Source organism: Talpa europaea (genome assembly GCF_964194135.1).
Source record: "Talpa europaea genome assembly, chromosome: 11".
Taxonomy (NCBI): Eukaryota; Metazoa; Chordata; class Mammalia; order Eulipotyphla; family Talpidae; genus Talpa; species Talpa europaea.
This window is the reverse complement of record NC_140078.1, coordinates 50,748,985-50,862,564: the sequence shown is the minus strand read 5'-3', so window position 1 is coordinate 50,862,564 and position 113,580 is coordinate 50,748,985. Positions and strand designations below refer to the sequence as shown.

General features: G+C 52.5%; 2 protein-coding genes across 3 annotated transcripts; one reads left to right on the top strand and one right to left on the bottom strand.

Moving 5' to 3' along the window:
- Window positions 1-4,507: 4,507 nt before the first annotated feature.
- YKT6 (YKT6 v-SNARE homolog) lies at window positions 4,508-13,644 on the top strand (the record flags this gene model as incomplete). 2 transcript variants are annotated; one of them, XM_084247340.1, is made up of 7 exons in its annotated part: window positions 4,508-4,611; window positions 7,144-7,226; window positions 9,145-9,245; window positions 10,206-10,310; window positions 10,608-10,673; window positions 12,675-12,776; window positions 13,609-13,644. In XM_084247340.1, the coding sequence occupies 7 exons, from the start codon at window positions 4,508-4,510 to the stop codon at window positions 13,642-13,644; spliced, it is 597 nt and encodes a 198-aa protein (XP_084103466.1). The 2 variants fall into 2 exon arrangements, with proteins under 2 accessions (XP_084103466.1, XP_084103467.1); XM_084247341.1 differs by lacking the exon at window positions 12,675-12,776.
- A 5,062-nt stretch (window positions 13,645-18,706) lies between these two features.
- CAMK2B (calcium/calmodulin dependent protein kinase II beta) lies at window positions 18,707-113,288 on the bottom strand (the record flags this gene model as incomplete). Its single annotated transcript, XM_084246718.1, is given in 25 exon segments — window positions 18,707-19,270; window positions 19,433-19,667; window positions 19,975-20,069; window positions 20,229-20,304; window positions 25,392-25,505; window positions 26,282-26,362; window positions 26,667-26,732; window positions 26,735-26,779; window positions 28,189-28,237; window positions 29,755-29,799; window positions 31,375-31,446; window positions 31,609-31,649; window positions 36,370-36,444; window positions 37,474-37,516; window positions 38,427-38,510; window positions 39,159-39,281; window positions 39,455-39,549; window positions 40,234-40,317; window positions 40,405-40,507; window positions 43,285-43,357; window positions 49,176-49,241; window positions 51,955-52,009; window positions 58,597-58,656; window positions 75,858-75,952; window positions 113,224-113,288. Coding segments are annotated over 24 exon segments (1,938 nt in total). The 3' UTR covers window positions 18,707-19,270; window positions 19,433-19,434.
- Window positions 113,289-113,580: the final 292 nt, after the last annotated feature.

Here is a 113,580-nt window from a genome sequence, read left to right as displayed (position 1 = left end):
AGGGCAGTGTTCTTAGACAGACTCAGCAGAAAAGGTCCTCTCCCCTGGTGTGGAGACAGCTTTTGAATAATTAGGCCACAGGTGACTGTGTTGCTCTCACATCCCAACCTGTTTCTCCATGGCTCAGTCACTGCTCAACACTTCCTGCTCTGACCAGGTGTGGAGTGGGGACTTCTGCCAGGGCCTTCTGAGCTGGAGAGAGGGCCTGTGGCTGCTATGGCAACCAGGAACAGGGCCTCTGCGCTCATGCCCTCTGGCCTCAGCAGGGCTGACCATCCTGTCATTAGAGCTGCCATGCAGAAAATTGGAGCTGATGGCAAAAGGTTCCATCCCCATCACCATAGCGACAGCCCAATCACCTGGTCACTGCAGACTTTGCCACCTGTCACAGGGCTGGGTCACAGGGTCTCCCAGCCTCAGCCTTAAGGAGCAGAGGCCCCTGTGAGTCTGAGAACCAGAGAGGTAAGGGAAGAGGCTACTTGGTCACCAGCATTGCCATATGGGCTTGAACAATCACCAGCACTGCCACGCAAGCCCAGACCACCAGTGAGTTTTGTTATCGCTTTCCTTGCTTATCTTCTTGAAACCTGAATTGGAATGGTGGGCCCAATCAGAACAGAGGCTGGGGCTAGGATCCGCCCCTTCCCCACTCAGGTAATTCCCCAGCTCCAATGCATGCACACCCACCCACTCCCATTCATGCCCACTCATACCCACTCACACCAGCAGGAGGAAAACCCTGGAGATGGAGTGGGAGGAAGCTATGGTGCTGGAGCTGACTCTGCTGCTAGCCCAGGGAGGAAAATGTGGGAGACCACAGAGGATCCCAACAGGTGTTTTTGGCTTAAAACTCTGATGTCTGGTGTATAGAGCACATTCTCAGTTGGGGCAGGGCACATTATAAGTGGTCAGTGTGCCTGCTATCTTGAACAGTGTAGCACAGACCAACGAGGGCAGAGATCCAGGAGAGGGTGTAGGAGTGGCCAGTGAAACCTCTCCTGATGGAAGTGATGCAGCATTTTAAAAACCAGTTTCCTAGTGATGGTCATCTTGGTAGTTTCACTTCTTTTCTGATACAAATCTTTGTATTTCAATTGCCTGTGTTTCTTCTGGATGGCTCTGAGATGCTGACTTGGTAGTCAAATGTTGTGCACATCTTACATTTGGGTAGCTAGGACAACATTGCCTCCTCAAGTGGTTTATTATCCTCCTCAAATCAATTTATTATCCTTCCACAACATTAAGAGTTTGACTGTATGTTAGCCAATCCTTGAGATGAGAAATTTTTATAATTGTTTGCTGATCTGACATCTCATTGTTAGAATTGCAAAATGCTAGACACCTTTTTCTATATTTAATGGTAATTTGTACTTCTTTTTCTAAAAATGATTTTTTATATTATTTAACTTTTATTACTGAATTGTCTTTTACCTAACAATTTGTATATTTTTATTTTCCATCTATCATATCATTAATCCTTTTCCAAATAGCTATAATATCTCCCCAAATTGGTTGCTAAATTTATGACTTGGTTAATAATATCTTTCATCACATAGCAGTATGTACTTCTTATAAATGTCAATTTTTGATTTCTACTTTTGTTAGTCACATCTTGTTAAAAGAATACTTACGACCCCCAATCTGTAAAAATGTTCTGCCATATTTCTTTCTAATTTTTTCCCCTTTTTAATGTTCAATACTTTAGTCCTTCTGGAATCCATTTTGTGTGTGGTATGAGATAGGAGTCTAATACTTGCTGGGTAGTCTAGCCTTTCCCCACTGGCTTGTAATGCTGTATTCCATTGTTTTCTTTCTCTGTTATATAAGAATAGCTCTGCTCTGGTCACCTTGCAGGCATGCCATAAAGGCATGCCATGAAGCCAATTCTGGAACTGCAGCTAGTCTGAGCTAAAGGTACACTTTCGGATACTTTGGGAACTGAGGCCCAAGGCTTATGAGAAACTACTCAGAGTCTTTACAGAAAAGTATCAAACCTTAAGGGAAAGGAAAAAAGATGATCTCACCTCCTTTTTGTTACTAATAATGACTATACACGTAATCATCTTTGTTGTTACTTGTTAAACATCTACTGTGACTGGAACTTGTCTTATTCCCAGCAACATGCCTATGGAAAGGATATTTTTCATTTTACAGATGAAAGAATGAGTGGGCAGGGAGGGAGAGGGGGTGATAAGAGGGGAGGGTCAAGAGAGAGTCTCAGAGAGGTTAGCGAGTTGTTTACTTTTATAGCTTATTGCAGTGCCAGAACTAAATCCAATCTGGTTGATATTTGGGGTGATGGAGTAGAAGATGAGTGTTCCTTTTTAGTAAGATGAATAAGGCTGGGGAGTTTGCAGCCATAAGTGAGGCTTCCTGGGGCAATGGCAGCTGAGCAAGTATTGAGAATGGGGGAAAGCAGCCGGGAGTAGAGCTGGGCTGTGACAGAGAGAGTTCTGTCTTGGTATTGACATCTTACTTCATCTGAATCTGTTTCCATGTCTGTAAGAAGGATTAAATGAGGCAAAACATGGAAAGTGCTTGGTGTAAGGGAAACTTCAGGATAACTACTACTATGTGTCAAGTGAATCCATTTAAATCAATTCCAACCAAACACTGCTCTCCAGTCTTTTTGCACAACTTTTAGTGACTCCAGGGGTTTTCTTCAAAAACAGCCCCCACATCCATCCTCTACAGGGTGACTGTATCAGCACAGCTGGGATGGGTTGTTCTGTCATCGTGTGAACCCAATGGCGGCCTAGTATGCCTACATTTGTGGTTGGGTGGCTGGCGTTGACTGATATCTCATCTTTTTTTGTTTTTTTAAAGATTTATTTATTTATTTATTTATTTATTTATTTATTTATACAAGTACTGGGTACAGTCAGAAGCACGGGGTGGGGGTAGGGGGCTGCGAGAGAACTCACCAGAGCCAGAGCAGGGAGCAGAACAGGCAGACCAATGAAGCACACTGCTGAGGGGCGCAGCGGGCACGACAGGAGAGGTCTGTTGCTGCCATGTGGGACACTCGCCCAGCAGCCCGGTGGCCTTCAGCCCAGCGCTCAACCGCTGCGCCACCAGGGAGGCCCTGATATCTCTTCTTGAGGTTTAATATCCAAATGGAGGGATGTGGAAAAGCTCTTTCCACCTTCTGCACTGGGAAATACTCAGGGAAGAGGTTGGAAAGGTAGGCGCTGAGGGAAAAGGCAGGTAGAAGGAACTTCTTTAAGTCAGAGAAATATTTAAATCAATGGGTCTCTTAAACCATCACTACCCCAGGCACATTGGTCATGTCCAGAGATATTTTGGGTTGCTATGTGACAGGTGAGATGCTACTGACATCTAGTGGGTACAGGCCTGAGTTTCTGCCTTTGATGCAAGGGACAGCCCCCCACAACAGAGTTTTCCAACTGTTGGATGATGTCAATAATGCTAAGGTTGAGAAGCCTTGATTTAGAGTAATGTTTAGAGTACTGCTGTTGATTTTTCAAATATATCATCTCTTTCCCATCATCTCAGATGAGACTGCTTCTAAATAATGACTGTGTAGACATACTGCCAATTTCCAAAGACTAAAATTCTTTTATGTGAAAGTTCTTTTATGTGTGTGTGTTCTGTAAAACCCATTCTGATTACATGATGCCATTTAATGAACAAGAAATGGGCAGGATGTGGTACCGTTAGGGAACTGTGCCTTGTTTAGCCCCATCCCTTGACAAAGTATTGTTTCCACCAAGAAAATGAGGCCATCCAAGACATTGTGCGCCAAATTGCTCCCTCAGTGTGGAGAACTGCTGCCCCTTTTGAGGTGAGGCAGCTCTATTTCTCTTTGGAGGTCAGCAGTTTGTTGCCTAAATCAGTGCTTAGTGGGCTTTTTTTACAGGGGTAGGCAGGCTTGTGCTGAGGGATCCTGTACAAGCAGGGATTGCCTCCCACACTATCAAGGGAAGGTGTGGAGGGGCACGTGAGGAATCGACTGGAGACACGAGGCAAGCTTCCATACCCCCAAGAAGCCTACAAGGGAAGTCCTTGCCTTTCACGCAAAATATTTCATTTAAAAAACACTTCCCACAAAGGTATTTCCCATAAACCAAAGCTCCTTGTTTAGCGTTTATAGAGCAGGTGTATGGACGTTGCTGTGGCTCCTGTCGCTCAGAGAGGGGCGACGGGCGACAGGGACCTGAGCCCTCAGGACCGCGGGGAGGGGGCGGGACGCGCCCGGAAGCGGCACCAGAGCCAGGACCGCCCCGGGGGCGGAACCGGGGCTGGGCTCACACAAATGCGTTGCCTGGCGCCCCGCCCCTCGTTGCGTATTTCCGGTTCCTCCCCTCTTCATCCGGGGCACGAAAACCTCCGTTAGTCATCGGGCTGAGGCCCCAAACCGGAACCGGAAGTGGACGCCGAGCCAGAAGGAAGGCGGCGTTGGCCCCGTCAGCAGCCGGGGGGCGGTGACTGTGCTGCTGCTGCCAGCGGGGCCCGCGGCGGGCGGTGTACCCGAGGACGCGGCGCCATGAAGCTGTACAGCCTCAGCGTCCTTTACAAAAGCGAGAACAAGGCGGTGCTACTCAAAGCCGCGTACGATGTGTCCTCCTTCAGCTTCTTCCAGAGGTCCAGGTGAGCGAACCCAGGTGGGCGGTTCCATGGTTCCGGTTGGGGAGGCCTCGGGATCGGGCAGGGTCGGGGAGCTCGGGGTCTGCGGAGGCCCGGGGGTGGCGGAGCGTAGGGTTGGCGGAGACCAGAGGCCGGGAGAGGCCCGGGGTCAGGGACGGTAGAGGGAGACCTGGGTCGGGGCCTGGGGAGTTCCGAGGTCCAGGAGGCGAGCTTTGGGAGGACCAAAGGTCTGGGGACCCTGAGGTAGGGGCCAACTGAAGCCCGTAATTGGAAGAGGCCCCGGAATCCACTTAGCCTTCCGTACTGGAGCCAGGCTTGGGCTCTTCCTCCGTCTGTAGGCTGTAACTGAGGACTCATTCCCCTTTCTCTCGTAAAAAGGCTTACACTATTCTAGGCTATGCCTTCATACTCTTTTTCAAATATCTGTCGTATGAAAATTGTAAGTAGGCTTTGTAAAAGTGCAGTTTCCGACACACACACGTACCTGGAACACACACACGTCCAGTGAATGTTACCCAGGCATCTCTGGTGCATACCTTGAGAGTCACGATTATGTTACTTGGTGGGATTCTCCAACTATTTAGTAAGAGAGATATTGATATACTCTCCCTTTTATATGGATGAAATCACTGAGGTCCAAGAAGTTATACCACATCCAGCCAAGACTCAAACCCAAATTGTATGCTTCTTATAATTGGCCACTAGTGATACAAAACACTGAAGATTTGGGATGAAGCTTGGGATTTGTAAGGCTTGCAAGCTTTTCTTTTTCCCATGGGGCACTTTAATTGCAAGAATGTATGAGAATTACCACAGACACTTCCAGCCCCTGTGGGAGTGGTACAGTGATTCAGACACAAAAGGAAAAGGACCCTACAGTGCCTCTCCAAGTCCATCTCTGGTGGAATTTGCCACTCAATTGTTTTCGCTACTTCAGTGCTACTGTTTTGTTTTTGATGAGAGTGACTTGCTGGCAGGATCTAAAAACAATTTCTGTTCTTATTTTGTCGAAACTTTCTGCTGCTTTCGCATCCTTCTTGATCTTGCTGCTTAGCTTTCTTTGTCTTGGCCCTATTCTCTGTTCTGTGATAGTAGCTCTTCTCTGGTGGGACTTTTGGTGCCAGATTGGCTAACTGTGATTCTTTTTCTTTTCCAGTTTCACTGTAGGACTTTACCTCACTGATTTGGGATGCCATACCAGTTTCAGATGATTCACACAACTGCACTGTTATAGGGACCTCTACTAGTGTCTCTGAAAACAATACACTCCAACTGAGCGCAGTGATTTTCTCATAAGGTCTTTTCACTTCTGTCCTTCTGTCCTTTCACTTCTGTCCTTCTGTCCTTTTCACTTCTGTCCTTTTCACTTCTGCCCCATGATTACCAGATTCCAAGCTTAAAACCTTTGCATGGTTTCCTGGCTTCTCTAACCCTTGTAGAAGACTTTTTCAGTGAATGTAGTTCTTCCTTTGTCTAGTTACAGCTCTACTCTAAGCTCATTTCTTTTTAGTTTTACTGCAAGGATTTCTTATCCTTCTTATCCTGAGACTTCTAAGGGACTGTTTTAATCATAACACTCTCAAGATTATAGTAGCAAGTAATACTATGTACCAGGTGTTGTGCTAATTAATTCATTTAATGGTCACAACAAATCTTGCTCTTATAGCTAAGGCACAGGCAGTACCTGAAGTCACCCATCTTGTAAGCAGTGGAGATGGGATCCCAGCAGGGAAGTTCATTTCAGAGTTGGGGGGAGGAGGGTCTCCATCCCTCCAAGTACCCTGCAGACCTGAGGCTCTGTTCTTCTGCATGACACTCAGTGTGGTGTCAAAGCTTGCACATCTGCTAGAGCCCTCTTCTGGACTCCATCCTGCTCTGATGCTGTTTGTGGCATTCCCAGTCAGAGGTTTCTTATTGGCCTCTTTTCCTCTGACTGCACTGTTGTGTCACCTGTGACTGTCCTTTCTGTCCAAATCTTTATGACGGGCCCATGAATCTCTTTCTCACTTTCAGCCTTTGTACAAGCCATTTCCCACATTCTTGTCTTGGCTGAGCTGTTGCTTTCCATTCCCTCCAAGTGCCCTGCAGACCCGAGGCTCTGTTCTCTGGCAGAGTCAGCATTCACTGCAGGTGTGTGTGGTATTTCAGTATTCACTGTGTGGCCACAGCCAAAACTTCTGCTGAAGTTTTTACCACTGCTTTTCTAATGCAGTGTATTTATCTTGCTTCTTGGAAGTTAGTGGAGCTCAGGAACAGAACCTGGCTTCTGTCTCTACAGTTTCCCAAATCATACTCTGACCGAAATGTAGAAAATTACCCAAAAGTGGGTGAAAGCAACAAATGTGATTTGAAGGGTTGTGGTGATTTGTAATTATTTGCATTTGCGTTGATCTACAGAGTGTTTGTTATTGAGGTTGGGAGGGAAAGGAATGAAACCAAGAAGCAGTGTCTCCTTACTGTGGATACTCAGAGAGCACTCTGCATCATATTGGGTACGAGGCAATGGGACTAGGTAACATGTGTTGTGTTTCTTAGTGTTCAGGAATTCATGACCTTCACAAGTCAGCTGATTGTGGAGCGCTCAGCGAAAGGCAGCAGAGCTTCTGTCAAAGAACAAGGTAAGAGGACCTGGCACTCTTGTGAGTTTTGCTACCCCCCATCACACCTTAGGCAGCCTGCAGCTCTCAGCATGAGCTCTCTGCTCACCATGGAGAGGGCTTCCAGAATCCTGTGCTTCGCCAGCTTTCTCTTCTCTCCTTTTTCTATTTACATAAAATTCTGTGCTCACCATTGATGTCTAAGCTGCCTGGATAAAGTCACACTCAAAGTTTGGACTTAAGACTCTCTTGGAGCAATAAGCACCCTTCTATTGTATCTTCTTTCCCCTCCAGAGTTGTAGACCTCTCAAGTAAGGATTTCCGGCTAGCCCTGTTGAGATAATACTGCATTCTGTACTCCTTAGGTTTTTAACTAGAAATCTGAAAACTCATTATGTTTTCTTCTTGACTGTTACTTCTCCATCTTCATAGTTCAGGTTTCCTGTAAGAATTTTTAAGCAGTTGTCATAAAGACACATCTGAAAGGTGTATATGAATTTTATTGTACAGAAAAGGAACCATTGCACTTTGTGCTGACCTTGAGTCGTATAACGTGGAAGGACTGTATCAGTGATGTAAATATCAGTTGCTGTGCTGGCTATGTTGAGTGTGTGTTTTCTTTGTGGGATCTCTGTGGTGTTCACAGCCCACAAGTGCAATTTGTTCATGGACAATTAAGTATTCTCAGTTTTCCTATGTCTGCCTTCCCAGCTATATTACTTGAAGACATTTTCTCAGATACTGAAGTGGGTGGAAGCAGCAGATGTGGTTTGAATGCTTGTGGTGATTTGTAATTATCTGTAATTGTGTTGATCTACAGAGTATTTGTTATTGAGGGTGGGAGGGAAAGGAATGAAACCAAGAAGCAGCGACTCCTTACTATATGAGTGCAGAGGTCACTTTTCATCTCAGGTTCAATGGAGTGTGTGTACTTTGACCCCCACATTTGAATCTTCTATGGGAATTATACAAAATCTGGAGTGTGTTTGTGATGATCCCCTAATCTTCCTCCTTGTCCCTGTTATCATTTATCTCTATCCTTTTCAGATTTCAGGGGCTCACGGTTCCCTCTCTCCTTGTCTGTTAGCAGTGGAACCTTTTGGGCAGCAGTCTTAAGGACTGCTTAAAGTTTATATTCTTCAGCTGTTCCTTTTACCTTGGGAATATCTTAAGATATAAGGATACCTTTATCCTTACATTCCTTTTACTTTGGGAGTATGGCTAGATACAGTGATGATTTGATAGAGTGACTTTCAAAGAGATGAAAATTAATCCTGTGGATTGTGAATACTCTGCATAAACCCTTATACAGACTGTACCTATAGAGAGATACACAGCAATTCTAGCAGTAGCTAATTTTTTTTTCTTCCTATGTGTGCCTTCTTTCTCCCTCTTTACCACTACTATGGTCCTCCACAAAATGAAGCAGGCTGGGCAGGGTTGCTGTAATAAGGAAGCCTGAGACCCTGAGAGGTGATTTCTTGACTTTGGCCACTCTCAGTAGAGGCTACTTAGTTTGTCCAGGGTTCCCTCGGCTTGGAACAGAGCAGAGCCTCTGAGGGCTGCAGCTCTTCAAGACACAGCCTGTCTGACCTAGAGCTTAGTGGTGTGACTTGGAAGGCACTATGGCCATATTGTCTGGGATGTGTTTTCTGCACCTTTGGCAACTCCTTTAGACCCTGGCTTTGCACACTAGGCCTCTGGGCATTTACTTGTCCAAAAGCAGGTGTCAGGCCAAGCTGACTATAGAGCCCTTCTGTGCACCATTCTAGGTGAGTTCCACTGAGCTGTCTACAGGACCTGTCCACAAACATTGCTCAGTGTGACTTCATTGATCCAAAAGGCAGGGGCCCGGCATTGTGATGTTTTGACTGATTTGATAAGTTAACGTAAGGCCCTCCTGTTATCCTTTGTGTGTCTGGCCTCTTTATCTCCTTAGAATACCTGTGCCATGTCTATGTGCGAAATGACAGTCTCGCAGGAGTGGTCATTGCTGACAGTGAATATCCATCCCGGGTGGCTTTTACCTTGTTGGAAAAGGTGAGTTTGTGGTTTGACTGGACCAGAGTTGATGACTGGTATAAACCAGGGCCAGGAGTGATGACAGTGCTCAAGGTGTAAAGGATGAAATAGTGTGTCCCATATCAACCCATTTTCAGCTTTTCTCCTCAGCCTAAACTGAGAAACAGTCTTAACATCCCCCCGCAGGTGCCTTCTGGTGCTGATTTCCACCCTCATCCAACCGGTGTCCAGACTAGTGTCCCTAGTGCCACTATTGATTCTGCTGTCTGCCTGAGTCACAGCATCTCTCCCGGGGTGGGCCTGGGTAAGGGCCGACTTTGGTCTCACCGCTTCACTCCTCTAGTCACCACTCTTCCTGCCTCTGCCCTCAGTAGTCATGACTCTCAGGCCCAGACTCCATGCTCTGTGGCCCCGTGCTCTGTGATCCCTCTCCCTTTTGTCAGGCCATCCTCTTACACACCCAGGTCCCCCCACCATGACACTTAGGACTTCTGTGTTGTTCTTCAATTTCTTCACATGGTGCTGATGCAGACTCCTAAACGACATTGACCACACCTTGACCCCTAGAGCAGTAACACACTGATAAGCGCATGAAATCCATTGGTTGCTTCAATTCAAAGGATTTAAATCCCATTTTTGAAGAATTGCCTTTGGAAAAATAGGGCCATGACCCTTTTTCCTGGAAAAGGCATAACCTAATAAAGTTGGAAATCTGCAGTTTAAAATCCTAATTTCTTTAATCATTTACTAGGTGAGGGTCATCTCAAACTGAGCATACTTCATTTTTAATTTCCAAGTTACTTGAAAAGGAGGAACTCGAGCCTACATTTTACCTGTGGCATTAGTTGTCTTCCTTTTCCCTCCTTCTTGGGCCCTAAGGGCCTGAGAGCTTCTTAGGTGTGAGGCTTTTGAGTCTTCCCTGTTTCTGTGGAAGGTATCTATGGAAGGTGAGGTGTTATGAGCTACTTTGTCTTACAGGTACTAGATGAATTCACCACGCAGGTTAACAGGATAGATTGGCCAGATGGAAACCCTGCTAACATCAACTATGAAGCCCTGGGCTATCACCTTAGTAAATACCAGGTAGAGTATAAAGAAACCTTGTGTGGAGACCTTGTGACCCAGAACCACTTGAAACAGAAAATACCTGTGACTCTGGGTGACTTCCAGATAGCATTGGTGTTGGTGTCCCTTTGATAAATGTGAGGAGCTGCATCAAAACCTGAAATCTCTGCTCTGAGGCAGGCTTTTGCTTCTCTGACATGTGTTTGAACAGTCTGTGGTTTTTAACTTGTGAAAGTGTGTCCTCTTGCCCAGTTTTTAACTTTTCAGATGGTCACTTCTGTCCTGACGTTACCCTTATTTTTGATTCTTACCTAGAACCCCCGAGAAGCTGACCCCATGACTAAAGTGCAGGCTGAACTAGATGAGACCAAAATCATTCTGGTAAGCAAGAAGGTGGGAGAGCAAATGCCAAAACTGAGGGGCAAAAAGACTTGCCAGCAGCCAGGCATGCACAGAGTCAGTGCCTGTGTGAATCATACAGGAAGCCCGTCTCTGAAAATGGTGATTGTCCCCACTCCCTGTGCATCAGAGGCCTCAAGCCAAACTCACTCAGGCAACTCCTGATCTGCACCTCCTGACCCCACCTTATTAATGCACCCGTTGTGCAGGGACCAGCCTGGGAGCTGATGTGACCCTTGGTTCCCCTCCTGCCACCCCGTCTAGGCAGTGGCGGGGTTTGAAAGGTTGAAACTCTGTCATCATGCCTCCTTTAGTTTGTCTCGGAGCCCAGCAGGCATCTCCCTTCTAGGCCTGGGTAGAAGAGGCAGACTGAGCATATGCACATAACTTGAATTCAGGCCCATAGGTCAAGAGGTCCTGTTGCATTTATTTATTTATTTATTTTTAAGATTTATTTATGCATTCAAGAACTAGGGCACAGGCCAGAGGTGTGGAGGGTGAGAGGATTCACCAGAGATGGTGTGGGGAACAGAATAGACAGATTGACTGAAATAAACTGCTGAGGGGAGTAGCGGGCGAGACAGGAGTGGTCTGCTTCTCCATGTGGGTCACCTCCCTGGTCTGGGATTGAACTCGTGCTGCAGGTGCTGCAGTAGCTTCATAGTGCTGTTTCTTAATTCCTTGTGCCACCAGGGAAGCCCCAGAAGGTCCTATTTTTATATATATTTTTTCAAAGATTTTATTTTATTTATACAAAAGAACTGGGGTACAGGCCAGATGCACAGGAGGGTGAGAGGATTCACCAGAGACAGAGCGGGGAACAGAACAGGCAGACTGACGAAATACACTGCTGCGGGGAGCAGTGGGCGAGACAGGAGAGGTCTGCTGCGCCATGTGGGATTCTCGCCGACCGGCCAGGATCAAACCTGCGCTGCAGAGGCTGTAGACAGCTTCATAGTGTGGCTCTCAACCGCCAGCGCCACCAGGGAGGCGCCCGGGTCCTGTTTTAAAAGCGTGGGAACCCTGCATTCTTACTGAAATCTCCTGCTTTATAACTGTTGTTTCAACTTTGTTTGTTTGTTTGTTTGTTTTAATGCTGAGCTCTGTTTGGCACATCAAAAGCATCTATTTTCCCCTCAGATTTGGTCCTAGTGGCCTCTGCCTCTAACTGATCCCTTTGCTTCCCGATCACCTTCACTCTGAACACCAGGCATCAGGTCCGAGGTGGACCCAGGCACCTGCACTCCATAGAAAGTCTTGTGGACCCATGCCTGAAGAATGGTTTTGAGGCGTTGGCGTGAAAGTTAGATGTGACAGTTCAGGCACCTATCATTTGTAACACAATTCTCCACGTTTCCTAAACCCTGTCTCTTCCTTCTGCTGCTTGAGACTCTGAGCCTGGGGACACCCACACACTGCCCTTCCCTCCACTGCAGAGAGCAGATTGGTCTCAGTCACCAGCCCTGTTGTAGCTGAATTATTGGTCATACTCCCTCATCCCATTTCTGTCTTAGTCTAGTTAACTTTCTATATTAGAGATCTGAGTTGTTCAGATGTGTGAAGCGGTAGAGGATGGTTTTGCTCACTTCCCATCCTGCGCCATTTCACATATGCATACTTAAGTTCCTCCTACTTGTTCTCACGAGGCCTTGCAGCTACTCTGGCAATGGCTGTACAGGGAGGAAGCAAGCCAGCTGCTTCCTAATAGTCCTGGCAGCAGAGCCGAGAGCCTCCATCCCCTCACCCCTTCAAAGGGCCTGAGGTGTGCTCAGACGTCCCGAATGCACAGATGCTCTGGAGAGTTGGTAGTCATGACGTTTGACACAGTTCTCTTAGGAAGTGGGAAGCCTTCTGCTCAGTAGGAATATGTGTGTGTAAATACAGCTGTAAGCAGTCTGTCTCCCAGTGTGGTTATCTAAACCACTTTGGTCAGCTCGCTTGGTGACCAGTCCAAAGATTTCTTTCCCTTCTCCTTTTGTGCAGCACAACACCATGGAATCTTTGTTGGAGCGAGGTGAGAAGCTCGATGACCTAGTGTCCAAATCTGAAGTGCTGGGAACACAGTCTAAAGCCTTCTACAAAACGGTGAGTCCTAGCCCCTGGGCGCCCTTTCGGACAACAGATGTTTCTGTGATACTCTCTGCTAAACTAGAATGTTTCTTGTAATGTTCTGTGTAGGTAAGTGCCCAGTCAGCAGCAGCAGACTTGACCCTAACTGTGCAGTGCACCCTCACATACCACCCCTCCTCCAGGCTACTGCTCCCAGAAAGACAAGACTAGTTCAGGTTCTGTCTCCAGGGGTTGACCCTTATTCCTGCTGCCTAGGAGTAGTTAGGTGCGTGTCACTGCAACATCAGCAGCTTAGCCTTTCAAAGGGGTTCTTATGCCTCCAGTGCTTTCCCTTTGGCAGAAGTATCTCGCAGTTTGCTCTTATATGAGCCTTGGAGGGAGGTGATGGCCCGTGGAGTTAGCGAGAATGGGACCAGGAAGAAAGAAGAGAGAAGGTAGCAGGCTCCCTGTCAACCAAGTGGGGACGGATACAGTCTCGAAGACATCCTCAGCAAGAAACACTACCCCAGGCGGGGGTCATTGTACGGGGTCAGGTTAAGGTACTCAGCCAGTCCCGTTAACATTTTTGTGTCTTTGTGCCTTACCTAAGAGCAGGAATTTTACCCACTCGTGGATAGCATTATTAGGGTGTTGACAAAATTATCTTTCAGGTACGAACTGCTTCTACATTGCTTTCTCAGAGGACTTAAGGATATGAGAGTAGTTTTTCTGTCCCTCTCTCTCCTTCATGATTCCAATTGCTCTGACTCAGTGGGGCCCATCTACTGTCTGTGCAGGGGTGGGAGGGTTTCTGAAGTCCACCTCTTCAGCTCCTTTTTTTTTTTTTTTTTCCTTTTTCTTTTTCAAGGCCCGGAAACAAAACTCCTGCTGTGCGATCATGTGACCGCAGCCAGCTGAGGTCTCTGTGCTGGAACATCACTGTCATTCACATCAGAACTGCAGCCCCCAGAGAAGCAGAGCCAGCCGTGGAAAGACCGGAGTGGAACAGACTCATTTTTCACTTTGGATCTCCTGGGAGGAACCCAGGGGTGGTGGAAGGGATCTGGGGGTGGGGAAACGTTCAAATTCATATGTCTAGTACTTTTTTGAAAGATAATTTGAGGCCCCCAAAGGTGTATTTTTGGGCCAAATGAAACCATAAATTCTCAGTGACCCCTGTAGATGCTGAACGGCTCATTCTCAGCTAACCCCCGGAAGGCCTGTGTGCCCCTAACTGTGCAGTGCCCCGGGAGGGCAGAGCCTACTCTTTATTGATCCTCAGTATGCCTTTGGGTTTTATTTGTACATTAACTGTATTAACACTCCAGTAAGGGGGACAGGGAGGTGGCAGGGGAGTCTGATTACTGGGATAGTATGGGGCAGACCTTGAAGGAAGACTTGGTTCTCTTGGAAAAGCCACTTCCCGGCCATTGAGAGGATGAGGGTTGAGCCAGGACCAGACCAGCAGTTCAGGGCCAAGACCTGTGATGGGAGGACATGGTCACTGGGCTTCACAAATTCTGAAAGGGTTGTTTGCATCCCTGCTAAGGGGAGCTTCCTGCTGAGGACAGTGCCCAACACCCAGTTCCACAAAGGTGCCTGGGAGGTGTTTGAGCACGGGGAAAAGGGTCCCAACCCTGTCTTGCAGTTTAACTATGAACATCTGGACATGGCAATGTGTGTTGTGGTCTCACAACTACTTTCCATTTGCCTCTCTGGCATCAAGGCTGTCTTGGCAGCTACCAGGGCCTGTATGTCTTTACAACTGGGCCTTTTCTGTAGCCATTACTGGGTACTAAGTAGGACTCCCTGTGGTCTGAGCCCAGCCCCCCAGCAGGAGCACTGCTGAGCTGGCCCCAAGAAGCATGAGGCCTGTAATCTGGCCCAGCCCTGGAAGTAGACACAGAGCTGCCCAGAGGATGCCTAAGAGGTTCTGGTCCCTCTTGGCCTGCCTGGTTCCTTGGGGGTCCTACTGCCATCATCCAAACCACCTCTTGGTGCCCTGCTGTGCTTCCTGAGGACATAAGCTCAAGACGTGCCCCGAGATTCCATCCCCACAGAAGCCCTCCCAGGATGGCATCAACCTATGTGGGCTTATCCATGGGGGTAGTGCACTTGCCCTGCCTGAGAAGGTCCCACAGGCCTGAATTCCCCTGCTTGGGCCAGAAGGTGGGATCTGCATGACTTCCAAGGACTCCGCCTCTAACAGGTTTACCTGGCAGATGCCCTTTTTATCTGGGCTCTGCTGACCAAAGAACTTTGGCCTATCCCTAAAGCAGCCTGCCCATGTAATTTTCCTACTGCCGTAGATACCCCAGAAAGCCCGGGCTCACCCCGCTTGCTGACACCCCAGGTGGCAGTGACCTCCCCTTCGGATTGATGCTGTGGGGGTAGGGAGTAAAGGTACGGACTTGGTGGGGAAGGGAATGAGACTCTCATGTCCCCCACTGGGCAATATGGGGGTGTTGGCTCAGGCCCTGCACGGGCACTGACCCTGCTCCTGTTGCATTGTTAAGTCATCTGGCAAAGAGTGTATTTTAATAACTGCTGCCTAACTTTTCTCTGTTCTGTTTGAGTTTCCTGTCTGGATAAAGTTGTCTTCTGAAATTTCAAAATGGCCCTGTGTTTTGTTTGGACCTCAGGGTTTCTCGCAGCTGCAGGATTTGGGGTATCCCAGGAGAGAGCATACCTTAGCCCCCCAGGATCAAGTTGTAACCTTTTTCTCAGAACTTCTAGCAGGGACCAGGTGAGGGAGCCCTGTAATCGAGAAGTCCCGCTCTCTGGGTCTTGTGCTGTGATCCAAGTTACAACTAAGACACCTGCCCGGGGCAGCTGCGTGACAGCCTCCGAGCCACAGGCCCAATCAGGTAGACTTGGCGGGAAGCCTGAGAGGCCACCTCTGCTCCCTGGACCCAGCAGTCTGATCCAGAATGTGAAGAACAACCCAGTAAACTGGTCATTTGCAGACTATTGCCTGTTCCATTGCAGCCAGGGCTTTGCTTTCAGCCTGTACTTGTGACTCAAAATTGGAAGCGACTTTGGGATTTCTGACTATACCACGTGTACCGACTTCCTGCTTGAAGGGCCTGCTAGGTTACCCAAGGCCACGGAGCTTTGTATAAAGTAGATGCCTTTTAAAGTGACTTCCCTCTGCCTGTGTGTTGATACTGCAAGGGGGGCTGGGGTGGAGAAGGGCCAGGACCTCAGCCCTGTGTGCCGTGTCTACCACATGCACCGGCCTGGAGCGGCACCCCACCTCAACTTGGGATCCACAGCAGGAGGGTGGCGCAAGACTGCAGTGTGTTCAAGAGGGTGGCCTGGCCTGGAAAAGCTCCTCAGATTACAACTGATAACTGAGCGGAGCCCTAGATACTGTGCCGGGGATAGACACTGCTGCTCATGGCCACTGTCCTAGAATCTCCCCGGCGCAACTCTTCCTCCTGCCTGCTCACCTGTGCACACCTGCCAGAGACCATGAGACCAAAAACCTACACTGAGGGCCTCCTGGTCCACGTGGAGGTATCTGCAACCAGGTGCTAAATCTGGAGAGGGATCCTGACCTACCCTCAGAGGACCAAGATAACCAGTGGGCCTCCTGGACCCTGTCTGGTCAGATGTCATGTGGACCAACAGAATGGGCATGTTCAATGGCTAAGATGTCTTGAAGACTATATTTCTATCCCAGGAAAGCACAAGCCTTAAGGCACAGATGGGCAGCGGTGGTAGGTCCTGGGGATCAGGCATGTGGGGGCCACACATCTCCATTTAAAGGTACATCTTGGGTACCACAGAGCTGTCCAGGGCTGCTAGGAGGAAAATGGAGGCCTGCAGAAGGGCCAGCAGGACAGAGCAGTTCTCCCCCACTGGCCTGAGTGTGTAGCCATGCCATCATTGCCAACTCAGCATAGGCTTTGTGTCTACATTATAGGGGTACAGTGTCACTAAGTGACATGTCCTTCCTGAGGGACATGCCACAGGGACATGCCACAGACAGTGAAGGAGGGGTTGAGGACAGGAAATCCTGGGCAGGGGCATCACAGGGAAGGGGTTGGCTCCCATGCCAGGGCCAAGCTGCAGAGGGCTGGCCCAGGCCCTGCTCCTCTCCCCCCTGCCCTGTCCTCAGAGCATCTGGGGACTTTGTGCCTGCCCCCTGCCCCCACACCTCTGGGTTCCTTTGGGAGCCTCTCCGACCTGAGTTGCCAGTCACCACCTGCCGTGTTGTCCTGCCACCCCAGCAGCCACAGCACCTGATGGCAGTGTCAGCACAATTCTGCATGTGGCCTACAAGAGCAGGCCCTGGGTAGCTATGCGTACTGCACGTTTCAGGCATCCGTGGCCACATGGTGAATGTAACATGGAGACTGAATGGACAGATGGAGGGGGAGACAAAAGAACAGTGGAATGTGCTCCTGGGGCTCCTCACCTAGAGCTCCCCTCTTAGCCTCATCTTTGGAGGCCACGGGGGTGACTAGAGAAGAGGTTGGGGGCTTGGAGGCTCAGAGGCTGGTGGGGCAGACAGAGGACTGCAGGCAGCGGGGGTGGGGGCAGCTGGCAGAGCTGTGACCTGTTATTACACAGAGGGGCCCCCCAAAGGGGCCCCCCAAAGGCACATGGTCTGGGACTTCTGCAGCCTGAGCCAGTTCAGGCCCACTCATCAGAGGGGGGATTATGGAGTTAACGGGCATTGCATAAAGCACCCAGTTCACTCAGAGAAGTTTGTCCTGTTATCTTTTATTTGCAGTTTCCCGAGACAGAACAAAATAATTTTTGTACACTTACAAGGCTCAGAAAGAAAAGACAATGAAACTCAGCAAAAAGAGAAGAGGAGAGGCCGGCCAGCACCGCAGGCAGCCGGCCCTCTGCAGGGCGGGCCGCCACCACAGCCACACCGCAGACATCTAGCTAGAAAAGCGGGTGTGGCTTGCTCAGGAGAGGTCATGCAAAAGAACTATCCCCCAGAAAAAATCCCCAAATTATCCCAGACAGGCAGGTCCGTGGAAATGACAGGTGGGTAGGAGGGGGAAGAAGCCCCAGGAGGTGAGGGTGGCCAGGCCCCACGCTGTCCATGGTGAGCCCTGTCGGATGTTTACCCTGTGTCCACGGGTGGGGACAGCTGTACTGAGTACAGTTGGTGGTGGGCAGGTGAGTGTCCACTCTGTGTGTCTGTCGATGGACAGTCCCGTTGGAGATCAGCATCCTGTGTCCTGTCCCCACTCCATGCCCCTCCCTTGGTTTGATTTGTGGGGCAAGATAAAGAAAATGTGTTGAAACAACGTGAACTGAAGGGGGCGGGTTTTGGGGTGGGAGGGCCCTGAACCTCTGAGGTCATGGGCCCTGACCACACCCCCCAACTATAACCCAACAGGCCAGTTTCAGCCCCACCCTCCCTCTGGCCAAATGCCCAGGGCTCTCTCTGCTGCCATTTGACCACTCCCACAGCCTCGCTACAGTTCCCACCAGCACACAGGGGTCCCCAGGGTGACCCAGCCCACCTTCTCCCCACCGCTGGTCCCTGCAGCCTCCATGAGGTCTAGCCGCATCAGACCTGCCCTGCCCTCTCAGCCCAGCATAGTCCTCCCCTCCAGTTGCCCTTGGGTGCTCCCCACCCTTCCACTCCAGGCCCAGACTCCAAGTCACTGCCACTTCAGCCAACACCCGCCTGGACCCCGGTGTTACCCAGCCCCACCCCCACAGCCACTGCCTGCCGTTTGACCCCTGTACTTCCAAGTTCAGAGCCCGAGAGACTCAGGCCCACACACCTCTGTGGGCACACGGCGGGGGGCGGGAGGGGGGGCATAAAGGGAGAAGCTCTCCAAATAGAAGGGAGGCCAGCCCCGGGGATGTCCCCCCGCCAGGGCTGCAGCTAAACATGCCCTCTTGGCGCATCTCCTGCCAGGCACCAGGTCTGGAACTAAGGCATGCCCCCCTTTGCACCTCCCTGACCCTGGAAGGACCAGAGCTGGAGCCCTGGGCCTGCGGGAGCCTGGGGACACCGGGCATGGAAGGGAACCGACACCCCTCCTTCACGGGGAGGAAGGGAAGAGAAGCAGGAGGGACAGTCACGAGCAGGCACCCCACAGCTTCCTTCCCAGACAACACCTGACACTCCTGACAGCGAGCCATGCATGGCAGGGAGGATGCAGACGCCTTGGGGGTGGGCGCCATTCAACGGCAACAGATCCCTGGACAAGTTCACTGCCCCAGCTGGTCCCCGGAGGCCAGGAGCGGACGAACACACATGGAGCTTGGGTGGGGAGCAGCCGGTCGGTTTGAAGCCCCACAAATGCCAGTGATTTTTACAGCTTTTTCCTTTAGTTTTTTCCATTTCATCCACATCATTTTTTTTTTTTTTTTTGTGGTTGTCACTGTCATCTTGTTTTTAAAAAGAAATCACATCTGGTCTTGGTTTTCTGCAGACACAGGCACCAGGGGAGGAACGAGGCAGACACAAACATGCGACAGGCAGGCCGTGCCCCCTGAGGGCAGCTGGGCTCCAAACACTGAGTCTGTCCCGTGAAACCAGCGCAGCTCTGAAAAGAGGTGGGTGGGGGGCAGGCAGTCAGCTTCTAAGCGGCCCCTCTCCCACCGACCCCGGGGGGTGTTGTCTGCAAGGTGGGGCCTCAGGCCCACCTAGCAGAGGGCTAGCTCACCCGTGCTGCGGCCCCACCCAGACCTCCCCCCGGGGCGCTCACCTTCACTGCAGCGGGGCCACGGGCGCACCCGAGCAGTGGAAGTGCACGTTCTGCCACTTGCCCTCACGGCGGTGCCACACGCGGGTCTCCTCAGACTGGCTGGTGCGGGGCCGGCCTTGCCCGTCGATGTACTGCGTGAGGCGGATGTAGGCGATGCACGCAGCATCCTCGCCGATGACGTGCACGTGCGGGTTCAGGATGGTCGTGTGGATGGGTTTGCTGTTCTTGGCGAGCACTGCCAGCGGGCGGGTGGGGGCTGACCACCACGGTCGCCCCCGCCAGCCTGATCCCTCCGCCAGCCACTGCCTGAAAGCCTTCTGCCCCCTCCCGCTCCCCCCCGGAAGGGCTTGACTCTTCTGGGAGCCCTACAGCCCTTCAGGAGGCTGCAGGGCCGGCGTGACCCCGGGGGGCTCTGCCACAGGAGGTGGCAGCTGGGGCTGGCCCAGCCTGGGCACAAAGGGGACAGGACCTCCCTGGCCCCTGACTGAGGGGTGGTGGGGCTCCCAGGCGCTGCCTTGTCCACGCCCAGCTCCCGCACTCACAGTTCTCAAAGTAGAATCTGTGGAAGTCCATCCCTTCGACCAGGTTGCCCAGAGCTTCAGGTTCAAACGAGGTCAGGCCTGGGTCGCAGATTTTCCTGGGGGCCAGACCCATTGAAGGGGGCGCATTTCTCTGAACCCACCCCTCACCTGCTGGGTCCATCCCTTCCATCCCCCACATCCCAGGGGGGAGCCACAGCAAGATTAGGGGCAACCCGCACAGCCCCCCAAGCGAGTGGCCCAGGTGCTCGACTCACGCATAAGCCTCAAAGTCACCGTTGTTGACAGCCTCAATGAGCTGCTCCGTGATCTTGATGATCTCCTGCTTCCTCGCTGCAGGGAGACACAGCCACCCAGTGACCCATGGACAGCCGTGGCGGCCCACGGGACGGGAGTGAGGTGAAGTGAGTGGAGAGAGGTCTGCAGCAGCCGGGCCCACCCACCGCTCCTCTCCAGGAAAGACAGTGCAGCCCCAGCCCCCACACAGCTCAGAGTGGTTCCTCCAACCACCCCCACATTTCCAAGTCCAACAAGCTTTTCTCTTAGTTGCCTTAAATAAAACATCTTAAAATGATAGAAATGCTTCACCACGTTACAAAATGTCTGGAAAATGCAGGAAGGGGAAACAAAATCTGCCATAACCTGCCACCTGCAGGCCAAAGTACCTGCTGCCCACCTTCCCCCAAGTCCCTCCAGGCCACAGCCCCAGGCTTCCTGGCTCCATGCCCATCTGGGATCTGCTCACTTAGTCCTCCTGCATCCAGAACTCAGGAAGGGTCCACCAAGGAGGGGTGGGGCTGGGCTGCAGGGCAAGGTTTCTTGCCCTGGGGGGTAGCACTGCAGGGGTGCAGCAAGGGCAAGTGCAGTCCAAGTGTGTTTCACCCCTCCTCTGCCAGGAGGCCCAAGAATGCCAGCTGGTGTCCCCTCCTCCAGATCACCACCGTTTGCATCCTGGGTCCAAGTGTCACCCTCCAGCACCAACCATCCTTACTGTACCATCCCCACCTTCTGGGCGGAGTCGCCTTCCTGGAGCTGCCCACATGGCCTCTGTTCCTAGGCAGGCTAAGGCCCAGGGTACTTAACTAGAGATCCAGATCCCCATGTCTCTTTACAGTTTCTTTTCATGCAAAATACTTTAAACATCCAGAAGAATCAGAATAATAGAACTCACACCCTGCTGATTCAAATCTGAATGATTTTCCTTAGACTTGTTCTAAAGAAAACCTTACGGATATAGTGGAAGATGGCTGTGTTCCCTTCAAACTTGATCTTCACTCACTCTTGAGGGAAGCTCTGTCCTGAGTTAGGTTCTTAACCGCTTCCTTGCAGGGATATTCACACTTGAATGTGCACAAACTCACACAACTGTCATGGGAGTTCTTAACACCTGCTTGTGGCCAAACACAAGCCGAGCCATGTAGGGTCCCCCCAGTGGCTAGACTAGCTGCAAGTGTTCCTGCAGGGCACTCCCTGACCGCCAGCTCGCTGCCCTGCTGCCCCATGGGTGGGCGTCCTCACTCAATGAGACATCTGGGAGCCTCCAATCTTCACCTGCCGGTGCTGCCAGGAACGGCCACACCATGATCTAAATCCCCAGAGCATGGACTGCCAGCTGTAAAGGGGGTGCACTCAGCATTCTGAAGCATGTGCTCACAGCCCCGCCGCGGGGCTGCCTGCTTGACCTCCCACCAGCACTTTCAGCTGCCGAGGTGTTCACATTCCCTGAGAGGTGGGCGCTGGGCGCTGTGTGAACCCAGGAATGCCCAGGCACCAGTGGAGCCCGAAATGTGCTTCCGGGGCTCTGGGCAGGACTTCAGGAGGCGCTCAGTGACACCTGAGTGGCTGGGTACACATGTGCAAGCCTGTGCTTGTGTCACATGGGAGTGTGGGCACATGCGCACAGGTGAGTGTGTGTGTGTGTGCGCGCGTGTGCACACTACTCATGCTGGCTTGTAAGCACGTGTAGCCTTCCCTACCTTGCAATGGCCCTTTCTCTGGAGCCAGTGTACCTCCGCTACAGTTCTATTTCCTTTTCTCTCTGAGCTTTGTTGTCTGCACCCCGTCACAGTTGAGGCTTGGGGTGGTCTGCAGAAATCCTCCCACCTGCCTAGGTGGTCCTGGAAGCCGGCCCCCAGAAGTGTGGGCTGCGAGCGCCAGTGCCTTGTGGTCACCTCCACTTCGGCTCTACACCTCCCCCAGAGCTCCGCGCAAACACCTGCTATGCCATTCTCCACTCCCCCCTCCCCTCGGGCAGGGCCCACCACCCACAACAAACCACCCCAGTAGCAAAGCTCCCCCTCTGAGAGGCTTCTGGGCAACCCACCCACCTCTCACCCTATGCCTGGGTGTCTTCCCAGTTCTCCTCGGCCCTCTCCTCTCTGGGGCCTCACGTACCTTCCTCCCAAAAGCAACTCAGCTGTTTCCCCCCCATCTCTGGCCCCCAATGCCAGGCCCCACCTGCCCTTTCCCTGCCACAGCAACACTCCCCTGCCCAGGTTCCCGTCCAGGGCAGCCTCCCCTGGACCTCTCCACCTTCCTCCTCCTGCAACAAGCCCAGTGCCCCCTGCTACCACCTCTGTCAGCTCCAGGATAATCTTGCCAAGGGGAAGTGCCTACATCTCCCACACCCCAACACTTATTATTTTCCCATCTTAATGGACAGTGCAAGTAGCCCCCACCCCAAGTGCACCCGCAGCTGGCAGCAGCAGGGAAGCAGGAGGAGGAAGGTGAAGAGGTCCAGGGGAGGCCTCTCTGGACGGGAACCTGGGCAGGAGAGGGTTGCTGTGGCAGGGAACGGGCAGGTGGGGCCTGGCATTGGGGGCCAGAGATGTGGGGGGAACACGCGAGTTGCTGTTTTCAGCATACTCTGATTTTACAGGCAGTCACCTCACACACTACGGTGAGCGAAACCAAGCGTTCACGTAATGAAATACCATTGAAGGCTTATAAAGGCACTACCATTTGAAATGGGAGTCAGTGTAAAGGAAAAGTAAAGGGAGGCAGGAAAGATCCTCCATCGCAGCACACATCGCAGAGCCTGAAGTCTGGCACTAGCTTCAGTCCCCATTCTACAGACGGGGAAGCGGAAGCTGCAGAGCTTGGTCAGTGGGGTGTGGGCCACATGCCACCTGCCTGCAGAGGGGTGTGCGGTGCAATCGTACCTCCCCAAGTGGCATGCCGCACAAGGAATGCCCGGGGTGGTGAAGTTTGTTAGCTGCCTCCCTCCCGAAATAACTCCAGGGACAGAGCTGGGTGAATAAAGTTCTGGCTTTAGAGGGGTCCCAGAGTGAAGCAGAGGCCCCATCCTCCCTCCAGCTGTCTTGGGACGAGTTAATAGGCAAGAAGCCCAGTTGCTGGCCAAGGGTTCAGGGGGACCTGGATGAGCCTAGACTAGCCTCAAGCCCTGTGTTGGCAGCTGTGAGGGCCTCAAGAGCCCCAACAAGCAGGCAGTTACACAAGATCAGCCTGGATTGTGTGTAATCCCCAAATATGGAGAACACAGCCTAGGGCATGGGCCCAAGGGCACCGACCCTGGAATACACCAAGACAGCTGGCAGGAGCATTCCCAGGAAAAGAGGGGCCTCGTGACCCACCCCAGAGATGGGTCTCAGTGCTGGGAGAGGTGGCCCCTGGCCCTGGTGATGGAAGGGGATGGGCACCTGGTGCTGGCACTCACCCTCTCAGACCCACCCAGCCAGTATCAACCCTGCACATTCAGAGGTCCCTTCTCTGGGCTGACCCCACCCATTCCTTCACCTCAGAGCCCCAACACTAGGAAGTTGGGTGCTGAAGACTTGGGGCGGGGGGAACACATCCAGGAACCAGGACCCTGCTCCCTGAGGGAGACTGGTGGGGGCCGTCCCTCTGCCCTCAGTCTCCAAATGTTCCAGTGCGAGCTCAGAGCCGCCCGAGCACAGAGCACTCCGCACCCTGCGCATGCCTGCCGTGGGCGATCTCGCCTGCTCCCCTGCCTGCCTCGTCCACATGTCCTGGCCACACCTACCAGCCGCAGACCCCCGTGGTGCCTCCGTTCAGTCCTGCTCACATGCCCTAGCCACACAGACCCCTGAGGAGAAGGTCTGCGCTGTGCCTGCTGGGTCAGCCTGCACCCTCAGCACCTATAGCAGGTTCTGTCCTCAGAACCCTCCGCCCCGGCTGTGCAGACTCTGAGGGCCATACGCAACCCAGGGTGGGGGTCCCACTGCAGGTGGATGCACCCCTCCATGTCACCAAGCCTCAGGATCCTCATCTGTAAAACTTGGTGTTAGGAGATCTAGGAAATGGAGACTTGGAGGCATCAGCTGGGATGAGATGCTACATAAATGGGGCGGGTGGTGGGGGCTCTGACTCCCCTCACAGGCTTGCTGCACACCCACCACAGCCCACCATAAGGTTACCCCCCACCTCCACCACCAGCAAGTGATGGTCTCTCACCTCCATGACTCACCTCCAAGTCCCCTCAGCCAAGCCTGAAGGGCCAGGGGACAGTTGCCCCACCATTTGCCCTTGCCCCTTGGGCCAAAAGCACCCAAGTCTTTTGCTAGGTTCTTTGCTTCCCCAGAGGCTGCTCTATGCCCTCCTGGCCACTGGGGGTAGATTCAGTGTGCCTTCAGAGCGTGAAGGCTTCAGTCTCCCAGCCTCTCCCTCTCCCCAGTGACCTTGACTCCCCCCTCAGTCCCACCAGGTCTGACTTTTGGGGGGATCAATGTCTTCCCCATCTGAGCACTCACCTAGCCACTCCCCCGCCATGCCCCAGCCCAGCAGTCGCTTCTCTGAGAGCATCTCCCCAGAGGTGGGGGTGGAGGCTGCAGCCCTGGGATGTCATCCACCCCTGTAAGTGATACTGGCAGGCAGTTGGCAGACGGCTAGAGCAGGTGGCTCCTCCCAGTCTGGGGAGTTGGCCCCAGCCAGCCCAGGCCCAGGCCACAACCCCAGTGCCTGGCCCCATTGGAGGCAGTGGCCCCCAACACCAATCGCAGACTTCTCAGAACCAGACATTCCTTTCTCTGCCTCCCAGAGCATCACGGTCCAAGAGAACCACCCTTCCAGGGCATGACCCCAGTCACGACCCCAGCCAGCACCCAGCGAGTGCCCACCATCACGAGTGCTGAGTCTTTGAGCTTCCATGTGCCACGTTTTTGCTGTAGGAAAAACCCTAGACCACAAGAGTGTGAGGCTCAGCTTCACCCCAAACTGGTTTTCAGGTTCTCTTCCTACAAAGAGTATTCACACTCACAAGCTTTAACCACAAACTCTTTTCTGAAATTCTTCATGTGGAATTCTCTGCATCCCCCCTCAGTTCTCCCCCATAAACTGGGCCCTTCTCAGAGAGGGGGGCAGCACACCACAGCTGTCGGGGGTCTCGGCACCCCTGTGAGCCCCCAGGAACAGCCAGCAGCCCCATTCAAGGTGCTACTTACTCGGGGTGGGCAAGGGGCCGGGGAGAGTCGGAGACAGGCAGGGCATGGGGCCCTCAGCTTCTGGGGTCCCTGAGCCCCTCCTCACCATGCTCAGGATGTCAGAGATCCTGGGGGCTGGGGCGAACAGACAAAGGTGAACACGAGGGGGAGGAAAGGTACACAGGAGAGAAGACCTATGCGCTGATGAGCCAAGCTGGCTGGGGAGCAGGACTGGGAGGAGGATGTGGGGAGACGGAAGAACAGAAGGGGGTGGGGACAGAGTGGGACCGGGGGAATGAGGGACAGGTTCCAGGAGTGTTCAGGCAGACGCACGCACCCATCCAGGTGTGTGCTGAGGGGTGGGAAGCTGCTGTGGGCAGAGGCCACCAGAGATAGAGGATGCAGCCCGCACGTGACAGGTCCATGGTGAGCACTCAAGAGGTGGGAGAAAGCGTGAGTGAAAGAATAAAACGAAGGGTGCTGGCTGGGCTCTGGCACCTTACTCAGCACTCGCTGACTGAGAGAGGTGCTCAGGGAGTGGGACTCCAGGTGCCCACTGTGAGTCTGGAAAGGTCTCAGCAGGTAGTCTGAGGGAGGCAGGGAGGGCAGGTGGCCTCAGAAGAGCCTGGGGGACTCTGAGGGAGGTCTGGGACTGGAGAGCAGTGCAGGTAGGAGGTGAGAATGAGTTATGGGGGAGCTGGGCCCTAAGGGAGAATCCAGAAGCTGCTCTGCAGAGCTCGGGCATGTGCCCCCAGAACTCAATCAGGCCCCGATGGTGAGCCAGGCCCGGGGCATCCCAGCCTGGGGTGCAGCTGAGGCCATGCACGGCAGGGCACAGGGAGTCACTCAGTGCCGGCCATTCGCAGGAGCCCTTGGCAGCCGAGGCAGCAGCCCTGAGGGGCACTACTTACATGAGGTGGGCAGGGGGCCCTCGGCTTCTGGGGTCCCCGAGCCCCTCCTCACAGAACTCAGGATGTCAGAGATCCTGGGGGCTGGGTGAACAGACAGAGGTGAAAGGGAGACAAACGAGGAGGCAACAGGGAAGGAGCAGGGGAGAGGAAGCACAGCAGCTCTCCCCTGCCCTGAGGCAACGTGATGCTTGAATCTGCTGCCTGAGCAGGAAGGTCGGCTGGCTGAGGGAGGCCCCCACAGGCCAGAGGAGGCCTCAGGGAAGAGGCCACCCGGACCTCTGTGGGAGGGGGACTGTGCGGGGATTGTCTGGAGCCCAAGCTTGGCCAGCCCTTGGCTCTGGAATCCCCTCAGAGACCAGGAAGCAGCAGTGGCCTCATTACTTACGTTGGGTGGGCAGGGGGCTAATGGGAACCAGAGACAGGCAGGGTGGGGGCCCTCGTCTCCCAGGGCTCCGGAGTCCCTCCTCACGGAGCTCAGGATGTCAGTGACCCTGGGGGCTGGGGCAGGCGGGAGAGAAGGGGGCAGGAGAAGGACAATCCCAGATCCATGACACAGCTCAAAGTCACCTATAGTCCACACAGTGGTGTCCAGGGGCCCCTGGGGCTGGCGTCACCCCTGTGCATGCCCAGAGCTATGCTATCTCACAGCAGGCATGTGGAGCAGACACAAGACTGTCCAGGGCTACTGGGGCATGTGGCACCTGGCTAGGCCACGTCTGCATCAGATGGACAACATAGCTGAGACAGGCCAAGGCCCTGCCCCTCAGCACTGGAGGGCCTGCCCTATCTTCAAGGACTGCTCGGGCATTTTCCCACCCTTTCCCGGTCAGACAAGGGGTCAGAGTCTGAAGAGGCAGACCAGGCCAGTCCTCTACCCCGCCTCCTGCAGGCTGGGGCCATTTCAGTTCCCCAAACAGCCAGGATGAGCGCCAAACCACAAGGTCTGGACAGCCTCCATGCCCATGGCTTGGGGCCTGCTGGAGTCTGGGGAAACGACAGGAATGTCTACTCTCTCCACATCCAGGAACCAAAGCCCAGTGCTCAACTCCATTTGGGGGTTTGGGGAACATTCAGGACAGAGTTGCTGCCTGCACAGGGTGGGAAGGAACAAAGTATGAAGTTTTAACCCCCAAAGTGCAGAGAGGCTGGCTGCGGGGCACTCGGGCAACCCCGAGAGTGCTCAAGGCTTATTTACACCAATGTTATGGTGGAGGGTGAGAAGGTCCCAAGTGGGGCAGGTGGCCTGGGCAGGGTAGAGTGAGTCGCCAGATCCCAGGCCTGGAAAGCCTAGGGTGGAACAGGGGTTGAGCCAAGGCAAGCATGTCCTGCAGGACCCTCCAGGGCTTTTCTGGAACCCAGGCAACACCACTGGCCCTGCTCAGTATAGGGAGAGGAGCCCTGAGGCCAGAACGAGGACCCAACATGATTCTCTGCAAACCCCACTGTCCCACAATGAGCCAGAACCTGGGAGGCACCCCCTTGCTCCCTGTCCACCTATCAACTGCCAACCAGGCAGGGCCACATATTTAAACAACTTGAGGCAAAGAAACAGCAGATTCAACCACGAACTTGTTCCCTGCTGGGAACTGGGCACCTGGCCCCCATAGCCAGTGGGGGCACAGGTGAGGAGAAGCAGCCCCCCACAGGAGCGTCTCACTTCCTTGCCTGCTTGCTGTCAGGATCCCCAGCTAACCCGGCTCTGCTTGGACACTGCCCATTTCAAGGGCTCTCTGCACACACACTGAGCAGGCCCAGCTCCTAGGCTCAGTGGGACTGTGACCGCTGTGTCTCTGAGCAGGGTCGGTTCCAGCAGATACCCAAGCAGCCAACTCCAGCCTCTCCTGTCCCAGCTCCTGGACCTGGGACCCAGTCCACTGATGGCCCACCACAGCGGCCCCTGTGGGTACCTTTTGTGTCTTCATCCTCTATGGTGGTGTGGGTGCTGTCAGAAGACTCCTGGAGAGACAGGGGGAGGCAGAGGTCAGAATGTGGTCTCTGTGCCGGCCCACGCAGGCCTGGAGACCAGGGGGCTCCCTCAGGGGAGACACCCTCAGAAACCGCCATCCCCAGCCCCCCACAGACAATGCTGAAGCTTCTTCACACTGTTCCCCAGGGTCGGTCAACCCCTCAAGGGTTCTGCCCCTATGTCCCCAACAGTCCAGGGCCCGGGCTTCTCCCATAAGACACGCCCAGTGGAAAGACTCCTTGTTTTCAGACGACTCTTTCACAGAGGAAAACAGGCCTTTTGAGACTCCAAGTCTCCTGGTGAAGTGTCAAGGCAGCCCCAACCTGTGCATTTTGGCAGACAGGGTGAGAAGCTTCCGGAAGGGCCCCAGGAACTTCAGTGTGGCCCTAGGCAGAGCAAGATGTCACCCATACCTCTTCCCTTCCTGCCCCCTGCCTCCCCCCAGACCCGGTCTGTCCAGCCAACCCCAGTCTCACCTCACAGGTGGCCTTGGGGCAGGGGGAGGAAGCCCCCAGCATCTATCTCCCTCCCAGTCAGTCACTTGCTGCCCTTCAGATAAGAAGCCAAGGACAATACCCCTGTCACTGAGTTCTCAGGAGGTCTGCTTACTCCTCAGAAGGAACATTTTTCTCGGGATCCCTGAGGTACCCTTTCTGGGCCCCTTACTGGACACACTGCTCTGGGCCTTCAACCAAAAGTGGGGAGTCTTTAAATGGTAGGATCAGGGGACACATCACAGGCCTCAGTTGTTTAGTGACTCCTTGAAGAGAAACAAGACTCTCACTCCAGACAGAGGGTCCAAGGAACACCTGTCCCCCAGGAGGTTGCCCAGGCCCTTCCTAGCTCCCTGGGTCTAAGCCAACCAAGAGGCAGTGTCCTGTGATCTCCTGGTCCTGGCCCACAGTGAGGGGACCAGGCCCAGGCAGGGGTCTGTCTGCAGGCCTGGGTGCAGGCGGGGTGGCACTGGTCCTAGAAACACAGCTCGGCCGCTGGCTCATCCCTCCCACCACCCCGGAGAGCCAGCCCCTTCCCTGGCCCGAGGGTGAAGATGCCAATGGGATGGGATGCCAGAGCAGAGAGAAGGGCAGGGGAGAGATCACTCAGCAGGAAGCTGGGGGCCGGGCGCAGCGAGCAATGGACAAGGTCACAGAGGTCTGTGCTGCTCCCCTCCCCACACCACATGGGGCACACTGGGCAGCCCACGTCAGCCCCTCCCCTGGGACCTCTGAAATGGCCCCCACACTCCTAGCTGTGCAAGCCAGTGCAGAGAGGGCAGCGGGCAGCCGGGAGGGATCCTGAGAAATGGACCCCATTCCCAGGGGTAAGATCGACTCGGTACAACTGCCTCCCAGGACAGTGCCCGGGCCTTGGAGGGGGTCACCACACACCAGCCCCCTCCACACTTGGCACAAATGCTTCTCCTGGGGTCAGTGTCCCAGACCGTCGCAGGGCCTGGGGCTGCTCCTGCCGGGGCAGAACCTCCCAAGGGTGAGGAGCGCCACCGTACCTTGATCCCATCCACTGGGTTATGGATGACAGTGGTTTGAGGCTCCTACAGAAGAAGGAAGCACAGAGGAGGGAAAGAGAGGGAAAGTGAGATGAGAGGAGAGAAAGGCCCAACAGGAGGAGCCTGGGAGAGAGGAGAGAGGCAGCAGAGCGCGATGGAGGGAGGAGATGACCACAGGAGGTGGAGCAGGCTGGGAGAGGGACCTGGGCTGGACCAGCTTGAATGAACGAGCGCATTTGCCCAGGCTGGTTGGTGTGGGTGCTGCCAGCTGGAAGGGAATGGAGCAGGTGGGCTGAGGTGGTAGTGAGAAGCTGCATGTGTGTGGGCACCGCTTATGGGCACTGTCTCCCAACCTTTGCTGCCCAGACCTTCCGCCCTAGCATGGTAGGGCACAGGTTTGAAGATGCCATGGGGTGGGGTGGCACATGAGATGGACAGGGTCGGAGACGGGGCTGGCTACGAGGCCGCTCGGAGGCCCCAGGCCACCCTCCTGCCATGCCCACCCAGTCTCCCCTCCTGGGCCGAGGCTGCCCCCACTACTGGAATGCCATTTGGCAAATAGCCTTCCTGTGACTCCTGGCAATCAGGCCTGGAACCCATGGCGTCACCAAATGTGCTTCCAGCAAACTCAGACACTGTGGACCAGCAAACCCTATCCTCTGGGGATAGACCCAGGCCCTCCATAGGCACACAGCACCCCTGGCAAGAAGGCCAACCCCCAAGGTAGGTCACAACTCCCCATCACCAGCCGTAAGGTTCCCTTGGACAGAACCCTCCATCCCCACCCAGACAAGGGCCAGAGCTGGCAGGTCCCTCTAACCTCGTGTCCACACCACCCCTCCCCAGCAGGGGGTGTCTGGGCCCCTCCCATTGAGGTATCTTCCACCCACCCATGCTCCCACCCCACCCACAACCCCCCATTCATCTCGGGGCCTGTGGGATGGGGTTCTGATGGGAAACTGCCTTGGCTGCTGCTGGCCTAGACCCAAAGGTTACAGTTTGGCCATCATCAGGGAAACCACCAAGGATCTCCGCCTCCCTGCAGATCTCTGAATGGGCTCCAGTGCTAATATCAGGCCTCCCCATTCTTCCTGGGGGAAGCCAAAGCCTCCAGAGGCGTGACCAAGCTTGGTGAGAGGGAAGTGGCAAAGCGTCCACCTCCCAGAGGGCACACCCCTGCAACATCCAGGAGGGAGCGCAGGGCTTGGAGTGTCCGCTGTCCATCTTAACTCCCCCCAGCCCACTCCTCCTGCAGAATTGGCTAGGCCTGGGGTCTGTGTACTCCTGTTGCAGATGGAGGAGCTGAGTGTGGGCACCCTGGGTCCTGAGTCTTGGCCCCCTGAAGGCCTCTCACTATTGACTACAAGTCACACAGACGGGAAGCTGGGCCTGTCCCCTTCCCCCCAAGAGGGACTCCCTGGCACAACCCTGCTCCTGCCTGAATGGGGGTGGGGCAGTCCTCATCCCATACCCGAGGGGCTGTGGGGCTAGGGGCCAAGTATCTTCATCAGAGACAGGCGGGGACCAGACCCCACCTTTACCCCAGGCCTCCTGATGGGAGGCCACCACAGAGCTGGGCTGCGGGAGGGCCGTGGAGCAGGGGGCTGAGGGGCTCAGTACCAGGGCGGCAGGAGGAAGCGTCCCCTTGGGGCTGGTGGCAGCTGCACTGTTTTTGGTGCTATTCGTCTGGGGCTGTGGAGAAAGGAAGAGGAGCCATCAGGGGAGGAAGGGGGGCACAGTCCTTCCTCTGGCCTGTGTGGTATGGAGGGGAGGGGGCCCAGCAGGAGCCTCAGGGGTGAGGGCAAAACTGCAGGCTCTGGGCCCCCAGGCCCCCAGGGCCTAGCCGAGCCTCACCTTGACTCCGTCTGCTTTCTTGTTGAGTAAACTCTTGGCTGCTGTGTTGGGAGGAAACAGGCGTCAATGAGTGAGGGCCCAGGCCCACTGCAGCCCACCCTCCTCGGCGTGGCCCCAGTGGCCTGCAAGGAGCTAGGACTCTTTCCCCAAGACCACTGGGCCCCAAGGTCCAGGGACAGGGGTGCTCAAAGCAGATCTGAGTCCAGTTCTGAGCAGGGCAGTCCAAAGCCCCGTATTCCCTTCCCCTGGCTATCCTCCATGACAATCCAGGATCAGACTCCAGACTTCTCCTCCCACCTGCGACCCTTGGCTTCTGGCCAGCATGCAGGCTCTGTTAAGAGGAAGGCAGGGCACAGACCCCTCTACCCTGCCACCCCCTCCATCTGGGAAACAGGAAGGGGTACCAGCTTGGAGTGGTGGGCATCCCCATATAATTCTCCATGTTCTCCAGCAGAAGGTGGATGGGCCTCAGCTGGCCACCCATACAAGGAGGGGCCTGTCCCAACTCTAGAAACCTGCTGCCTCCTTGCCCCCCACCCCCACCCCCAGCAGGCAGGACCCCCTGTCAGACCCCAGCCTATGCCTCTCCTGGCTCGGAGCACTGGAGGGGCAGCCAGCATGGCCTCTCAGCCCACCTCTCAAGGATCCTGGGTTCTGAGTGGGGTGAGCAGGATAACACACTCGGTCAAGGACCAAGGGTTAAAGGGACATCTCCATTGTGGGCTCCCTCCCCCCTAGACACACAAGCCCAGGCAGCCTGTCTCACACCAAACACCACCTTCCCTACCCCCCAGCCTCCCACCCCCACCCCACACAACGGGATAGGGCTCCAGTGTCGCCCTCTAACTCAGAGCCAGCATGCCTGCCTTCCCGGCCAGCCCTGACCCGCCACACCCCTACAGGGCCTTCTGCCCCTCAGCTCATTTTAATCACAGAACTACAAAAAAAGAAGATTCCGCTTACCTTACAGAAAAGGAAAGGTGAGTAAGGGAGGAAAGGGAGTGAGGAAGGAGAAAAAAAGAAAACAAGATTTGTGTCGTTTCAGGTAGGCAGAGGGCCCAAGACTCACAGTCCCACCTGCCCACTCACAGAGCCAAGCAGTGCCCGGGATGGCTGCAGTGCAGCAGGTTAGAGAAGCAGCCAGGGACAGATGCTGGAGGGGGCTCACAGCCGGGAGAGAAAGGTGGCACCCCCCCACACACACACCCCCACCAGCTCCAAAAGCATGAGCTGGTCAGGCCCAGAAGTGGGCACTGCCTGCTTGGAAGAACCAGGCCAACTCCCAGCAGGCCTGGGCAGGGAACAATTTCTGCCAGAAGGATCTGGTAACTGGGGTGGGTACATCAGATAGATGGGCACACTGAGACCCAGAGAAGTATGGTAAGTCTAAAAGTGGGGTCCCCAGCAGCGCCAGCATCCCTGGGCCCACCCCAGACCTCCTGAGGCAGACACTTCGGGGTGGACTCAGCATCCATCCAACAAGCCCTCTGGGGGATCTTGACGCAGCTTCAGTTTGAGAACCACCGGTGAGGGTTCCCATTTCATTTCCGAGATCGCGAGGTGGAGGCCTAAGGTGCAGCGAGCAGGTCTGCTGACCTCCTTCATGCCTGGGCAGGTGCCCATACCAACCACCCTGCTGGGCTCAGGATGCCCACAGTGGGTGCTGCACTTGGCCAGAGAGCCCACTGCCAATGCAAGCACGGTCCTGGGTGTGGCTTCTCTCCCCGGCCTCCCTCCCACACAGTTCTCTCAAGTTTCCCTCCCAGGATCCAGGGAGCAGAGTTACACCACGCCTGCCTCCTGGCCCGTCCTGCTCGTCCAGTGAGCCTCGCTCCACGAGAAGCATCTTGGGATTCCAGCATGTGAAGGGGGCCGCAAATCACCACTCCTGGCCCCCAGGTACTTCTGCATTTCATCCTCCCAATGGCTGAGCCCCTCCCTCCCCCCACCACCTGAGGCTAGACTCAGGATCACACCCTGACACCTGCAGCAGCTTGCCCCTTGACATCCCAGGGCTTGAAACACCACCTTCTCAGGGCCACGTCCCACTTCCCCAGCAGAAACTCTGGGAATTTCTCCTGGTGGTAGGCACAGTCTGCCCCCCCATGACTCCCCACAGAGGGACAGGCTAGGCCTGCACACATGGGGGCTTGGGTCTGCTAGTCAGCAGCTTGGCTCCTGACCAGCATGGTCCCATTTCCCTGCTGGCTTAGCCCCTCTGCTCCCTTCCCCACTTCTGGCGGCGCAGAGAGGTCCCCAGATCCCCTGATGTGGGGTGCTGAGGTCATTGAGTAGGGACCCTGACCATGTTGACCAGCCAGCTGGCTGTAGAACGCAGCTTGAGGAGGAGCTCCTCCCAGGCCCTGGAGGAAGGAGGCATCCGGCCTGTCTTGAAGGTACTCATAATCATGCAGGTAAGTAAGTCAACCCCCGTCCTAATTTAAGACAGGCTTGAGGAGAGTCACCCTCCAAGACCATGCAGCCTTGGCCAGAAGCTGGCTCCGAGTTAGAACCAGTGGACAGACAGACAAGTCGGCTCTTGCAGTGCCCTGGGCAGGACCCAGCCAGAGGCCAACAGAGTCCCGGGCCCATCCTAAGTCTTAAGAGGGTCCCCTGTCAGCCCCTGACTCTATCAAAACCTGAATTTCAGATTGAGCTACTCCAGTTGGTGACAGATGCGCCTTAACAAATTCCCCTCTGGGGACTGACGGTTACCACCACGGCCTAGGCTCTGGGATGCCCCAAGCAGACAACTGTCCTTTTAATCAATTCCCCAAATCTCCATCTTAGAAGCCTCCTTCAACTAGCCCCTGCACACGTCTGGTGCAGCATGGATGCCCAGGCTTTGCCCATCCCGAGTGCCACTCCTGGCCACCACATTTCCCGTAAATTTACATCTGTCCCAGATCAACTCCAGAATCTGTGAAATCTCATCTACAGTAGTGGGGAAAAGCAGAGGGCAGTTCCCATGTGTTCTCTCAAGTCAAATGTATTTATTATGGAACAGGAGCCAAGGTGTCCCAGACCCCCAGGAGACAAGAAGAGACCCTTGCCCCACCACACCCCCAGGGGCCTTTAGGGCCAGGTGACTGGCGCCACCCACAGCTTGACCCAACAGTTTTTGGTCTCCTCTCAGTGAAGGCCCAATGGGACCTGACTAGGGTGTTTAGATGAATGGCAACTTGTCTACAAAGCCACCCCTTGGCCCTCCAAGGGCCATGAGGTGGCTACGTCACCCCCAGAGGCTGTCATCCACAAAGATATGATGACTGCGGAACCGAAACCCCCACTAGCCGTGTCTGCTGGGACCAGCGTGGCTGGCTAAGGTGGACTGACCTAGCAGAGTAGGTCCCTGACTCACAGGCCACAGCTTTTGCCTCACCCCTAGCTGGTCACTTGGGGACAGCCATGCTGGGCTCTGTCCACATGCACTGACCTCCCCCCAGGACAGAGCAGCCCTCAGAGCCCAGGCTGGAGCCGCACATGCACGTTTTCATGCACTGTTGCCCCACATCCACTTGCAGGCAGGCGGGCATTGCAGGCTGGAGTCCTGGGCAGAGAGTGGCTGAGGCACCCACCTCACTCACCGTCCCTGGGCAGCAGGACTTTGCCAGGAGCCCCTAGACTCGGTTTTTCCCCCTATACCCTTCCCCTCAAGTGCTTCAGAAAGACCCAGAAAATGAGGTTGATTCAGAACAACCCCCCGGGGCCTGCTAGACATGCCCACTGGGGTCAGGGGAGTAGAGTCCCTCCCCCCTCCCAGGGACAGCCATGCCCTGAGCTCCCCAGGAGGAGCTAGCCAAGGACGCTGGCGTCCTCTGGTCAGGCAGACAGGGCTATGTACCCTGTAGGGTCATGGGGCAGGAGCTTGGTGGGCTCGTTGGGAAGAAAGGGCTTAGGTCAGGCCCCGCGTGAGGCCACAGCAGGAAGCGCAGGCTGCGCAGCTCCAGGTTGGCCCTCCACTGTGGCCAGTTTTGCCTGCCTACACTCATACCAGCCTGGCTGGGCAGTAGCAGGGGAGCCACTCAGAGGTCTCAGGTCTGGCCAAGTCACAGTTAGGTGGGTGGAGCTGACCTGGGCCTGCTAGGAAGTCGCCTCACAGACAAAAGAGGTTAGCAAAACTGATTTTTCCCTTCACAGGTTTGGGCCAACGTGAGGGCTGCCTCATAGGAAGAACCAAGAAGAGGCCTCCAAAGTTGTTCTCATGTTGGCCAAAGCCCCCTATTCTAGGAGCTCTTGGGGTTAGACACACGTGTAGTGCTCAGACCTCCGGCTCCCTGAAAGCCTGGGATGGGTGCAGCCCAGGCAGGAGTGGTGGTGGGCTCTCATGGGGCAGGGTGGTCTCAGCCTCCCTGCTCTTCTCCCTGTAGACCCCACTCAAGATTCAGACCACTGGAGGCTTTGTGCAGGTGGTCAAGGTCACTCTGAATAGGTAGCGGTTGGGACAGACAAGCAGGGAAAGAGCCTCTGAAAGCAAAGGGCCCTGAGCAGAAGGGTCTCCTGACCCCCAGACTCAGGGCCAGGACTGGGGGGTTCAGCCAAATGCATGTGGGGCTCGGCTTGGCTTAGGGGTCCCATAGCCTGCCCCACCTTAAACAGGTGGGGATGAGGCCCTGGGATAGGGGGCTGTCTCCCTGCCCTCAGTTACAGGCCCTCTGGGACATGTCCACTGCGGGAGCCAGGGCTCCCAGGGCCTTAGGGCGGCTGTGCACAGTGAGAGGAGCTGATGCCGACAGGCGGACACTGGTCAAGAGCATCTACCTTGTTCCACCAGCCCCATGGTGGTGCCGGAGGCCGCGGTGGACATTGTGGCCGGAGCGGTGGTCTGTCTGCCCACTGTTAGCACCGGGTTAGAGACGAGGGGAGGGGAGGTGGACACAGACGAGGGGTGGGCAAGGTAGGGGAAGAAAAGAGACAAAGGAAGCAGAAGAAGATTAGAGTCAAAGTTTAGGTGGCGGATGGTTCCAGAATCCCTTTCACAGGAGAGTGAAACAAGATGGAGACTGATTGACATTTGAAAAGCATTTGCCTCCTTTCTCCTTAGAAAACCCCAGCGGGGGCTTCTCAGTGCCCAGCTGGGCATGTGGACAGGACATGTCCTATTAGTATTGGTGTGACAGTATGCCCCCCGTTCCCGGCAGCACAGTATCACAGCAAAAGTAACAGGATGGGGTGGGGTGCCAGGGTGCAAACGAACAACGAGAGGATGGAACACAGATGCTCCGCACCCGTGCCACGGGTGACAGACAAGGACACCTCACACAGGACAGTGAAAGGCCAGCTGGCCCCACTTGGGCAGCACTGTCCCAGGGGGCCTGCCGGGACCCGTGGCCTCGGGCCGCTGACAGATCCCCAGAAACCTCGCTTCTCCGCCTCCCTGTTGAGCAGCACACACCCTCAGCCCTGCCACCCTCTATGACCGGGGGCAGGAGGCCACCACATGTCCAGAGCTCAGCAGAGATCCCAGATCCTTTCCACCCCAGCCCCACACAAAACGGGTGCTCAGAGGATTCAGAATAACGAGGCCACACGGGTGCCAACCAATGGCTGTACAGACACACAGAGCCTCGGCCCAGACAGCAGGCGGCACAGACACTGGGGCATCAGGAGAGGACATGGAAACCCAACACGCAGGGACAGGAGCATGTGCCGGGATGGGGGGACCCTGCTGTCCGAGGAGGGGCCAAGTAGGGGCCAAGTAGGGAGACCAGACCTTCTCTGTAGCTGAGGGAGGGGGGCGGGGACAGAAGGCTGGACAAGGCTGGCCTTGGTGGAGAGGGACCAAGGATGAGAAAGGGGTGGGCGGTGGATTATTTGTGAGCCTTCCTGCACAGGCCTGCTCTTCCCTGAGAAGGTGGTTCTCACCTGAGAAGTTTCTCGTGGCCAGCATGGTGGTGAGGATCGCGCCCTGGGGAGAGACACACAGCTCAGGCAAGGCCTGTCTGGCCAGCCAGGAGAAGTCCCCCCGACCTCAGCCTGTGGGCACCTGGCAGAGAGGCCAGAGCTCTACAACTCAGCCCAGGTGGGGTCCTTGCACTGAGACAAACCACCTGCTCTCAGAATTAAAACAGCCGCTTGCCCTGAGCCCCAAACCATGGGTCCACAGCTTCTAAAGAACTTCAAGACTTCATGGATCCACCAGTCACTGAAGTTCCTCCGGGCTCTGCCTCACTTCCAGGCCCCTCAGTGCCCTCACAGACACATTCATGTGCACTCTCAGTCCAGAGCAGTGAGGGGCCCTGCACTGCAGAGGTACTTCGGGGAGACCAGCGAGGGCGACTATCCACTCCCGCTCAGGTCAGGTCTGGGTGCTCACGGAGCAACCCTTTAGGAGAGCGGGCCTGGCACCACACAGTCTCCAGCAGGCAAGGCTCCCTGTCCAGGGTCCACCTCCCCCTGCTCATCCAAACAACAGCATTTGGCTGCTCTCCTCACCAAATCGGCCCTGGGTCAAGAACTTCTCAACCTCTCACACTAAAGACCACCAGAGGGCGCCTTTCACCCAAGGGAGACTCAGGTGTGCGGTCTTGGGGACACCTCACAGGTGGCTCCTGAAGGGCTTGGAGGGTGGCATGTTTGGCCGAGAAGGGGCTGGGTTCTGGCACCTCTGGCATCACTGCCACTGTGGGACTGAGCCCACCTGACACCTCTGGTCTGAGCCACTGCTGACAAGCACCCTGTCCTGGGCTGGGGTCCCCCCACAGCCTCCCCACACTGGGCCTGCTAGGCCCTTCCAGCCGCAGCCCAGATGGGGTCCTTGAGGGGACAGGGTGAGCATGTGGACCCTGCGGGGCTGGTTCTAGGGGCCAGAATCTCACCTTGAGCTTCCTCCGAGCATTGAACTTCTTCAGGCACTCCACTGTCTCTTGTCTGTGCATCATAGAGGCCACAGTGGAGCGTTGCTGTGGGGAGAGGGGGAGTCAGGCACTGCAAGGAGCCCCGAGGGTAGAAGCTTTGTCCCCGAGGGGGGCTTGCAGGTCGAGGGTCAGGATAAAATTCAGGGCAGCAGACTGGAAGTGTTCCCAGGGCCCTCGGGCCAAGAGCCACCAATCACCTATGCCCCCTCCCACTCTTGCCCACCTATCCACTCTCCCTTGCCCCACCCCCACCTGTATCCCCTGCCACTACCTGTTGACTGTCTGTCCCTCTGTAACCATTCCCTCCCACACCCCCACCAGCCCATGCCCCTGCCAGCCCATCTAAACCCTGCCTGCCCCCGCATCTGCTCCTATTCTGCCCCCCCACCTATCCCTAGCCTGTCCCCACCACCTGCCCCTTAGCCTGTCTCTTCCTGTCCTAAGCTGTCTGCCCTCCTGCCTGTCCTCCCCCCACTGTCACTTTCCCGCCTTGTAGACTGTCCACTCACAACAGAGGTGGGCCTCCTCCACCTGTGCACTCCTGTCCTCCCCAGAAGTGAAATCTGCCAGACCTATCAGTGTGTCCCCAGATACCTCCATGCAGCACTCAGGAGCCCAGGGGTCTTTGCAGTGCCGGGAGAAGACCCAGGATCAACCTGCCAGCTGGGGTGGTCCGAGGCTGGGGCCACTTACGCAGACCCAAGGATGCTTCAGGGCCTCGTGCGCTGTGATGCGCTTGGCAGGGTTGATGGTCAGCATCTGATTGATGAGGTTTTTGGCTTCGGGAGTGACCGTGTCCCATTCAGGGGATGGGAACTAGAAAGAGAGCAACACGAAGAGGGGCTGAAGTCCCTCCCCAGACAGAAGCCACAGTTCGCTACGGGTTTCACCCTCTGCCATGACTCTGGGAATCGAGGTCCAGGTTAGGTAGTGTCACCCTGTTCCTGGCCTCTCCCAGATCCATGGGGGGGCGCCAGGAGGGTACTCACATCATAGGCTCCGGCCTTGATCTGCTGATACAGCTTGTGCTGGTCCTCATCCCAGAAGGGTGGGTAGCCCACAAGCAGGATGTAGAGGATCACCCCTGGGGACAACCCAAGAGCACAGGCCTCATGATGCTGCCCCACACCCTGCACCCTCCCATTTCCCATGTCCCAGTGGCTGGACTCCAGCCTGCTCCTGCACCTCCTGGGGCCCAAAATACTCCCACATACCAGGCTGGGATGGAGGGGAGAGGGAAGAGGCCTGGCTTTGGCACATAACAGCTATGGGACCCCCAGCAAGTTCTTTAGCCTTAGTGAAGTTGGGGGCCCCTGCCCAAAGTCAACAAACTCCAAGACAGCACTGGATCTCCCCCCATAGCCAGTGTCAGCAAGTGTCACTAATGGGAGAGCCTTGTGTTGGCAGAAAGGCATAAGCAGCCCCCTTACTCTGCCCCTCTCCCTCCCTACTTCACAAGGGAGGCCCAAGCCCAGCCCCCTCCACTGTTCTGCTGGCTCCAGCAACCGGCCACAGAGTCAGCCCCGGGGTGGTCTGCAGGGCCTCCACCCCTCCCAGTACCCAAGCACCCAATGTGTCTGTCCATGCGCTCACTACTCGGGCAAGATCTCTGCTGAGAGCAGGGAGGGCACCAGAGCAGTCAGCTTCCAAGCAATAGGGACACATGGCAATTCTAATCTGGGTGGGGCGGGCCTCCTGGCTATGGGGCCCGGCACAGGGCGGACAGTGCAGATGTGCCTCCCCAGCTGCGTCTACATGCAGGCCTCACCACACGCCCAGATGTCCACTGGCTTGCCGTATGCCTCCTTGCGGAGGACCTCTGGGGACAGGTAGCCCGGCGTACCAGCAAACCCTGGTGAGAAGGAAAGAGGTATGTGAGGGGCTCCGGGGCTGCTGACACCCCCACCCTATCCCCTCACCCAGCCAGCCAGGCACTTACCAAACCATGCCTGCTGGTCCCCCTGCACTTCAATAGCCAGGCCGAAATCCGCCAGCTTCACGGCCGCCCCTTTGCACTTGCTGGCTAGGAGCAGGTTCTCAGGCTGCCAGAAGGTGACCGGTCCCAGGGCATTTGGTTTACAAGGGGGGCATCACGGGGAGAGGCAGACAAAATAAAGACAACAGTGGTTTGCAGGCAGGGGAGCATAAGTCTGACCCTAGTCATGTGGTGACCCCCCGGGGCACAGGTGACATTCCCTGAGGGCCCCAAGGTGTCACAGTGCAGCCTGGAGTCCTGGGCCGCTGGGGCTATGCTCCACAGTTGCCCCCCTCCCAGTGGCAGGAACAGGAGCCCAAGCTTTGCAGGTGGATGCTGGCTCTCACAGTATGGGCTCAGGTCCCTCACCTGCAGGAACAGTGAGCTCAGGGGCTTGTGGGACCAAAACCAAGCATATCCTACAAGCCAACAAGGGGCCATGGCCCCACTGGCAGAGGGCTTGCCTACTATGGGGGCTAAGGCACTTCCTGAAGAAGAACAACTAGGGACCCCACCTCTCAGCAGAGCAGGGAGTCTCACCAAGTCCTACTGGTTCCAGAGCAACCACCCAGACACAGGATGGAGGGGACCTGCTCTAGCCTCCCACCTGTCCAGTGCCCGCAGGTGGGGAAGGCCCTGAGCATGCCTCCCCATCTTGGGGAGCAGCGTCCTTGCTCAAGCTTGGGCAGTGCCAAGGGGGCTGCTGTCTCGATGGGGGACCTATACACTGGGCCCTCCCATCCTAACCTGTCCCACCAGCCTCAGAGCTCAGGTTTGGAGACTTCTCCCTGACTGCCAGGGGGCTCCCAGGGGCCCTCAGTCCCCTTGCCAGGCAGCCTCGCAACAGGCAGGCCCGCTGAGACCACACAGCTGCTTTGGGGCTACCAAGAAATGTAAACACCACCCATCAAAACTTGTTAACAGCACTTGTAAACCTGAGGTGTCAGGATTTGACATTCTTAGAAGGATGAAGTTGCCAGCCCCACGGGACAGAGAGCAGACCTTTTCTCTGGCGGCTGAGTGGAGCCTACAGAGCAGGCCAGGACCACGTGGCACACATGTCCTTGCCTGCCTAGAGCAAACCCAGGGGTCCCTGAACATCTTGACTGTGCCGAAGTGGGCACATCAAGTAGTTGTAAATATGCTGGGGGCTTGACCTGATTTACAGATCAGATGCCCCACCCCTCCCCACCTTGTTCCTCTCCCCAGAGTGAACAACTAGCATCCCTTTAGGGAAAGGAGTTAAGGGAACTGGTCCCCCAAAAGAGTTGGGTTAAAAAGGTCAGAGGGGAGGTAGGTGCCCTCAGCTGGGCTGCCAGCAATGACCCTCCCCCTGCTGCACCCTGGTTTCCTCAAACCCCCCTAGGATGGCATCACCCCCTACCCCCTATTCTTGACCACCTCCTCACCTTCACTAAGAGCAAACCTGCCACAGCACGACTTCAGGGGGCATCTCAATTAAGACACCGACACCTGATAGGAGGTGGAGGCCAACTCACCCTACTCCACCTTTTTTTTTCCAGCAAGAATTCTGGGATAAGGGGGAACACCCACCTCCATTTCTATGCCTTGGCCTCACAATTAACTTGTCAAGTCCAGGAACAGGTGGGGGACACATGCCTACCTCCCCCAGAGTAAGGCCAATTCAAGACTCAGGGACAGAGGGCAGGCCCAAAGAACACGCACGGACTGGGGCATTTGAGGACACGGGAGAGGGTCCCGGGGCAGCTCCCGGTGTGACAAAGCCGTCTCCAGAGATCAGCTCACACGCACCCCTCGAGGGCTCATTCATCCATCACAAGCCCCCTTGGGCTGGCTGGTCTCAACTGCCCCCACGGGGCCTCTCAGCAGGGATGACGGGCCCAGGGCTCACCCTGCCCCACCCAGAAGAAACAGACCAGAACTCAGCCTCAGAGAAATGGAAATAGAAAAAAAGAGATTGAGAAGGAAGAGAGAAAGAACGCGAGGGAGGGGAGGGGGGAGAGGGGAAGTGAAGGGGAAGGGAGGGAGGGAGGGAGACCTAGAAGGAAAAGGAGGATGAGGAAGAGAGGGGGAGGGGAGAGAAGGCACTTCCTGAAGAAGAACAACTAGGGACCCCACCTCTCAGCAGAGCAGGGAGTCTCCCCAAGTCCCACTGGTTCCAGAGCAACCACCCAGACACAGGATGGAGGGGACCGGCTCTAGCCTCCTACCTGTCCAGCGCCCGCAGGTGGGGAAGGCCCTGAGCATGCCCTGAGCATGAAGGGAAGGAGAGGGGAGGAGGGAAAGAAGGAAGGGAAGGAGTGGGGGTACACAGGGGCGATGGCTGCTCCTCCCGAGGCCTCCACCCGCGCTCTGGGGGTGACAAACCTTCTTTTGAGCAGTCTGAAACTTCTTGGGCCAGAGCTGAGATAAGGGCAGCAAAAACTTGGAGAAAGGACTAGAAGTTTGCAGACCAACAAATCAGGGCCCTTACCCCTACTCCCTCGGCCCCTGCCCACCTGCATGCAGGTCACCCGTGTCCCACCCGCCGGGTCCGAGTCACAACCAGAGGCCCGAAAGGGAGGTCCCAAGTAGACATGAGCTAACAATCTGATTTTGGGCAACTGCCCCTTCTCGGCACTACAGGCCTAGGAGGGACGTGTGCAGAAACACCCGTGCATGAGCACACACAAGCACATACTTCTCACACAACGTGCAAGTATGCAGTGTGCTCCTGCACACATACACGCACGCACATGTATGCACACACCAGTGCACGAGTGCTCCCCACACATGCAGTGTCTCCTGGAACACACTGCCTCACCCCAGGACCCCCTTTTATATGACATGCAGATACAGAGGACAGCGGGGTGGGAGACTCACCTTGAGGTCCCTGTGGACAACCCCCATTTGGTGGCAATGGAGAACGGCCTCCAGGATTTGCTGGATGCAGTGGCTGCAGCAAACAGCAGGGCATTAGTGTGGTGACCCCCACCCCCAGGGGTCGGCAGGGCTGTAAGAGCGGCATTGGGGCCTGGGGTCCCCAGCCTGGCGGGGAGCCAAGGGAAAGCAGGGAATGAAGGCACTGCTGCCACACAGGAGAGGAGACACTGGCCAGCAGGGGGCTTCTGGGGATCCCTCTTTGGTCCTGAAGGTTAACACAAGACATGGCCAGGTCGACTGAGCCCCCACACCCCTGCTGAGCCAGGGCAGGCCCACAGAAGGGACACTCAGATGAAACACCCTGTTCCTGGGTGCCCCTTCCCAGGAGCATACTAGCCAAGCCTGACCTGAGCTGTGGTGCCCTCTGGGAGGGAGGCCAGGGCTAAGGTCCACCCTGCAAGACAGGTCAGGGGCGCAGAAATCTAAGCAGAGAAAAGGCAGGGGAAGAAGGCCGACTGGCTAGCATCGTGAAGTGGGGAGCACCTGGCAGCAGCACCTCTCTCTGTTCTGGGGCAGTGTTAACTCCGCAGGGTCTGGGTGTTCTGGTGTTAGAGCACCTGCTATCTCATATTAATAAGCTTGAATATCACACCGCTTGCTGGCTGCTACCCTGGACAGCACAGCTCGACAGCAGCCTTGGGGTCTGGGAAGCTCTCCTGGTGAGGGCCCTGAGCCAGGGGCTTCCTTCCAGGTCAGGAGAAGTTCCAGGCCTTCCAGGGAAGGACTAGCAGGGGGGAGAGGTCCCTCTGCCCTCAGGCACCTCCGCACTTGTGTCAGTGAGGTCCCCTGCACACATGAAAGAAACCCTATGGCCTAAGCTTGTCCTCCCATAGCCCCAGGGTTCCCCAACAGTTTTGCAGCTGCCCCCAGAGGCAGAGACAGGCACTCGGGGTCCCACATTGCCCCTGTGATGTAACCATTCACAGGAGACTGGAGGCCACAGGCTGCCAGGACCCACTACCTGAGGTCTTGGTCACAGCCTCCCTGGTGGGATGAGGGAGGAATTAGTAGATTCCCTGGGACACCGCCAGCAATGGCTGGCCCCTGTGGAGTGACAAGGTAGGCAGGGGAAAGAGGGATTTTGAATCCCTAACAGCAAGCTCCGAGAGGATATGCGGCCTAATCATCTTACTCAATAGCTCTGGCCACATCTGGAGACAATACCCACTGCATAGAAAAGCAAACCCGAGTCGCTTCCCTGCAGAAACTTAGACCTCGGAATCTTAAAGGGGTGATGGATTCCTGAGAATTGTGGGAGTGGAAGGCCCAAGGCCCTTCTGCGGGAGAGCAAGTCCTCCCTTCAATGTCACAGACCATTCCAATGTCTGCAGTCTCTGCCCCCTGCTCTAGGATCTCCTTCCCTGTGTCCTGGGGTCTGGGAAGTTCTGAGGGCAGAGGTGGAGGTGAGGTGAAGCCCCAGCACTTACCATCAAGGCCGCTGAGCCAGGGCCCCATACAGGGGCCATCACCTTTCCAGCCCCCATGGACCTCAGCTCACACACAAGCCCAGAGCCCTGGGGAGGAGTGGCGACTATTAACCCACAATTCCCAACTGCTGAGCCCTGAAAACCAGGGTCAGACATGCTATCTCTCCTCCCAGGCATCACCATGCCCTTGGCCAGGGCCTCTGGGGCCACCTATTAATCCCTTGGTGCATTTGCCATGTGCAAAGCTGTGGCCCTTTCTCCCAGCACCTCACGTGGCCTTCAGAGCCTAAGGAGGTATTGCTGGGCCTTGGCTGCTGCTCATCTGCCATCCCAGGGAACATGTTTCCAGGTCTGCTGAGGACCCTGCCAGCTGGCTTTCGGGTCAAGTCCTCATGTTCTATCTTCACCCTGGCTCTTACCTAAAGGATGCCCTCTGCCCCTCCATGTCGGGCATGCTTGGGTGCCCATGTTGCCTCTGTGCGGGTATTTGGCCAGAGTCTGTGTCTGCATGGACTGTGGCCCCTGTGAGTGTGGCAACATGTTCTTTCCTCTCAATCTTGTCCTTTAACGTGTTTGTTGGACCCATACGTCCACCTGCCGCACAGTACAGCTCAACATGTCACCTCGATGGGGTGAGCTGTTCCCAATTTAGTGGCGTGGGATGTAGGGCCCCAAACCAGGGTTGAACGCAGAGGCTGAACACACTGAGCAGCACCCAGCCTGACTCTTTCGAGGAGCACTGGCGCCTCCCCATGTCCCTGGGATCGAGCCCACAACTCTGATAACATCTCCATCCACCCATGCCTGCTCAGGCACTTCACGGACACCAAGTGACAAATGTGGCTGCAGGACAGACTCGCTGGTTTCAACCTCTGCAAACCAGGTTCCACAAGAGAAAACTGTGCCACCCCCACCCTACCACCTGGTCACACTGGGCTGACCCCCAGTCCCACTCTTCACAGCATCTTGGGGAACCATGTGGAGTCACCACAGCAGCGGACAGGAGTCCAGGCCACCCGCCCACCAGGGGACCTCTGGGCACAGTTCCCAAGGCCCACCGCTACAGCCAGGGGACTCAGCCTGGAGGACACAAGACTACAGGCCAGTCACGAGTCCCGCCTGCCTCCACCTTCCCTGTTCACATCATGTTATCTTCCTCTGGAAGCTTTTTTTAAAAAAATTCTGAACAGCTGAGAAAGTCACCTCTGCGGTCAGAGTTATTCCCAGCTGGCACTCTGGACACGGGCTGAGCCCGGACATTCTTTTCAGTTTTGGGTTCAGGTGCGCTGCTCCTGCCCCACCCCCGACACCCACCCTGGGGTAGCCCCTCATGGGGTCCCTTTAACCATCTCTCATGAACCACATTGCTTCTTGGGATAAATGGCTTACACATGTTTTGAATGTTTTCTCTGGCTTGAAAAAAGGCCATGCACGTTTCCCAGACACTTCAAAACAAAGGTCCCACTTTGAAGGGGACTGTCTAGCCTCCTCCCAGGTGCCAGAGGTGGGAGATTCCTCAGATGCTCAGCTCTGACAGCAGGAGCTCAGGACAAGGGAAGGGCCCAGCATGCATCTGTCCAGGGGCGCCAGACCTAAGTGTGTCCCCACCCTTACCCCTTTCGGTTCCCTTGACCCCCAGGGAGATGATGCCCGCCCTTGCAGCATGGCTTCCTTGAGTGTGCCATGGCCCTGATAATGCAGGGGTGGCTGGCCCATGTGTGTCTCCATGTCAGACTGTGTCTGGCTCTCTGCCCAAAGCTGAAACATCCACAAAAATGTAAACACGAGGTCATCTCCCACTAGGCCCAGCTCCCAGATGCAGGGCGCCCAGGAAGAGACAGCCTGCTGGCCTTAGGCTTATGAAGGGGATCAGCCCTCTTGCACAGAATACCCAAGGTGCTCAAGTTCCACTGGTAGACAAGCTGGAGGGGACTCCCCAGAAGGACCCCTGGTCCCCTCTGCTTCCCTCCTCACAGCTTGGCTACTAGGTGAGACAGAGTTTGTAAGAAGAAACTAGAAATTTGTGGGGCCTGCATCTGAGTCCCTGTCTCTCTTGGATCAGTTGCTGGATCAGCTCACCAAGGGAGCCCTCCATAATGGACTCTCTGGAGAGGGGTCAGGACATCTACTGTCCGAGAGCAGCAGGGAGGCAGGCTTAGCAGAAGCCAGAGAGAGAGAAAACTGGCCCAATTGATCAGGACATCTGCACAGTGACTCCTCCAGCCCTTCCCCATACCCCACCACTGTGCAGCCCCCTTAGGCCTCAGAGCATCAAGGCCAGGCAATCCTGAAGGTGACCTCTCTAGGTTGGGCCGGGCAGGTGACAAGTCCTGCAGAGAGGAACCCCTTGGTTCCTCTGTGTTTCATACTCTGTGACCTGATGGACACATAGGGGCCACAAAAACACAGCAAATAAGGGGTACAGGGGGCAGGAGGGAGCCACAGGAGTGAGGGAGTAAGGGCTGGGGGCAGGAGGGGAGATGGAGAAGATAAGTCAAGAGACAAGTGGAAGGTAGAGCAGGTGAGCTCAGAGACTACTGGTGTTGTGGGTTGTTTGGGTCATGGGGCTTAGGATGGCATAGGATGGGGGTAGGAGGTGCCTGCAGGGGTAGGGGCCTGGGGTGGGAGTGGATATGGAATGTGGGGTCAGGGTGAGGGTTGTGGGACTGGGAGTGTGGGAGCAGAGCATAGTGCATGCGCCTGCGATGGCATGAGTCCCCCTGGGCCAGGGGGCAGGCTTGAAAGGAAGGTTCTGTAGGCAGGCCAGAGGTAGCTAGGGTTTTTGGCCGAGATGAGGGTGGGAGAATTGCAGTGTGGGTTATGCCTCCCCTCATCTGGGTCATCTGTCATGGAGTGCTGGGGATAGAGAGGTGCCAAGCCCCAGGCTTTGCCCAGTGGTGGGCACTGAGGACCCAGGGGCCTGACAAAAATGTTCCAGATTGGGAATCAGGACTGTAAAGGCAAGCAGCTCCATGAGGTAGCCAGGTGATGCTGGAGGCAGAATTAGAGAGCAGTTCCTCTAGTTCCTGAGTGAGAGTTTTGTCACTCACTGCCCTGCCCATGGCACAGGGTCCTTGGCAGATAGCCAGTTAGGGATCGTGTGTCCTGCCTGGCCTGCATGTTGGCCCGACCAACAGTCCCACAAGCCCCAGCAGACATTAGGAGGCTAGACGGGGGGCTGCCGGGGCCCACCCGGCAGCCCTGAGCATTTCAAAGCAGTGAGGAGCGGTTCCATGTTATTTTCTACTTTTCTTTTAAGTAGGAAATAAATATGCCATCTCCTCTAGGAGACAGTTCATTCCAGGTTGTTCTGCATAAAGTCCTTTCTTGAGGGTCTTCAGGAGAGTGTTCAGCCAGGGTGGGCTGGCCTGAAGTGGGAGCAGCAACAGACCCTTGTCCTGACACCAGCCCCGCCAGGGCACTGCCCCCCAGATCCCCCCAGGCGCCCCACTCTGCACCTTTTCATAAGACCCAGTCATCACTGCTGGGAGAAGTCACCTGTGGGCGCAGAAGCCAGTCACCAAAACCTACTTTTTAAAATAATATTCATTTTTCTTGATTAAAAGTGTAATACATATTCATTGAAGACTATTTATAAAATAGACAAAAGGAAAAGAATTAAAGAGCATCCACAACCCCATCATCTAGAAAGGGCCACTGCAGCCTTTTTTTTTATTAAAAGAGTCACCTCTGTCCAGGGTGAGCGCACTATTAGGATGGACACCGTTGTCATGGATCAGGACAGTATCTGACTCATAATTTTGGGTCACAACAAGCCACCATTCTAGAGAGAGGGGCCCTGCCATGCCCCAGCATCTCCTCCCCCGCCCCCAGACAGAGCTTCCATTCCCCACACCAAGGGTCCGTCTTTCCTGCTCACCACGCTTGGGAGCCAGAAGCCTTTCCCACCAGCACAGGGTCGACCTGCCCTGCCTTTGTGCCTTGAGGGGGCCCCAGGAGGACGTCATGGAAAGGGACCCCCTGGCCTGTCTTTTTGGGAAAGACATTTGAAAAGTGCTCTTCTGTGAGTGGCAGGCAGCCAAGCCCATGAGCAGATGTCCGAGGGAAGGGCAGGAGGATACCACCACCTTGTCTTCTCTCCTCCCACCAGTCATCCCAAGCAGAGTCACTCCTCTCTGCGCCAGCTCCCATTCCAGGGGGAACGGAACAGGTCTGCCCACTCCCCAGTTCCCACACCTCCATCCTGGTCAGACCTCCCAGCAGGGTGGGGGAGGCTGTTGCCAGGGAAAAGACCGTCACCACCTCTCCAGCTGATTGTCTGGCCCAGTCAAGGAAGGGACAGTACATTAAGAGCAGATGTTGGCCAGAGGGGCAGGAGTGGGGCTGAGTAAGGGAAGAACAGGGACAAGAGGAGGGTGGCAAGTATGAGGGTTCCATACCCACCTGGCATCAGCCTCACTGTAGTACTCTCGAGCCACGATGTCCTCAAAGAGCTCCCCACCAGTGACCCTGTGGGAAAGCACACAGAGGTAGTAGATTCTGGAGGCCCCTGTCATCTCCATAACCTCCATCCCATCTCTTCAACCTTTTGAAAGTCTTTGCCATCATCACCACTATCACCATGTCCTGCATGTCATCATCATCATCATCACCATCACCATCACCATCACCTCCACCATCTCCACCCCCCCACCATCTCCACCACCCCCTCCACCATCTCCACCATCCCCGACACCATCTTCACCACCACCATCAGCACCACCATCTCCATCATCACTACCTTCCGCATGTCATCACCATCATCTCCACCACCACTCCCTCCACCCCAACACCACTCTCTCCTAAGTCCGACAGTTTACCAGGTGCTCACATGGTGATATTTAACATCTGTCTTCACACCTCCTCCATGACATTGGCACCTGTGCTCAGAACATGGAGTTTCCAAGATCTAAGTAACTTGTCCAAAGTGGCATCACAGACGTTGGATTCGGGTCTTGGGACTCTTATTCCAGGCCTAAAAAGATCCTGTTTCCATCTCAAGCCCTCCCAAACTAGACATGGAACAACAAGAGATGGGCCAAAAGAGATGGTGCCTGGCCTGGAATCACAGGTGCCTAAGGTCCTATCTCCAGGAGGAGAGCAGGGTGCCCTGTCTATTCACTTTCTTGCCATGTGGCCAAGGAGTGGTCTTCAGGCCCAAGTCAGCATGGACATCCAGGGCAGTAATTACTGCCTGCAGGGTCTCTGGAAACCCAGAAAGCCACCCCTTATGTGGCTGGGAAATGTGGGCATGTAACAGTAAGTGGAGGAGAAACTGTGGCAGAGGGGCAGCCACAGAGGGGAACAGGTAGATCTACCCCAGATCTACCCAAATCAGTAAGCTCTAAGTCTGGAAGACTTCATCTAGAGCTTTCCCACTGGATGTGACCAAGGGGTTCCTCTCTCTGCAACGTGCCTTCCTTCCAGCACCCCACTTGCAGCTGCCCTGCCTCGCATGGTAGTCTTTTCATTGCAATCCCATTCCCATTAGCTCTGGAAGGCAGGACTTCCAGCTCTCAGGGTCTGGCTGGTCCACAGCCACAGGAGTGGGCACTGCTGAACAGTGACCCTGGCACAGGTGGGCTCTCTCGGTGTTGGAGAAAAGATAACACACAGACGTGTGGGGTGTAAACATGACGTGTGGGGTGTAAACATGTCCCCATTCTAGGCTAGAATCACCCTGTGATCCCACTGGACCCTTGGAGCAAGAGCTTTTAGGATCCCACTTTGCCAGGAGGCTAAGGCTCAGAGTAGGTGACCGCCTGAGGGAGGCAGTGCATCTGACTTGAAAGGTGGGGCTCTGGGGTCAGGGAGCTGCAGATAGGGCCCAGGCAGGGCTCTCATCTCTTAAGGTGGAGACAGCCACCCTGACTGCGCAGGGCCACTGGAGGATGAAGAGTGCTGTGAGGATAGCCCAGAGGCTCTTGCACATGGCAGCGCTCTTTGCTGCCCTCACATCACACACATGTGCCCACGCTTACATGCACACAACCCCTATTCCCTAGCCCTCATCTGCTCCTGCAACACATGCACTCTTTCTGTTGGCCACCAGGGGCCCCAGGCATGGCCACCCTCCAGACTGGTGGAGCAGGGGTGGGTATGGAAGCTTACTGCGAGCCTGCCATCTCCTCAAGGGCATTGGGACAGATGTTTCAGGCCCAGCCTCCACCCAGCAGCAGCTGTGTCCCAGGTCAGCCCTGACCACCTGGCTGGTCACTTGAAGTGGTGACTTGTGGGACAAGGGGCACCCGAGGGATGGCCTATCTTCCTTAGGACAGTCCCGACCTCTCTTGATCACAGAACCCCGAGTGGGCTGAGGCCCCCTCAGACCTCTGTGCCCCATGGTGCAAGGCAGCTGTCATTTGAGGGAGGAAGAGCGCCCTCACGCAGGACATCCCATCACCATGGCAACAGCGCTCCTGGACCGCCCCGCCATGTGGCTACCCGGAGACGCGCAGGACTGCCCAGAGCCCACAGCCCCTACCCACCCCAGGGTCCTGAGCAGCACTGACTCATGGATAGCTAAATATAGCACTGCTTAGAGGGAACTGTCAGGGAGGGGGGGTGGTGAGATCACCACTTCTAAATCCAGCAGGAAGTGAGAGGCGGCAGAGGCCCCAGATGCCTTCTTACTCAGCTGCCTCACACACATCCACACACGTACACACACATACAAATCGCACATATGTACACACCAAATATCCACAATATAAAATATCCACACCTCCACAAATCACACGTGCACACACATGCACATATGTGCACAATTTAAGCACATACACCCCTGCAAATCACACATGTACACAATCATGCTTGTTTATGCATCACACACAATCACATGATGACACCTATATGTACAAGCTCACACTCATAAACACAAGTGCGCATGCACACACACCAGCCAGTCAGCAGAGCCCCAGTTCAGCTCTGTAATAAGGACACCAAGGAGGGAAGGTAAAGGAAGCCACTGACCTCTTCCTCTGGGGACACTCACTTCCCTCCTGCCTTTTTACCCAGATGGCCTCCAGCATATCCTGGAAGCAAGGTGACCCTGGGTGATGGAGGGCTGTCCACCAAGGGCCAGAGTGGCCTCAAATCCCACCCAGGCCCAACACCAGGAGCAGAGAGGGCCAGGCCCAACACCGGGAGCCGACAGGGAGACGTCCCCAGTTCAGGCACTTACAGATCGAAGACCAGGTAGTGGAACCCTTCCTCGGAGATGCTGTCATGGAGGCGCACTGCGGGGACAGGAAGGCCATAAAAATCTGCCCACACTGCCCAGCCCACCCTGCACCTGCCCAGGCCCTCAAGGGCAAGAGCCACCCCCCGGCTTAGGGTTAAGGAGGGTCCAGGAGCAGTACCTCCCCAAAGAGAGAGCAAGGGGAGAGCTGTGGCCCCTAAAGAGAGAGCTGGCTCAGGCCCTCCCATATGCTTCCCCCTTTGCTCAGTCAGAGAGTGTCCCAGAGTCAATATGGCTGGCCAGGTTGTCTACGACTCCCGAACGGCAGAGAGCAGCAGGGCCATGGAGACAGGGACAGACCCCACAGAGCAGGTCCCAGAAAGCAGCTGCTGAGGAGCTTCATGGAAAGGAGTCAGTGAGATGCCAGAAGCTGGAGCATCCACCCCAATCTCTCCTGGCAGGCAGAGGGAGGACCACCAGCCAGTGAGGCATCCGTGACTTTGATTCCAGAGCCAACAGGGTCATGAGAGTGATGCCACAGCTACACATGCCCTCATCACTGCCTTGTCTGTCCCAAGGCCTAGAACAATGCCCAGCCCAGAGTCAGTGATTAAATGAATGAATAAATGAACGAGCGAGTGAGAGAGTGAATGAGTGAACAAAGAACTGACCTCCTTTTCCTTGAGCTGAAGATGCACTGCCACTAGACAGCAAATATCTCTAGGAATGACTCACTTTCGACACTGCCCCCTCACCCCATGCTGGAATCTGCCCTTTGCTAGAAGGACTCTGAGGAGTGTCCACACGTGCAGTGCTGCTCTAAGTGCTTTGAGTGCATGCGCTCAAAGAGGAGCCATCTCAGTCATCCCAAGAGGCTACAGATAGAGTCTGGTACGCAGAGGGGTTAAGTTACACACAGCTCTGAGGTCACACGACCTGAAAAAGGCTGAGCAGGAGCATGGACCAGGGATCTGGAACACCCCCGGAACTGCCCTCCCCAGGCCTTGCCCGCTGCTCTTCTGGCAGCCTCCCTCTCCCCACCATGCTGCCCTAGTTTCCAGCTGGCTGCCAGCATCTTCCGTCGTCCGGCTCCAGCCCTCCCAGAGGCTGGTTGACAGTATCTTCATGCCAGGAATCTTACCCTGGTCTCCTGGGCCCCACGCACAGGCAGCTCCCTGGCTACAGTGGCACTTCACCTCAGGCAAAGCTTTGGTACCCAAGGGTGGGCTGGGCCCCAAGACCCCCCACAAAGTCAGGAACCTGCACTGCCATGTGACGTCAGGTGGCCGCACACTTCTGGGCCTCACTCTATTCCAGGAAATGGACGTGGGGTCATTGCAAGGATCGACGGCAGAAACTCTGTGAAGCTCTTGGACTGGCCAGTGCTCAGCAGATGGAAGATCTACTGTCATCAGGTCCTCAGTGGTGTAAGGAACCCCAGGGCCCCAAGCTGGGCGAAAGAGTCCAGTCCACTTACTGGCTCTGGGAGCTATACCAAGCTCTGAACAGAGAGAAGGGACCCTGAGGATGGGTCCTGCGCCAGGCAATCAGGACAGCCATGATGGAGAGAAGTATGTGCTGGTTCTGGGGGGCATGAGGGTTTCACCTCACATCCCTGGTGCTTGAACTCTTCCCCCTCCGCTTCTGCTCTCTGTCTTCACCCCACATTCTCAAGAAGCAAGGTCTGCCTGGCCCCTGTCCTCTGCCAGATGCCTGGGGTGTGGTCAGCCCCCCGCCCCGGGAACATCTTGAGGCCTCAGCCATGCAAAGCCAACACTGACCTCCCTCTAGCCAGCACACACTATAAGCAGAGCCAAGCCCCCTTCACTCCAGCCCAGACCTCAGAGCTGCCGAGGCTGGCATGTCTCCCTGCCACGCACGGGCAGCCTCCTTCCAGGACCATTCTCAGAAATCACAGAAGTGAACAAAAGCTCATGGGTCCTGATTTCTTTCTGGGGTGGGGGTGGCAGTCTCTTCAAGCAGCCACCCCACTTCTGGGTGCCTCCACTTGTACTCCAAGCAGAGAAAGCCTGGATGTCACGGTGGAGAGGACCCACCTTCCACCAGCCTGCAAGTCCCCAAAGGCAGAACCTACCAAGGGACACTTTTGAGGGCCTCTTTCTCCTTCTGTGCAGGGGAACTGACCTCCCAGGTGAGAGGGTGGAGGCAGGGGGAGGTCCACGCAGTTGAGGTGCTGTGAGTCATTCCCCTTGATGGAGGCCAAACCCCCTCCAGTCCCCCGCAGCCTAGTGTAAGTGAGGGTCAGGCTCCCAGACCCTGCTCGAGCATCCCAGCTCCTTGCCAAGAGGCAGGTCCCTCAGGCCACTGGAGGAAATGGGCAGGTATGGGGAGAGGTGTCTAAGTCATTCCCATGTGGACACATTCTTTTTAAAATATCTTTACATTTGGAAAAAACAGTTGCTTATTATTTTGATGGTTTAGAAGAAAACCTAGCTAGCATGTCAGACCCATGATTTCACAGACAGGCTAAGTAAAAGAGTGAATTGTCATAGAATCTATTTAAATAAAAACAGCAAGTAAATAACACAGCAGGTGGCATACAGAGGTGGCAGATAAATGGAGTCCAGGTGCTACCTGAGTTCAGTGGATGGTGACAGCCTCAAGGGGGTGGAGGACACAGGTGATCTCCTTTCTATGCCGCCCTGGCTTTTCCAAGGCCTGGGGCGTCCCTCTACCCTTCCCAAGCAGCCTCTCAGACCCTTGCCTGGCCCCTGTGTTGCCCATGACAAGGCGGGCAGGGCCACCAGCATATGACACAATCAACTGTGGGCAGAGCCTTGTGAGGCTGGCAACATTGGCCTGAGCCGCTGAAGATGGGAAATCTTTCCCCTCCTGCACTGGCCTCCTTATCTCAGCAGAGGGTCCTCCCAGAGCCACTGGCCCCTTGGTGCTCACCTACCTTGCTCCTTGCATACAGGAGCAAGGTAAGGGTAAGGGGGTGCAGTTCCCAGTTCCAAAAACCAGGAGGTGGGAATTGACCATATCTGAGGCAGGACCAGAGAGGGTGGATGTGCAGAAGAGGGGCTGGGGGAGGCTAGGAAAGGCTGGAAGGAAGCTGAGGGGAGGCTGGGGGAGGTTGAGGGGAAGCTGGAACAAGACCTGGAGGAGGGTGGGGGTGACTGGGGTTTTGGGGGAGGCCGAGGGTGCCCCTCTGAGTCAAGACTGATAAGCTCTGTTCATTCCCTGACTGGGCACTGGGCCTTACCAAAGCCGTGCTCTGATTTGTCTGTTACCCCAGGGCCCCTGGGAAAAGCAAGGAGGTCTGGGAATTCAAAAACAACCCAAGGCAGATACAGAGCTACCACATGGTCCTGCAATTCCATTCCTGGGTACACACTCAACGAACTGAAGCCAGATGCTGGTATATCCATGGTCGTGGCAACATTATTCACAATGGCCAACAAACCAAATGTTCACTGATGAACAAACACATAAGCAAATGTGGTCCACCCACACACTGGAGCATTATTCAGCCTTAAAAAAGGAAAGAAAGGGCCTCCCCGGTGGCGCAGCGGTTGAGCGCTGGGTTGCGAAGCTGCCCGCAGCCTCTGGGGCGCCGGTTCGATCCCCGGCTGCTCCCCGGCCACCAGAGGAGGGTCCCACATGGCGCGCAGACCTCTCCTGCCGCCCGCTGCTCCCCTCAGCAGTGTGCTTCGGTCCTTCTGCCTGCTCTGCTCTCCCCTCTGGCTCTGGTGAATTCTCTCACCCTCCCGCCTTCTGGCTGTACCCAGTGCATGTATAAACAAACAAACAAATAAATAAATAAATAAAGCATGCCTCTATAAAAAAAAAAAAATTAAATTAAAAAAAAAAAAAGGAAAGAAATCCTGACACATGCCATAGTATGGATGAACCTGGAGGACGTCAGGCTACGTGAAATAAGCCCGCCACAAAAGGCTGCAGGCTGCACGCTTCCACTCACATCAGTCAAATCCATAGAGACAGAAAAAATGGTGGGTGCTGGGGGCTGAGGAGGGAGAAGAGGGATTTGTGTTTAATGGGTATACTAGTGTTTAATGGCAGAGTTTCACGGGCATAATGAAAAAGGTTTGGGTACAGATGGTGGTGATGGTTACGTAAGACTGAGTATGCTGTACTCTTAGAATGGTTAACATATACGGTGACATATAGTTCACCACAACTGAGGGGTAAATCATACTGACTCCTTCCCTCTCCCCTTCTCTTGTTCTCTCATATTCTCTTCTGTCTCTCTGATACTCTATCTCTACGTCTGTCTTATATTTGCTCTCTGTCTCTGTATCACTCGTTCTGGGGAAACCATATCTGGAAGCTGCTCAGTGGGTCTAAGGTCAGGCCACGTGGGAAGGGCCGGCCCTCCTCCTCCCCCAACGGTCATGTGAGGACCACCCTGGAAGGAAATCCCAGCGCTCCAGTCGCATCTTCAGAGCACTCGGCCCCAGCTATGTCCACGATGGCACTTCAGCCAGAGCAGGGCCAGCCATGGTGTCCGGTCTCAAGCTGCCAGGCCCCAGGCTCATGTGAGCCCTGCTCTAGGATTGTCATCTTGAAATTCTTAACTTTTGAACAAAGGGCCCCACCTTTTCATTTGCTCTGATCCCACAAATTATGCAGCAGCCTAGCCATTCAGCTAAACTACTCTTGAGCCCACAGAGACTTTGAGTAAAATCAGTGTTTGTTGGTTGAGTTTAGGGCAATTTGTTAGGCAGCACAGAAAACTAACACATGAAACAGTCCCAGGGGTGGCGGCAATCACAGCCCATCTCACAGGTAAGGTGCAAGTATGGCAGAGCAAGTCAGCAGCTGCTGTGGCCTGTGAGCAGGGAAGTGGGGCCCTGTCCAGGTCTTCACACTGTGAACCTCAGCAGTTCATCTCAGAAAAGAGGGAACTTTCCAGCGGACATGGTGCTCTCTACGTGAATTATCCCAGTTCCTCCTGTATGGCCCCTTATAGAAGGAAAATAGAAGCTTCTTCACTTTACAGATGGAGAAACTGAGGCTCCTTCCTTCCTCGTGCTCACAGGATGGGGAACTGCTTTCAGAGTAAGCCAGGACAAGAAGGGGAGGCCCTTCCCAGCACCCCTGCCTGCAACGCACATGGTCCTGCTTTCCCCCCAGGGCAGGGGGCAAGGAGGGCAGAGAGCAGCTTCTGCTCAGAGGTGGGGCAGGGCAAGCTAAAGAAGGCTGAGAACAAGGCCCAAAGGGTCAGGGGCTGCCTTCATCACCTCCAGAAGTCTTAACAGCTCTTCATGACTCAGAGAGCCCCTCCTGAGTCTACAGAGAATGGTCCACCTGAGGCCCAAAGTCTCAGACATGCTTCCCATATTCTGGAATGAAGCCAATGCAAGGACTTCAGGAACAGCTCAGAACTGACCCCAGACCAGGAGAGGCTGATCTGAGCATCCAGTTAGGACAAGGAGACATGGTGTTGAAGGACTGCCCAAATAACACCAACCAAAGAACAGATAGGTTTTCTCCCCTGTGTAAGGGGATTCCAGAATGGGGGTGCTAAGTGGATGCAGGAGTAGAGGCTGGGGAGAGACAGGGTACCGTTAGAGCTAACCAGGGAGGTGGCGTCTGTCAGGGTTATAAGGTGCATGGACAGCAGGCCCAGATGCATAGAGGGGCAACAGCCCCAGTATGGTGGTCAGGCCAGAGCCTACTATTGCTGGAATATTCCATAGCTGGTGAAGAATGGGCTGGGGTCCCTGTGGACACCCACATCAGAATCACTTGGTATGTGCCTAAGATTTCTGAGTCCACTCTGGGCCTCTGAGTCAGCTTTCTGGGGGCAGAGCCAGGAATCTGCATGCCAGTCATTCCAAGAGACAGCCTTAAGAGTCTGTGGTGACAAAGGGCGTAGGCCCAGGCCTAGGGCTGGAGTGGCCTGTGGCCTGTATCAAGGGACTTGCCAAGGAAATGAGCAATCTGCATTCTCCTGAGTCTTTCCAACTGAGCTGCACAGCTGGAGAAGACCTGGCACCCTGGAGTGACCAAAACAAAAGAGGCAGGGAGCCTGAGGAAAAGGAGTAGGCACATGGCTAAGTGCGGGCAGACAGAGGCCAGTGGGCCCCCGGAGATCCACACCAACTGTGGGGGTCAGCATGGCCCAGTGGTTGTGCAGTTCCCACAACTAGATCACCCAACGTGGAGCAACAGGCAGAGCAAACTCAGTCCTGAGGTCAAGGTCTGGGTTCCCAGAGCTCTATGCACCCCCAAGGAGCACCTGAAGAAGCCAGGATCTCTCCTCCTTGTCCATAGTCCGAGAGACCCTAGGTTGAGACTGTGGATATCAGACCTCAGGCCAGGGCCGCTACTGGTGTGGTCTGTCCGGTCTTTGTTTTCCAAACGTTTTTCTCTGTAATGGGACTGTCTGTGGCCCCTGTGTGTTGTCACCAGAATCACGGCCCAGAGTTAAGGAGTGGAAGGCAGGGACCCATCCCGGCGCCTCATGGGGGCTACCCAAGCCCAGGAATCCCTTCAGGTTTCCAGTGACCTGAGAGTGGGTTATGTCAATGGAGAAGGGAAAGGACGCCTCTCAGTGTCTCTCTGGAAGTCTGATTCTCAGCAAGGCAAGGCTCCTTGCTCCACAGGAAACAGGATATCAGGGACCCTCCCCTCATACCCCCTTGGAGTGTTGCTCACCGATGTTGGAGTGCTTCAGAAGGCGGCAGATTCTAGCCTCTCTCTCCAACTTTTGGTGATCTGGGGACAGAAAGGGACACAGCATCACCTCCGGCCCAAGCACCTCATGACCCTCCCCAGCATGTGAAGCAAAATCAGTGCAGTGTCTAAACTACCACTGGTCGGAGTGACCCCAGCCAGGAGACCCCTGGGCAGAGGCTGTGCAGCCGCATCTTGCAGCAGACCCCACCACAGTGAACCCCTCAAAGGGGACAGATGAGTTCACTGGTACCCTTCCCCAATCCCCCAGGGCCCCCAGCATTGCTGGGGGGTGGGCAGGAAGAAGCTGCCTGAGAGGCCCACGGGATGTGGGAGTGGTGTCAGATCAGAGCCAGAAGTTTTCACAGGAGATTCAGGAAGAGAAAATATGCCACATATTAGCAGCACTGACAGCACTGATTTCATCCTTCACTTATTTGTCCTAATTCCATACTCTTTGGAGCTTTCTGCTGAAGCCAGATTTGCTCTTCGGAGGCGGCTGTGAGGCTGGCAGAACCACACCGTCTGCCAGGTGAGGGTGTCCAATTGACATGCAGATCAGCATGGGCCTCAGCAAGAGGAGCAAATTGATGCTGGAGCTGGAGAGTCGGGGATACACCCCCTCACACCTCTCAAGGCACACGCCTCCTCAAAGACTGGGCAGTTTATCATCCAGAAATTTTATTTTTCCAACAGAGGTGCCAGGAGAACATTAAAAGATGATGGAGATAGTAATAAAAAAATCTGGGAAAGCATTTCCAATGACCAGAGAATGCAGAAATAAACGTGGTTATAGTCACACACCAAAATACACCCATCAACAGTACACATCACCCCAATCTCCCAACATAAGGCGAGCAAAACAGTTCCCCCACAGAGGAAGACCCAAGCTGTGCCTCTTTCATATATAGGTCAAAACACATGTGCACGGTGAGCCATAAAAAAAGGCAGGAGGTCTGGGTTCAGGATGGCAGCTGTCCCAGGGCAGGGCCTGCTTGTGGCAGGGGCTCCTGTGTTCTGTACTTGCCCCTTGTGCACTGAGAACCCACAGCAAGGACCAGAGAGGACACGACTACACCAGACAAGAGCTCCAGACTGCCCGACTCACCAGACCTCCTAGGAGCACCCGCCAGTGGGACACAGTTAACATGCTTGTGCTTGTCAAAATTGTCCTCAAGAAGCAGAAAGACCTCCTGAGACCTGCGGCCCATCCCTGCCTGTGCTTGGGGGAAGGAGACCCAGCACACCCAAAGGTCCTTCTGCAGGGAGCGAGGCCGCTGATGCATCCAGAATCACTTCTGCTGGGGACATGTGATGGTGGCAGTCTGGGGGGATCAGGACAGCCTAAAACACTCATGTGCCTTTCCTGAGCGGGAAAGTCATGCCCAGACAAGAATCTCTGTGCGAACACCTCCGGGGTCCAGCTGGCTCTCCTCCCAGGATGGGCTCTCAAGTGCGGGGAAGTGCTCACACCTCCCTGAGCTGCTCACCTGGCCCCACGGCTGGTCATGCCAGCGCCCCTCCCCTGAGCCAGGAGGGCTTCAGCAGAACCGCAGGTGGGGCTGGGCCTTCGGGACAGACCCTCACCCTGTCCCGCTATCCTTCACCTCCACACTCAATACAGCAGCACTGGTGGGAGGGAAGGTGTCCAAAGACAATAGGCCAAGCATTTGAGGCCTTTTCCTTTTTGTTGTCATCAAATTTCATTTACTTGCCAATCCTTTACAGAACCTAAGCAGCGGTGCTCGCGGCGCTGACACCGGAAGTGGCCCAAGCGTCGCTGGCAGGAGAGAGAAACCAAACACCATCACGACAGAACATGCACAGCGTGGGTTCCCCTTTTCCATCTGCATGAAGCTCCGAAACAGGCATCCCTGGGCATTTCAGGGGTCTGCAATGCACAGGTCCCACTCCAGAGGAAGGCAGAAGAGTGAGGGTCTCAGCGTCTGCGCTCTCGCGGGGTAGAAGGGGGAGGGTTAAATGCAGGGTTCGCGGGTTGTTTGAACATTTCACAGTATTTTGTTTTTGACTTATGATTCTGAATATTTTCAAGTCTCAGAGAAAAATTGCAAGAACAGGACAAAGTACGCCTGAACAACACATTTACATAATCCCTCTGTCCTTCCCATGCACACACTTACATTTTCTAAAGCACTCTCTGAAGCCCCATGCTCCGTGTCCCTCTACCAGGTGACGCCTGGGTGTATTTCTTAAGAACAAGGACAGTGTCTTACATAATCTCAGTGCAGTTATCCCATGCAGTAAACTGAACACAGATACAATGTACAAATCTAACCTACAGTCCATATTGCAATTTTGCTGGCTGTCCCAACAATCATCTCATAGTTGAGTCTACCCCTCCCCCCGCGGTACCCCCTTCCCCCCGCCACCACCCATGGACAATGCATAAGGTAGTGGGACCCAGAGCCAGAGTAAATTGCCTTTTTTGGGAAAAAGTGCCTGATGCAGTCATTTAAAAAATCAGGAGAAAAATACACATGGGAAGCCACCTTTGGGAAGCAGATAACTTGAATGACCCTATTTTATGACCTATCACCGAGGGCAGAGTCCATGTGATACATCTCAACCTACTCCTGAGCATGTTTGGGGAGACAAATTATTTGTGTGGGGCCAAGAAAGGGCACCCGGCTGCTCAGCCCAGGCACTGGTGTTCGCTCCCTGGGGGAGTAACCGCCCCTCCCGCAGTCCCTTTCCCGGATCAGGCCCGGCAGCCTGTCTGCGAGCGCCTCGGTCATCTGTGACAACGCAGACACCACTCAAGCTGGCAAGGGCCCACATGTGCACTCGCATCAGATGGAGACAGCCTCCACTCTGGGTGGCAGAATGACGGGTCATTTTATTTCAGTCTAGTTTCCCCCAACCTTGACAATGAGCTTGCATTACTTTTACAATTAGGCAAAATGCTTTTTTTAAAAAGTGACCCTGTCCCCGATAAGCACTTGGTGAGATATGACGACGACGGCATTTCATAAAACCTGCTATGGTAACATTTGCCCTGAAATTTAAAATCTAAGCTGCTATTACATGACCTCACATGGGAATGAGAAGCCCGAGGACGGGGCGGAGGACAAGGCTGTCATCGGGCCCAGGGGCCCATCTCCAGGCAGGCTGTGGCCACAGCAACTTCCTCACTCTGCTGACATCCTGATTTTCTTTCTACAAAGTCTGGGATATTATTTCTGAACTTTCAAATTAACATCGTAAATCCCACCATAGACAAGGGTAAGTAAGTTCAATTTAGCCTCGTCCAGTTCACAAGCACTGTCTCACATTGTAAACTAGAGCTCCGGAAGGCTCCTCTGCCCCACGCTGTTCCCTGGTGGGCAGCAGGATGCGGGACGGGCCTGCAACCCTGAGTAAGCCTGGGGCCCCTTGGGGCTGATGTATCCCAGGATACCCTGAGTTGCCATGAGGCCCCATCTACCCACCGCTGATGGTTAGACTCTCTTCCAGGGCTCTGGTCCGGGGACCTCCTGTGACTAAGGAGACCATGGCAGTCACTCCTGAGCAGCCTGTGGAGAGAATTCCACACACTTCCCACCCCACCCATGGCCTGTTAGCATTCCAGAGACTCCACCTCAGAACCCACCTCCTGAGGGAGGTTCCAAGGAGCCTCCTGAGCAACTAGATCCCAGCCATGCCCACTATACTGATGTCCTGGCTGGGCGGGGAGGAGGCTACCCCAGGAGGGGTCCACCAGGCATGAGGCCTGTGAAGGCCAAGTGACCAAGCAGTCTTGAACCCAGTCGAGAGACTTGAAAGGGCACTGAGTATGCCAGGATGCCCTGAGTTGCCATGAGGCCCAGATACCTGCCATTCAGAGTCCTGCTGCCATGGCCATCTTGGTAAGCCTTTTGTTATGGAGTGTTGGTGTCACAGAACAAACACCTCTGCGGTCTATGAATGTAAGGACAAACGGGCCCTGCGATCTGCCTCACCAGATGTCCCCAATGGTACTGGACCCCTCTCCCCAGCCCATCTGTGCCAGACCTGCCTCGCTGCCCGACATGTGCACTGGCTCAGGGACTGCACCTGTGGCATCCAGTTTTCCACGGAGGGGCTTGGGGTGACCTAAGAAACAGGACATGGACAGCAGCAGGGGCCCAGGGAGTGAGGGCACAGGTGAAGCTTCCCCCTACCTCCCAGAACCCCACCCCATGGATGGGAGGCCCCTCTGCCCTTCTCCACTCACAGACTGGAGGCAGCACTAACAAGGTGCTGAGTGACAAGAAGAGGGGGCACCAGGGCCATGAGCCCCGAGGACAGCAGGGTCCCCCTGCGGGAGACTCAAAGGGGCATGTGAATGGGATTTTGGAGGACTCTGCCTTTCAGGGAGGAAGACTTGAGTCTCACACCCCCTCTATGGGAAGCACAGAAGGGAACTTATGAGACCAGTCATCTCTTCAGTGCTCTGCGTCTTACAAATCCACACTCTGCATGGAGACGAGGCTGAGTGTGGGTGGGCACATATGGAAATCAAGGTCACTGACTTGTTCAGTCTAGAGGCAACCACACACACACAGACACACACAGACAGACACAGACACACACACACACACACACACACACACTCTCTCTCTCTCTGCTTTTTGAGGGGGCCCACTCAGAGACATGCTGGCAAAGGCATAAAACATAGCTATTTATTTCTCCAAACACAGAAACTCCCCACAGATAAAATATAGCCTTCATTTATACCCCATAAAAGCACTTATCAAACAAAACAAAACAAAATAAAACAAGCTTATCAAAGACATCAGGCTAAGCTGGACCTACAATTATCCACCTGCCACCTGCCTGCTTGAATGATGACAGCACAAGAGATTCCACAGAGGCCTGGAAGCTTTTCTGGGTGATTCCACCATGATCTCTGTGCCAGTTCAGCCCCACACTCTGGGCATCCCCAAGCTGTAAGGCCGCTACAAACTCAGCTGGGGTTGCCAGGGAACTCGGGGAGAGAGGTGACCCCAACAAAGCCCTGTGACTCCCACACATGGCGCACGTTCCACGTGGGGACAGACTTCCCAGACCTGCGGGAACCCTCAGAGGCCCCAGGAACTAAGAGGGGTGGAGGTTTCATGGGCTGTTGCTTTGCTGTGGCCAGCGCCCACCCACATGAAGGTGACAAGCAGGGCCCCTGAGCACAGGTACCCACCACATGAGGGCACACAGGCACACATGGACACCTTCCGGCCTGGGTACACTGCAGACATTTATGGTAACCTCTAACAGCAGTTGGGGCTGGAAACGGGGATTCCTGAAATCAGCTCCACAGACACCCACCTTGCCCTGTCGATAAGGTGAACATGTGAGGACCCAACCTGGTTCCCCTAGGTGGGGTCTCCCTCAGGTAGAGGACACCCTGAACTAAGAGGAAAATGAAGAGGCCATTAGGAGCAGCAAGAGAGGACCAGCCCTGGAGGTGGGAGAGGATGCTACACCCTGCAGTCACAGGAGGAAACAAGCACACGGAATTGCTCAGAGTCCCCAACACCGGTGGCCTCCTTCTCACCCCACCCCAGTGTGGCAACCCTCCCAGCCCTGTGTCCCCTACCCTCTGCCCACATCCTCTGCTCTCCCGGCCCCCCAGTACCATCCTCCACTCTCCTGCCCCCACATCTCCCACCCTCCTGGCCCCCACCTGCTCCCTGGCTGCGGGTGACTCATAGCAGAGCAGGAGGGGGAGGGTCGAGAAGAGCCGGCAGAGAAGGGGGACAGGAGGGACGTGGGTGGGTGCCTGGCCCCTCGCCAGCTGCCAGGAGCAGCAGCAGTGCTTTCACCGGCAGAAGGACACCCGAGAGGCGCTGGCGGGGGCGGAACAGAGACAGGAGGGGAGAGAGGAGGCCCACCCGTCAGGAGGAGCTGCCTACCTCTTCCCCAGCTCAGGCTGGGGACAGCACAGACATGGCCTGGGACAAGTGAGGTCACCTCTGGGGAAGCTGAGAAATAACTGAACGTGAAACCATACACAAAGCATCTGGCACAGTTGGGGCTTGGGAACATTCTCTCCTTCCCAGGCAGCCGCTGGACGCCCACAGACCCTTAGGGGCCGGGAGAATGAGCTGTGTTCACTGGGAGCCCCCACCAGCACAAGGCCCTGGCCTGGAACACCTCAGGATGCCAGCGAGGTCACAAGCCATGTAGCTACTTCCCAGGATGCCCTGAAAAGCCTAGCAGCCTCTAGACACAGAGCCAGTGGGCATCTAGGAGTTGTTTCAGGGCTAGGCCATGCCCCTGGGCACCATCCACGTCTGCGCGGATGTAGGGACACCCGCCCAGGGCACAAGGATGCTCTCGGGGAAGGGGTGGGCAGGACCAGCCAAACCTCAGGCTTTGGGTTTGGGAGTATGCACAAGGCTGGCCCAGAAGCTGACAGATCTATAGAATGCCCCACAGAACACAGAAGCAAAGGGTGGGCAAAGCTTCAGGCAGCAGACCTTGCTGAGAGCAGGCAGGCTCCTCACTTATCCTCCCCGAGAAGTCATCATGACCCAAGCCTGGGGGCCACACACTGGCCAGGACAGAGCTTTCTGAGATGCTGACCACCTGGGGGATTTGAGGGGGGCTGTAAACCCTCCACCAGCTGCCAGCCATTTCCCCGGGTCCACCCTACAGAGCCTGGCACCTGGCCTGTCAGCCTCCATATTTCTCTTGATTCCCTCCTCCAGCCTCCGTCCAACCAGACTCCAACATTGTCTGCTCCCCTCACCAGGGCTTATACTACTCTTCCCCAGGGAGCTGGGGGTTGGTGGCCATGCTGCCCTACCTATGGCCTCAATGTGTGGCCAAGGGCCTCTTGTCCCCAGGTGATCCACTGCAGACTCAGCAACATGTCATTGGGGGATCAGTCCCTTCCTTCCCTATGAGGGAGCTCTAGAGACGTTTCTAGAATCTTAGGAGGGGCCAATCCTGATGGATGTCCACATCACACAGCACCACAGGCACTTGCTTAGCACTGTCCAGCAACACCTTAACTCAGGTATCCCAAATTCCTCAACGTCCCGAGAGACAGTGCAGGAACCCAGGCCAGCAGGCTCTTGCTCGGAGCCTCTGGGTCAGAATCTGATAGAATGTCCTGGACATTCACACCATAACAGAGTCCAGGGCCATGGCACCCTCTGAGCAGGCACCAGGCCCTGTGCTGCTGCAGGAAGTCCCATCCTCAGGTTCCCGGGGAGGGAGTGGGCTGGCCTGCAGGGTGGGACTGAGCCAGGGCAAATCTAAGTGCCAGCATCTGCTGATCTTGGTGGCTTCCTATCTGGGTTGGGGGACCCACGGGATGAGGCAGCAGGGGAGGACCCAGCCTTCAGGAAGGACTTCATCAAGCCAGGGCTTCCTTGGCCCTTCCTTTCTGAACCTTCTGCCCCCGACCCGCACCTCACAGGGGTGGGGAAGTGGGGGTGTAAAACAGGACAGGGTCCAGCAGCAGGGTCTGGCCTTAGGGTGAGGGGATGCGGGCCAGTTTTGCGGTCAAAAGAGGGAGCACTGCCCTGAGGCCCTGGGGGTTCTCTGCTCCAGAGGAACAGAGCACAGGGTGCCTGCGCACCCACCGCAAGCAGCTCCTCTTTTTCCAGACCTGGCTGCACTGGTCCCAGGAATGTGAAGGGGCTCTCCAGGAGGTAGGGCGGTTTCCACCATCACCCCCAAGTTATGCACGAGGCACAGGTGAAGGAAGACCTGGGAAGTGGAGCCAGGCAGCCACCCAGAGGGGCTGGTGGGGACAACAGAGCTTCTAGCCCTCCCTGTGGTCATCCCCATGGGGCTTCTGGAGCCTTTGGGGGCATGACATGCTCAATCTCAGGTTGCTTTTCTGGGGAGAATCTCAGGCCCTGGGGTACCCCATCCTGCACTGTACCCAGCACCGGTGTCCAGTCACACCACAGTTCCGGGTGGGCGCACAGAGAGTTGATGCAAGGGGGTGGCTCCCACTGTGGTTTTGTGTGCTTTGTTTTAAGAAAGCAACATGGCAACCAGCAATTAACATTCCGGATCAGCTCCACCACCCCACCAAGGACGACTGTGTGTGCGTCCCACAGCTGCTGCCACCTCACCGGCACAAAGAAGGGCTCTGCAGGGACACTAACAAGCCACCATGCGCCTTGCGGGGCATCCAAAAGCCAGCTCTGAGACCTCTGTGCTGTCAGCCGACCATGTGGGAAGCAGTCAGGTCACAAGGGTCCAAAGAGCTGTTGGATCCCCAGAGTCTGACTCTGTGGGATCCATACCCCGTGTTCTCTGCAGCCTCACCTGATATGAGGGCACAGCTCGGCTTTGGCAGAGGGGGTGGGGCAGCTCATGGTGTAAGCACTGAAATGAAGGCCCAGTGTGGCATGCTGCCCTGACCTCCAGTGAAAACAGGAGCCCCAGCATGGCCCAAATGTCAGCTCCCCACCCCACTCTGCTCAGGGGTATGTTCTTCCAGCCAAAGGCGTTCCTCATCACACAGAGGCGGCGACGTGTCCGCTGCTCCTGAAGCAGGGCCTCCGTTCTCTGCCAGCTGCAGAATCATTCAAATAAGCAGACTCCATCCTCCTGGGACCAGGGCGGCCCACCCTCCTGTCACTCCAGAGCCTCCTCCCACGGGCCCTGGCTGCTCACTCTGCCTCCGAGTGCACCCCCAGGGGCCTGTGTGCTCTGTCCCCTCAGCTCTAACTCTGTATATGGATTGTTGTTCAGCTGAGCTCTCCAAGCTTGCTCATGCCCATGACCTCAGGGCAGGACTCCCACCCTCCCCAGCGGGTGGAAAGGAGGCAATTTAAACAACCGGGCCTTCCTTCTCAGTGCTGTCAACTGCAACGGAGGGATAGCATCACCCTGTGGGCAGTAGGACACGGTGACAGTAGGAGGCCACCAGTGGCTGTCTCCTTTCCTGTGCCTGCCCTGGCCCCATGCCATCAGTCCTATGGGGTAGGGGTAGGGTGTCCTCACAACTCACTACAGGACTGCATCTCAGTCACCTCCTGCAATAATCCCTGCAATGTGGCCTCGATGCTACAGACCCAGATGAGCTCTTGGTGGGGAGCAGAGATGGCATGCTTTCCAGTCTCAGCCAGTCACCCATCACAGCCCTACTCATAGATGAGGCCCAGGCTTGCTCCACCAGTTCGTCACAGGGAGCCCCTCCTATGGCTCCCATAGGCCATGCCCTTGACCACAGCTCCTGACCACCGTGGCCTCTGGTCCAACCTACCTTGCCCCCGGCCCCTTCCCCTGGATCCCTGTCCCTTCCAAGAGACAGCCAGCCACCCCCAACATTGCCTTGTGTTCTTCTAGACTAGACACCTGGGGACCCAATCCTGCCTGCTGCCTGCTTTCGTAAAGCCAGAGACCATGAAAGGAAGTATGGCTTCTACCTGTGGTAAGAGTTGGAAAATAAATGGAGAGCAGACGATGTCACTGAGGCCTAGAGGCTGACAGTGCAGCACGCTCGCTTCTGCCCTCCTAGGGGCTCATTAGCCTTTGCCCGCAAGGGGACAGCAGTCCCTTGGCTTTCACCTGGCCTTGTTGCCAGCCCTGAACTGATCCTGTTCCACCACCTACCCAGTTAGCTCTTCATGACCTTCAGGATGCTGCAAACAGAACCTGGATTGGCCCAGGCCTGAGATGCCCACAGTGAGCAGCCAGGGGTTGGCAGACGGGGCAGCCTGAGCCAGAGCCCCACCTCGGGCCTGCATTGTGGCTCTGGCCCCCTGTGAGTCTCAGCTTCATCCTCACAGGGACACTCTCCTTCATGGGTGATAACTCAACTGATAGAATTCGGGCCCAGCTCCCCAGCTCAGGCTGGTTGGGTTTAATCAGAGGACGCCAGTTGGCAGCACTAGTCATCAAGTTGACAGGCAACCTATGAGGATCCCCAGACAGCACTCGTGCTGAAGGAGTGCTAAAGCAGCACAGCTCCAAGCTCTGGGCTGGAGGACGGCTGCCTGCAGGAGATGTCCACACAGCACCCCACAGACCCCTCTGGCCTGCTCCTCACTCAGGCTGGGGAGTCCTGGATCCCTCATTCTCTGAATTTTCCAGGCCAAGACAGACCAGCATGGCAGAGACCAAAGGCGGTGCCCAGCTCCCCAGCTCTCCCAGGCCTCAGACTGGGTCCCAGGCTGGGTCCCCTACACGTCTGCCTAGGCTACACCATGTTCTCCTGTGTGCTCCCACCTTCTAGCCGTCCATCTGTGGTCACTCCTGCCCAGACCACCACCTCCTAACCAGCCAACTGTACCCAGTTCAGTTCTTAAGTTGTATCTTCAAGACACTCTGCTCCCCCCACCTCTGCAATGTGCTCATTAAGGACCTACTGTGTGCAAAGCCGGGCCTAGGGCTCAGGAGGTAGAAAAAAGAGGCCCTGCCGCCTAGGCCTAAAGTCAGACTGGAGCCCAGCACTGGGACAGGTGAGCAAGAAGGGGGTGCCGGGAGGCTGCGGCCACACTGGCCAGAACCCAGGTCCTTGAGCCCTCAGCACACCCCACTGGGACTCTTGGTGCATGTGGGGGCAGGCAGGAGTGATGGTAAGGACACCTCCAGATTTGGGCAATGACAGGCATTGCTGATCTAACAGCCAGAGCTAAGTAGTTCACTGGTGTTTCTTCTTGATCACCTTGGGAAACCCAAGTCAGTCTACTACTGGGGCCTGGCCACCTCCTCACACTCCACAACCCAACAGGGTGGGCGCTGCTGCTACCTAAGTTCACAGAGAGTTTTTATCACCCAGGCCCAGGAGGGGCTGGCCTTGGACCCCAAAGCACTCAGAGTGGTGGCCTCAACTTGACCCAGCAACCAGGAGGATGTCAGAGCTACCCCCTTGTGTCCTCTACCTCAAACACGTGGTCCCCAAGAACAGGGGCACGGCCTGGACTGCATTCCTTCTCTGTGCCTTCTATTGGAGCTCCCCGTTTCCAGAACCTTTGCCTTAGTCTATTTGGCTTACGAATAAATTACAAAAACCTATTCTCCTAACAGTTCTTTTTAGCATCGTCAGAAAAACATAAACTGTCCAGTCAAACTTGAATTCCAGATAAACAGCAAGAACCTTTTACTATAAGTATGTCCCAGTTGTGGATAAACAACAAATCATTTTCAGTGTAAGCACAGCCTATGTAATGTGTGTTCATAATTTTTCTACTATCTGAAATTCAAAACTAAATCTAACACTCCCAGCCTGGCTCCCTAATTGCTACCCCAACCCCTGGCATAAGAATGAGGGTCCCTGGGGTTCCCCTCTAACTTCCTCTCTCCTAGCCTGCACACAGGGCACCCCACTCCCCACAAACCAAGTCCTGGCAACAGAACCTGGGAGAGAGCAGCACCTCCAATTAAATGGGCAGGAGAGGGTGCCCCCACACCTTCCCACCCCCATGCTGGGAGGCGGGGAGATGCTCCACCACCCAGGATCCCCTGAGTCCCAACTACAGGGCAAGTTTGACCAGAGGTTGGTTTGGGATACTGGGACATACTTATAATTAAAAAGTATTTGTTGTCTTCTGAAATTGGGACGAGCTTATTCTGTGAGGCCCTGGTTTGGCCACTGGGGTGCTAGAACCTCCAGAGAAGGAATAGGGTCAAGAGAGGTCCAGGAATTGAGGGGAGGGTGTGTGGGGGTGGGGCCCACCCCGGAGCAGGGAAGGGGAGGTATCCCTGAGTCCAGGAAGGGATGGGGGTGGAGGGAAGAGGAGGGGAGGGAAGAGGGGAAGAAGAGACCGGAGGGGATGGAGGGAAAGGGCAAAGGAGAAAGGAGGGAATGAGAGGGAAGGGGGGGACAGGACGGAGGGTGCCGCCTGCGCATGCTCAGCTGTCCCTGCAATGCGGCTGTGTCCTCTATTAACCCAGTTCTGCAATTCCACTGGGTGCCCCTGACCCCTGAGTAGGGGTCCTCTTCCTAGCAGTGGCAGTGGCAGCAGGAAAGCCCCTGGTTCTGCTGCACAAAAAGCCCCAAGGGGCCAGGCAGCTTTCAGCCAGAGGGGGTACAGGCTTAACCTCAGCCTTAAGACCCCAGAAGAGCAGCAGCTCCTTTCCCTCACAGACATGTGATGGCCCCAAGGCAGCAGGGGTGGTGGTGGTGGGGACCACACAGATTACTGCAGAGAGGGTGGCCCCCAGCAAGGACAGTGGGTATCAGTCTGGGGGTGGGAGAAGGCACATCTGGGAGCCCCCTATCTCCTCACCTTCAACTGTGAGGGGGATGAGCCCCTCTGTGAGTTCAGTCCCACCTGTGCAATAAGCCCGCAGTTTAGCCTCAGGCCTGCTCAACCCTCAGGCCTTCCAGCTGGAAGGAAGCTGCAGTTGCCTGTGCTAGTCTAGGCGTGGGGCCCGCACAAGTCTGCTGGATGGGAACCTGGATCCTCATCTGTGAGCAGGCACCCCCCGGGGGCACTGAGAAGCACCGTGGAGCCGCCCAGCTGTCCTTCACAGGGTGCCCTCCAAAGGTGACCAGAGAACAGCCATTTAGTGTCGACTGTGCGGGGAGTGGCGGGGAGAGGGGAACAATAAAACAAGGAATGTTTTCAGACTTGTGTGCCTAATCATCTCCTTACCCCCAAAACCCCCGGTCAATTAATTCTCCTCTAACTGCCTTTGTTAACAGTAGCTTAATAATCTCTAATTATTCAGTACAGACTCTGAATGTCTCACAATCCTCTATTTAATTATTAAAATTTAAAATCTAACTCTAACAGCCTTTGGCACAGGCTGGGTGTGGTTCTGGAGTGTCCTGGTGGCCGGAGGCTGTCAGTTACAGATGGGGTGCTTTTTCTGTGTCCACCACCAGTGTCCTCCTCCTGCCACTATTTTATCATCGAAGTCCCCAAGGACCAAGGCCGTCCCCTCAAGCAAAGCCTGCAGGACACCCTGCAAGAGTGAGTGAGGCCCCTCCACGTTGCACTGGACTTCAATCTCTGGAAGTGAGAGCAGGGGCCCTTCCTGTGACAGCCTCCTCCACAGCCCTTGTTCTCTATCTAGGCCTCTGTCCATCCTCACCTCCCAGAACAACAGCGGGGCGGGGGCGGCTCTAAAATGATGGCCTCTCTGGGGAGAGAGCTGGTCTTGCGCATGCCCCATGACAGCCAGGCTATAAGCCTTGGCTTAGGACATCTGCTCTTCAAAGCATGTTTGACCATTCAGGACACACGTTCAGGCTGCAAAGTGAGCAGGGGGGATGTGGGGGTGGGGTGCCAGAATCCCAAGCAGCAAGGTTGGGGCCATCCCTCCCTGCTTCCCACTCAGAAATGCTCAGAAACTTGGACCTCCCAAATGCTCCAGTGACTAGGGGTCACCCCACAACCTGACCCTGAGTGACCCTCTTCTTAGACACCCACCCAGTCCTTGGCCCAGTCACACAGATGGCGCAGCTGCACATCTCCTAGTTCAAAATCTGTCCACTCCCGAAGCATTTGCTTATTCACTCAGAACATTATGAAGCATTGCCTGCCTGCTAGGCCTGTGCCAGTTGTGGAGACAGAGTGGTGAGAAGCAGAACCTGCCCATGTGGGCCTGGTAGTCTGACGGGAGACATCAGCCATAACATCAAAGCAGGGTGCTTTTGGTCCCATGTTCACACCAGGGGCTCAGGGAGACCCCCCCGGAGGAGGTGCCATCAATAGGAGTTAAGCAGGTATGAAGTTCAGGCAAAACATTTACAAAGTTTGGCCTCCCTGGTGGTGCAAGGAGTTAAGCACAGCACTGTGAAGCTATCTGCCGCCTCTACAGCGCAAGTTCAATCCCCAGTCAGCCAGGGAGCTACCCACATGGCGCAGCAGACTTCTCCTGTCTCCCTGCTGCTCCCCTCAACAATGTATTTCAATAGATCTGCCTGTTCTGCTACCCACTTTGTCTCTGGTGAATCCTCTCACCCCCCCCCACACCTCTGACCTGTACCCCAGTTCTTGTATGCATAAATAAATAAATCTTTAAAAAAAAAAATTGCAAGGAGAAAGCCTGTGCAAAGGCCCTGAGTTGAGAAGAGGTCAGTGTCTGAGCAAAGCTGCTGGGAAGAAGGGAAGAGGCAGCGTCAGACAGAGTTCTGGTTCCGGTGGGAACTCCAGGGCTTGTGGAAGCCAGGCCCTGCAAAGCTCGAAAGAGGGAGTAGCATGATCTTCCATGTGCTTTCACAGATTCTGGGCTGGAAGTTTGGAAAGCACAGAAACGAACCAGCTGCCTTGTCCCCAAGGAACCAGTGATCCAAGCAGAAATGTCTACGGCCACTGCCACCATGCAGGTCTGGAAGGACACCCAAGGTGGGTGGGAGGACCCAGGGCAGCTTCTTGGAGAAGGCTCCTGGATTTTCAGCTGTCTGGCCAGGAAGGGGAAGCAAGGCCAGAGTAGGGTAGGCTAGGCTAGCCCACCTCCTTTAGTCCTCAAACACTCTCTGAAGTAGATATTACATTTCATCACCATTTTATGACTGGGGAAACTGAGATACAGGGTGGCTAAGTAACCTGACCAATGCCACCCAGCAGGGGGGCATTGGCAGGACTTCCTGGGGAACAGACCAAACCCACCAGACTGACCGCCCCCACTGCTACCTCTGAGCCTGGTCCACCCTCAGCACAGAGGTAGGGGTCCCGGGACCCTCTTCTCTCACCCCTCCCCACTGCATCTTCAGCTGGGAGTATTCTGAAGGGGCTGAGGAAGGCTGGGAGATTCCCAGGCCTCTATGCAGGCGAAGGCAGCTGGAGCACAGGGCACAGGCCAGGCGGGTGGTGAGCAGGACTCTGTCATGAAAGAGGAGTATAGAGGTACCCTCCCCCGGGCTGTACCTGGACCTCCCAACAAAGAGATGATGACAATGCCCAAGGCCACAGATATCCAGATGTCCAAGCAAGGCCAACTCTGGGTCATTTCCTAAAGCCCCAGTTGCAACCTTTAGGGGCTGCCTCCCTCTCTGGGTTCCCTGGTGGCTCTGATGGTCCCCAGAGTTATGTGGCTGCATCGGGACCACCGGGCTGTGACCTGGGCAGGGAGGAAGATGGCAGTGACTGCTTCCACACAGCCTCAGGGGCGCTCCCCAGGAGCAGGGTTCAACCCCCTAAGTCAGATATCCAACCGTGTTGTCAAAATCAGCAACTGCTAGCCTTGAACCTGGGCTGAGTGTGTTTTCTTTCAGCCATGATAATACTACTTGGTTGTTTTTAAAATCCTTTTCCATTAGAGAAACATGCTGAGCACTAGGGACTAAGTGACAGGAGGCCTGGGATCTGCTTCAGGGTTGGGGAGAAGGGTGTGGGAGGGTACAGATGGGAAAAAATTGGCCACAAGTTGATAGATATTGAAATTAGAGGTTCATTCCACCATTTTCTTTATATCTGGGGAAGTCTGAAATTCATCCTAATAAAGACTTTAACAGGAAAAAATGCTCATGATCACCCCGGGACTGGGCAGTACAGTGGCCCGAGTATGCGGGCAAAACGGGGGCCCAGCTTCCCTGGCCCAGAGCTGTCCTGCAGGGAGATGGCGGCAGGCAGAGGACCTGGCTGGCTGCCCTGCCCCAAGCCAACCTGGGCTGGGCCCAGCACAGGGTAGGCACTGAGAGAAGCCGCAGGGAACAAGGGCTCAGTGGACTCAAAGGCAGAAAGTGGATGGCTAGTCAGGGATTAGCAGCGGCAAACGGAAAGCAGGTGGGAATCTTAGTCCATGACTGGAATTTCAGACATCCACTATTTTCAGTCCCCCTGACAAGCTTGACACTTTGAGGATGCTCTGCATGGTGGGATAAACAGGGGGGGTGTGAGATTATTTTAGAGGAACTGCATGATTCTGCAGAAATGTACCCAGGTGGTTTTTTAGCTCGATACTCACAAACTCCTATTCATCCTTCAAGATCCACGCAACTTCCCCATGCAACTCCCACCTTGCTCTCACCCCACACATGCAGGTTGGAGAGCTTGCTTGGGTGTGTTTGCTCATCACCAAGTCCTCAGTCCCTGGAGTGTAGGAGGTGCTAAGTAACCTGCTGAGTGATGGTCTCCCGCCTTAGTCTGAGGGACATCTGAGTATGGTCTCTCTCCTCCTCCTCCTCTTTCTTCCATGGTCTGGCACAAGCCCATGGTATAAGACCTAGTGTTTCTTCTGCCTACGGGACTCCACATGTATAGACACATCCCCCCGAAAACAAGTAAATTTAACACTGGCATCCTACCAGTGCGGCCCACCCAATGGCAAGGAACACAGAAGCTTCCCTGCGTTCTGGAGGCTCAGTACATTCAGCAAATGCTCGGTTAAGTGTTAGCTTTAGCATTGTTATTAGTCTAGCATCAGGCCAAGCTTGACCAAGCACACTAGCTAGAAGTCTGCTCCACTCAAAGGCCCAGCTGAGGGCACCTACAAAAGGCCTCACAGCTCAGATTTGTGTCCCAATGCTAATTAGGGAGACCGCAGAGCACTAGACTAGGTGCCACTCAGCTCCCATCTGACCCTGGGACCAGAGGGCCCAAGAGACTGTCACTGCACTGGCTGGACCACCCCTTCACACCCTCCACATGGACCCTGCCAGACCCCTCTTCACATCCTGGCCTTCGCCCCTTCACATCTGTTCTCTGGTGTCACCTGCTTAAGGCAGCACATCTATCATAGTCCTGTCAGTCAATCACCCCATGTCCCCTGCACCCTCATGTCCTGCCCCTCTCCCACCACAAGGAGTACTATTGGACCCCAGCAGGGCAGGGCTTTCTGCCTGTCCAGAACAAGTCATTACCCAGCAAGGGCATGGGAAGTCCAGGGCAGGTAAAACTATATGCCCAGCGCAAGCTCCAGGCCAGCACCACCTTCACCTCCCACTAGCCCACCAAACCCTCCCTGGCACAGGCAGTGTCACCCCCAGAACACAGAAGTCTGGGAGGAGCTGAGTAGTAAATGGACCCTTCACATAGCCCACACAGTCGTACCCAGCTACCTAAAGTCTTTGGGTCACCCAGTTCCCCTCCAGCCCACAGTTCACAGGCAGATTTATTATCTGACCACCACAGGGAGCTGATCATTTCAGGTAAATCCCCCTCCAGCCCTGAAGAAGCAAGAGGTACTCTGAGAGGCCCCGAACCCACGTGAAAGTGCACTCCCTGATTCTGGGGGTGTAGGTCTCTCTCCCACCCAGGCTCCATTTTGCTGGAGGCGCTATTCATGTCCCACCAAAGCACCACTGCCACTCTATCTGTGCCCAAATGGGCCTCAGACTGGGACAGCTGAGCTCCACTGCCCAGCAGGGTGCTGCCCCTGACCCGGCCCTGCCCACACAGCCCTACCTCTGGCAGACAGCTTCTTGGTGTTGATGATCTTGGCTGCATATTCATGGCCTGTGCAGAGCTTGACACAGCGTCGAACCACAGAGAAAGCCCCCCTGGGGAGGAAAATGGCGGACAGAGACAGACAGAAAGAGAGAGAGAGAAAGAAAGCCAATGAATTTCCCTGTGAACACCCAGCCCAGTCACGTGGCAAAGATCTGTGCGAGAAGGGGGTGCCCCTCCCCAATGGCCTTGGCCGGCCCCACCAGGCCCCAACCAGACAAAAGCTCCTTCCTGACTGCTTGGCAGGCTCCTACCTGCTGGTACACCCCATAGGATTGCAGGAAGTACCGCTGCTTGCCTGGCCCTGGCCCTGCTCCTGAGGGCCCCAAACCTCAGCATCCTTGTCATCAGAGGGACTGAGGGTCATCCCCAGGGCCTCTCACATGCATTTTCTATGCCAAAGGCTCTGTGGGTTCCATGCCAAGTCCACGGACAAGCCCAGGACCCCAGAGAGTCATCTCCAGAGCATGCAAGGTGGCTGGGCTCTAGAGGACGATTGTAGATTGTTACACGGGACTCACAGAAGGTTGTGGAGGGAGAAGCATCACATTGTTAAGCAGCATAGCTGGAGGCGAGGCTCCCTCCCCCAATCCTCTGTCTCCAGGGTCAGGAGTGAGAGCAGAGGCTAAGGGGGGAAAGTCCCACACAGAAAGGACATTTACATGCCCACAGCATAGTGCTTCAGAGAGAACAGTGGGGACAGCCTCACCTCTGTCTCAAGAAAAAGAAACCTGGGAAAGTGGGTGACTTTCGTAAGGCCATCCAGAGAGGCCTTGCAAGTAATCCACGAACACTGACCCTGAAGCCAAGTTGTTGGTGAGGGACCTAGAGACTGGGCAGGCCTGGAGCCCATCAGAAGTCCTCCATAGTGTTCAACTTGTCACCACTGTTGATTTGATTTGATTTCCAATTAATTTCTAAGAACATCAGACCCAGCTCTGATGACATGGAATAGGCTGGAATAGGAAATGTCATGGAAGGGGACAGGCAGGTCCAGGGTCCAAGTCAGCTGAACACATGTAGAGTGAATGGGCTGGGGACCCTCAAACCCCTCCTCTGCCTTCCACTCCCGCAGAGGATGACAAGCCCAGGACCCCCTAGGAGCACAACCTTTTCTGGCTGCCCCACGGTCTGAGAAACCCGGTGCTGCCCAAACCAGGGGCTCTAGGAGACAGAAAAATAGCACCTTCAGTAGGAAGGTGCTATAAGCACTTTTTTGCTATAATCATTTTTTGAGATAAAACTTAGTAAAAATGTACCATTTGAGGAATATAAATATTCTTAGAAGAATATAAATGTTACAGTGAATCTGATTGAAGATTTTCTTAAAAACCCAGGTCATTATGATTAATGAATATACTTAGAGCTGCCTCTTTTCCAGCCAGCCCAAGGAGGGGGCAGGGCTGCCTGTGGGGGGTGAGAGGTGGAGGGGGGTGCTGCCTGCTCCACACCCCCATTCTGTTTGAATTTCTTACTATGTGCATGAGCTATGTTCTCAAAATGTGCTTTTTTATTGAAAAAGATGTGAAGAACGGATGATTTTTTGACCCTGACACTCGCCTGGGAGACAGTGCGGTGAGCAAAAGCCAGAGGCTTCATGTGGGTCAGGGTTCAAGTCTGGCTCTGTAGCCTCCTGGATGCAAAGAGGGGTACTCTCCAGCCCTCCTTCCCCAGCCACCTCATGGAGCAGGAAAGGTTCAAAGGGCAGCTGTGAGGACTGAAAAATGACCCTGGGTCCACGGCCACTGTCATCTCATCCCCACTCAGTCCCTGCCTCCCTTCCCACAGCACCAGCCTCTGCCTCAACCTGGCCTCACAGCACAAGCCTGACCCTCAACTGGAAGTTCCAAAGAGCCAGATTGCATGTTTATGGGAGCGCGTGGCATGGTTGGTAAGGCACACACAGTGCCTGCCCAGGGGCACACTCATCCTTGGAGCAGGAGGGACCCACACAGTCCCCCAGCTGACCAGCTGCTGTCCAGATGGGGTAAGCGAACGAGCGAATGACAGTGAGCCAGTAAACTCTTGCAAGCATATGGCAGGGAGGGCCCAGATGAGGGATCCCAGACAGAAGTCTCAGTCCCCTGCCCCAAGCTGCTCCTCTCCAGTCAGACCATGGTTTTTCCTCCTGCAGAAGACACTGGGCCTGGGCTGGGGAGGGTTACATGTAAAATGATGACATGACATGATGACAGCAGGGCCAGGTGGGCAGGCATCAGAAGCCGCTGCTGGAGGGAACAAAGAAGGGAGCAGACACAGAATCCAGTGGGTGCTCAAGACGGAGATCATAGGGAGAGCCCATGGTGGAGGCAGGCCGCCCTCTCACAGAGTCCAGCCTGCACACTCAGAATACTTTCTGGAACAAGGATCCTCTGTCCCTGGTTCCTAGTTCTAGAAAAAGTTATCTTCAACCCCCTTTGCCATTGAGCACCCACACCCCAATGCCCACCAAGGCTAAGAGGAACTGCAGGTGGGGTCCCAGGGGCTGCTTCTAGAGCAGGGTTAACTCCACAATGACCAGAGGGAGGGGCAGCCTCACTCTCCCTGAGGCCAGCCTGAGCCATCCAACTTTCCAGCTGAACATTGTGTAGAAGTGGCCAAAGAGGTTGGCCAGGCACTTGGGGCAGCTCACAAAGGGGAGGACTTCTGGTGACTTCACTACCCAGAGGGAGAAGGTGGCTTGTGGGCAGGTGAGCACAGGCAAGTTGGTCGGTCCCAAGTGAACACTGACCACCACTCCTCGGCCAACCCCTTTTCTTCCTTTCCTCTATGCCTCGGAAGCCAGCCCTGTGGCGGCGCTGGGCCACACTGAACAGATGCCCCTTCTTCTCTGAGCCTTATGGTCATCATGCCCCCAATCTCTCTCTGCCCATACCCTCACGTATGTGCATTCTTTGAGGCCACCACTGCAGGTCTCTGCCTCCCTCACTCTGCTTTGGTGACCCAGGAATTTTCCCCACACATACACATCCCCTCCTCCTTTCCCTGCCCTCAGTCCTGGGGTGCTCAGGTTGGCAGCCTCAGAACTGGGCCTCCACCCCCTCTTCAGTGGCTCTGTCCACTTATAGTAAGAAGAAAACCCTAGAAGTCCCAGTGTACTGAGAAGCATGTGCATTGGAGGCACCAACTGAGGGCCCCCAACATCAGTCATCTCAAATACCAGCACCGTCCTCCCTCAGAGCAGCCTCAGAGCATCTGCCCCCAGAAATTTATCATCATAGAGATAATAGCATAGACAAAGGGCCCTGGTCTGTGTTCTAAGCATCTCTCAGCTGCCACCACACAAACTCCTATTCATCTTTCAAGACCTAAATTCAAAAATCTCTTGAAAACCTGTCCCATCTCCTGAAGGATGTCAGTTCAGCCTCCTCTAAACCTTGTACCAAGCACTGTCTCAGTTCACTTCTTCCATTTTATTGTAATTATTTCTATAATATTATTTATTATAATTATCCTCTTTACCATGTGTCTCCATAGATGATGGGGATGCAGATGTCAGGCCCAACACTTGGCCTTGCCAGAGTGGGATGACCAGAGCACAGGGTGCCTGTGGGGTGGAGGTGTTTTCTTGGTGCCTGCTGGACAGTGGAACAGGAAGAGGTAGCCCCTCAAAGGACAGGGAGAGATTGGGACTCCAGAGAGCAAGCCAGCAGGATCAGGGTAGCCAGCCAAGGCTTCCCAGGATAGAGAGGTCACCTGTGGGTTGACCCCATCTCCTATGGGCTTGAGGTCACGTGCCAGCAGAAGAGAGCATGAAGGCACTGGTGTGCCTGGCACCTGGTGGACCTCTGCCCTTCACCATCACCCTCACACACAGGCTTTGAGGCCAGGTCTACTAATCTAGAAGCAGACAGGCAGGCTGGCAATGGGACAAAGGCTTCCTGAAGAGCCTGAAGCTCCAAGCAACCCCAACAAGGTGGCAGGGGGTGGCCAGCTGTAGTCAGGAAGAGCACCTGGACTGAGCCCCACCCAGGGCAGTTTGCATGGGGCCAAGCATGGAAAGGGAGGGCCTATGTGGGTGGTGATGGGCAGAAAGGAGGGTCCTTCATGGTAAGGCACCAGGAACCTTGAAGGTGCCACAAAATGCCCAGTGTGTGGCACCTGCACTGAACTCATGTTTATTTTTATTGAATTAATTTTAATTAGTTAATTCTTAATTGAGGCAATATTTGGATAACCCCTTCAGGTATTGCCACCATCGTGCACACATCACCAACTCACCATAGTCCACGGTGCTTCCTGCCCTCTTTGTGAACTCACACTTAAAGTGACTTGAGATTCTCATCACAGCGGGGCCTCCAAAAATAAAATAAAGTGGCTTGAATAATTTGTGCAGATAAAAGGGCCCCAGTCATCAAGTATGATACGGGGCTTTTTAAAGTAAAGTACTGTTAATTTAAAAAACAAAACACTCTGAGGAGGAGTCCAGAAAGATGCCAGCAAAGTGCTCACCTCCTCTATATACTCACAACTAAACGGCAGCAGAACAAAGTAAATAATCCCTGAAAGATAAACCAACAACCACAGTACACACCAGCGTCAATGGCCCAACAGGACAGGGGAGGGAGAACCTGAACTGTGTCTGCAGTGACATGGGAGCAAGTACAACCCACGAAAGGCAGGAGCAGCTGCCACGCACAGAACTCCCCTGAGGGTGTTGAATCGGGGGCCCATCAACATCGGAGAGCCAGCACTGCAAGGGGAGGGGGCTGCACAGAGTTAGCAGGACAGAGGGTGCCCCACTGGAGACCTGCGGGAGCAGGAATGAAGAGTGGTGATTACTAGCATGAGCCTAAGGCCCCTGATATAGAACAGCTGGAGCCTGAACTGGCGGAAGAGCCAGGTCAGGTCACCTGTGTGAGGCTGTTATTTGCAGATTGATACTGTGATATTTGAAACACCTGCCACCCCACACCCACATGCAAAACTAAGACAACAATTGAACACTTCCACTAATCAGAATTTAAGCACTTGGATCCTAACACAGGAGAAAGCACCCAGGGCAAAGCTCTACACTGAAAAAGCAGAAATAACTCCTGGCTTGTGATCCTGTCTCAACTGCAGTCCGTGCCCAGCACCTCATCTAGTGCTCAATAGCCCAGACTTTGAGGCTGGCATGAGACTATATGAGACATTTAGATTGAAGAGCTGGTGTTGAGGAGAGGGTCACTATGGTGCCCCCACACCACAACTCTGGTTCCCACAGCACAGTAGGAAACTAGAAACCTGACCTTCATTGGAGGCAACCCTTGAGTGCCCTACTGCCCCAATTCCTTTCCACTTATACCCCTTGCCATTACCAGTTCTCCAGCCACCCCAGCAGGTGCAAAAACAGCAGTCTGTAAGTTTATCCTTATAACAACCTATAACAACTAAAAATGAAGAGACAGAAGGGCATATCACAAATGCTGGAGGAAAAAAAATAAACAAGAGAAGTCTCAATCCAGCAGAACTGCAGAATATGTCTGAAGAGGAGTTTAAGGTAAGAGTCATAACAATGCGGGCCTCCCTGGTGGCATAGCGATTGAGCGCTGGGTTGCGAAACTGCCCGCAGCCTCTGCAGCACTGGTTCCATCCCCCGCTGCCAGGCGAGGGTCCCACATGGCGTGCAGACCTCTCCTGCCGCCCGCTGCTCCCCTCAGCAGTGTACTTCGACAGTCTGCCTGTTCTGTTCCCTGCTCTGGCTCTGGTGAATTCTCTCGCCCTCCCATGCTTCTGACTGTACCCAGTGCTTGTATAAATAAATAAATAAATCTTTAAAAAAAAAGTCATAACAATGCTTGCTGAATAAAATAGAAAACAATGAATGATGTAAAACAGGAGCAGAATAAAGACCAAGAAAATATGAGACTGTTGCAATTAAAACTAATGAATCTAAAAAATAATATAACTGAATTTAAAAAAACAATAGAGGCCCTCAAAAGCAGGCAAATCCAAGTAAAGGAGAGAATTAGTGAGCTCAAAAGCACAATAATGTTAAAGACCACGCATGTACACCAACAAGGAATAAAAAAATGAAAATAGGTGAAGAGCCCCTTGGGATAACCTAAAGAAAGACAAGATCCATACAGGGGTTCTCAGAAGAAGAGAAAGAAACAAGCACAGAAAATTTATTTAAAGGAATAATTGCTGAGAACCATCCCAACCTGAAACAAACCAGACATCCTGATCCTAGAAGTCTAAACTGTTCCAGACAGACACACTCCCAAGACACATTATAATAAAACTGTTGAAAGCCAAAGACAAGGACTAAATAATAAAAACACTGAGGGGAAAAAAAAGGTAACCTTGAAGGGAACACCAATTAAACTGTCTGTGGTCTTCTCAATAGAAACCTTATAAGTAAGAAGGGAATGGCAGGAGATATTTAAAGTACTCATAGATTTCCAACCTAGAATCCTTTACCCTGCAAGATTACAATTTGAGACAGAAAGGGGGATAAGGAGCTTCACTGTAAAGCAAAAACAGGAAAGAACTTACCATCCCAAACCACACGTGAACAAAGTGCTAAAGGGCTTTAGTTTAAAGCAACAGAACAACAAATACAGAGGTAACAGACACCATTCTTACAACACAACATAACATGGGGGAGGACGAGAGTAACAACGTGGCCCATCAGAATGAGTTCTAGACCAGATCTCCAGCATACCACACAAAAAATCCATCATATACTAAGTTCAGCAGAACCTTCCAACAAAAATCAAGACCCAACATTAGGAGGAAGGAAATAAGACACATAACAAGAATGGAAATGGAACATAAAACATGAAAGGAAGATGCCAAAAATAAAATAAAAATATGTAAAATGGCAATGAGCACTAACAGTACAAAAATTACCCTAAGTGTAAATGGTCTGAATGAACCAGTTAAAAGAAATGCACCTGGCACACTTTCAAGAATAGAACATATGTTGGGAAAAAACTTAAATGTCAATAAAACTACAAAGATTGAAATCACACCAAGTACTCATTCCGACAATAACGCCAAAAAGTTAGAAATCAACTCTAAAAAATAAAAGCAGGAGAAGCTGTAAGTACATAGAAACTAAATAATACATTGTTTAATCTCCATGGGATGAAAGAAGAAATTTTTAAAAATCAAAAATATCTTGAAAATGAGGATACAAGCTAGCAGAATTGATGGGATGCAGTAAAATAATTTTAGAGTGTAAGATAATGCAATACAGGACCATGTGAAGAAGCAAGAAAAATTCCAATTATACTACCTAACATTATACCTGAAGCAACTTGAAAAAGAGGAAGGAAGAAACAAGACCCAAAATTAGAAGAAAGGAAATAATAAAAATAAATAAAATAGAGACCAAATAAATAAAATAGAGATCAAAAAGACTATATAGAAGATCAATGAAACCAAGAGTTGAATCCTCAAGAAGATAAACAAAATAGATACACTCATAGCTGACTAACAAAGAAGAGAGAAAACATTAATAAATAGAATCAGAAATAAAAGAGATAAATTATGACAGATGGTATAGAAAAACACGGGAGCATAAGAGATTGCTATGAACAGTTATGATAATCTTGAAGAAATGGACAAATTTCAAAATCAATGCCATTTACCAGGACAAAAGCAGGACCAATCAGAGGAGTTGAATAAACCAATCACAAGCATCGACATTGAAACAGCAATAGAAAATCTTCCCCAAAACAAAAACCCATGGTCAAATGACTTTTTTTTTTTAAAGATTTATTTATTTATGCACACAAGAGCTGGGGTACAGGCCAGGGGTGTGGGGGGTGAGAGGATCCCCCAGAGACAGAGTGGAGAACAGAACAGGCAGACTGACTGAAACACACTGCTGAGGGGAGCAAGACAGGAGAGGTCTGCCGCGCCATGTGGGTTTCTCCCTGGCCAGCAGGGGATCTAACTCGTGCTGCAGAGGCTGCAGATTGCTTCATAGTGCAGTGCTTAACCCCTTGCGCCACCCGGGAGGCCCTCAAATGACTTTATAAGCAAATCCTATCGAGCCATTGAAGAATTCATGAACATCTTGATCAAATTATTTCTTTAAAATTCAAGAGGGAATGCTCCTTAATACAGCTTACAGTGCCAATATAACCTTAATACCAAAATAAGATAAAGACAGCACAAGAAAAAGAAATTTTAGACCAATATCCCTGATGAACACTGATGTAAAAATCTTCAACAAAATACTAGCAAATTGAGCTCAACAATGTATAACAAGGATTATACATCATAATCCACAGGATTTATCCTAGGGAGATATATATACACATATGAAAAACATTGATATACATATATATTATTACATAGATATACATATATATATCAATGCTATATATTACATTATATATAACATTGATATATATATCAATGTAATACATATTATCAAGTAAAGAAAAACTCATGATATCAACAGATACAAAGAAAGGATTTGATAAGATTCAGCACTCATGTATGATAAAAACTCCAAATAACGTGGGAATACCTCATAAAATAAAGGCCATATTTTGCAAACCAAAAGGCAATGTAATTGCCACTGAGTGGTGAAAAACTGAAAGCTTTCCCGTTAAGATCAAGAACAAGACAAAAATGCCCATTATCACCACCTTTGTTCAATTTAGTGTCAGAGGTTTTGATTAGAACAATGAGACAACAGGAAATAAAGGGCATCCAAGTCAGGAAAGAGAAGATGATATGATATTATATATAAAAACCCTAAAGGCGCCAACAAAAAAAAGCTAGTAGAAACAATAAATGACTACTGCAAAGTGCAAGGTTACAACTCAACATACAAAAATCTATAGCATTTTTATATACAAACAACAAACAAGAAGAGACAAATTTAAAAATCAATTCCATGCACAATGAATCACTTCAAAAGAATCACTTCAACAAGTGAATTTTCAAAAACAAATCACTTTAAAAAGAATCAACCACCTCAGAATCAACCTAATCAAGGAGGTGAAGGACCTTATACAGTAAGAACTACAAGATGTTATTGAAGGACTAGACAGTGACATAAGGAGATGGAAAGACATTCCATGCTCATAAATGGGAGAATCAATATACTCAAAATGACCATCCAACTTAAAAAAATACACAAATTTAATGCCATCTTCACCAAAATACCAATATTCCTCAAAGAAATTAAACAAAAAATACAGAAATTTAAATGGAACCATAGAGACCATATAAAAAGCAAAAGCTATTCTGAGAAAATAGGAGACAAATGGAAGCATCATGTTACCTAACTTTAAACTACACTATAAAGCAACAGTGCTAAAAACAATATGGTATTGGCATGAAAATAAACACGTGGACAATGGAATAGAAATGAAAGCCCAGAAATAAAGGCATGTATATATGCATACTTAACATATGCTAAAGCAGTCACAACCATACAATGGGAAAAAGGAGAGTCCCTTTAATAAATGGTGCTGGGAATGCTAGAAGGCCACATGTCCAGGAATGAAGTTGGATCACTTTCTAACTCTCTGCACAGAAATATATTTCAAATGAATTAAAGATTAAGATATAAGACCTACAACAATGAAATACATAGAAGAAAACATTGGGGATATGTTCCATGACATCAATGATAAAGATGTTTTTGGGGACTCAACCTATTCAGCAAGGGAAATAAAAACAGAAATAAACAATTGAGATGACCTCAAATTTAAAAATTTTTACACCATAAATAATGTGTTGGAAGGGAAGGGGAGGGAAAGGAATGTGGGGATACTAGGGATGGTAGTAGAGAAAAAACAAAAGTTTATGAATTTTTTTAATAAAATTAAAAGTTTGTACATAGCAAAAGAAAATATAAAGAGATTAAGAAAATATATACTGAATGGGAAAATACACTTACATAATACATAACCAAAAAGGGGTTAATATTCAAGATATTTATAAAACAATTCAACCATAGAAAACAACCCAATTAATTAATGGGCATAAAATATGAAAATATATATATATATATATATATATATGAAAGAAAGTTTCATTAGGCCTCCCCAGTGGCACAGTGGGTTGAGCACAGCGCTGTGAAGCTGTCCGCAGCCTCTGCAGCATGGGTTCGATTCCTGGCCTGCCAGGGAGATACCCACATGGAGAGGTAGACCTCTCCTGTCTCACCCGCTGCTCCCCTCAGCAATGTATTTCACTCAGTCTGCCTATTCTGTTCCCTGCTCTGTCTCTGGTAAATTCTCTCATCCTCCCACACCTCTGGGGTGTACCCCAGTTCTTGTATAAATAAATAAATCTTTAAAAAAAAAAAAAAGGTTCATCATCACTTCCAATAAGAAAGATGCAGGTTAAAACCACAATGAAACCACCATCTCTCACATATAATATGTGAGAATGGCACATATTAAAAAGACCTCTGACAATAAGTGCTGGAGAGGATGCTGAGAAGGAGGAGCCCCATTAATTGTAAATGGGGTCAGTCATTTTGGAAAGTGATCTGAATTTACCTTAAAAAAACTAAAGCTGGAAATACTGTATGGCCCAGCAGTCCCACTCTTGGGCATCTATCCAAGAATGTAGAACCATCAACTCAAAAGACTATATGCTCACGATGTTTATTTTAGCACCATTTACAACAGCTAGAACATGGAAGCAATCTAAATGCCCATCAACAGAAAACTGGATCAAGAAGATGTGGTATGTCAACATTATGGAATACTGTTCAGCCACAAGGAAAGAGGAAATGCTACCATGCATAGCAAAATAGAAGGAATTCAAGGGAATTATGTGTAGGAAAGCAGGTCAGAATGACAAGATAAATATTGCACATTTGCATAGAACAATTCAACAAAGTAAAATACTTACAAAAACTAGAAGATATTAATAAATGAAGTGACATTAAGAGAGAGGAGAGAAAGGAGAAAGATCAATGGGATATAAGGAATAGTGGGGGATAAATAAAAAGACAAAAAAATATTCTTCCTGAACTGAAGAGAAAAGGAAAAGAAGGAAAAAAAAAAGGAGAAGAAAAAAAAGGGTAAGAGTCCCCGCGGGGTGGCTGACCTTTCTCAGGTGGGCTAACCACAGAAGCAGTCTTGAGACAAAGGAGAAGATTAACCAGGTACTTCCTGGGTTCCCAGTCTGCCTTGTGCAAGCGTCAATGCTTCCCCAGGGCTGATGGTCTGTGGCAGTGTGCTTGGGCTCAACATCTGGGCACCAAAGGGGTAGACAGCCCTACCCATGGGCCTGTGCCATAAGGCTCCCAGCCAAACCCACTTGCTACAGATGGCAACAAGGGCAGACGCAGGAGGCAGGCAAGAGCACCGGACATCCCAGAGCATGGGGGCTGCAGAACCTCTATCCACCCCATGGTCAAACTCCTGACAGGCTCCTCTGTCCTGTGACAGCCTGCTGGCCCTCAGAGGCAGGGTCTGACCCGAGGGGTCCACAAGCTGGGTTCTGAGCTGCTCTGGGTACTGGAACCTGCCTCTGATGCTAATTACCTGTGGCCCCCACAAAGCTCCTCACTGCACTTGGCTTTGGAGACTTGTCCCCTCCCTGCTCTGCCAGCCTTACCTAGTTTCCCAGCCTGCCAAGATAGCTTGCTCCCTTTTGCCTGACAAACCAAGCTGGTATTGTGGAAAAGGCCCAACATGGTAGGAGGGACAATTCACACACTGACCCCAAAGTAGGAGATGCGGAATAGCCCCTCACAGACTCCCACCTCACACAGTGAGTCTGGAGGTTACAGTGAGTGCTGTTAGGGCTCCAAAATGACATCACTCAGTGTCAAGTCAGACCCCACTGTCCCCAGCACTCCACACACTCACAGATGTGACTATGCTGGCCAGACCACCTGTGGTGCCCCTACCAGGCCTCCGCAGGCCGCCAATAAGTGGGAGTGTCTCCATATCTGAGACCACATGAGGATGAATTAAGCTGACACCAATCAAGGTGACAGGGAAAATGGACAATGCCAGGGCCCACTCATGTTGGTGACACAGAGCAGGGCCACATTCTTAACACAGAGCTCTTCTCCCACCTCTCAGCTGGGCTGCTCTGGCTCCCTGATAACAGTCTTGAGCTTCTCCCTCTGCCGCCCTGGCCCATAACCTCTCAGGGCTCCTTCATCCTGGGTCCTCAAAGGCCCAGCGGGCAAGGTCCTGGCTTCCATGGGGCTGTTGGATGTCTGCACAGGTCAACATAGACACATCGGTTTGCCTAACAGCTCGGGAGGTGAAGCTTCCACACGCACAGACACTCTGCTGACATGGACATTCAGGTCAGCCGGGAAGTCCCTGTCAGACTCCTAACAGCTGGTGACAGCCAAGGGCCATGTCAGGGACTGCCTTCAGTTCCTAGAAAACTGTAACTCCTCTGTATTTCCTGGGCTTCATAAATTTTAGTATCCAATCCTTGTTTATTTGTTTTGTAAAACAAAATTTCCCATTACGTTTTATGTGTGAGGCTCCCACACAGTTCAGGCCCCTCCTGATGAAAACAGTCCTCTTCACTCCCAACCCCTACCCCCACCCAGCAGATTCGCCAAAAAGCAAATCAGACAACAGAAGCACTTGGCTTGACTGATGGTTTTATTTCCCATTTAAATTAATAAATGGATGTCCTGAAACCAACCTCAGGCTACCCAGGCCCATTCTCCCTGGCAAGCTTGGCCCCAAAGATGCCCTACTGGGGAGAACCTGGCCAGAGCTCAGGGCCCTGGAGCCCACGCCCACTTACCACCCAGACCCTTTTGCTTGTTAGGTTTTGTTTTCTTGAACTAAATCAAGCTATTTGTTTGTTAACTTAAAATTATTTCCCTCCCTTGATTAAAGTGTTCTTTTACATTTTTAATTTCAACGTAAGCAATTTGGTAGAAAATAAGAACTTGCAGTGCTCGCCTCAGCAGCACAGTACTAAAATTGGAATATAAGAGCTTCTATATGAAACAGAGGGCTGAGATTGTTGTGAGTTCTTTTTCTTTTAGTGTATTCTTGCTTCCAGGAATAATGAAAAAAACATAATCCATACACCCAGCAGAAAACATAGTAAACGCAAGAAAGTTCAAGAAAGAACAGGTTGAAGTCACCTCCACCTTTGTAGCCGACAACACCGCTGGTGGAGCCCATGCAGTGATGTGTCCACCATGAGTATTACATCATGGGAAGGTTTTCTTCTTCAACATTCAGGAGCTTCTTGCTGTTTACATTCTGCTTTTTTCCTCTCAGTATTTCTCTCCACTACTAACAACCCTTCTGCAGTGCGACTTGGCAGCTGACCCTGGGATGCCAGTAGGGTATGGCCTTCAATTTGGAGCCAGTGAGGAGAGCATGTTGGCCCCCGAACAAGAGCTGGGCAAGCCAGAGCATGCTGGGCAGGAGCCAAAGATCCTGGCATGGGAGTGATGTCCAGTAGGCAGGTGGCAAAGGCTACCCACCACCCAGGCACGGCCAGTCGGCACTCGGGCATCAGCAGCAAGCTGGCACTTGGAGCTCAGAAGACTGAATTCTACTCCTGTCTGGGGCCCAGGCGTCCTGGGTGCTAGAAACAGAACCTGAAGTGACCCGACTGGAGACCAACGCCAGACAACATTAATTCTATTTGTGGACACCCAGCTCCCTGTGGTTTCTGCCAACATCCAAGCACGTGTTTTAGCAGTGTGTGAATCTGCTTTGTGTTTTGCCTTTTATATTTAACAGCACTTCACACACAATTCCCACACTCTGACCTAGATCATATACTTGACATCTTCATAGTAGAGAACAGTTCTTCCATGGGTAGCTGAGCGCTTCCGCGACTGGCAGGCATTTGGAAAGTTTCCAATTTCCCTTCTCATAGATGGCCTGTGTGAACACCATGGTTATTTCCATCGAATTTATGTCCAACAGCATAGTTGCTGGATGAGTCACAACTTACAACACAGGCGACTATTCTTGCGTCTGCCCCAACACCCAACCCTTGTCTTTCTGAAGTCCTTCCTTGGAATACAGGTGGCTCGCCAGCCCCAACCTCTAGGCATAACCCAGCCATGCCATGCTAGTGTCCTGGGGCCACCATAACAAAGCATCACAGACCAGGGGCTTAAACCACAAACATGTATTTTTCACATTTCTGGTGCCAAAGGTCTGAAATCAAGGTGCTAGCAGAGCTGGTTCCTTCTGAAGAATGAGGAAGAATCCCAAACAGGCCTCTCTCCAGCTTCTGGTGGTTTGCTGGCAATCCATGGCGTTCCTGGCTTGTAGACATCACTCTGATCTCTGGCTTCTTGCTCATACAGAACTCTCCCTAGGTCTCTGTCCAAATTTCCCCTCTTTTATATAAAGGGACAGTCATATTGGATGAGAGCGCATCCTAATAATCTCATTTAAACTAGATTACTACTTTGAAGACCCTTTTCCAAATAAGGTCATGTTCTGAGGTGTTGGGGTTCAGATTTCAACATATGTATTTTTAGGAGACACATTCAATTCATCATGCATGCTGACTCCCAATTCTGCCGCGCTGAGTCTGCCACTGTGCATCCTAGACAAACATTTCCCAAATTACATTCCAAATATTAGCACATATGATGTTAACAAATCTTAGGTACCACTGAGGTTCTGTGGGCCAATAAGTTTGGGAACCAGTACGTTCAACAGTGTTTTATTTCCTCCCTCCCACCTTCCTTCCTTCCCTTTTTTTTTAACTGCAAGACTGAATAGGGCCGTCTGTAGTGGGAATTCCAAGACAGTATGACATGCGGCCTCTCCCTAACTTATCTGACCTAAGAAAGTTTTACTCAACAGTCTCATGAGGGCCAGGAGGGGGAGTAGGCACTTCTATTCTTAGGATTCAGACTGATCCCTTTCTGAACTTTTGTGTGACCCACAAAAGCATGGGATAGATAGCTTCTGAGGAAACGAATAGTCAACAAAGAAAAAAATGAGAAGGACAGGACAGAAACAGTGTCGGTCAGCACCCATGCGTGCAAGCCCACCTGGGGACCCTGCCCAGACACAAGGATGGCAGTGCTGCCCTGGTCCTGGGGGTACATCTCAGACAGAGAGATGAGGTTCTGCTCCCCTCAGGAACCCTCTGAACAGGTGCTGGGTCTGTCACTGGTACCCCTCTGCTAAGCACACAGACTACAAAGCCCAGGACCAGAGCTCCTGTGTCCTGTCATCCCCGCAGAGCTGACCAGTGAGTGGCTCCTTGACTGGATGTGCCAGAAACATAAATTCATTTTCTTTACATTTCTGACAATGCTGAGCAGATGGCAACTGAAGTGAGTGGAGTGGGCTGTTTCCTGATCAAATAAGGCTCACATCAAAATACGCAGTCTGCCCCAACAAGATTTAGATGTAAATAACTGCACAGAGTAACCCCTTTACACTTTCACATAAAGTAATCATATCGGGTTTGTATAGGTTTTTTTCTTCTATGTCAACAGTCCCATACAGTGACTGAGAACAGCCAGGCTGTGACACAAGTCCATGACACCATGTCTGACTTAAACTGCATGGGCCTCATGCTCACATTGTCATCCCAAATACTGTCCAAACCCACTCCCCTCCCTGCAGCAGCCAGCATCCTCTGATCCCCATCACCAGGCTACAGACATCCTTGAGAAGTTCCCTGGAGGACTCAAAGCAGCAAAGTCAATGAAAATAAGGTATAGGGGTCACCAGCCAAGGGGAAAGAATGGGGTCTGAAAGGTGTGCGACACTAGGATTATTTAAAGGTGCAGTTACTGGTTGGGATGATGAAAGAGTTCTTGAAATGGATAGTGGTAATAGTTATACAAGACTGTGAATAGACTTACCTTTTCCTACTGAATCATACTCTTAAAATGATTAAAATGATTAATTTTATGTTACACATACATATTTTACCACAATTTTTAAAAATGCAAAGGATGGAGAAAGAGATACGTGTCAGTACTAATCAAAACAAAGTTTAAGTACATTAATTTCAGACAGAAAAGACATCAAAGGCGGGAATGTTGTCAGAGATCAAAAGGGCATCACGTAATGATAAGGGCATCACGTAACAATCCTTAGTATCTATGCATCTGCCAATAGAGCAGCGAACTACATGAGGCAAAAACTGATCAAGCTGCAAGGAAAATTAAATGAGTCTGCTGTCTTAGCAGGATACTTCAACACCCCTCTCTCAGAAATGGACAAATCTAGCAGAGAGAAAAGCAGCAAGGACACAACTGACAGACAGTAGTGTTGAGTCCAGTTGTGTCATAGTATACAATCAACACCTAGAGCCTACTTCATCCAACAACAACAAAGCCCACATGGAACATTTGCCAAGACAGACCACATTCTGGGCTATCAAGTACACCTTCATAAATTTAAAAGAACAGAAGTGGTACAAAGTGTGCTCTCAGACCACACTGGAATTAAACTGGAAACAAAAATGAAAACAGTAGCTGGAAAACCCCAATATGGAGATTAAACACCACACTTCGAAATAACACATGGGTTAAAGAAGAAGTCTCAAGTTCAAGACTGGTTCAATAGTGAAAAATCAAGCAATGCAATCAATCGATCACATCAACTGATGTAAAGGAAAATCAACTGATAACCTCAACAGATGCAGAAAAAACATTTCATAAAATCCAACACCCATTCATAATAAGAACTCTCGGGAGACTAGGGGAAGATTTCTCAACTTGATAAAGAGCATTGCATTAGGATGCTCCAGCTGCCATAACAAAATGCCACAGACCAGGCAGCTGAAACAACAGAAATTTATTTTCTCACAATTCTGGAGGCTAGAAGGTCAAGGTCAGGAAAGAGTGATTTCTGGCTTGTAGGTGGCACTACCTTGCTGTATGCTGCTCCCATGGACTTTCCTCAGTGGTTGCACATGGAAAGAGGGAGTGAGTGAGCTCCCTGGTATGTCTTCCTATAAGGACACTAATTCCATCAGATCAGGGTCCTACCCTATGACCTTATTTAACATTAATCACCTCCTAAAGATCCTATCTCACATTGGGGGTTTAGGGCTTCAACCTATGAATTTGTTTGGGGTGGGAGGAGAGGCACAATTCTGTCCATTGCAAGCATCTGTCAAAAAGCCCTATAATTAACATCACATTTAATGGTAATAATGTAGATGCAGTTCTTCTAAGATCAGGAACAAGGTAAGGATTTCCCCCTCTCAACCTTTCTTTTAGACATTCCTACTAGAAGTCCTAGTTAATGTAACGAAGAAATGAAAAGGTAATAAAAGGGACACAGCTTGGGAAGGAAAAAATAAAACTGCTTTTGTTTACAGATGACCTGATCCTCTATATAGATCATCTGAAGGAATCAACAAAGTAACTATAATAAGCAATGAGAGCAAGGTTGTTGGATCTAAGAGCAATACACAAAAGTCAATCACTTTCCTATATAATAACAACAAACAAGCGGAATCTACAATAAAATACAATACCACTTTACATTAGCACTAAAAAATGAAAGAAGTGGGCATAAATGTAACAAAATACAGATAATATATACATGAGAAAAACTATAAAATTATGATGTAATAAATCAAAGAATTAAATAAATGGATATTCCATGTTCATGGAAAGGAAGACTCAGTATTATCAGGATGTCAGTTGTTCCCAACTCGATCTATAGATTCAATGTAATCCTAACCAACATTCCAGCAAGTAATTTTATGGATCTCAACAAACTGTTTCTAAAGTTTATATGGAGAAGCAAAAGGCCCAGGAAAGTCAATGTAACACAGAAGGACAAGAGCGAAGTTGGAGGACTGACTCTACCTCATTTCAAGACTTACTATCAAGCTACAGTAACCAAGACCGAGTGGTCTGATGAAAGAATAGACAATAGATCAATAGAGCAGAATGGAGTGAGTCAGAAAGAAGCCCACACGAATACTGTCAACTGATTTTTGACAAAGGAGTAAAAGCAATTCTGTAGAGGAAAGATAGTCTTTTTGACAAATGGTGCTTGCTATGGACTGAATTTCTGTGTGCCCCCAAAATTCATATGTTGAAATTCTAAACCTGAGCTTATGGTAATAGGAGTTAGGGCTGCTGGAGTGATTAGGTCTAATGTCCCTAAAAAAAGAGTCCCCAAGAGGGCCACACCCCTTCCACCTGTGTCAAGGACATGCAAGGCCACAGGGAAAGCCAGCCTGTGGGCTCTTTTCATTGAATCCATCAGACCAATGATCTTATACATCTGTCTTCAGAACATGGGAAACAAATGTTTGTCGTTTATAAGCTGCCCAATTTATAGGAGTTCTGCTTTAGCAGCCTCAACAGACTAAGACTGTATTAGAACTACGGACATGCAGATACCAAAAAAATAGATAGACACAGATTTTACACCTTTTACAAAAGTCAACTCAAAATGGACCATAGACCTGAATGTGAAACACAAAACAATAAAAACTTCCCGAAGATAACATGGGGAATAAACAATTGATAAGCTAGGCCTTATTATGATAAAAACTGCTACATGAGGGCCTCCCCAGTGGCGCAGTGGTTGAGCGCTGGGCTGCGAAGCTGCCAGCAGCCTCTGCAGGGCTGGTTTGATCCCCTGCTGCCGGGGAGGGTCCCACATGGCATGCAGACCTCTCCTGCCACCCGCTGCTCCCCTCAGCAGTGTACTTCGGTCCTTCTGCCTGCTCTGCTCCCGGCTCTGACTCTGGTGAATTCTCTCACCCTCCCACGCTTCTGACTGTACCCAGTGCTTGTATAGGTAAATAAATAAATCTTTAAAAAAAAAAACTGCTACATGAAAGATAGGTTAAGAGAAAGAGAAGATATGTTACAGAATAAGAGAGTATATTTGCAAAATACACATCGAATAAATAACTGCTGCCCAAAATACACAAATAACCCTTAGAATGCAGTACTCTGAAAAGAAACAACCCAACTGAAAATAGGCAAAAGATATGAACAGACATCTCACCAAGGAATATATACAGATGGCCATTAAGCAGACGTAAAGATGCACCACATCTTACGTCAAGTAAATTTGTACAGTAAGATATCATTACACACCCATTAGAATGCTCACAATCTGGAACACTGACGACGCCCAATGCAGGTAGAGATAGGGAACAACAGAAAATTCATTCATTGCCAAGTGAGAATGCAAAATGGCACAGTCCCATTTTGGAAGCCAGTTTCTCAGTTTCTAATAAAATTAGACATGATCCAACAAGCATGCTCCTAGGTATTCCATCCAAAGAAGTTGAAAACTTATATTCTAAATACTAAAGCCTGCACACGGATGTTTATAGCAGCTTTACTCATAACTGCCAAAACCTGAGAGCAACCAAGATGTCATCCAGCAGATGAATGGATAAACAAACTGGCACACCCAGCAGAAAGGCCTAGAGATAATCGGACACAAGGTGCCTGCCCCTCCCCAACGCCACGTCTCTTCCCCCAAATCAGGAGCAGCTTGCCAGTCTTGGAGACAGCCCATAGTGGCCTCAGCAGAAGTCAGAGAGGGGTTAGTGAGGGTATAACTGCCCAACTTGGCCCATGGTGGGGGGGAGGTGACGGGGGTGGGGGTGGGGGTGGACCACAAAGGAGCAGGAGGAAGGGTATGAGCAGGCTCAGCCCCCTGCAGCTGGGACAGCTGGAGAAGGCGGCTCCCACATCTCTGGGATTCCTCTCCCGCCCACACAGAGAGGCCCTCAGCCTGTCAGGACTGTAGGAGAGTTGAGCCCAGCCCCTGGCCAAGGTGGCCTCATTAGCCAACAAACCGCTTAGAAAACCATCCATAAGCCTGAAGCTCGAATGAACTCAGGGACAAGGGAGCACTGGCAAGGCTTTCACTTGTATTCTTTATGTTTGCACAAGTTTCAAGCATTTCCATTTCTTTGTCTGTGAACTGCCTGCTTACATTCCTCACCCACATTTCAGTTGGATTTTTGCAATCAACCTTTTGCCACATGCATCCCAAATCCATGACCAGCTCCTGTGGCACTGCCTGCAAGGAGCACACATTTTTGTGCTGTTCCCTAAAATAAATTTGGACACTTCAAGGACAGCGCCGGTGTCTGCTCCTCTTTGTCCCTAGAACCCAGACCACACAGGATCTTAGCTCATCCCTGAAAGCTGGCGATTCGCTGGGAGCCAGCACAGCAGTGACAACGTGGAACAGCTCTGGCCTCCAGCACAGCTGTTGCAGGGTGGGAGGCCCAAAAGAATCCAGCAAGGGCACCAAGGGGATTGATGCAGGTGGCCAGTCAGGCTTCCTTCTTCAACCCAGAGAACTGCCCCCAGCACTGCCTGTCTCAAAAGTAAGCGCTTCCACAAATGTGGGTTCCTGGGCATCACCTCTGTGTGGGCACTGTCCCACAGGAGCAGCCACCCCAATGCCCACAAAAGGAGGGCCTCACTGCGCGGGGGAGGGAGGCGGTGGCTAAGTTCTTCCTAAAGCCAAAGATTCTGATGAGCGGCACACACCTGCTCAGCTGGGATCTGATCAGTCCACTGCCCACCTCGGGCTAAAGTCACTTACTCCTGGCCTGGGGACACTACTGTCACTACCAGGTCACTGTTTCCTCAAGATGGTCTCCTAGAACCTGAGATCAGGGTGCCTATGAGCAGGGGGTCCCTGCTCCTTATTATGGCCATCCTCCCTGCAGGCTCAGGGAGCCCTTGGAGGGTGACTGCACCCCAGCACTGTCTCTCCATCTCTGGGATGGACACAGCCCAGCTACTGGGGTGATTGGAAAACAGTCCACATATCAGCTATATTAGTGCGACTGTGGAAGGATACAAAAGGCAGAAACAGGCCAGAAAGGTGGCTGGATCCACAAACACAACCACAGCAGTGCTCCCCATAAAGCACTGAACAGGACTTTCTTCCCAGCCCAGCCTGTGAGCGGGCGCCCCGCAGAGTGACCTTCAAAGGCAGCTCTTCAAAGTCGCAGCTGCCCCACTAGTTGCAGGGCTGGGCAGTCACCACAGGGACCAGAACTGAATCAAACCCCCAGTGGGCCTGAAATTACTGCCAAGACCATAGCAGCTCAGAAAATAAGCAGGACTAGATGTCAGGAGGGGCAACAACCACTGGAATGTTCCAGCAGCCCCAGAAGGAGGCAGGAATATCTCAGTTGGACTGGGCATTGCACCACCTGGCAATCCACACAGACACTCTCTACTGCATGCTGCTGAGACCACAGGGATATGGAAGTTACAACAGTGGACTTTGCGTTCCTTCAATCTATTCCTCCTGCAAGGTGTGTACCAATGAAAGTGCTGGGAGTTGCTCTGTTTCACGTTTCAGCTCAATCTGACATCACCTCTCTTAAAGTTTTATTCCTAAGGAATGCAAAAGGCTTGTGGAAGCTTTAAAATATCCACATGATCGCCCTACAGATACCTGAGCATCTGACCAGTGAACTGTGTAACAAGTCGTGGAAAAGAAAAGAAGTAGGGTTTCCACAGAACCAACCCATGGAGCCAGAATGGACCCCAGGAAGTCCTTTGACCCATCGGCCCCAGATTATAGAGGAGAAAGCTGAAACCAGCGAGGTTACACAGCACAGGCCATGCTGTGAGTGCTGAGAAGTTGTAGGAAGAGACCATGTGGCATGTCCTGGAAAATGTCCTCTGCACGCACATTGAGAGCAGCGCTATTCATGATGGCCAAGAGGCAGAAGCAGCGAAGTATCTGCCGACGGATGACTGGAGAAGCACAGAGGCATCCCACCACACAATGGAATAGCAATCAGTCTTGGAAGGAAGAAAATTCCAACACATGCTACAACAGAGATGAGCTCTGAGGACATTATGCTACGTGAAGTAAACCCATCACAAGAAGACAATCACCGTGCAATTCTACTTACGTGAGATACGGCGATTAGCCAAGTTCATAGAAACAAAAGTAGGGCATGGGGTCAGGATTGGGAGGGTAGGATGGGAAGTCAGTGTTCAACAGTGACAGAGTTTCAGTTTGGGAAGATGAGAAGGTTCTGGAGGTGGACGGTGGTGATCGCTGCACAGCAATGTGAAATGTGACTAGTGCCACTGAATGTACACTGAGAAGTGGCTTAAATGGTAGAGGTTATGTATATTTTTACCACAATAGAAAAGCAATGTCCTGGCAGGGTAGGCAGCCATATCTCTGAAAAACATGAAAGAAACTGGTGCTGCAATGCAGTCTGTAATTCTGGTCTTTAAGAAGAGCCCCTTTAAGTGAGCTCTTATACCACGTGACAAGTCAAACTTAACTTCTACTGACAAACAAGAAAAATTTAGAGAAAAAAAATCCACAAAACCCAAACAGAAAGGCGTGAAGTAAAGCGCTGAGCTGCTTCAATGGGCTCAGCAAACCAGGGCATTGGCAGGTGCTACTCTAGGCTCAGCCCTAAGGAGAGTCCATCTACTGGATACCCATCTGCCCACTCTCCTGGCCTGGCCACCTGGAGGCTCCCTCCTAGGTCTGGACACAGAAAAGTGGCCAGTCCATGGGATCAACTACCCTGGTCATCCACCCCTGAAGTGCTGAGCTGTGTCATCCTGAATGATCACCCCTGGCCCCTCCTCGCAGCCCTAGCCTCCCCACCCAAGCCCCACTGGAGACATACTGCAGCCACCGGAGGCCGTCAGACATGGCATGAGACATCAGGGAGGGTGGTGAGATGGCTCTGCCATGCATGCCCTGGATGGGAAGGCAGCCATGTGGCCAGCTCCCTGCTGACCATCATCATGAGGGACTCAGGCTCTAAGAAGTAACCCTGACCCTGCCCAAGGCCACCACCGGGTACACTAACCAGAGGCTGTCCCTCACCCACTGGGAAGGACCCCCCTCACTGCCCTGGCTGCATGGACGTCACTGAGCCCAGGTCCCAGGGTCTGCTCAAGACTGGCCCTGGCAGCCCCACAAACATGTAGACTGAGCAAAACCTCTGCCAAGTCACAAGCTTTGGGACCAAGCATCCCAGCTGACACTGCATGGCAGAGCCTAGAGCTCATAAAGGGGATTGACAGACTGTGCACCCAGTAGGGACCAAGGCTGAAGACCCCACACACCCAAGATGTGACAGCTCCCTTTCCAGGGGATCCCTAAGGATGGGGAGGTAGGAGAACGTGTGACAGTCAAGTCAGCATCAAGAGCGATCCTTAAGTGAGAGGAGGAAAGAGAGGAGGGAAGAGGCGGGGAGGGAAAAGAAAGGAAATGTGGGGGGAGGGGTAAATCCAACTGACAGGGCCCAATCAGCTGAGTGGACCACACCAGGAAGAGCCTGGAAGCAAAAGCAAGGAAAATAAATGTCTAAGCCTGAAGTGGAAAAAGGAGAGGGATTAACACCCCTCCCACGAGACAGGCTGTCTGGGCAGCCTGCCACTCCGGCAATTGGTCAAGATGAGCATTTGTTCTTGTCGATCAGAAAATAAAAATATAAGTCTAAAAATTCACGCAGGCTGTAGAGGAATTGTGAAAAGCACTGCCTTTTGGGGCAACCACAGTCTGTGGCCCAGAAGTCGCACCACAGGGGAAGTGCCACTGCTGACCCAGACTTGAGGGACAGAGTAGAGATGGACGGGACTCTGAGGCCCACTCTCCACTGTGATGCCACAGACTCTGAGTGCCAGCCTCAGCCCAAAGGCTAACATTAGGGGCAGAGTTGGGAATTAGGATGCCTGCCTGCTCTCTGAAAGCAGAAGTCTAAAAGCAACATATCACAGAGATGTCCTGCCCCACATGAGTCTCCAGCCCCTCATCCAAGCCTGCAGCCCTGCTCCTGAGAGGCTCACAGTTTCCTAAACCTTCCCTGGCTGGCAGGGGTCACAGCCCAGCTCAGAGGGTCCCCTGAGAGACAGGGGGAGGTAGAGAGACTTGGAACCCTGGAGAAGGGGCAGAGGAAAAAAGGAGGGAAGAAGAGGAGTCTGTTGGAGAGGACGACAGAAAGAAGGGGGGAGACTCCTGATGCAGAGGGGAGAGCAGTAGCCAGATAAGAGCAGAGCTAGGGGTCTGGGCTCCCCTACTACCCCCACTCCAGCCCTTCCTGGCACTGGCATCCTGCTGATAGCATGTCCTTCTCCACTGCCCATGCCTGTCACCACACCCCCTGGGATCCACCATTTCTGCTCCCAGGGAATCCTGGAGCACCTTGGTCCCACCCATCAGAGCCAGAAAAGAAGACCTTGCCTTTGTGAAGATGATTCTTGCAGAAGTGTTCCAGGCTGCCATCTGGATCCAGGGCAGCCTCTTGTTCCCCACCACGCTGCTGTGTCCACTCTGAGATTGCTCTGGGCCCAGCACCAGTCTGAGCCAAGGAACCAGAAAAATTATAATTTGGGGGAGTAAGGTGGGCTCAGCTGGCAGAAGTCTGCACAGTCACCCTCCAGCCCTGTCATCCTCCACTGCCTGACCCTTGCCAGCCTCTGAAAGCCTGACACTACCCTCCAACTCCCAAGTCAAAGACGCTTCTGGGCATGGTAGCTATCCAGTGTGGGACAGAGCGGACGTTGGGCCAAGGGACACAGGAGACATTCATTGAGGTTTGCCATGGCATTTTGGGCACTGTCTTCAGCACCAGCAGTCAACATTGTGGTGACAAGCCTGCTTTCTCTGCGTTCAGGGTCTGTGAAGACACGTGAAGTGGACTCTGGCTCTGGAAGTGTCTGGCCAAAGCTACACTTCTGGGTCCCGCAGACGAGGGAGGCCAGGCCGCTGGAAGCCCAGCAGTCAGTGCTCGAACTGCTGAGCTCACTTCCCAGCAAATGGATGCTACAGCTTTTTTCCTACATAGATTTTACTTATTTTAAAACATCTTTATTGAGATATAATTCACACACCAAACAATTCACCCATTTCAAGTGTATAATTTGGTGGTTCTTAGTAGATTCACAATCATAAAGTTATTGCCACAATCTAACTTGACAACATTTTCATCACCCTCCAAACATGATTCTACATATTAGCAGTCACTCCCCATGCCCTCTCCCCACTGAACCCTAGAATCTACTCTCTCTACAGAGGAGCCAGTTCTGGATTCTTCATATGAATAGAATCATACACCCTGGGGCCGTGGTCTGACTTATTTCACTGAGCATGATGTTTTCCATATTCATCTATGTGATAGCAGGTGTCAGCACTGATTAGCACTTCATTTCTTTTTATGACTGAATAATACTCCATTGAACAATACAACACATTTTCTTTACTCATTCATCAGTTGATGGACGTTTAGGTTGTTTCTACTTTTTGGCTATTATGAATAAAGCTCCTATAAAAAAGATTTTGTGTGGACATGTTTTTATTTCTCTTGGGTACATATCTAGGAATGGGATATTCTGAAGAACTGCCAAACTGATGTCCATGATTAACGGTACCATGATTAACGGCAATATGTAAGGATTCCAGCTTCACATCCTCACTGGCACTTGTTATTGTCTGGTTTTTTTCAGTCTAACCATCCTAATGGGAACGAAGTGGCTTTGATCTGCATTTCACTAATGACCAGTGATGCCATTTATATACTTTCTTCAGAAAAACATCTATTTGGGTCCTTTGCCCATTTGTTGATTTGGTCATTTGTCTCTTTACTATCAGGTAGTAAATTGGTAAATTATTCTAAATAAAATTACCTATCAGATATATGATTTGCAAATACTTTCTCCCATTCCGTGGGTTGTCCTTTCACTTCCCTGACTGGAAGCACACATTTTAATGTTGATGAAGGTAAATTTATGAATTTTTCTTTTGTTGCTTGTACTTCTGATGTTGTATCTAAGAAACCACTGCCTGACCCAAAGTCGCAAAGATTTGCCCCCATATTTTCTTCTAAGAATTTTATTGTTTTAGCATCTACAGTTGGCTACTTTGATCTACTTTGAAATAATTTTTGTATCTGGTGTTAGGTAAGGCTCTAACTTCTTTTTTCTTTTTTTTTCACATGAATATGCAAAAAGTGTCCATTCATTGAGTGGACTATTATTCTTTCCCCATTGAGCTTCCTTGTCATTCTAGCTAAAAAATCACTCAACATAAATGTATGGATTTACTCTAGGCCCTCAACCCCATTCCACTGATCTATTTGTTTACCTTTATGCTAGTACCCCTACTGCCTTGATTTCTGTAGCTGCGTAGGTAGTGTTAAAATCAGGAAATAGAGTATGAGTCTTCAAACTTTATTCTTCTTTTCCAAGATTGCTTTGGCTATTCTAGGTCCCTGGCATATCCATGTGAATTTTAGAATCAGTTTGTCAATTACTTTTTAAAGGCAGCTGGTATTTTGATAGGTGTTAAATAGATTATGTAGGTCAATTTGGAGTATACTACCATCTTAACAATACTGAGTCTTCCAATCCACAGACATGAGATATAATTCCATTTATTTAGTTCTTTAATTTCTCTCAATAGTAGTTTGTAGTTTTCAATTACAATTCTTGTATAACTTTTGTTAACTTAATTACTAAGTATTTTATTATTTTTAATCTATTATGAATGGAATTGGTTTTTCTAATCTTATTTTGAGATTGGACACGGCTAGTGTAATAAAACAATGAGTTTCTGTATCTTGACCTTGTATTTTGAAACTGCTGAATTCATTTTTTAGTTCTAATAGCTTTCTAGTGAATTGCTATTAGATTCTATATACAAGATCATGTCAACTGCAAATAGAGATATTTTCCTTTCCGATCTGAAGTATTTTATTTCTTTTTCTTGCTAAATGCACTGGTTATAACCTCCTGTACCATAATGAATAGAAGTGGAGTGCAGAAACCTTGGCATGTTCCTATTCTTTTTTTTTATTATTTATTTTTTTTTAGAGGCATGTTTTTATTTATTTATTTGTTTGTTTGTTTGTTTGTTTTGTTTATACATGCACTGGGTACAGTCAGAAGCGCGGGAGGGTGAGAGAATTCACCAGAGCCAGAGCGGAGAGCAGAGCAGGCAGAAGGACCGAAGTACACTGCTGAGGGGAGCAGCGGGCAGCAGGAGAGGTCTGCCTGCCATGTGGGACCCTCCTCCGGTGGCCGGGGAGCAGCCGGGGATCGAACTGATGCCGCAGAGGCCGCGGGCAGCTTCACAACCCAGCGCTCAACCTCTGCGCCACCGGGGAGGCCCCAAGCATGTTCCTATTCTTAAAGAGAAAGCATTTAGGGCCTCCTCTGGTGGCGCAGTGGTTGAGTGCTGGGCTGTAGGGCTTCCCGCAGCCTCTGCAGCACTGGTTCAATTCTGGCCACAGGCAAGGGTCCCATATGGCGTGACAGACCTCTCCTGCTGTGCCCTCTGCTCCCCTCAGCAGTGTATTTTGTCAGTCTGCCTGTTCTGTTCCCCGCTCTGGCTCTGGTGAATTCTCTCACCCTCCCATGCTTCTGACTGTACCCAGTGCTTGTATAAATAAATAAATAAATCTTAAAAAAAAGAGAGAGAGAAAGCATTCAGTTGTTTGCCATTAACATTAGCTACCACTGACTATGTTAACATTCTCAAGTTGGGTAAGTTCCCATCTAGTACTGGTCTGTTGAGTGGTTTGTTTGTTTGTTTGTTTTTTTAAATCAGGAAAAAGCACTAGCTTTTGTCAAGTCTATTTTTTTAATAGATTTATTTATTTATTTATTTATTTATTTATTTATTTATTTATTTATACAAGCACTGGGTACAGTCAGAAGCGCAGGAGGGTGAGAGAATTCAACAGAGCCAGAGCGGAGAGCAGAACAGGCAGACTGACGAAATACACTGGGAGCAGCGGGCAGCAGGAGAGGTCTGCATGCCATGTGGGACCCTCGCCCGGTGGCTGGGGATCGAACTGGCGCTGCAGAGGCTGCGGGCAGCTTTGCAATCCAGCGCTCAACTGCTGCGCCACCGGGGAGGCCCTATCAAGTCTTTTTTCTGACTCTATTAAGATGATGTTTATTCTATTAAGATGGTGTATCCACTGGTTGGTTTTTGCATGTTAAAACAACCTGTTGTTCTGGGATAAATCTTAACGTGTTCATGGTGTATAACCTTTTCTATATACTACCAGATTTGTTTGGCTAGAATTTTGTTAAGGATATTGCAATATTCATAAGGGATACTAGTCTGTAATTTTCTTTCTTGTGATGTTTTTTGGTATCAAGGTAAAACTGGATTCATAGAATGAATCAGAAAGAATTCCTTTTTTTTGTTTTTTGGAAGAGTTTGTAAGAACTGATATTAATTCTCCTTTAAATGTTTGATAGGGCCTCCCCGGTGGTGCAGCAGTTGAACGCTGGGTTGTGAAGCTGCCCACAGCCTCTGCAGCACTGGTTCAATCCCCAGCCACCATTGAGGGTCCCACATGGTGCGACAGACCTCTCCTGCCACGCCCGCTGCTCCCTTCAGCAGTGTATTTCGTCATTCTGCCTGTTCTGTTCCCCACTCTGGCTCTGGTGAATTCTTTCACCCTCCTGCTATTCTGTCTGTACCCTGTGCTTGTATAAATAAATAAATAAATAAATAAATAAATAAATAAATGTTTGATAAAGTTTTCCAGTGATGAGGTTATATGGGCCTGGGCTTTTCTTCATGGGAAATTTTTTAATTTTTAACATTTTAATTGCTATAGGTCTATTCCCGTTTTCTATTTCTTCTTAAGTCAGTTTTAGTAGTTTGTGTCTTTCTAAGAATTTTTCCATTTCATTTCATTTTCATTCCACTGTTGGTGCAAAATTGTTCACAGAATTCCCTGTCATCCATCTGTTTTGTAGGGTCAGTTGCGACATTCCCTCTTTTGTTCCCGATTTTTTTTTTTAAAAAGATTTATTTATTTATTTATTTATTCATACAAACAAGGTATAGTCAGAAGCGCAGGAGGGTGAGAGAATTCACCAGAGCCAGAGCGGGGAGCAGAGCAGGCAGAAGGACTGAAGTACACTGCTGAGGGGAGCAGTGGGCGGCAGGAGAGGTCTGCGCGCCAAGCGGGACCCTCCTCCGAGTGGCCGGGGAGCAGCCGGGGATCAAACCAGCGCTGCGTAGGCTGCGGGCAGCTTCAGAACCCAGCGCTCAACCGCTGCGCCACCGGGGAGGCCCCTTTTGTTCCCGATTTTAGCAAGTGGAAGTTTCTCACCCCATCTTGGCCTGATCACCCTTTTTGTAATTGCAATCCTCCTCCTAACTAACACTCCTGAGATTCCCTAACTACTTTCAGGGCAGAGATATTAATTCTACCCTATCATATACTCTGTTTAGTATTTCTGCTTATTACCTGCCTCCCCTACCAGTACAAACACCATGAGAACAGCTCCCTTCACTTGGTTCATTGCTATATGCCAAGCACCTGAAAAATGCCTGCCAAACAGTAAATGTGCAGGTGGACTTGCTGAATAAATGAATGATCCAAGAAAGAGCAAAAGAAGAGAGAAAAAATGTACACACATCAAAAATAATAATAATAATAATAATGACAGGAACGGTCTTGAGATTTCAGACCTATGCTGTCCAATTTAGTGACCACTACTTACAGGTAGCCATAGGAACCTGAAATGTGACTACTCCAAACTGAAATATGCCACAAATGTAAAATACACAGCAACAAAATATTTTTAATGCAAAATAATTTTGTATTAAGTGTTGAAATAATATTTTTGATATACTGGGTTCAATATATATATATAACTGCAGCTCCTTTCAACTTTTTTTATAAGCACCAGAAACAATTTAACTACACATGTAAAACTTGTGGCTCACGTTTGCAGCTCAACGTGTACTTCTTCTGGACAGCACAGCTCCAGACTTGGATGGGGTGGGGGTAATGTCATTGAATGTACAGAAAAACATAGGCAACTTCCAAATGCATGGTCAGATGAGACTCTTACAGAGCCAAGGGAGTGAGGGTGGTATATGCCTGGCCTTGAAAACAGAGGCCCCTCTAGGATCTGTATCTGCACTGCCTACTGGAACCACCACTGAGCACCCCCACTTTGTGTCCTATCTGTTGAATAGGTCTAGGATGGGGTCTCCAATATGCATCTGTGGGTGGGAATCACTGCCCTGATCACCTACTTCAGCAGGTGCTGCTCGTAACTAGGTGGGTCCTATTCTACCCAGAATCCCCTAACAAACAGGCTGGACAAAGTCAATGACTTTGAGAACAAGGCTGTACCTCAACACGCAACAACAGAAGCCACGTAAGGGACTTTATTGAGAGCTGGGCAGATGCTGCAAACCTCCTGGCACCAAGCTCCACTATGGCAAGTACTTAAGTGATGCCAACACGGAGGTTGTACTCTGCCTGGTGACAAGACGGGAAGCCACTCAGGCTGGCTGTTCAAGGGCTCCTTTACACTTCAGGGCCCTGACTTCCCAGAACCTGGACCATCTACTAAAATTCTGCTTAATGTGAATCTGTGTTTTTAAAACCACACATATATGTGTAGTACATATAGACGCATGTATGCATGTGCAGACACAGGCCTAAGCCACCCAGCTCCTCCCACCTCCACTGCGTGCACAGGGTAGTTGTGCCAACGTCCTGGCAAATCTGTCACTGAGCCACTCTGTTGGGCACCTACGTGTGCTGGACATGCTTTTGAATTCAGTATGGGCTGAGACAAAGAGGCAGGGGCTGCCCCTCAGCTCCTTGCTGGAAAAGGGCACCAACTTGAATGTGCTCAATGACATGGAAGATGTTATGCCAAAAGACATGATGCCTTTCATGCTACATCGTAATGGACATAGAATCTCCACCCCCTCCACTGGGTGCTCATGAAGTTGGGAAAGCAAGGAAGGTGGTTGTCAAATTAGGCCCTTATAAGCTGTGCTTTATATCTTCTTCATAAAAGTGTCCTAAATTTTTGCCCGCCTATTGCGAATCTATCTCGTAATTCAACAAAAGCCTGTATTTTAGGACCAAGTGTCCTCCAGGAGCTATAGGTTGGAAAGAGGTGGTGGCCGTCTAACTTAGGAGACAAAGGCCACCCACAAAATTGGCAGCTAGTAACACCATTTCTAACATAAAATGATTTTTCATCTAAATACATGCAGATTTTTATATGAATAAAATATAAGTTTCTATGTAATATGCCAATGTGATAATTTTTGGAAAACCAAGTTGATACATACTGCATTTTAATGTTTCTACACTAACAAAGTGACATGCAGCTTTGAAAGATGCCTTAAAATAATCAAATCATTCCATTTTTTGTGGGAGAAAAAGAGGGAATTAAACTTTTTGGAAAATATATGTGAAATCACCAGAAAGACCACATGTCTTATTTTGGACCAGGGAGGTGGCATCAGGGAACGGGAGGAGGGACGAGATGTTTCCAAGGAACAGACTCCATTTGGTCTTTCCTAGTAAAGCCCTTGTTAAATTCCAGAATGGCTCAATATGGACTCTCTAATGGAGCAAAATAAGGAAACCATCTCTGTTAGAATTTTTTTTAGGTAAAAGAAAGAAAAGAAAATCAGACATTGCACCTCTCTCCCCTAGGCTCTTTGGAGATTCCCCAAATTAAAAAAGGAGAAGAATACATTTATTATTAATTATTCCCCAAATTAAAAAAGGAATGTAATGCACTCATGGGTTCTCTTCTAAGGAGACCCCTGTGCCTAACCCTGGGCATCCTGCCCAAAACAAAGAGCCTTTGTTCATCCACAATTGTGTCCCCCAGATAATTCTGGGAGCCCCAATTTCAAACAGAGTGTCTTCTCATCATTCTATTATGCTTGTTAGAGAGCAAGTCTCCATTTTGGGCTTTAAAAATATGGCTACCACAATACATACACCTCTCTGCTTCTAAGAGAACTGGTAGGCACTTAGCTGTAAGAAAAGGCTTACTGGCATGGAAGCATCTTCATGAGAAAATGTTGGGAGCAAACAAACTGCAGAGTCACCTATATGATGAGTTCATCTGTGTTATGAAACCATATCTGTGTGTGACATGTATACCTATGTGTATACATACACCTATCTATCCCTAAAAATGATGTTCAAGTCATTTTTTTTTTCTGGAAAGAATTCTTTAATTTTTACCATAGTTTCAATAGGTCCTAACATGCCCCAGATCTGGTTAAGTCTCAAGGTTGGGCCATGGGTGGGCAGCCTTTTCTTGGGAAAGGACGTGGGAGAAGAGGATGTGGTGGGATAGCTAAAAAGGGTCCCAGTTTTATCTGACACCCCTCAACTCACAAAAGTCCAGAGTGGGTGAAAGAGCTCAGGGAGAGGCTTTTGGAGCTGGGAGGGCATCCTCCAGGCCTCTCCTCATCACTGCCTGCAGGGCTCCCATCACTGCAGAAATTTGTAAGTAAGGAGTGAGTCACATTTACACTCCATACTTGTACACTCATTTTCTTTACAAGATGATATTGTCTCCATATTTTGTTCAATTAATCAAATGAAATTTCAAGCAGAGTTGGTCCCAAATGGGGGGCACAGTGTTCGTTGTCATGGAATGACAGCAAAAGGAAACGATGTTTTTATAAAAAGGAGCATGGGGCAGTGCCACTGGGAAGCACAATGGCAGCCTGGGAGCAGCCTCCGAGGATAGGTGAGGCCCCAGAAAGCTGGGGTCAGAGGAGACCGCAAGAGGGCCATGAGTTAGTCCGTGGAATAACAAACATTTTATTTATTATGTGTGCTATAATAAACAGCATTTATTATAAAGTAGGGTCATGAGCTTCTGAGAGGAGGAGAAGGTGGAGTGCAGAGTCAAACCGCTTGGATTTAATCCTGGTCCCAGGGGGCGTTGGCCAGGGCATGGAGCGTCTCCGAGCCTCAGTCAGCTCCTCTCTAAACTGGGAATGATCACAATAGCATTCACGCGTTCATGGAATGAGCGCCATTTAACTGCTAGCGACTGTTACCAGAAGAGAAAGAGTGCAGGTAGCAAGCGCGAGATATATTCTTAGCTCTCGGCAAAGTAGGTTATGGTATAAAAATACCATTCAATAGTAACTAAACCAGCATCACCTTCATGTGCATCTTGCAGCAACCTCAACATGTGCAACTTCTTTTCCAAATACCCTACATTAAGGCATCAAGGCTCTGGCTCAGGGGACACATAGGGACCCATTAGTTCACTCACTTTTCCCCCAAATGTGCAGGAGTACACGCTTCGGCTAGGCATTGGAGGAGAGAGAGCCCCCAAACCCCATCTTTGTGTGTGTGTGTGTGGGGGTGCCCAGTGAGTCAAGTGCTGGGGGAAGCCAAAAGCCAGGGAGTGGGATGGGGAGGGGGCCAGAAATCTGGGAAGGCCTCACGGAGCAAGGGGGGTGGAGGGCAAAAGACGGGGATGGGGAGAGGAACTGTGTGTTCATGATGGGGAGAGAAGAGTACCCGCAAAGGCCCTAAGGCAGAAAGTGCCTCGTGTGCTTAAGGGTAGGAGAAGGCAAACAGAGTGATTTCTCTACCACTGAGTCCTCTCTTCCCTGGCAACCTGGCCTCAGAGCTCAGGAGACTCAAAAATCGATTTGTTTTGAATTTCCTGGGTTTATCTATTAACTACCTACTAGCATAACCACCTAGCAGACCATTTGCTAGTTGAGAGCATGCTGAGAAACCATCAAGAGGTTGATGGCAAATCCCCAGCAAGAGGACACACCCTAGAATGAGGGCCACCCTCCACAGACTGGGCTACATTGGATGGAGTCAAGGACACACCAAGGTCAGTCCTGGGCCTAGCCAAGGTTCAGGGGGAGCCAGAAGGGTAGGGGTGCCTGGACTGGAGATTAGGGCCTCCCTCGCTGCCTGGGTGCAGGCAAGTAGCAGACTCCCCATGTGCTGTGGTTCTGTCTATCAAATGGGGGTGGGGGGCCTTCCTTGACAATTCAAGTGAAATAAATCCCAAAGTTCGATGATGTGCTTCAGAGGTTGTCACAACAGGAGCCATAAGCCCCAGTGCCATCCTCAAGCATGGGGAGGGTTCAATGAACCCCCAAATTTATATCTAATATTTCTAGGGTGTGGCGTTTCTTTTAGGGAGAACATCTAAACTAAAGAAGACAATTTCCCAAAGTGGAAAACTCTTGAGCCTGAATACAAAATGCAAGACTTCCTCCTACCCAACAAACTCAAACATTCACAACCTGTCAGCTAAGCAAGGTAAGCGCAGGGGAGGGGCTGGTGGGAGACCCAGGACTGTAGGGGCACACCTAAAGAGACCCTCACAACTGTGCACCAGCAAACACACCGCAGGATCTGGGAGAGCCACCCAAATTCCATCAAGGGGGGACCTGCCCAAACATGATGGGTTCCCACTCCGAGTGCCACTCACCACGCAGCAGTTCAGTTAAAGGTCAAAATACCTACCACACATAGATGTCAGGAAGAGCACATTGAGAGAAAAGATAAGTTTCAGAATTTTTATGTAAAGTTGAAAGAAAACACACCAAAGAACACTATATATTAGTGGTGGATACTTACATCTGTATGTGAATGTACAGAGGAGAGGTGGGAAGCATAACTTCCAAGAGCAGGACAGCAATTGGAGGAAAAGGTTACTTAATATTTATTTGTAATGCTTTATTTCTTGTATTAAAAAAAAGAACTTAAAGACAAAATGACAAAAGAGTAACAGTTTTCAATTCTGGGTAGAAGACATACAAATTTTCGTGTCATAGTTTATCACAATTTTAAAAAGCTATCCAAAATGAAAAAACTAAAACTGGCCAGTCCATATCGGGCAAAGGCTTTGCCGGCCTGCTGTGTCTGTCTTGGAGCCCCTGGGCTCAAGCTAGCGTTCCACCCAGGACTTGGTCCACCAAGCTGGTGTCCTGGAGCCCTGAGCGCTGCCCTGGCAGTCCTGCCCAGCTAGGCAAGGAAGAGCAGTGCCCCAGAAAACAGCTCCTCCAGGCCCTTGGACCCCAATATCCAGGCCTCCACGGATGAGCATAGGTGGGGAGGGGGCGAGATAGAGAAGGGGACAGGTCAGGGAGGAGAGAGGCCTGTAACCATGTCACTTAGGCAGACTTGGGCCTGTGGCCCAGTCCTTCCCCGGGCAGGGAGCTCAGTGTCTCCTGACTGGTGCCAGGGGTTGCAGCTTTAAATAAACTTGGATGTGTGTACCTGGGACTGGGAAGCAACACCAACTGTGCCCAGAGCAGGCACTGTCAACAACTGGCCAACATGGCCACCTGGAACCCCAGTTCTGGGCATAGGCTGTGGCCTGAATGCCCAACCCTCTCTCTCACTCCTTGCCATGTTCATCCTTGCACCTGCTCGACCAACTCCCCACACAGGACACCCCAACGGAACTGTGACAGGCCCCTAAGCATCCCTCGTGAGCCAGGAGCCTTGGTGCTGGATTGAGCTAAAGCCCTCCTCCAAAAAAAGTCAGTTCAACCCATGGGGTTTGTTTCCCTTCTCCCCCAGGCCTGAGTTCCCCCCTCCATGTCCAGGCTCCACTCCTCACCCACTCACATGGAGGGCCCAGGCAAGATGCCCTGGCACAGTCATGTGGCTCAGGTCCTTAAAGACCAAAGGAAGAGCCCAGTGTCCACCAGGGTCTGCCGCCCCCTCTCAGCCTCCCAGAGGGCAACCCCAAAGACCTCCATTCTCTAGTGTGGAGGCGGCAGCTGGGATAACCAGTCGTTGCTGAAACCCAACACTTGGGGGAGGGCAGGTCACCCTGTTACTGCTGCCGGACTCAGGGGAGCTCACACAAAAGTGAAGGAGAGGGCATCAGCGTGAACTTCGGGTTGAGAAAATGGGGGTGGAGGAGACTGCTGTGAGGGTCCGTGTGATCTGGAGCACAAGCAGAAAAAACACAAGAAGGTCCCCGAGAGGAATGACCTTCCTTCCACTGCTGCCCTCTGCCTTGAAGAGCCACCTGCCTCCATGTGAGGACCCCGCAACCCATATCCCTCTTCCCTTCCTCACAGGAAAAGTCCCAGCCAGTCCCTGAAAGCTGCTCTAAGGCCTGTGTCCTGGGGGCTCTGGGACACACAGTGTGCAAGCTAGACTTTCATCGCACTACCACACTCTCCAAGCCCACCCGGCCTTGGGGCCAGGCACCCACCAGTCCCCACCAGAGGGAAAGGAGTTTCTGGGTCCTCAGGGCCCGGCCTTTGCCCTCACCAGAGCCATGGATTTCCTCCACCCCACCTGGTGCCTCACTCCCCAGGCCTGACCCAAATCCTCCTGCACCTGCAGGGAGAATCGGGAAATCAGCACACCCCCACACTCCTCCCAGCTCAGCACCCACAATTATCAATGATCAGCATCCCTCGCCAACACAAGGTATCACCACATACATTTTTTTTAGAAAGGGAAAAAAAGGATCTGCTGCTGAATGTGTAAGAGGAAACCTTGCCAGCACCCCCACCACAGGGATGGCAGGGGAGAGAGGGGGAGGGTGAGGTGTGGAGGAAGACAGGGATGGATGGAGGAGGATGAAAGAGGATGGGGCTCCCACCCGGCTGGCCCTGGTATTCAGGAGTTCAGAAGCCTGACCCCGGGGGGATGCCAGGTGAAGCCTTGACTCACAGAGCAGAGACCCCAGGCCAAAGAGGAGTCCTCCGTCCCCACCCCCACCCCACCCCACCCCACCCCAGGCAGTCTTGGTGGTCTCTGACCCCCAGGGGCAAAGCCAGATCTAGAGGCCCCACACCTCTCATGCTGGCAAGCAGAGTCCAGGAACCACCTGTTCCCTCCTGAGGACATACCTGAAAGCGCCTTACAAAGCCCCTCCCTGCTCCCCTTTCCTCAATAATTCTCCCACAGCCATCTACCTCGAAGACCATGCAATCAGATGCCCATCTGGCTCCCCCCACCACCTCCTCCTCGCAAACCCAAAGACCTGATCCAAGCTCCCTGATCAGAGTCTGAAGAGCTAAGGGCTCTCTCTCTTAGCTCTTCAGACTCTTCTTTCCAGAAGGATCTAGGGGGAAATTCTCCAGAACCCAGATCCTCGGGGGACCCACAGCAGTGGCTTTTCCCACGCGGTCCACAGCGCAGAGGGCAGCCCCCACGCGGAGCTCCGCGGAGATGGAGGCACCGCGCGGGTCTCACTGCCCACCCCCCGCCCTGCCGTTCGGGTGCGGGTGGAGACGGCTCGGCCGGCGCCGGGGACGACCCCCCGCAGGCAGGGCTGCCCCTCCCCCGCGCTCCAGGCCCCGCGCCGCCCCCGGGCGCCCCTCCTCTCTGACCTCCCGCCGCCAAATGCGTCACGTCTGCCGGGCGCTCCGGGGACACCTGCTGCCGCCCCTGCTGCGCGGAGCCCCGCACCCAGCGCCACGGCCGCCGGCCGGGCGACAGCACCGGGCAAAGCCCCAGGGCCTCGCGCTCCGAGGTCCCGCGACCCGGCCCGAGGCCCCGGGGTCGGGGTCGCGCAGGGCGGTGCGCTCCGGGCCCGGAGCCGGAGGAGCCGGGGGCGCGCGGGGCCGCACTGCGCCGGGGCGGGTGCGAGGAGCGCCCGGGTCTCCGGGGTCGGCGGCGCCCTCCGGGGTCCCCCGCCCGACCCCGCGCGCGCCGCTGTTCTTACTTGCCAATATCCTCGTAGAGCTGATACTCGTCGGTGAAGCGAGTGCAGGTCACTGTGGTGGCCATGGCGGCGGCGAGCGGGCTCGGCGTGCGCTCTGCTGCGCTCGGGCGGCGGCGGCTCCGGCTCCCGCTCGCGGGCACGGCGGAGACTCGGGCGCGGGCGCGGGCGACACCTCGGCTTGCGGCGCCAGGCGGGGGCCGGGCTGGGCTGCGCCGGGCGGCGAGCGCACGCGAGATCTGCTCGCTCCGTCCCCTCCTGGAGCGCGCCGCACACCTACGCGCGGGGAGGCGCGGGCGCCGCTGTCACCGCCACCGCCGCCGCCGCGCCCGCCCCGCCCGCGCCCCTGCACGCGCCCTG